At 40.1% G+C, this 144179-nt stretch overlaps 2 protein-coding genes and 1 pseudogene across 5 annotated transcripts; 2 read left to right on the top strand and 1 right to left on the bottom strand.

Moving 5' to 3' along the window:
• Positions 1 to 45224: 45224 nt before the first annotated feature.
• On the bottom strand, positions 45225 to 101603 carry ANKRD50 (ankyrin repeat domain 50). 4 transcript variants are annotated; one of them, XM_008267942.5, is made up of 5 exons: positions 101314 to 101603; positions 98915 to 100156; positions 62180 to 62409; positions 51311 to 54858; positions 45225 to 48263 (listed from the first exon to the last, which is right to left on the bottom strand). In XM_008267942.5, exons 2-4 carry the CDS (start codon positions 99424 to 99426, stop codon positions 51314 to 51316), a joined length of 4287 nt encoding a protein of 1428 aa, XP_008266164.3. In that variant the 5' UTR covers positions 99427 to 100156; positions 101314 to 101603; the 3' UTR covers positions 45225 to 48263; positions 51311 to 51313. The 4 variants fall into 4 exon arrangements, with proteins under 4 accessions (XP_008266164.3, XP_002717286.3, XP_069903718.2 ...); XM_002717240.6 differs by having other exon boundaries at positions 98915 to 99835; XM_070047617.2 differs by lacking the exon at positions 62180 to 62409.
• On the top strand, positions 100488 to 119225 carry LOC138843488 (uncharacterized). Its single transcript, XM_089302519.1, has 3 exons — positions 100488 to 101170; positions 118768 to 118915; positions 119060 to 119225. Exons 1-2 carry the CDS (start codon positions 100602 to 100604, stop codon positions 118832 to 118834), a joined length of 636 nt encoding a protein of 211 aa, XP_089158645.1. The 5' UTR covers positions 100488 to 100601; the 3' UTR covers positions 118835 to 118915; positions 119060 to 119225.
• Positions 119226 to 141812: 22587 nt separating this feature from the next.
• On the top strand, positions 141813 to 142182 carry LOC149125042 (large ribosomal subunit protein uL1 pseudogene; annotated as a pseudogene).
• Positions 142183 to 144179: the final 1997 nt, after the last annotated feature.

Below are 144179 nucleotides of genomic sequence, written 5' to 3'. Positions count from 1 at the left end.
GAAGCAACAAGTTAACAGTGCCTTGTGTGTTTCTAACATTAATGGAAGCATGTTAAATGAGTCAACAAAACATTTGATAAGAGGAGTCACTGTGTCACAGTGTAATTATTACAAAGGTCTTTAAATCACAGCCCCTTACTGTAACTGGTATTTTTGTGGCATGTAAACATACCACCAAGCCGGCGCCGTGGCTCAATAAGCTAATCCTCCGCCTTGCGGCGCCGGCACACCGGGTTCTAGTCCCGGTCGGGGCGCCGGATTCTGTCCCGGTTGCCCCTCTTCCAGGCCAGCTCTCTGCTGTGGCCCAGGAAGGCAGTGGAGGATGGCCCAGGTGCTTGGGCCCTGCACCCCATGGGAGACCAGAAGAAGCACCTGGCTCCTGCCATCAGATCAGCGCGGTGCGCCAGCCGCGGCGGCTATTGGAGGGTGAACCAACGGCAAAGGAAGACCTTTCTCTCTGTCTCTCTCTCACTGTCCACTCTGCCTGTCAAAAAAAAAAAAAAAAAAAAACTGTATATTCCTTAATTTTCTAATCTATTCATTGTCACCTTCATTTTTTCCCCTCATATATTTTTTTATTTTTTTAAACTTTTATTTAGTAAATATAAATTTCCAAAGTACAGTTTATGGATTACAATGGCTTTCCCCCCCATAACTTCCCTCCCACCCGCACCCCTCCCATCTCCTGCTCCCTCTCCCATCCCATTCACATCAAGATTCATTTTCAATTATCTTTATATACAGAAGATTGATTTAGTGTATATTAAGTACAGATTTCATCAGTTTGCACCCACACAGAACATAAAGTGTAAAATACTGTTTGAGTACTAGTTATAGCATTAATTCACATTGGACAACACATTAAGGACACAGATCCCACATAAGGAGTAAGTACACAGTGACTCCTGTTGTTGACTTAACAAATTGACACTCGTGTTTATGGCGTCAGTAATCTCCCTAGGCTCTTGTCATGAGTTTCCAAGGCTATGGAAGCCTCTTGAGTTCGCTGACTTCGATCTTATTTAGACAAGGTCATAGTCAAAGTGGAAGTTCTCCCCTCATATATTTTGTTCCTGCTGCTCCCATCTTAAACCTTGGACTCACTAAGAAAACGCATGAATTGCTTCGATATTCCCACACTGTGTTCAGAGTCAGGGGCTCTGGACTGCAACTTAGAAAGTGGGATGGTTCAGTGTTCTTGCTGTTACCTATCAGTGAATTATCAGTAATTTGTCTTTGCTACTAAAGTTTAAATCCAAGGGGCAGGTGTTGTGGTGTAGCAGGTTAAGGCGTGGCCTGTGACGAGGCCAACATCCATATGGACACCTGTTCGTGTCTCCACTTTCAATCCAGCTCCCCATGAACGCATCTGGGAAAGCAGCAGAAGATGGTCCATGTGCTTGGGCCCCTGCCACCCACGTGGGAGATCCTGATGAAGCTCCTGGCTTTGACCTGGCCCAGCCCCAGCCATTGTAACCATCTGGGGAGTGAACCAGGGGATGAAAGACCTCTCTCTCTTTCTGTTACTCTGCGTTTCAAATAAATAAAAACAAATCTTTAAAATAAAGTTTAAATCCAGAAGCTTAGTAATGTATTGCTCCAGTTTATTTAAGGGTTCTAATTAGCTGAAAATAAGAGAATTCTTCACTTTGTGTGTGTGTCAACCTTGTTGCCTTATAAAGTAGAATATAATGAATATAATAATTATAGTGAGGATATTACATAGCCTAGGATCAATATTTATAGCATATATATTAACTTTATAATAAAGATAACAGTTGCATGGGAAATGTTTTGTTTTGTTTTTCTGAATGGGTATAGACACCAAACTATCCTGCAAGTTTTGGGTGGATTTTTGCAAAGTAAAAGTTTAATCTATGTTTATTTTTAATTTTGGGTTACCTCAATTTTTCAGCTTTTTTCGGGAAAAAGTGTAAATTAAGGTATCCTATCATGTGAATTAAACTTAAGCAGGATTGATTATACTGGATTTAGAATTCTTAAAACAGCACACATAAACTCAGTTAACTTTTTTCTTTTGAGGCCACATATTGCATTGAAGTCAGTGGTTAAATAAGCAGCCCATGAAAATAAAAAAACAGTTTTCTCCTGCCAACATTATTTTAATTACAAGTTCCAATTTCTTCAGTATTTTATTGTTTGTTGATATGTGAACAGCTTACACAGCACCTTGGTCTGCCATTTCAAGTAATGTATTGGTTCTCCCATAATCAAATTTAAGTAAATTATTTTCCCCAACACACAGCTCATCATTTGTAAATTATACAAAATTTTCCATTGGTTATTTTTCTATATTTTTAAAATCAGCAATAAAATTTTGGATTAGCATAGCTATTTCTTAAAAGTCTCATTTATCAGATGACATTTAATATGAATACAAATCCTTTCATAAATATTTATGTTTCTTATTTTGTGCTTTATAATGTAATTTCAGCATTAGGGACAGGAATTTTAATCCTAGCATTATTTTGCATAAATACAACCTACATTTTTCAATTTTTATTTTTCTTTGCTTCTCTTTGCTAAATGTAGACACAATCTCTATTAAAACAAACAGTGGTTACAGCTTTATCCCATTGTGTATTTCTTTGGTGCCAATTATGCTTTACCAAAGAATAGTTGCTCTCTCTAAGTAATAAACATCACTCATCAACAAAGACAATAAAATGTAGTTTACATTTTTATTTAGCATATTTGATAAAATATTGTAAGCTCACCTTGCTAAGGGCAGGGAGACAGAAGTGTGAGTTACTGAAGGAGACATGTTTTCTCATTTACTAATGGCTCAAGTGGTCTATTCCCTGCTACTATCCAAATATAGAAAATCTCCCAGGTCAGTGCTGCAGTGTAGCAGGTACAGCTGCCTTCTGCAGTGCCGACGTCTCTTACCGCACTGGTTCCTGTTCCACCTGCTCTGCTTCCTATCCAGCTCTCTGTTATGGCCTGGTAAAGCAAAAGAAGATGGCCCAAGTACTTGGGCCCCTGTACCGCCGTGGGAAACCTGAAGGAAGCCCTGGCTCCTTGCTTCAGATTGGCCCAACTACACTACTTGCAGCCATTTGGGGAGTGAACCAGTGAATCAGCCTCTGCCTCTGCCTCTCTGTAATTCTGCCTCTCAAATAAATAAGTAAATGTCTTTTTAAAAAATAAAAATAAAACAAATATAAAAAATTCCCCCAAGAAGGGAGGTTGGTTTTATGCAGGAGAATCAGTCGTCTAGCCTAGTTGCCAGTACAAATCCAGGGACTTCATTTCTAGAGTTATTGGTTAGAAAATCTGGAGCACGTTGTAGTTAATGCCTTTTCTATAACCTTGCCGCTATCCCTGACCTTCTCCCGCTACACCAGCCCCTGGAACTATCCCTGCCACATGCAATTGTCTAGCAATGATACATTGGAACACACTCAGTGAAAAACTGCATTAGAGATTATACCTCCGCTTGGAAATCATGTCTTCTAGTCAAAAAGTGGTCAACTATCAACAATTTCCTCTGACTCAAGCTATTACGTTCCCTGTTTATTATATTAAAGTATAAATTTAGGTTTCCCATGGGTTGAGGAATTCAATATTGTGGTGGAATAATATTTTGAAATATTAGTCCAAGTGTTATCCCTTACTCTGGGACTCACTGGCATCAGGCCAGCTAAACCATGCAGCATCTATTGACTTCTGGAAGAAATATGCTCCTAGCAACAGAGAAAAGGGGAGCATTCGGAAGATACATGAAATGTGTTCCCTTTATGCAAAGAAACAAATTTTTCAAAAAAGAAACAGAACAGCCTTTCGGGAATCAAAACCCTGTGTTTTTCCATAAAGAATCTCAAGGCACAGAGAGTTGGTGACTCAGTACAATGTTACTACTTCTGTCCCCTGTTCACTTATCTTCCCTCACCCCGAGATGAAAAGTCACCCCAAAAGTTAGGAGAAGACATTGGGAAGGATATCTGGGAAGGAGCAGGCATCGTAGAGGCTGGGACAGGGGCATCCAGTCTCTCCTGCTGGATTCCAAATCTGTTATGGAAAACAAATGTAGAGAGGACATTTGCTTCATTTTTCCTGGAGGGAAGGAAGAAAGGGAAAGTTCCTTAGAGTAGGAACCGCTTCAAAATACAGCGTCCCTCAGTGCCTGTGGAGGACTGGTCCCAGAACTCCCTGGATACTGAAATCTGAGGGTGCTCAGGTCCCTTAGGTGAAAGCATGCAATATTTGTCTAGAACCCACACACATCCTTCCGTATTTTAAATCATCTCTAGACTACTTATAAGGCCTGTACAGTCCCGTGTGAATAGTGGTTGTGCTGTATTGTCTAGGAGAGAGTGACAAGAACAAATGTCTGCACATGTTCAGTGCTGGCCCAAGTTGGTTTGCAATGTTTTCTCTCCATGCTTGGTTGAATGTGCCGATGCAGAACTCACAGACACCGGGGTGAGAAAGGGAGGAAACTGGACCTTTAGGAAGAGGTGACCTCCTTTGTCCTGACCTCAGTGACCTCCTTTGTCCTGAGACCACAGGAGGGGGTGAGAGCTGGTGTTAGCCCCAACTGGGTTTCTGTAGTCCTGACCCAGACAAGAGAAAATGACTCCTAGGCACCCAAAATGGGCCCAAGCTTCTACTGGTTCATAATGTGACCCATGAAGGCTTGTGGTCAGCACTAAAGAAGGTCACGCAGCACTGTGCATGGGCCAGCATTCAAAAGCCACACTATACAAGGCTGCTGCAGGGGACATGGGGGTGGCTAGTGGGGACACACGCCATTCTGAACTGCTGGGCACTGTGTAAGCGCCCTGAAACGCAGGCACAACCTTGCATTATGGGGAGTATTTGGAGTGGGTGGAGGGATAGTTATCTGGTGAACATTGGGGTTCAGGTTGCATGTATCAACAGAAGGAAATCAAGTAGAATCTGAATCTTGGACATTTGAGCATTGAGGATTAAGTGGAAGACTTTTCTTTGCATACAAGCTATACACAGTTGACCAACATTTCAAACCAAGAAAAATGATTACAGTTGTGTCTTTCCAAACACTGAGCTGGCAGCACCTCTGGTCCATAGCTATCCTGGTTCTCTCTGTGAGGAAAAGTAATTTGACTTTACAGTCCGTCTTCCAAGTCAGAGCTGTACCGACGTCAGGGCCATGTTAGAAGCTGGTGAAGCTGGTTCTCATTCCGGTTTTTGATAAATGCATTGTGGGTCTCACCACCTTACTGAGTGCCACATAGTGCTGCTGCTCAAGAATCCTTATCTCCTCCTTCTCCTATACTCCTATTTACAGACTTTTCTTAAAGATATTTTCATTAGCCCCAACTCATCCCTGCATCATTTTGTCTGACTTCCTGTTATGTTTATCAAAATGGTAAAATCCACCTTGCTCTCACATTCTTTCCAAAGCTCCTTTCCTTTCTCCATCCATTCCCTTCTCCCCAGACAGTGTGCTTGTGTATGCTAAGTCTAAAATGTTATAAAATGTCTTCCAAAGGTAACACTAACTCATCCTATACACTTTATTTTTTTAGAAAAAAATCTGTTAACAATGCTTTTGCATATTTATAGGCTACCGTGTAACATTTCAAATCAAGCTTACAATTTGTACTGATCAAAACAGAAAAGTCAATCCCCGTCTGTGAAATTGTTTTGTGATTATAAACTTAGGGCTTCTTTCTTCTGCTTGTTTACACAATATTTACTAGGTTATTGTGAACCTCAGTCTCCCTACTGAACTGTATAACACTAGGAATTTATTCCTTCAATCTAACTCTGGTTTGATACCCATTGTCTAAACTCCCTCCATCCTTGCAGCCTCTAGTCATCATTCTGTGTTTAGATTGAGTTGGTTTTTTTTTTAGCTTCCACAATAAGGGAGAATATGCAGTATTTGTCTTTCTGTGTCTGACTTATTCCACTCAACATGATGTCCTCCAGTTCTATCCATTTTGCTATAAATGACAAGATTTCATTTTTTATTTCAGAATACTATCCCATTGTGTATATATACATTTTCTACATCTAATGATGGGTACCTTAATTGATTCCTTATATTGGCTATTGTGACCAGGGTTGTGATAAACATGGTGGAGCAAGTATCTCTGATATAATATGTTCACATCTTTGGGATGCATATGCAGTAGTAGGATTTCTGGATCATGTGGCAGTTCTAATCCAGTTTTTAGGAAATCTCCATTCTGTTTCCCGTAGTGGTGGTACCAACCTAATTTCCCTCTAACAGTGTCTGAGGGTTCCCCTTTCTTCACATCCTCACAAGAATCTATTACTTTCTTTTTATTAATAGCCATAAGTCAACTCTAGATGAATCGAAGACCTAAATGTAAGACCTGAAACTACGAAATTGCTAGAAGAAAATACAGAAGAAACACTTCAAGACTTGGTGTAGGCCATGATTATTTTTTTAATAAGACCCTAAAGAAAGCATAGCCAATACAAGTGAGACCAGGCAAACAGGATTATAACAAACTCAAAAGCTTCTGCACAACAAAGGAAGCAATCAACAGAGTGAAGAGACATCTGACAAAAAGGGAGAAAATATTCCCAAGCTACTTATTCGAGAAAGGATTAATATCCAGAATACATCAGGAACTGAAAAAAAGTGAAAACAACAAACAACCAATCCAATCAAGAAATGGACAAAAGGACCAGAATAGGCAATTCTTAAAAAAGAAATACAAAAAAAAAAAAATACATGAAAAAACTCTCACTATCACTAGCCATGGGGAAATTGGCTAGTCATCACCCCATCAGAATGGCTATTTTCCAAAAGACACTTTCTTGAAGTGTGACTTCTCGACATCGCCCTGTAAGGCAGAGTTAGTCTTGGTGCCCCTTAACTCCTGATCCTGCTTTGACTAACAGACTCTCACAACAGTGACACAGGCAGTTCTGGGTGTAGCCCTTTCACTGGGTTGGCAGCTCTGCTTCCTGCTCCTTAGAAACCAGCTGACACAGAGGTGCAACTAGCATGCAGTGAGAGGCCCAGCCACCCGGAGAGGCCCTGGAGGACAAAACATCTCAAGGAAAGACAGCCAGGAGGCTTCGGGAAGGGGTCCTTCTGATGCCTTCCCACCAAACCTTCAGATGGAAGAAGAGGCCCTAAGAGAGAAATGCCCCAGGCACCTTAGTTAGGCCTACTAACTACATTTGGAGGTATATTCTAGTCTGAATCTCCCTCCAAAAGCTGTGTGTTGAAATTTAATCACCAATGGAGAGGATTAGGGTGGGGCCTTCAGCAGGTGGCTAGACCAAAGGGCTCCACCCTCACGGACTGGATTAATCGCTTAGAAAAGGGCTGAAGAGAACCAGGTGGCTCCCTTTCTGCCCTCCACCTTCCCCATGTGAGGAAGCCTGATGTTGCCATTGGAGTAAGCCTTCACCGGACGTGACCATGCTGATGCCTTGAATCCAGATTTGTTCTTCATAAATTACCTACCCTCTGGTATTTTTTTAACAGCAGCACAAATGAGACAAGGTGAGTTGCTGTGTAGTAATGGATAATTGAAGCAAGAGAAAATGATGGCATTGCAATCCTGACTCATCACAGGAGCTAGAGTCTGGAAGACTTTCCCTCAGGAAGCAATGATGGGGCAGAGGTGTGATAGGGAACCAGTAGTTAACTCAGAAAATTGAGGAGGAAAAGATATGCAAATAAGAACAGAAAGAAGGCCATTTGATTGGAACAAAAGCAAGGTGGGCCCAGAGCGCTGTGAGGAGAAGTCCTGTTCATGTGCCCGTCATCACAAGGTTCTTCCTTTCCCTCAAGGACCATTTACATTTCATTCATCTCAAATAAAATGGCAGGCTTTTGGGAGACTTAGCATGAGGTTACTTTGTAGTCATTCATTTTTGCTTAATCCCAAAATATTAACTTAACATGCCATTCCACTAAACTAAACAATTCCACTGAATTGTAAACTATAAATGACATTTTCCTGTATAGGAAGTGGTACACACAATGGTAGGCATAGTGGTGTGAAGGATATGCTTGGTGGTCAAGAAATCTGTCAGATGAAATTTATAGTTATCAATTAAATCAGATGACTTTGCTAGGATATTACTTATCCCTTTAGAGTTAACTCTTTTTGCATTACAGCAAAACTTCCAAATCCCTACTGTGGTTACAGTAAGCAGAGTGCCTAAAAGAACCAACCCAAATACTCAACTTGCAGCCTCTACAGACTGTGATGAATTAGCCAAGGAATATTTAAATCTCCCTGGTTCTGCCATGGTTTGAAGAGTTAACTATGTAAATTCTCAGTGTTATAACCAAGTTTTATCTACTATGTATCTACACTGATGATTTTCTAAAAAATTCTTTGCAAGGGAAAGAGAGAGGGAAAGTACATGCTCCATTTGTTGCTCACTCCCTAAATGGCCCCAAAAATAGCCGAGGTTGGGCTAAGGCCAGAGCCAGGAACTGGGAACTCAATCCAGCTCTGGGTGGCAGGAACCCAGTTACTTGAGTTATCCTTTGGCCTTCCAGAATCTGTATTAGCAGGAAACTGGGATCAGGAGCCAGTTCCAGAACGCAGACCCAGATACTCTGCTATGGGATGCGGACATCGTAACTGGTGTCCTAACCTACAGCAAGTGTCTACTCCTGATGACATTTTCCAAAGTGAAGCTTTGCCAATTTGACATTGAGGACATCCATTATTCCTTAGTTCAGGGGAGTCTAGAGGTGGGAATGGAGAATGTGGTATTGGTAGCCGTAAGTCTGTGGCCAGAGGTAAAATTATTAGCACAGAGCTATTTAGCTGTAGGTTGTAGCACAATGAGTCAAATTGTGTCTTTGACTATATCTTGATCTTTGTCATTCTGCTGTCATGGATGAGACTCTCACAGCAAAACTGGACTGATGGTGACCACCGGTGAGTTTGGGGTCCATTGTTCCTTTCACCTCTTCCTTATATATTGCAGGACCCTTCAGAGATGAAGAAAGTAGAACAGAGTACATGAAAATAGATTTAAAGAGATAGGCAAAAGGAAAAACATGGATTGTTCATGCTGTATTTTCAAAAAGAACTCCACAAACCTCCAAGTAAATGATATTTTTTTTCATTAATGCATTCAGGTCTCGGGGTTTACTTTCTTTCTCTGCTTTATTCTTTTTTTTTTTTTTTTCCAAAGAGAGAGAAACAGAGATCTTCTATTCACTGATTCACTTTCCAAATGATTGCAACAACCCAGGCTGGGCCAGACCAAAGCCAGGAGGAGCTTCTTCCCAAGTCTCCAAGCGCTTGGGCCATCCTGTGGTGTTTTCCCAGATGCATTAGCAGGGAGCTGGATCACAAGCGGAGCCGCCAGGATGCAAACTGATGCCCGTTTGGGCTGCCAGCGCTGCAGGCGGGAGCTTAACTTGCTGTGCCCCAAAACCAGTCCAGAAGGTTTACTTTCGTATAAAAACTAAATAATTAGAGAAGAGCCATATTTTGAAAATTATCCAATTGTTAGTATATCTAAAGATAATTCCTAGTTCTCCCAGTGCTAAGAAAGAGGAAATACACAATGAATGTGACTAAACAAATAAAGTTGTCAACAAGCTTTTTTAGTTACCTTACAGGTCTAAACAATGAGTGGCTCATCTGAATTTTGCAATCAAATATACTGTTATATTTTCAATAGCCAGAACTTTCAATTAAAGTGATTATAGGGCTAAAGAAATTAAAAAAAAAGACTACATTATTAACTAAATATTTCTCTTCTCCTGAAGTGTGACATTTAAGATTATCAGCCTGTTTGGAACACATAATTCCACAGGGATGGGCAGGAGGACATTTGAACACAAGAGGCTATAACAGTGCTTCAATCTGAAACATTTAGCATAGCAATTAAATTATTGTTGGATTGTAGGTTTTTCTATTTATTAGAATTACTCTGCTCTAAGCTTTATCTCTAACCTCTTTGATATGTATGTGAGGCTTCAAAAGTTCATGGAAAATGTATACTATGAAAAAAACTAGGGGGCCAGTGCTGTGGCATGGGAGGCCAAGCCTCTGCCTGTGGCACCTGCATCCCATATAGAGCTCATGTCCTAGCTCCTCTTCTGATCCTGCTCTCTGCTATGGCCTGGGAAAGCAGTGGAAGATGGCCCAAGTGCTTGGGTCCCTGCACTCACATGGGAGACTTGGAGGAAACTCCTGCCATTGTGGCCATTTGGGGAGTGAACCAGCAGATGGGAGACCTTTCTCTCTGTCTCTCCCTCTCTCTGTCTGTAACTCTACCTCTCAACTAAAATCTTAAAAAATTGTGAATTATTAAAAAAGGAAAAAGAAAAAAACCAGGCATGCATTTAAGAATGTTTTTGCACCAAAATTAACTTAACTTTAATTCCGTTTTCAGTGAACTTCTTGTGTTTTTGTTTATTCTATCTCCTTGTACTTCTCTTTTTGGTATAAACACTTTCATAAAAGAGATTTAAACACAATTATGAGAGATTCTTATTTGTGGAGATTAATGCCCATAAATTCAGTTCACACAAATGTGATAAAGAATTCCATTTTTTGGTAATTTTTAATGGTCTGTATGTAACACACAGCACAAGAAGCTATTCCTTGTATTGCTTTGAGACTGCTGTTTCCATACAGAAGATCACTGCCTCAGTGCTCATGTTAAAAAGATCCTACATGGACTCCAAACAAACAAACGGAAAAGCCAACACAGCCTCCTTTTCTTCTAAGAGGATACACAGAAGGGCTTTACTTACCTTCTTGTTGTTGTTTATCGTTCTAAGAAAAGCATAAGGAAGAGGTGTTGGCTCTACATAAAGGAAGTGGAATTCAGGAAGTTTAATGACCTCCCCAATCCCTTGTCCTGGGATAAAAATCCAACTTAGGAGTCAGCTCTTTAAAAAGCTCCTTGTTCTAGGTCACATCCAGTGTTCACCTCCCCACCTATGAGAACTCAACACTGCTTGCCTCTTGGGAAACTGATTTCATGTGGCACGACATGAGGCCTCCTGATAGGATATATTAACTGATCAAGTTTCAAAATGATACTTGCTTCATCGGTATCATTCCAGGCCTTGGTCTAGAGGTTACCCATGACAGCTTGAGCAGCAGAACCTTGCTGTTCTGGAACCCAGTGCCTCTGTCAGTCTAGATTTGTGGCAATGAGCTGTGTTGCCCATTTGAGACAGAAACAGATAAAATTGTTTTTAATTCAGAATTTCAAGCAGATATTATCTTTCTTCCGTGAAACTCTTTTCTGCATGTCTTCATGGGGATGTAATAATCCTTGCATGCATATAAATACTTTTATCAGGTGTTGCCTAGCAGCAAATAAACTCTTGCATACCTAAAGTAGAGCACAGGAATAACTGAACAAGCTTAGTGGAATAAGGAAATTGGAATTTCAACATAATTAGCTCTCTAATTGTAAAGCCCAGCTTAGCTGATGTATCCAGAAACAAAATTAATTATGATTTACTTAAACACAATTTAAAATGTATATTCTTCATTTTCTAGGAGCTGAATTATAGAGGGAAGAATTCAGTTTTGAAATCAGTAGTATTTATAAACATTAAAAGTTAATACAGTAATTAGGAAGTTAGTTGTAATTGTCTAAGTGTAATTTTAAAGAGAAAACATCATACAACATAAAGGAGTATAAATTACAAGAAAGTCAGGCCGGCGCCGCGGCTCACTAGGCTAATCCTCCACCTAGCGGCGCCGGCACACCGGGTTCTAGTCCCGGTCGGGGCGCCGGATTCTGTCCCAGTTGCCCCTCTTCCAGGCCAGTTCTCTGCTGTGGCCAGGGAGTGCAGTGGAGGATGGCCCAGGTGCTTGGGCCCTGCACCCATGGGAGACCAGGAAAAGCACCTGGCTCCTGGCTCCTGCCATCGGATCAGCGCGGTGCGCCGGCCGCAGCGCGCCGGCCGCGGCGGCCATTGGAGGGTGAACCAACGGCAAAAGGAAGACCTTTCTCTCTGTCTCTCTTTCTCACTCTCCACTCTGCCTGTCAAAAAAAAAAAATTACAAGAAAGTCTGTTTATATCAAATCAATTCATAATAGAAACCTTTCTACTTAGACAAATTAGCAAAATATTTTTAGAGCAACATATTCTCATCATAATTTACAGGCAAGTAATATGAAAAAACTGCAAATTTGTTTCTTAGAGATAATTTTTAAAATTATTTTTAAAGTGGCAAAAAAGAGGAAAAATTTACTATCTTAGCAATATCTAAATATACAGTTCAGTATTGTTAAAAAATATATTCACACTGTTGTGTGATTAGTCTCCAGAAGTTTTTGATCTTACAAAACTTACACACTATGTTTATGAAACAAACAAAAAAGAAAAAACATTCAGGTCTGGCGCTGTGGCATAGCAGGTTAAAGCCCCGGCCTGCAGCACCCGCATCCCATATGGGCGCCAGTTCAAGTTCCAGCTGCTCCACTTTCTATCCAGCCCTCTGCTATGGCCTGGGAAAGCAGTAGAAGATGGCCTTGGGCCTCTGCACCCGAGTGGGAGACCTGGAAGAAGTTCCTGGTTCCTGGCTTCAGATTGGTGCAGCTCTGGCCATTGCAGTCATTTTGGGAGGGACTAGTAGATGAAAGACCTCTCTCTCTCTCTCTGTCTCTACCTCTCCTGTAATCCTGTCTTTCAAATAAATAAAATACACCTTTAAAAAAAAAATTCACCATTCTCCCTTCCTCCCAACCTCCCAGCCATTCTCCTTTTTGTTCCTATGAATTTGACTATGAGAAATACCCTATGTAGAAGAAATCATGAAGGATTTGCCTCTGACTGGCTTATTTCACTTAGCATAATGCCATTAGGATTCATGCATTTTGTAGCATGCATCAGAATTTTTTTTAAGGTTAAGTAATATGCTTTCTCATGTCTAAAACAGGGTGGAAGAGCTTGGTACCTCCGCCTTCATAAAGTGTGTCTCCTGTGCTCCCTTCACCACTGGGTCGGATGTTTCCGCTCAGCTGAGCCTGTGGACAAGTTAGTCATTAGACTCAGCTTGCAGCTCCAGTCTTCTGCAATTAGAATCCCACCCGGAGAGAAGAGTACGCACAGCAATAAGGAAATAAGGACTTACAGGAGCGGCTTGGCCAGACCCCCCCCCCCGCACACCCCCCTCTCCAAAGTCAGCTAAACAAGGACTGGGAGTTTCACAACCCTTCTTGGACCCCTGCTGGTGCCAAGGTGTCTGCAGTGATCCTCACCTCTTGACCTCACTCCCTCTCTTTTTCCTGCCACTTGTACTTAAAAACACTGTTCCAAGGTACAGGTAACATCATTTTGTTAGGACATTAGTTTCCCATCTTCTTGGTTAGTGTGCAATACGAATAAACTCGCCCTCTTTGCTTCAACACCACCCTGTTAAGTTATTAACTTTTTTACGTGGCAGGCAGATGAGCTTGGCACTCACCAACGGGTATAGGCCACATTTTATTTACCCACTCGTCAGTGACCTATGGATAAGGCTTTCCTGAAATCATTTGAAAGCAAATATGAGGGTATTTCAAAAAGTCTGTGAAACATGGATATTAAAATGGGTTTATTTTGCTGCAAAAAAAGTTTGAAATGCATGCATAGGCTTTCCACAGTACACATTTCCCGTGAACTTCTGAAGATCCCTTGTATGTCCCTGCAGTGCTGTGCAAGTGTTTCCTGGGGAGTTACAGGGTTTTCATAGGCCAGCTTAAGAACTTGGCTTTTCCGAAAATGTTAGTAATGAGGCTGAACTTTATTGTTTAGTCTAGGTGGTCCCATATCTCTCTGAACTCACATTTTCTGATGAAGAGTCCATTTGCATCACCATTGTTGCCTCAAAGAGCAAGTCTGGTTTAAATGTGCATGTGCACGTGCATGCCTCTCATCCTCTTCCAGGCCCCACAGAGTTGATCTGATTTGGACACCACAGCCACCTCCAAAAAAAAAAAAAAAAAAAATGGAGCAGCTGTTGCTTGGGGACACCAGCATCCCATGGCCAGTGCCAGTGCCAGTCCTGCCCACTCTGCTTCCCACCCAGCTTCTTCCTAATGCACGTGGGAAGTTGTGGAGGAAGAGAGGCAGATGGAGTTGCTGGCTCCTGGCTTCACCCTGGCCCAACTTCAGTGCCTTTAAATAAGTAAATAAATAACTCTTTTTTCAAATCTCATATTCAGATCAGCACAGGGCACTGAGGATAATTCCAAGAGAGCAGTCGTCATGGGGGACTCAGCAGTGCTGTTAACACTGTAGTTGATATCGGAATCTGGGGTGCCATATGATATCACCATATGCTTATTAATAAATCCCCGATATTAATAAGCCCAGGTGGGTTCTTGCCTAATATTCAGAGAAGACTTCTAAATACCAGCATAAATGAACGCGGCAGCATGGTACATTTTAAGCTTTTATTCAGTGCGAAAGGTGCACAGGAAAGTGAGGGCTTTCGTTCAGTCTCAGGAGAAGGGAAAGCCTGGAAATTAGGGTAGAGTTCACACCAGCAGAGAGCAGGCCAAAAGCCGCGTGCAGCAAGTGCTTTGAGCGGCTGTTCACCGCTTATCATGGGCAGCGGGGCAGAGGCAGAGAAACCTTTGGGGCGCTCTCCCGTTTTACATATTTTTCAAAGGGGAGTGGTTAATTAACATGATTGGCCAGTGGGAGCTCAGGTATGGTCAGGTAGGGCATGATGTCACACAGGGGTGTGGTGAGGGTATCAGGTAGGGTGTGAGGTCATACAGGGGCGTGGCAAAGGTGTAGTCTTCCAGCTCACGAGCCTAATCAATTTTAACCTGTATGCCTGTCTACTTCATAGCGAGTTTGGGACTCCAGAGACATTTTGGATTTTTGTTAATTTTACAATGAATGCTAACTTTGAGTAGTAGGCCTAAGTACAGCAAACTTCTGTAGACAACTTATACTAAAAGTCAGTTCCGGGGGGATGCTTGGCTCAGTGTTAAGATGCTACTTGGGTTCAAGTGCTGCCTCCACCCCTAATTCCAGCCCTCTGCTTTTGGGCACCAGGGGAAGCAGCAGGTGATGGCCAAGTAATTGTGTCCCTGCCATCCATGTGGAAGACTTGGCTGGAATTCCCAGCTCCTGGCTTTAGCCTGCCCAGTCCCGGCTGTTGGTGGATATTTGAGGACTGAATGCAATGAAAGTTAATCCATCTCTGCCTTTCAAATGAATAAAAATACATTAAAAAAAAAAAAAAAAGAAAAGGTAAATTCAAATACGGAGTTTGTAATAAATCGACTACCAGGTACTTTCAGGGGCTCATTTCACAGAGCTCCAAACGCACTGCACAGCCCTCTGATGTAAGCAGACAGTTCAAGTATTCTGGGAGAAACACAACCCCGTACACGGTCGGAAAATCCTTTATGCTTTATGCTCTTTGCTCCTGTTGAGGGTAATCCAAGACAGACCACGAAACGAGGGCGACGCTTCTAGTCGTGCACTGCTCATTGCTTTCCACCTCGGGATGACCACGTCTGCTTCAGGCACATCTGCAGGAGAGTTCCAACTGCTTTAACAGCCAGGGTCCACAGGGCCCCTGAGAGCAGCCACAGCCCGGCCTCCCCAAACCCGCCCGCCCATTGGCCGGCAGCAGCAGCTACAGTCTTCTGATCTCCAAAGCTACATTTGCATGGAGCCCGGCCTTTGTGTTCAGATCAATTAAAGTGCCCTGGGCAAAAGGCTAGTCTCTTCCTTTCATGTGCTTTGCTCCCCTCTGCGTGGCCTCCAATGTGTTTACTTTAAAGAGAAACTTATGGATGTGGAAAAGCCTATTTGTGTGATGAAAAACTGGGCTCTGTGGTTCTAGAGAAATTCAACCGTCCTGTTAACTCTTGTATTTGTGAATGGGAAGTGTGGCGGGAATCCTTTTGGGGAATACATGCTCATGAAACTTCTGTTGCTTGCTAATCAAAACATACTAGTCTACAGGAAAGGGGTTGCGTCTATGTTTTGGGGAAAAGGGTATGTGTAATGATCGTGGCTGCTTCAATTTCTGCTCTCTTTCTTCAGGGATCACGGGCCTTTCCTAGCTTCATTAAAACTAGGGAGCACAGCACAGTGAGGAAGGTAGGTGCAGACCTCACGCGCTAGCCGGAAGAAGATAGGGAAAGTGCCCGTGTTCAACACGCCAATAGCAGACTGAGTCACAGAGAGCAACACGGCCACAGTCCAGGGCTGTAGGGAGGCTGACCTGAACTAAACACAGATTTATTCATTATTGCCATTAAATTTTCCCCTTTTTATTTTTTTTAATTTTTTTAAAGTTTATTTATTTATTTGACAGGCAGAGTTAGACAGTGAGAGAGAGACAGAGAGAAAGGTCTTCCTTCCATTGGTTCACCCCACAAATGGCTGCTACGGCTGGCGCGCTGCACCAATCTGAAGCCAGGAGCCAGGTGCTACCTCCTGGTCTCCCATGCGGGTGCAGGGCCCAAGCACTTGGGCCATCCTCCACTGCACTCCCGGGCCACAGCAGAGAGCTGGACTGGAAGAGGGGCAACCGGAACAGAATCTGGTGCCCCAACGGGGACTAGAACCCGGCGCCCATTTGGGATGCCGGCACCGCAGGCGGAGGGTTAACCCAGTGAGCCACAGTGCCGGCCCCAGTTTTTCCCTTTTTAAATATTTGAATGTAGTTTTTAAATTTTCTCTTTTCATTATAACCTTTTTTTGTAAAATTTTAAGAAGATTTTATGTTATTTATTTGAAAGGCAAAGTGACAGAGAGTGAGGGGAGAGACAGAGAGAGAGAGACAGAGAGAGAGATCTTCCATCTGCTGCTCACTCCCCGAAGGGGCATGACAGTCAGGCCTGGGCTAAAGCCAGGAGCCAGGAACTCGAGGCAGTCTCCCACGTGGTGGCAGGAACCCAAGTACTCAGGGTCGTCTTTCTCTGCCTTCTCAGGAGCAGCAGCATGGAGACTGAAGCTGGCTCTGCCCTGTGGGATGCCAAGGAGGCTGTGGCCACCGGCGGAAGCGTAACCAAGGTGCCACAACGCTGTAAATGTTTGCCATGCCATGTCACCTGGTTAATGGGAGGCTGCTGGGGTTTAGGACTATTCAAATTCAATTCTAAACACTTTTATTAAAATTTATACATCATTTTAAATTGAGTCTCCAGTATTAACAAAGTCTATATATTGTTTAAAGTGTATATATAATTTTGCTCATTGCATGCTTGACAAAGTTATTTTCATCTAAATATGAACAGCTAGAACAGAAATGATTATTTCTACTTTATAGAAGAAGAACAGTAGCTCAGGACTTTCTATGCTTCCAGGGGCTAACTCGGCGTTGTTTCCAATACATCGCCGCCTGCTACTGTTTTAGAGAGTTCTCAGGGCCAACGTTGTGGCTCAGCAGGTAAAGGTGCGGCCTGTGATGCCAGCATCCCGTTTGAGCACTGGGTCATGTCTAGACTGTTCCACTTCTAATCCAACTTGCTGCTAATGGCCTGGAAAAGGCAGCGGAGGAAGGCCCAAGTGTTTGGAGAGACCTGGATGAAGCTCCTGGACCCTGGCTTCAGTCTGGCTCAGTCTTGGCCGTTGAAGCCATCTAAGGAGTGAACCCGCAGGTGGAAGATGTCTCTCTGTCTCTCTCTCTCTTTGACTTCCAAATGAATACATGAATACATACATCTCTCCAAAATTTAAGTGCCTAAGGAATGGCCTCTTCAGAAACCTAGGGAACCAGGTTTTTGTTGTTTGCTGTTTAATGTGTATTACGTACATTGACATTGATGCTAAAATACATTTGCCAAGGATAAACCACACATGTAGGTGTGAGGATTTTCCAGCTTAGCCATTGACTCCTTAGGGGGTGGGATTAATGTTTCATACCCACAGAAAGCACAGAAACATTAATCCCCAAGTTTCAATAGCAGACAACTATCAATGCCTTACTCATCCTTGCTAATTGACAGAGCCCTGTAAAACATAAACAACCACCAAACTGTGAACACAAGAGTGTTCTAATGACTGAGAACTCTCTGAGTTATGGTTTGGTTTTGTAGCTGCTGTTTTGTTTGTTTTCTTTTGGCAAGGTCATTGAGTTTGTATTCAGGCCTTGTTCCAAAATCAGTTTACATATACATAATATAGCTTATCAGATTTTCATCTTATTCCTTTCCCTATATTTGAAGATAACCAAACGCCTATGGCAACTCCGCCACTCCCTACTCACACAGCACGTGTTGAGAAGGAGCCAGGTACTCCCTTGCTGACACTTGGGATCCTCCTGGAGATTCTCCCAACTATTCAAGTTTTCTGCCTGCTAAGCTCAGTGAACAAGAAGAAAATAATGTGATTGTGATCACCTGGTGCTTCTTCTACATCCACGGGTGTAGCTTTAGGTTTGGTCATTTTTCCCTATCTCATAATTAAGAACTAATACCTGAGAAATTTCATATAGACAGGTCTTTTCTATGAAAACTGTATCAAAAATTTTTTAATTTTCCTAAGCATTTTTACCCTTAAATTTTTCCTGTAGCTAAAGCTATTCTTTATTATTAAACTTTTTTTAGTTGTACCCATTTTTTCTTCTTTTCTATGTAAAGTATAGAACAACTCTTAAATACTTTACTTAGTTTATGAACTCAGAGGCGGTATTGAATTGCCTTTCCCATATGTTGCAAAAATCTCAGTTTCCTGTCCCTTGTCTATAAATCTAATTTATTACTCCCCAGTTTCTTTAGCTTTTTCTTGAAACTAACATTCAATAATAGTGAATGTGGAAACTTGTCTCTGTCTTGTCATTTACTTTGTTGTCAATGTTACTTCCCTCTGGAAATCTATTTCCTTATCTTATAAAACATGGATAATAAAATTAATTTCCTCAAAATGTCTCAGAAGTGCCTGCAACAGCTCCTGGTCTGGGAAAGAGGGGAACGTGAAGAGGCTTTGTAATTTGTAAGTCATTCTCCTCTAAAAATTCTAACAATGAGATGAAGAAGAAGAAACAAAGGAAAAAGAACAAATCACCAAACTTTTCACCAAAATTCATTGATCCCACCAGAAGAGAATGTCTTCCCACTCTGCTTAGTTTACAAGGGCCGCCTCTCCCTCCACGAGCAGGGGCTTGCATGGCCCCTGTTTCTGGTTTTGCCTATTGGCCTCATCCTAAATAGGTTATTTCTTTGCAAACACATCCCTGGATTGCTTTACACCGTGTGTTCTGCCTGCTGTTCTCATTTCCCCAGCTCCTGAGTTGATGTTCCTATTCTTCAAATTGAGGGCACCCTGAGGATGGAAAGCGGCAGGGCGGCAGAATGCATTGAATCCCTTTGTTAGCTCCTATTCTACACTGCTCAGCAAGCAAAGAGCAACTCCTTGCAGAACGCGCTGCTCCTGAGAGTGAAAGGGTAATGAACTGTAAAACCAGATGGCTCAAGCCCCTGAAGCCATTCCCGGGTTAGCGTCCCACAAGCCTGGGTGCCGCCTGCTGCTGGTCGCAGCTCCAAATCCCCTGTAGAACTAACTCCATCTTAAAAGAAGTCCCCTTTTTTGAAGGCAGAAATATTAGAATTTGTTAGGAAGATTAAGAAAAAGGAAGTCTCTGTTCCGGAGCTGATACTTTAATTTGGGGAAAGAACCTTTGCGAGTGGATTGGAAAAGAAAGAAATGAATAAACAAATAAATGTGCTCTATAAGAAGCTTGACCAGAGTTCCTCTCTTTCTTTTTTTTTTTTTAACTTTTATTTAATAAATATAAATTTCAAAAGTACAACTTTTGGATTATTGTGGCTTTTTCCTCCCCATAACCACCCTTCTACCCGCAACCATCCCATCTGCCACTCCCTCTCCCATCCCATTCTTCATTAAGATTCATTTTCAATTATCTTTATATATAGATCAATTTAGTATATACTAAGTAAAGATTTCAACACCCACACAGAAACATAAAATGTAAAGTACTGTTTGAGTACCAGTTATACCGTTAATTCATATAGTACAACACATTAAGGACAGAGATCCTACATGGGGAGTAAGTGCACAGTGACTCCCGTTGATTTGACAATTGACACTCTTTTTTATGACATCAGTAATCACCTCAGGCTCTTGTCATGAGCTGCCAAGGAAGCCTCTTGAGTTCTCCAACTCCGATCTTGTTTAGACAAGGTCATAGTCAAAGTGGAAGTTCTCTCCTCCCTTCAGAGAAAGGCACCTCCTTCTTTGATGGCCCGTTCTTTCCGCTGGGATCTCACTCACAGAGATCTTTCATGTAGGTCATTTTTTTGCCACAGTGTCATGGCTTTCCATGCCTGAGAAACTCTCCAGGGCTTTTTAGTCAGATCCGAATGCCTTAAGGGTTTATTCTGTCTCTCTTTCTTAAGATCTATCAGTTTCATAATTTGATTCAAACAACTCATCATCAGTACAAGCATATCTGTCCCCTGTAATAACTAACAGGAACTATCTATGCGCATCAATAAAAGACATTTCTCATTTAAAAAATAGTGCTTTTACCATCAATATTATAAAAGGAAAAGTAACAGCCTTGGTTCCTTTTCTTTTCTATGCGTTCTATTTTTTTGAATACTTTATTAGGAACAATTAAGTGCTTGGTGAAAAGTGCCTTCATCCAATAAAGAGATGACAAAGAAGAGAAAGGTGATCTTTTTGCATTTAGTCCATATTGCAACTTTTATTGTACATTGGCTGTTCTTCGTATTGTGTTGCTGTGATGCATACACACAGCTATAACCTTGCCATATTATTGTCATTGTAAATTGTTCTCAAAGATCATTATTTTGCGGATGACGTGAAACTCTCAGTTATGTCTTCAGAAGTTTATTTGCAGAGTCAGATACCATTACTTTCAAGAAGTGTGTATGTTGGTGGCATTTTTGAGCCTTGACATTCAGTTACAAGATTCTGACGGAGACTTTCCTTGAGCAAACTTTGGGCAGGTCCTTCTCTGCTCTCTTCTCAGCTCGGCCTCTGTCCTGTGCTCCCCTGTCCATCTTTGCAGAGTCCAGCTAAGGCAAGAATCCTGCTAAGTCAGTTTGGCAAGGATTCCCCTGTCCAACCCTTGATAATCTGATTATATTGGTGTCTAACCATTTCCGCATCTCACCCTCTTTATATCTGGTCATCCACACCTGCCTCTAGCCAGAATTCTGTTAGATCAAATTTAGCAAAGTCTCTCCCTACTCTCTTGGCAATTTTTCATCCACCAGCCTTTTCTTCCAACACGCTTCTTAGCTGTACATCTCCCATTTGTTCTTATATGCAGGATTTTTCTCTCCTATTTTGACAAGATTGATACCTATTGCAATAGTCCTAAATAAAGTCTTTCCTACCATTTTAACTAGTGTCAGAACATATTTTTTTGTTATTTGATAGTTCATCACTACTTTGTACAAGTGTCAATAACCTACTCATGGAAATTCCCAAATAAATCAGAGGTACCCACTAGAGGAACTAACTTGCAGTTTCATTTTCCTGAGCTGAATATTTGGGAATATTTACTAGTTTTTGAGGAGAAAGCTTAGTTTTTTTATTTTTAGTTTTTAAAAAGATTTATTTTATTTATTTGAAAGAGTTACAGAAAGAGATAGAGCCAGAGAAAGAGAGGTCTTTCATCCACTACTTCACTCCCCAGATGACCGCAATGGCCGGAGCTGTGCTGATCCGAAGCCAGGAGCCAGGAGCTTCTTCCAGGTCTTCCACGCAGGTGCAGGGGCCCAAAGACTTCAGCCATCTTCTACTACTTTCCAAGGCTTAACAGAGAGCTGGATCGGAAGTGGAGCAGCCGGGACTCAAACTGGTGCCCATCTGGGATGCCAGTGCTGCAGGCTGAGGCTTTAACCCACTACACCACAGCAATGGCCCCGAAAGCTTATTATTAATCTCAATTTGATATTTCATCTGTTTTCATCTCTTCATCATTCCTCAGGTTCAAAATTTAATTTTACTTCTAGTTTCTAAATCAAAACATATAGTTTTTTGCACTAATATCATCCCTGATTAGAAAGGGGAAAATGTTTGCCTGCACACAAAAATCTATTTAGTTATTTTTTCAATTTATTTATTTTTATGTATTTGAAAGGCAGAGGGAGAGGGAGAGAGAGAGAGAGATTGGGGCGCAGGGGGGAGGAATCTTCCATCCACTGATTCATTCATCAAATACTTCTAACTACCGAGGGTATGCTAGGCTGAAACCAGGAGCCCAGAACTCCCACTGGGTTTCCCACGTGGATGACAAGGACCCACGTATGTCAGCCATCACCTGTGCCCTCTCAATGTGCTCAATAGCAAGAAGCCGGGCTGCAAGCTGAATGGGGACTTGAGCACAGGCTCTCTAATACGGAGGGTCAGGGTGCCAGGTGGCATCTTAACCACGGCACCAAATGTCCAGCCTTACTTTGTGTTTTGATGGAACTGACTTTTCCCAAGAAATCCACAAACCAGCAATTGGCAATTTGTGAAGGAAAACACTATTAATGCGCACTATTAGCCTAGAATGAATGGACAAACATCGTTCATCATAATCTTAGTCACCATATCAGAAAGCAAAACCAACCTGTTTACAAACTATTTACTCTAAACCAACCTGTTTACAAACTATTTACCACAAATGTTAATGAATGAGTGAGAGCCACACTTGGTTCAAGTGAACTATTTGAAAGAACATTCCCTAAACTTAGAACAGAGAAGAAAGGAAGAGATAACTAACATTTCAGTAGTGCCCCAACAAGTATTTTATAATGTTTAATCTTCACAACTGTGTACTGAAAGTATTATCTTAATTTTGCAAAAAGGAAGCTGGAGCCGAGGGAGGTTAGATAATTTGCCTGAGGTCATGGTGCTAGGAAATGGTAGATACACAGAGATTAAACACTAAATCCTACTAGAATGTGTTCACACATCTTGTGGCTTGGGCAGGGAGCAGCTTGATGGTCTTCCCTGCTTCTTGGAGCTGTCTGCATGGTAGGCTGGGGTGACACCAGTGTGAGTCATCATGGCGTGACTCTAGCCCACGTATGGATTGGCAGATGGGACCTTCTTTTATTCAAGAAAAGATTAAATAATAGCAAAAGTCGAGCTAGAAAACAAGTTGGAAAACTCTAGCATGTCAGTTTCATTGGGTTCTCTGTAAATTGAGACTGAATGAACTTGGTAAATCAAAAAGAGGTTTCACTTAAAAAACTGGGCCTTCACCTTGACCCCCGGGGAACCCTCCCCATTCCCCTGCTTCTCATACATAAGCCCTGTGATTAGCTTCTTCCTTGCCTGGACGGGTGTTCTTTTATGCAGATCTTGTTGTCACTTTTTTTATGCAAAAAGCAACATAAAATACACATCCTCTGCACCAAACTGCTTTCTCAGGCAGCAAAGCACCTTGGAGATCTTTTAGTGTCAGTCTGTAGTTCCTCATTCTTTTTTTCTTTAAACAGTCGCAGAAGTTTCCAGTATTTAGATAATAATTATTTAATCAGTCTCCTACTAATGGATGTGTTTTTCAAATATCTTACTATTATCAGTTTCCACTTCTGTGCTGTTCTTTCATCATTGCTGATCAGTTCTCTCTTTCAATTATTCAGACATTTCCATGAATACATTCACATCTGTATTATTCTAGACATGTATGAGCATAGCTGTAGGTAAACCAGCAGCGGCAGGAGTGCTGGGTCAAAGAGTGAATGAACTCACCGTTTTTTTTTTTTTTTTTCTGTTGTAAGTAAATTGCTTTCCATGGGAATTGTAATGTTTGTATCCAACCAGCAAGGTGTGAGCTTGCCTGTTTCTCATTGACTTCTTTTTTTTTTTTGACAGGCAGAGTGGACAGTGAGAGAGAGAGACAGAGAGAAAGGTCTTCCTTTGCCGTTGGTTCACCCTCCAATGGCCGCCATGGCTGGCGCACCGTGCTGATCCGAAGCCAGGAGCCAGGTACTTATCCTGGTCTCCCATGGGGTGCAGGGCCCAAGCACGTGGGCCATCCTCCACTGCACTCCCAGGCCACAGCAGAGAGCTGGCCTGGAAGAGGGGCAACCGGGACAGAATCCGGCGCCCCGACCGGGACTAGAACCCGGTGTGCCGGCGCCGCAAGGCGGAGGATTAGCCTAGTGAGCCACGGCGCCAGCCTCTCATGGACTTCATTAAAAAGAGAGGTTTCTAAAAAATTAATTTTAGGGGTTTTTGGTATTCTGATGGATATAAAGATTCTATGTTAGGATTGTTTTCTATCATCTGATACACTTGGTTATTGTTGTATTTGTGATAACTGTTGAAAATTCATAGTGTGACTTGCTGCTTTATTGAAGCCTTTAATTGCTTATGGTACTTTGGCAGTTGATTCGTGTATGTTTTGTCTGAATACACAGTGACATTATCTGCCCATGGTGATACCTAGGCCTTATTCTTTACAAATTCAACTATTTCTTTTTCCTCTAACTGCATTGGCTACAAACCGCAAAACACTGTGAAAGTAACCGTGGTTACAGTGCACACTTAAACCTATGCTCCACTTCATTGAGAATGTATCTCATAATTTTTCAGTAAGTATAAAGCTGACTTTATATTTTATCCTATTTATATATAGGATTTATATCAAGAACTGCTGTAATTGTCAAATGTGTATTCACAGTAATGGAGCATATATATTTTTCTTCTTAAACATTTCATGATAAGAACTACTATATGTGCTAATGGTGTTTTTTTTTTTTTTTTTTTGACAGGCAGAGTGGAGAGTGAGAGAGAGAGACAGAGAGAAAGGTCTTCCTTTGCCATTGGTTCACCCTCCAATGGCTGCCGTGGCTGGCGCACCGCGCTGATCCGAAGCCAGGAGCCAGGTGCTTCTCCTGGTCTCCCACTTGAGTGTGGGTGCCCAAGCACTTGGACTATCCTCCACTGCACTCCCGGGCCACAGCAGAGAGCTGGCCTAGAAGAGGGGCAACCGGGATAGAATCCGGCGCCCCGACCGGGACTAGAACCCGGGGTGCCAGCGCCGCAAGGCGGAGGATTAGCCTATTGAGCCACGGTGCCGGCCTATATGTGCTAATGTTAACCCATGCTTGAGTATCTGAAAATAACACCACTGATCTTAATACAATATTTTTATCTCTTTTTATTTGAAAGGCAGAACAAGAGAGAGAGAGATCTTCCATGATTGTGTTCAATCCCCAGGTGTTGTAACAGCCAGGGCTGGGTCTCCCGTGTGGACATCAAAAATGCTGTGAAACCATTTCTGTAAAATCATGTACTCATTATAATTTTTTAAAATTTATTTGTATTTTATTGGAAAGACAGAGAGAGAGAGAGAGAGAGAGAGACCAAGAGAGATCTTGCACCTGCTGTTTCACTCCTTAAATGCACACAATATCCAGGGCTGAGCCAAGGAGAAGTCAGGAGCCAGGAATCAGAAACTCTGTCCAGGGCTCTGATGTGAGTGGCAGGGACCCAGATACTTGACCCATCACTGCTGTGTCTCAGGGTGTGCATTAACAAGACGCTAGATGAGACACCGAGGGACCAGGCACTCTGATATGGGTTAGCAGTGTCCCAACCAGTATCTTCATGCCTTGCCAAGCACCTGCCCCGAACTGTGCACTCTTGCTTTATTTTTCTTTCAAGAGAAAATATGGAAATAAAATGTTCAGATACAAAAAAAGTCTTTTTGGGGCCAGCTTTGTAATGCAATGGCTTAAGCCTCAGCCCACAACACAGAAAGGAGCGGATTCAAGTCTGCTTTCAATCCTGCTCCATGCTAGTGCTCCTGGGAAAGCAGCGAAGACGGCCCAAGTACCTGGGCCCCCACCACCTATGTGAGAGGCCAGGATGAAGTTGTAGGCTCCTGGCTCCAGGCTTTCTGGCCTGGTCCGGCCCTAGCCATTACGGTGGCCATTTGGGGAGTGAATCAGTGGATAGGAGATTTCTGTCTCTGTCACTGTGCATTTCCAAAAACAAACAAATATTTTAGAAAAATCTTTTCTGGGGTTAGTAACACCGAATTATATTTCCCTGGAAAATGATCCATTCCATGAAGGCTTTCGAATGTACCTGGACAGCAGCAAGTGGCTCTGGAGGTGTGCATCAGGTGCAGGTTTGTCCCTTCAAGGTTTTGCTCTCTGAGATGGGCTGTGGCTGAGCCTCTGGAGACCACTTCTGAGACAGTGTTTGCCGCTCATCACCCCAGAGGCTTGAGCGGCGTGCTGGCCAGCTCGCAGCACCCCTTCTCTTGGTTAGGCCCTTTGGCTCCTGTTTGTCCTCCAGTTCCGCTGCAAAGGAAGCAGAGGGGTTTCATCCTATTCCTTCTGCTGCTTTTGTGTAATATTCGGGAGGAGAAAAGGGAAACTGCTGCCTTGCTTTGCATGTTTCTAATAGAAATGCTCACTACAGTCCAGAGAGGTTTTTCATTTAGTGTTTAGATTTAAGCCCGTAAAACTGAGTTTTGAAAGTAAATACTTTGTCTATTCTCTTGTCCCCATGGCTTTCAGAGTCCTGGTTGGTGGGGAATGTGTGATGCTAAAGGGCCAGTCCAAGGAAACTATTGAGGGCTGAGAGAATAGTTATGCACCTTGATTGTAGTGACCGTTACAAGACTCCATGTGTGTGCTAGTATGTCATAGAACCATTAAAGTGGAAAACAGAATGCATTCTGAGAGGTATACAACTTGTGAGACTTGTGAGATCCTAATGGATTCTATAGTTTTTGTTATAGAATTGCTCCAACGTCAATCTCTTAGTTTCAGTAACTGTTGCATGGTAATGGAATATGTTAGTATTGGGGGAATACACGTGAGGAGTGTACAGAAACAGTGAACTGTGTTTGCAGTTAAAATAAAGTGCTTTCCTGCAGCTGAGCAGATCCTTGCTCTAAATGTTCGATTGATATAGAAACTTAGACCTTTTAGATATTTTGATAGGCTTTCAGATAGAAGGAAACTCAATCATGTTGTTTAGTCTATGCCATTCAAGGTTCCTAATGTGTCTCATATGTGTCGTGATTGTATTTCATATAATGTAGTCATCTTTCTTGACTTGAAAAATTGTATAAAAAATTACTCATAACTCAGATCTATGCTGCTGTTTCCTGGCAGATCCCTTTTGGGAAAACAGAAGCACCTCTGTTCTCTGTGTGACAGGTTGATGACGGAAATACGATCCAGCCTCCTTTGAAATAATGAAACTTCACTGTGATTCCCTTATGGGGAAGGAAGAATGTCACAAAAATGAATGTGAAAAGTAGAAACATAACATTAGGAGCTGAGACAGGGATGGAAAATCACTCAGTTTGGATTAAGAAGATCTGACCTATGATTGAGACTAAGTTTTCCAAGTAATTCTCTTACGGGCAGAAGTTGAATTAGATGACCCAAGGCAGCACTTCAGATCGCAAGGTGCTAAAGTGATACTGATGGCCAGTTGGGTTTGGAAATCCAGTGATCCAAAAGACATTTTACTTTTAAAATTATTGTTTTTTTAAAAAGATTTATTTATTTGTTTATTTGAAAGGCAGAGTTACAGAGAGGCAGAGGCAGAGAGAGAGAGAAAGAACTTTTTCATTGCTGGTTCTCTCCCCAAATGGCTGCAATGGCTGGAGCTGAACAGATCTGAAGCCAGGAACCAGGAGCTTCTTCTGGGTCTCCCATGCAGGTGCAGGGGCCCAAGGACTTGGGCCATCTTCTACTGCTTTCCCAGGCCACAGCAGAGAGATGGATCGCAAGTGGAGCAGCCGGAACTCGAACCAGTGCTCATATGGGATGCTGGAGCCGCAGGCAGAGGCTTAGCCCATAGCACCACTGTGTCAGCCCCAAATGATTGTTTTAAGCAGTACTAGAACATCCACTGTTGAGATGAATGGTATTCCCAGCTTAATAACCAACCGTTTGAGGAAGTAAGAGGAACATGTCTGGAATAAACCCATATGTGCATTTTCAGGCCTTAGAAGAATAGTTATTGTTGCTTTAAAATTGATCTTCATCTATTGGAAATTCTGGATCATTTTCAACACTTCCTTCTTAAGTCTTCCTTTGGTAGTGCATTTGACTTAAATATAACCCACATAACAGAATCAAGTACAGCAAAGGAGTATCCATTCTTCCAAATGCTGTAAGTTGTTGTTCAACATTTGAATAGGGTCACTACCCCAAAAGAGGCAATGCTTCAGAAATAAAGTTGTAAATGACTTTATGGGGCCAGGGCTGTGGTGCAGTGGGTTGAGAACCTGGCTTGCAGTGCTGGCATCCCATATGGGTGCCAGTTCGGGTCCTAGCTGCTCCACTTCTGATCCAGTTCCCTGATTATGAGCCTGGGATGGCAGAGGATGGCTCAAGTCCTTGGGCCCCTGCATCCACGTGGGAGACCTGGAGGAAGCGCCTGACTCCTGTCTTCAGGGAGGCTCAGCTCTGGCCATTGCTACCATTTGGAGAGTGAACCAGCGGATGGAAGAAATTTCTCTCTGTCTCTGCCTCTCTCTGTAGCTCTTTCAGGTCAATAGAATAAATCTTCAAAAAAAAAAAAAAATGTTGTATATGACTTTGTAGGTGGTAATGCATCTGTTGCTTAACTGAAGTTTTGTGGTCCTGCCAGCTCTTCCGTTCCTGAACTTCACAATGATGTAGCCATTGCTCTTTCCCTTAAAAAGTAATTTCTTTGTGTATACTCATCCACCTGCATGGAGCTTTCACATCAACCTGCATTACCTTGCTTAACTTCAGATGTTTTTGTTTTAATACCAATGTTTATCTTTAAGCAACTGATATATTTTTAAAACAGAAACCCAGAGAGATGTCTTTAAATCTTCCTGAGAGGCACATCACAGGAGGAACAGATGCAAGTAGGATAACTAGGGACTTTGCACAGTGTACCCAGTGCACAGAGTGATCTTTTGTTGTTTTTCAAGAAAATAAAGATAATGGCTCTCTTTGGGGCAAAGCTTGAACTAACTTGCTAGCAGCCCCTTTCTAAGACAGGATTCATTTTTTTCATCTTTCTTTCTTAAATGTAGGTTTTTTGCTTTTTTGTTTGTTTTTATGTTCATATTTGAAAGGCCAGAGAGATTTTCCTTCTGCTGGTTCACTCGTAAAATGGCCACAATGGCCAGGGCTAGGCCATGCCAGAGCCAGGAGCCAAGAACTCTATCAGGGTCTCTGAGACCCAAACACTCGGGCCATCTTCCTCTACTTCCCCCAGGCACATCAGCAGGAAGCTGGATTGGAAGTGAAGCAGCCAGACTTGAACCAGCGCCCACATGGGATGCTGGTATTGCAGGCAGTGGCTTAATCTGCTGTGCCACAATGCCAATCCCTAAGATGGGATTTCTGAGGCCCAGGGTTTCTCAGCTGGGATGCAAAACCTCTGTGGATGCAGCATCCTCTTGGGCCTGCCTTCAAATCACCCAGGTAGAGCTTGGGGGAGAAGGAAAACCAATGCAAAGATGAAGCTTATGCTGCTGGCTGTGTTGTGAGTCATGAAGGCCCTTGGCTCAAGCTTAGCAGACCTGTGCCTCCTGACACCTGTGAACTTCCAAGGCAGGTACAATCTCAGACCCTGCTCCATCCTTGCCAACTTCAGGTCACATGAACAGTAGAGCTGGCATTTTCTATTTTGATTTTTCCTAGAACTTGTTGCCTTTCCTAACGTCATCCCAATTTCCCCTTGAGGATGGCTTGTTCCCCGTTGGATGCTATCTTCAGGAATGTAATGAGGTGTCCTCTATTCTCCTGGTTAAGGGATGCAGACATGACCCCAGCTAACCTCACTGGAACTTAAACACAGTGACAAAGACAATGGAAACAATTGGCATTCATTGAGCCCAGCAGTGACTCCCTAAACAACTATTTCCTGCTATTTCTGTACATCCTTTTTCTAGAACCTATAGATAACTTGAACTCTGCCTGTAACCAGGCAAGGTCCCTTACATTTCCCATGAATTGTGTGAGCTCCTACTATCTCTAGAATACATTTCTTTTGGCTTCTGTCGGTTTCTGTCTCTTCTGACATAAGCAGCCAACATGCTGGGAAATCTGAGTGTAGCTCTGCACAATTATGTGTTTTGTGGTATTGTGGGATGTCTTCTCATATAGTGTGGCACTGTCTCTCTGCATTTAGGAGATTACAACAAGACACTGTTAAATACATAGATAAGAACAAGAGGAGCTGTCACTGAGGCGCAACAGGTTAAGCCACTGCCTGCAGCGCGGACATCCCATATGGGTGCTGGTTCGAGTCCTGGTGACTCCACTTCCCATCAAGCTCCCTGCTGATGTCCTGGGAAAACAGAAGAAGATGGTCCAAGTCCTTGGTCCCTGCCACCCATGTGGGAGGCCTGGAAGAAGTGCAGCCCTGGCCATTGTGGCCATTTGGGGAGTGAGCCAGCAAATGAAAGAACTTTCTCTCTGTCTCTCTCTCTGTACTCTGGCTTTCAAATAAATAAATTAATCTTTACAAAGAACAAGAAAACACTGTAAATTTCTACATTTTATAAGTCTGCTTCAAAGCATCCATTCATTCATTTTATTAATATGTACAGAGCATTTTTTTATGCCAAGAAGTACTGGAAATCCTGGCTCAGCCTCAGCCATGGATGCCATTTGGGTAGTGAACCAACAGGTGGAATCTCTCTCTCTCTCTCTGTCTCTCTTTTCTCTCTAATTCTACCTTTCAAATAAATACATAAATCTTTTTTTTACAAAAAATTAAAAGCTCTAGAACCCAAGAGTATTAAAGAAAAAATAGAGTATCCTTTATATTTAGATGAGGTCCATTTAATAGTTTTCACAGCATTCATTTGGTAAATCAATTCTTAACATCCAGTGGACCTTAAAAATCATTCTTTAAGAGTTTAGAAAGTGGGGCCGGAGTTGTGGCACTCTGTGTTACTCCACTGCTTGTGATACTCGCAGCCCATATTATAGTACCAGTTCAAGTCTCAGCTGCTCTGCTTTGAACCCAGTTCCCTGCTAATGTACCAAGGAGACAGCTCTGACTCTATTCCAGCTTCCTAGTGTGAACCCTGGGAGCCAGTGGGATGGTTTGAGTGGTTGTGTTCCTTCCACCCACCAAGCAGATTTGGAATGAGTTCCTGGTTCCTGGCTTCAGCCTGGCCCATTTTCAGCTATTGCAGTCATTTGGTGATGAACTGAAATTGACAACTCTCTCTGGGTCTGTCTTTGTCTCTTGGCTTCTCAAATAAATTTTTCTTAAGAAAGAAGAAGAAAATATATACAAGAAAGGAAAAAGAAGAGTAGTTTTAACACAAAAATGGAGGTCTTAAAAGAGAAATCAAGATGAAATGATATAAACCATGCAATGAAGGCTTTGATTTTGTTTTATGTTAAAGTTCTAGACAATACCACATTTGATTCCTCCAAAAGAAAAATGCTCTTCCTTAAACTATAAATTACATTTTATTCATGTGCTTGTTATTTGATTTTTGTTTGTATTTTTCACACATGTTACTTTTTCCTATTTAACTAATCATATTCACTTTCTAAATTCCTTTTTTGGAAGATTCACTTATTTATTTGAAAAGCAGAGAGAGAGAGAGAAGCCAGAACTGGGCAGCATGAAGCCAGGAGGAGGGAACTTTAGCTGGGTTTCCTATGTGGGTGGCAAAGGTCCAAGTGCTGCTGCCTCTCAGGGGGTACATTAGCAAGAAGCTGGACCCAGGAGGGGATTTAGGACTTGAACCAAGGCTTTCTGGTATGGGATGTGGGTGCCCAAAACAGCATGTTAACTGCTGTGCCAAACACCCACTCCTTATTTTCTTTTTAATGAACTATTTTCCACACTGATGTATATCCATTTCAGCTTCTATTAAAATTTATAACAAAGGAGGTACTACTAGGTCTCAAATCAAATATCTTGTGGTCATCATTGCACCAGTAGAACTTACTGGTGGACACTCAGAGACAGGGTTGGTCACTCAGGGAAGTGGTGTGTGTGACAAAGAGAGGCACTGTCAGTTCACATGTATTTTTTTTAACACCTGAAAACTGCTCATTCTTCATTTGTGTTAGAAATTAAAGAATAAACGGGTATATATTTAATTTAATGATGGCTACTGAATTCTCCTTCAAACGACCAAATGAATGCAATGTAATTGTTTCTAGTACCAAGAGGTCACTGCAAGGTATCAGCTAAAATCAACCAAACTGTCCACTACAAATGTTCAAATGAATAATGATGAATCACTGGTTTATTTCCCTATTATATTCCATACAAACGGAAGGAGGGGAGCAGATGGAAAGCAGGGTGAGCAAATGCATCCTATTTTATATTAAGAGTTGGGTCTCTGAGCACGATGAAGCTGAGTATGCTTTAACAAGTGAGCTAAAATAGCAGAATGTAAATGCTTCTGACTACCACACAGCTGTTTCTGAATGAAAAGGAAGTGCAATCCAAATAGTAATAAGTGCTTACTATGTGTACGAGACAATCCTACAGATACAAAGATAAGTGAGACTCGAGTTTCATCTCTATGAAGATTACAAAGTGGAGAATTGGAGACATCTTCTTGGCATGAAACAGAAAAAGACTCATAAAAGGAAACATAAACTACAAGAGTAATTTAGAAAGCTGCGATCCCTAGCTGGGATGGAGGACAGAGGTCCTTGGGCCATGAGGGAGCAAACAGCAGCTATTTCTCTAGGGGCTGGGAGCAGATGGTTTGGGGCTTGTCCTGCAGAGGTAAAGCAGCAGAGAAAATGGAGAAAGAAGCAACTGGAAAGAATGGTGTTTGAGAAACAATGTTTTTCTTCTTCATACTATGTGTTGAACTCTTTTACTTAGTATAGGGTTAACTTTACTATCATTAAGTAAACTGAAAATAGATCTTTGTAAAAATTAAGAATGGGAATGGGAGAGAGGGGAAGAGGAAGGATTGGAGCGTGGGCAAGAGGGAGAGTAGTGGGGGGAGTATCACTATGTTCCTAAATCTGTGTGTATGAAATACATGAAACTTGTGTTACTTATATACAATTAAGAGAGAAGGGTGGAAGACAGTCCGTGAAGGGCTTTGTGTACCATGCATTAGCCATGAAAAGGGAGATGCCGTAGGCCTGGAGGGGGTACTTGGCCTAATAGAGTGGTGTTCTGCACAGATAACTGGTGGCTCCATCAAGGGAAGATGGCAGACTCACGCAGGAGGAGAAGCCAATGACAGGTCGCAGGCCGGCCTAAGATGATTGATCTGCCAGGTGCTTGCAGAGTTGGAGAAGGTAGAACCGAGAGGAGGTGAGAACTGAAGACGAGGGGGACCCGACCCAGGAGACCAGGCGGGGCCTTGGCTAGGGTGATGGAAATGGTCAGGGAACTGAGAGTTAGAATGTCAGAAACGTCATTGAGCTAGAGCCCATCCAAAATGCATTTCTCACCTGTATTTTCACACGATAGATTTTGGAATGAATGCGAATCAGGGCATTTTATTGTCAAAATTAAAAAAAAAAAAACTAAAACATTTTGCAATGTTAATACTTTTTTTTTCAGAGACTTAATAAGACAACGTGGGTTATGATTCTCCCAGAAAGAAAAGCATCATAGAGCAATAACTAAATGCAGTGAAACATGAAGGTCTGTTTAGATAGATGAGCACAACTGGAAAGCAAAGCACAATGAACATGACTTTGGGATTTCGCCCTAGGGGAGTGAATTGTGCATAGAAGTCTCTGACTCATTCAACCAGGATGGATACTTGCTTTTCTAATCAGAATATTTGGTTTATTGTTGTAGATTTTAGTCACTAAACAAAAATGTGCATCCCTTCACTAATTTCCTGTGGACGGACACAAGCCTTTTCTTCTAGGAAGTCTTGCCTGATGCGAACTTCCTGTGCATTTTGTGTGTGGAAGCCTCACCCGTACAGCATCATCCACAACAGCCAACTTCTGTTCCTTTAAGGTAGACTGGAAGACTCCACTGATTTACAGAGCGCTCGAGGAGATTGCTGGTGTTTGTGCGGGGAAATTGATCACTTTAGGTTTGGCTATATTGACTTTAGTGTTGTCACAATATGCATGTAGAAAGTGTAGCTGCCATTTGGAAATGCATAAATTGCCTTTCCCCAGTGAGAATTAATGACAATTGCGACATTTAATTTAAATTTGTGAGCTTGAGTGTGCTTGTATTTGTTTTTTCTTATCTCCTTGCTGAAATATGCTAACGAAATTATTCTATAGCCACCAAATCTCGTAAAATCGCATGTTTATTTTGTTAGAACCTCCAGCTTAAGGGTAAACACTGCTTTTCTCAGACATAAGGTTTGCATTTAGACATAAACATACACAGAGACACACTGATTGTTGCCTGCAGTAAGAGTCACAGAAGCACCAGCGGATCCCACACTGACAACAACACAGAACTCTACCTTCACAGAAATCAAACAGCCCCTTTATCCAGTGTGCTTCCTACACCAAATCTCCTCAGGCTCAAAAGTCTCTTGTTAGATGTTTTCCCGCACGTTCTCCCCTCTTATTCTTGAGTGTAATCCAATATTTTGTTTTTTTTTTTCTTCGGATAGCTACTTAGAACACCATGGCACCGTGCGGTTCTGATTCCAAGTCCCTCCTATCAGAACTTGCCTCAAGCGGTGTGGGTTTTTGTTTGTTTGTTTGTTTGTTTTGTTTTGTTTTATATCAGCTCCCTCTTGCCTGATTCATAAAACTGTTCCCAGACGTCTGATTAGGGAGTCAGACTTGAGCATTATTGCTCACTCTGTACTTGTAATAAATAACCTTTCTCTTCAGCGAGAAGACGGTGGCTTCGGGAGTTTGGTCTTCTGATGGGTGCAGGCGATGGACTCATTTTGATTCAGTAACTATATTCACAACTCTGAAGTTTTCTCTGTTGTCACCACACGTGCCATGAGCTATTTTCAAAAGGGCAGGGTGGTCCTTAGCCAGAAACAGTAAGAGTGACAACATGGACGTAAGGGGAGCAGTCAGGAAGTCCTTGTAATAGAGTTGAGTCCCGAGTGTGGACGCGATTCTTCCGAGACTGACACAGCGAAAGGCGGGTGTGTGGCTGGAGCTCTCGTGTGCACCACAGGCCACCTCCATTGTGCTTCTTGGAAAGCAAGCAGATGCTGAGGAGCTGGGGATGGCTGTTCACATCACTGGTCCTGAGTACCTCCGGGTGCTCACTGGCTGATTTCGTAACAAATCTAGGTGAATGCAAGGATAAACGGAGGTAATTTTTGATTCTTGTTATTTTTCTCTTTGGAACCATGGCGAGCCATGGTGACATAGCCTAGCTCAATAGTTTAGGACTTGACACTTTTTATTTATTTCTATGTGACTTCAAGCACTTTAAGCAAGGCCATATATTCTCCTTAAAGGTTTTTCCCCTTCAAATTTTGTATTATTAACTTAAATGTGGTATACTACAAAAGAGTGTATTTAAATAGGGATACTATCACAGATATCACAATTAGGTTTCCAGTGCTGTGTGAAGATAACTGAATGGAATCCCTAGGACACTGAAAATAAGTTGTAGCATGCAAGTTGTGAAAGAATTATCTACTAAGAATTTTAACCTCAAACACAATGTTCCATTTGCCAAAGTGGTGTAATACTGAGAATCCAGCGCTTGCAGATGGTTGAAGGTTACACCTAGAGAACCCTGAGGCTTAGCATTTGGGGATTTGGTAACGCACCAGTACAGAGCTACTTTTCTTTCATAGCAAGATGGTGGGCACAGGGCTCACTAAAACAAGCGCCAAAGCCGGCTGTGAGCATTCCCTCCTGGCTTTTGCCTTGTGCACTAAGTGCTCTTGGGCAGATCATTTAAATCTCAGTACAAACCCTGAGCTGCTCCTCTGTAAAGTGATAGTGATGAAAATGCTTTCCTTGTAGGGATATTGTGAACCTAAATAAGTCGATAAAATATTCAAGGCGAGTTCTAGTTGGAATTTCAAAATTCATACAGGATTCCCCTCGAGGGACAACTAAAGGCACAGACTGTTCGATTAGGTTTGCTCCTTAACAGTGGTTTATAAGCAGCGGAACTGGAGCCAGGCAAGCAGGGATTAGAACAGAATAGTTTTGGCCAGCGCCGCGGCTCACTAGGCTAATCCTCCACCTTGTGGCGTCGGCACACCGGGTTCTAGTCCCGGTCAGGGCGCCGGATTCTGTCCTGGTTGCCCCTCTTCCAGGCCAGCTCTCTGCTGTGGCCTGGGAGTGCAGTGGAGGATGGCCCACGTGCTTGGGCCCTGCACCCCATGGGAGACCAGGAGAAGTACCTGGCTCCTGGCTTCGGATCAGCACGGTGCGCCAGCCATGGCGGCCATTGGAGGGTGAACCAACGGCAAAGGAAGACCTTTCTCTCTGTCTATCTCTCACTGTCCACTCTGCCTGTCAAAAACAAACAAACAAACAAACAAACAAACAAACAAAAAAACAGTCTAGTTTCACCTGAGCAGCAGGCCTGGGCCATGGCGACTTTCCTATTAGTTGGTGAACAACTCAGTGAATCGTTGGGACAGAAGTAATCAGGCAAGTGCGTTTGAAAGAAGACTAGAGAGTTAAATGAGAAATGGGCCCAAAATTAGATGAAAATTTGAGTGTGATTTAGGTTAAAGGCAAATCATAAGATTCCTGGTAACCGAAGTGTCAGGGCAGGGTAGGCCAGGGAACAATGACAGAAAAAAGTTCACACGGTAAATCATGGTTTCTCAAGATCCACGGCCAACCACTTTCTCCAGGAGGTTTTTCCTAAGCACTGTTCTCCATCAGGAAGACAGTGGGCAGACAAGACTGAAGTTGAACACACAGAGCAGAGACAGGAGCTAGCATCAAGCTTTTTACAGAGAAGGAATCGTAAAGGAGCAGGTACAGCAAGCAGGGAGACCAACAAGCTCCAAGAGATTCTTAAAACAGCGCCCCAAGTCCTGTCTTCCTCCATGATGCTCGCTTTGGTTAGATACTAGATGAGGCTTATAAGTCAGCGGTGTGATAGAGAGCTCTGTGTTATATCACTGTATACTTAACGACTGACATACAGATTTTCAGGGACTTCTGCATTCATTGATACCAGGCTCCATCACCAAGAGAAATCCTGCTGAAAGCATTCTGTAGAGAAGGACTCCATGGCTGGCCAATGTATTCGTTTATTTACCTGGAGGTCTGCCATCGGCGTCTTTGCAGGATTGCACTGATCGCCTGTGCCTTCCCTCTTTGCTGGGATGGATTTCAGATCTGCTGCTTTATCCTTTCCTTTCCAAGTAGCTGTTAGGCTCCAGGTTCCTACCTGGCACACCACATTTGTGTATGTATTTATTTTCTGTCCCCACTCTTTGCCCACCATTACCACTGAGAGGTGGGCTTCATGTGAGTAGGGATACTACATGTCTTACTGACTCTTATTATCTCAGCACACAGAACAACATAGGAGCTCAATAATTGCTTAATCTCCGTGGAAATGTGATTGAGTGACTAATCAGTCTTTTAAAATGCACTCGGGGCTGGCGCTGTGGTGCAGTAAGTTAATCCTCCGCCTGCGGCGCCGGCATCCCATATGGGCGCCAGTTCTAGTCCTGGCTGCTCCTCTTCCAATCCAGCTCTCTGCTGTGGCCTGGGAAAGCAACAGAAGATGGCCCAAGCACTTGGGCCCCTGCATATGCATGGGAGACCCAGAGGAAATTCCTGTCTACAGGCTTCAGATCGGCGCAGCTCCAGGCGTTGTAACCATTTGGGGGAGTAAACCAGCGGATGGAAGAGCTTTCTCTCTATGTCCCCCTTTCACTGTCTGTAACTCCACCTCTCAAATAAATAAATAAACTCTTTTAAAAAGTGCATTACATGTTGACATATTCCAAGGTAAACATAGGATTCTGCGTGGACAGAAGATTGAGAGAATGTAAGCGTTTGAGTGGAGTCCATCTCTTGGAGAAGTTGAAATCTGAGTTTTTTCTTGATGATCTTTTGAGTTTGGAAGACTGATCTGAGGTAACTAATAGGACAAGTCTGTTCTTCTCTATCATATGGACTGTTCTTTAAAATGGTAGTAAACTGAACTTTTGAATACGCAATGTTAAGTCAGTTTAAGAAATTTATCACCTTCCTGATTATAATAGTTAAGAAGTTGGTATTATATACTATATATTATTTGACATATTATTTAACAAACACCAATTACTATATGGAATATGTTAGATTTTGCTTCCCAGATAAAATATCTGGACACAAATTTAAGTTGAAATAAAAAAATTATTTACTTTATGCAAAGCATCTATGAGTTAGCTCAGTTTTCTAAATCAATTCAACCAGGACTCATTTTCAAATTCTTCATAAAAACTGTTGCATAAGATTAATTGCATATACAAAGGTTCTACAGAGAACACCATGGTTAAAGGTGAAAAGCTGAATACTTTTCTTGCAAAGTTTGTGAATATAGCAAAAATATTAATTTCTAAAACTTGCATTCACTATTACTCTTAGGGCTCTAGACAGTGTCATGAGGACAGAGAAAGTAGCAGAGGGCATACAGACCAGAAAAGAAAAGAGGCAAATCTCTTTAGTCACAGATGACATAATAATCTATACAGAAAATCCCTAGGACATTACTAAATACCCACAGAAATAATAATTAAACAGTCAATATATACACACAAAGTTTATTGCTGTATAATAGCAACAAATATTGGATAAGGAGGAGTGTTGTGATGCAGTGAGATAAGCCACCATTTAGGATGGCCCCAGGAGGGCCTGCGTTCAAGTCTTGCCTCTGCTTCTGAATCTTTTCTTGTTAATGCACACTGTAGGAGGCAGCAGATGATGGTTCCAGTATTTGAGCCCCTGGGAGCCACCTGAGAGAGCCAGATGGATTACCAGGTTTCTGGCTTTGGCCTGGCCCAACCCAAGCAGTGGGCATTTGGGGAGTGAACCAGAAGATGGAAGAGAACTCTCTTGTTTTTCCTCTCTCGCTGTTCCTCTGTCTTTCAAGCAAATAAAAATAAAGTTGAAAATAGGGTAATGAATAGAGAAAATCAATGAAAGAAGATGTTGGGTGTTCCAAAAAAATCAATAAAGAAATTTGATAAACTTCTAGTAATGCTGATAAACTAAAACAAGAGGAGATACAAATCAATAATATCAGAAATACAAAAGGAAAGATCACTGTAGATCCTGGAACCATTAGAAAGATTTTAAAAAGGTAACTTAGAGAATACGACTATCAACATTTTACCCATAAAATCTCTGTACCATTTCTAACAATGGCATGAAATGGCATGTGAGCCTACTATCTTCTCAAATAAAATGTCAACCATAAAAACAATATCAGGTGTGGGTGAACACATGTGAACATGTGGAGAAAGTGGAAATCTTATTCATTGCTGAAGATGCAAAATAGTATATGCACTTCGGGAGATGTTTTATCAGTTTCTTATACATCAAAGCATGCACTTATCTTCAAATCTAGCAATCCCACTGCTGGGTGGTTGCCCAAGACAAATGAAATCCTATGTTGACACAAGTACCTAAATATAAAAGTGCATAGAAGCGTCGTTCATAATAGTCAACTAGAAAAAGCTCAAAGGCTCTCAACTTGCAAGTGGATAAATAAATTGTGATGTAGTCTGACAGTACAGTATCAAGTAATACTCAGCATCAAGTAGCCGTGCTGCTCATACATGCTTTCATGTGGCTGAATCTCAAAAACATTTTACTAAGTAAAATAAGCCAGGTACAGTGGGCTACTTATTATATGATTTCATTTGTAAGACATTACTAAAAATTAGGCAACACTGTTAAGAAATCATATCAGTGATTGCTAGAGCTGGGAGTTATGGAGGCAACTGATTCCAGAAACAAAAAGAAACTTTTTGAAATAATGGAAATATTCTATATCTCAACTGTGGTGGTGATTATACCATATATACTTATCAAAACTCATAAAGCTATATTTTAAAAGAGTAAATTTTAGTGTATTAAGGTCATAACTTATTTAAAAATGAATTTACCAGGATTTCTGAATATATGATCAATGTGATTAAGCTGTATTTTTATGCATCAGCAACAAATATAAAATAAAATAAAAACTACCATTTTCAATAGCACTAATCAACAACGAATCACCTACAAATACAGCTAAAAGAGGCACATGCACACAGAGAGCTAAAAACATTGTACAAAGTAAAGATGACCTAAATAAATGGAGGATACAATAAGTTCATTGATCCGAAGACTAAAAGGTAAAAATGAATCAATTCATTCCACGCAGATTGATCTGTAGATTCAAAGCAATCCCAACCAACACCACAGATAAAATAATAATAATACATAAGTTTATGTTAATTTTATACCAAAATGCAGACTGTCAAGAAAATCTTAAAAGAAAAAACTGGGAAGATTCATACTACCAGATACTAAAATGTACTAGAAAACTACAGTAACTCTAAGGTACAATAGTGTCTCAAGGAGGGACACAAAGACCCACCTGCAAGTATAAGCGTGCCTAGTTTATGAAAAAAGGTGCCACCAAAATGCAATGAGAAATGACCTTTCAATGCAATAATGATGGTTTAATTTGATAATTACCACAAAACAATGTTATTAGAAGAAAATAGTGAGAATGTCATCATGATCTTGAGATAGGCAAGTATTTATACAACAGGGCACCCAAAACTATAATTACTAACAATATTAGATTTTATAAAATAAAAGTTGCTAATCAATGTAAGCTATGTAAGAGTGAAGGGGCACTGAGAAGACATGTGCATTGAATATATTATGAAAAGAACTTAGGGGCTGGCGCCTTGGCTCACTTGGTTAATCCTCCGCCTGTGCCGCCGGTTCTAGTCCCGGTTGCTCCTCTTCCAGTCCAGCTCTCTGCTGTGGCCCGGGAGTGCAGTGGAGGATGGCCCTAGTGCTTAGGGCCCCGCACCCGTGTGGGAGACCAGGAGGAGGCACCTGGCTTCTGGCTTTGGATCAGCGCAGCGCGCTGGCCGCAGTGCACCAGCCATAGTGGCCATCTGGGGAGTGAACCAACGGAAGGAAGACCTTTCTCTCTCACTCTCACTGTCTATAACTCTACCTGTCAAATAAATAAAAATAAAAAAAGAAAAGAACTTAAATCCAAAATATGAATGAATTCACACAAACCAAGAAACCCAAGTGTATAAAAGTGTGAACTTCTCAAGATGGAATATCCAGCTGGCGCCGTGGCTCACTAGGCTAATCCTCCACTTTGCAGCGCCAGCACACAGGGTTCTAGTCCTGGTCGGGGTGCCGGATTCTGTCCTGGTTGCCCCTCTTCCAGTCCAGCTCTCTGCTGTGGCCTGGGAGTGCAGTGGAGGATGGCCCAAGTGCTTGGGCCCTGCACCCCATGGGAGACCAGGAGAAGCACCTGGCTCCTGACTTCGGATCAGCGCGGTGTGCCGGCTGCAGTGCGCCAGCCATGGCGGCCATTGGAGGGTGAACCAACGGCAAAAGGAAGACCTTTCTCTCTGTCTCTCTCTCTCACTGTCCACTCTGCCTGTCAAAAAAAAAAAAAAAAAAAAAAAGATGGAATATCCAAATAGACAATCTATATAAAAGTGACTAATTTCATTAGTCATCTGAGAAATGCACATTCACACTTCAATGTGCTATTAGTTACAACCAGACAGAATGAAAGAGGGAGAAAAAAGACAAAAATAAAGTTGTTGGCAATGATATACAACTACACATTCTTGTATGTGGCTGGTGAGAGTAGAAACTGATAAATTCACTTTGGAAAACTGCCATTATGTATTAAACCAGAGCCTACACATACCCAAAGATCCAGTGATTTCATTCATATTATTCAAAGGAAATGCATGCATAGGGACACCAAATATATTTAGTGTATATATATATATGGGGTTAAAAGGAATTTGGATTACAAGGATCAGAATGTACTTAGATCAAAGGAAGAAGTTCTATGTTACATGGCACAGTGGGGTGACTAAAGTTCACAGTATCCTATTACAGATTTTCCGAGCAAATAGAAGAGAGGAGTTCAAAGGCTGCATTCTTGAAGTAATAACAAGTATGGGTAAACATTAATTACACTGATTTGATCAGTATGTACTGTATACATTTACATAAAATTATAGGTAATCAAACACATTTTTTTTAGAAAGCGTTTGAGTAGCTGGAAATACTAACCTATTAGATCATCACACATTGAATAGTCTACCCCAAAATATATACAAATTATAAAAAGTACGAAACTTTGCAGTATTCCTGAGCCAAAAACTGGTAAAAACACAAATGCTCATTAGTAAAATGGATTTTAAAAAGTATGTGCCATATACATAATGGAATACTATGCAATCATCAGGAAGACAAAGCAATACTTATATAGTGATGAAGGTACTATAGAGCAATGAAAAATGAGCGAATCCCTGCCACACGTGTGGGCAGATTCCACAAGCACAGTGTTACGGAAAAGGAGCGAGCACAAGAGAAGATACAACGTTTGATATCAGCTATACAGAGTTAGAAATAATGAATACCAATCTATGATAACGAAAGACAGCACAGTTTTCTTTGTTGGTGGTAACTTCTGGAAGTGGTAAGAGGGGTTTCTGAGATAAGCTTATGGTCTACGCCTTGGACCAGCTGATAAACAGGCCATTTTGTAAATTTATAGGACAGCAAGTCAGGATTTGTAAACTTTCTTATATATATGAGGGAACTTCAGAATTTTTGTAGAAAAATGGAATTAAAAGTGCAAAAAGAATTGAAAACTCGTGGATAACTTTTGTATAGTGTGCATTTTCCATGAATTTTTTGAACATCCTTTCTACGTACTACTTCAAAAAAATTTTGCATCAAAATAAGCATCTTTTTTTAAAACTCATTTTCACCAACTTTTAGAATTATCTTCGTATGGTAGAATTTAATGTAAGTTTACAAAATGGGACACATACACTCCTATTAAAAATGTAGCATTAATTCTATCAGATCATTATATTAGTACTCACGCATACAATCAAGAATAACAAAGCTACAAGTACATGGGGATCTTCTAAATATTACATATAAATTGTGCTATTACATCTTTTTTTGGTTGATTTATTTGAAAGTCAGAGTTAGAGAGAGAGGGAGAGACAGAGAGAATCCTCCATCTGCTGGTTCTGTCCATTGATGGCTACAATGGCCAGGACTGGGCCAAGCCAAAGCTAGGAGCCAGGAGCTTCATCCTCTTCTAAGAATATGGCTCTCAGAGCTAAATTTTGCCAGCGTGGTAATGATGGAACATGAGAGAGGAAATCTAAGCATGGTTTAAATTTCAAATGAACCTATTTTAATTTCAGTATAAATTTCAAATGAACCTATTTTAATACTTGGTACTTTTCAGTTTTATTACAACAGCAAGAGTGCTAAGTAGAAGTCATATACTGAAAATGAGTGCACATATTTGCATAGCAAGCAAAATTTTCCCAGCGTATGTCAGTATTAGTCTGAAACGTTCCCTTTGCTAGGTCAAAGAAGTGAAATTAGTCATTTCCAAGCTCTCACAGTTTTTCCTTAGACCACTAGCTAGAAGACTCCATATGATTTTTAGACATTCAGTTGAAATTCTTTTATGCATGCTATTCATTTGCTTATTTTTAAGACTTTTTGAGAGGCAGAAAGAGAAGAGAAAGGAGTAAGAGCGAGCACTCCCATCCACTGATTTACTCCTAAATGTCTGCAACAGCTGGGGGCTGAACTGGGATGGAGCTGGCCTGAAGCAGGGAGGTGTAAGCTACCCAGGTCTCCCACATGGCAGGCAAGCACCCAATTCCTTGAGCCATTACTGCATCTCCCACAGTCTGCATTGGCAGAAGATGGAGTCAGGAGCCATAGAAAGGAACTGAAGGGCTGGCGCTGTGGTGTAGTGGGTTAAACCCCTGGCCTGAAGTGCAGGCATCCCATATGGGCACCGGTTCTAGTTCCCGCTGCTCCACTTCCGATCCAGCTCTCTACTATGGCCTGGGAAAGCAGCAGAAGATGACCCAAGTGCTAGGGCCCCTGCACCCATGTGGGAGACCTGGAAGAAGCTCCTGGCTCCTGGCTTCAGATCGGCACAGCTCCAGCCGTTGCAGCCAGTTGGGGAGTGAACCAGCAGTTGGAAGATCTCTCTCCCTGCCTCTCCTCTCTCTGTGTAACTCTTTCAAATAAATAAATCTTAAAAAAAAAAAAAAGGAAAGAAAGAAAGAAAGAAAAGAAAGAAAGAAAGAAAAGAAAGAAAGAAAGAAAGAAAGAAAGAAAGAAAGAAAGAAAGAAAGAAAGAAAGAGAATCGGACCCAGGCACTTGGATGTAGGATGCAGGTGTGTTAATCAGCGGGTTAAATGTCCACTCCATCCTTGTGTTTATACATTCTACTAATATTTTTTAAAATAAGTTTTTTTTAAGATTTATTTATTTATTTGAAAGTCAGAGTTACACAGCGAGAGAAGGAGAGACAGAGAGAGAGAGGTCTTCCATCCGCTGGTTTACTCCTCAGTTGGTGCAACAGCCAAAGCTGCGCCAACCCAAAGACAGGAGCCAGGAGCTTCCTCTGGGTCTCCCACTTGGGTGCAGGGGCCCAAGGACTTGGACCATCTTCTACTGCTTTCCTAGGCCATAAGAGAGCTGGATCAGAAGTGGAGCAGCCGGGACTCAAACTGGCACCCACATGGGATGCCGGCACTGCAGGTGGCGGCTCCACCTGCTACACCACAGTGCTGGCCCCATAGAATAAGTTTTTTTTTAATTTAATCTAACATGTTAACGTAGAACACAATTATGAGAATTAGTATAATGCAAATTACAGAAGTATTGTACAGAAAATATCCTGTTGACCTTTTCGATGCCTCTTTGGAGAAACAGATTTTAGAGCACATTATACATGCTTGTGTGTTTGTTGTGTTCTGGGGCAGGAAACACAGGGTTGTGAAGTGACTCACACAAATTTCATCTAGAAAGTAAAGGGCTGTTTGCAATATAACCCCAAAATATCTGACGCGAGGTGGCCGTACCATGCTGATGACCCGGGAGAACACACGTACGTACATGCTGTTTCAGATAAGTGCAATTCTCACAGGCATGGAACCAGCCATGGGAGAGCCTGAGGACAAGTCCTCATGGAAACTTTAGCAAGATACATTGTGAACTCTTGCTTCCCTACCTTCCTTTGGACAGGGTTCTATCTCATTGTTGGACAGGGTTCTATCTCATTTTTTTCTTTGTAAAATGTTTCCAAATTTCTTGCTTCAATACTTAAAATATTAAAACAACTGACAATTGTTTTCACTATAGCATATCATACATGTTGTATGGGTTAGGGATAAAATTAAAACAAGATATCCTCTGTAAAGCAAATATATTTATTATGCACTTTCATATACATAGGGATTTTTTTGCATAATATAATACAAGGAATAAAATAAAACCTTTACAATGTGAAATTCAATGTACACTTTAGGCTATTTATTTACATACCCCAAACCCAGGGAAAAATAAAAAGAAAGCCTTTGTCTGCAACTACTTTGCTGAGAAGTATAACTGGACTACATTAAGCAAAACAAACATCTGCACAGCCAAAATAACATAGAGAAAAGTATTTACTCCTTTTTTTTTTTAAAGTAGTGAATTATTTTTAGTGAGGATTCCGGTGGTGGTGGGAGTGAGGACAAGGGACAAAAGATACTGGCTGTACATTGCAGTACACACTGACTTCCAGTCAATTTTCCTCCCAAAACCTTTCCTAGGAACACTCAGATTTTTATCCTTTATTACTGTATTTTTATCACCTCCTTTATTATCAACTCACGCCATTTAGGGAATGGGCACACAGATGGAATGTTACAAAAACATTTTAAGCACATAGCATCTTAAGTTGTGTAGTGGCAACAGCTGATTTACAAAATCTAAACATTTAATTTCAAAAATAGCTATTTAGAAGTTTTATATTTTGGGGACTATTTTTCATTTTTTTAATGGAGCAGAAAGTCATTTTCATTTATGGTATCAAATTCTCCATAGAAACAATGAAGCAAAGCAGGGCATCTCCTGCACCCTTGCCTTCCTGAACCTAACTGAAAGTCACTTATGTTCTAGTCCAAAGCATGATTTATATAAAAACATCCAGAGGAGCTTACTTTTGAAAATTATATTTTTTCAACAAGCTCTCTTCCTACCAACTGTTTCAAGTGTAATACAGAATGGATATGAAAACATTTAGCTCTTTGAAAAACATAAAATCCCTTATGCAATGAATCTTAACTTTGCCCTTTGGCCACAAGGTGCAATTTTGTAAAAACAATAAAATTAAATAAATACAATGACAATGATTCAAGATTAATAGAAAAGCTGGCAGCTTTTAGGGTTCTCTTTCTAAAGAAAAACACACCTAATAAGAAACTACAGCTTCATCTTCTACTGTAATGTAAATGTGCTGTATCTGAGATATGACTTAAGTTGGTTCTAATAACAGTATGTGTTCATATCTATTAACAGAATCATTAACACTTTTTAAGGCTGCTTTGCAAGAGTCCCATTAAGTGTATTTAATAAATGTCCCATAGGGACAAGAATTCAATACTTGAAACATTCACATTCGAGTTTTCAATATTGCTATGTCATCTTAATATTGATTGAACTTATCAACTTATCTCCTAGTCCTCATCCTTAGATGACACAGACAAAATGAGTTTTGCTGACTTTAAGAAACAAAAGCATGAAACACCTTAAACAAAGATTCAAGTGAAACATTTATGACATCCAGTCACATATTTCCATTTCCATGAACGACGATATCACCTAAGAGCCCTTCATAGCCACAGATGACATGACTGACCTCTGAAACTAACACAGAGTCTACAGATTTTTTTCCAGTAGTAGCAATGGTTTTGTGCTCAACCTCCAAATTCTCTTTCCTCATTCCCCCTCTTTATCAACAGTACATAGGAAAAACAAAAGTTCTGGGTTCTGTGAATCAGCAGACCTCAAAGATCAAATCCAAAACCTTGACTTCTAACCGCTACGGCTACCCTTCCAGACAAAGGCACAGCTCACTTAAGCTGGCTCCTCTGGTCTAGGCTACACACAGGCCAAGGCTATGGCTCATGTGCTCTTTTGACCAATTTTATTTTCCTTGGTAATAGAATTTTCCTGTAACTCTGGCATGCAGCCATCCTGTGTATCAATGTCCAAAGAAGAAAACAGGAAAGAGTATGTGGATAGAAAAGTGCAAATCCATCACTATCATCACGTAACAATAAAAAAAAAAAACAAACACATGTGCTGGCGGTGGTGTCATCTGAGAAGGACAGCACAGATTACATTCATCAAGAATATTCATCCAGCTAACCATTAACATCAACCCAACTGATTGTGAGAGAGGCTATTTTGGACACGCAGTGATTTACAAAATAGAACAGGTGTGAGAGAGGCAAGCATTAGTGTTTATGCTGATAAATTATATTTTATTTATCTGGGAGGAAGAGACAGGGCAATGAATTGTTCAGGGGTCAAAAAAAATCTACCCTCAGACAGACAGGTGTATCTCCCTCTGCAAACACATGCAACTGAGGCATGGCTTTGGCCCTGAGAATTTTCATGTCTCAAGAATGAGTCTATTTCTTGGAGATGCAGTGAGATATTAGTGGAAAGTGAATAAAATAGGACTTTGTTCTGCCTAGAGTCTGATTGGTTGGTTGGTTGCTGTGATACCTCTAACCAGAGATGAGGCGGATTCCACTGGGAAAATTCAGATTTATACTATTTAACTCAGCTCCCCAAACTAGTAGCAATTATTAGTTTTAAAATCTATCAGGAAACAATTCTTCTCACTTCAATGTGGCATTTATACAGAAACTCATTTTTGTACAATGCTGAGGGTGTAGTGAACATGAAACAATTGCAAGATTCGTTTTATTGAGCAACATTTTTAAAGATACAGAAATAGGCCATACATTACAATGCAAATGTGACTGAAACAGTATGCTTAACTCTTGCCACAAAAAAGAACAAAATAAATACTAGGAACACTGCCCTTTCATATATATTTGACCATGGCACATGCACATTTATCAAATCTTAACTTAAAATATTTTATTCAATTTTTTTTCAGCTTCTCTCAGGGAACTGCAGTATATACCTGCATTTTAAAAGTGCTTATTCTTGTGTAGTGAATACAAAGCACACAAAGTGAAGTATTTTAAGCACAGAGGGTTACACTGAGAAGGCAGCCTTACTATTTAGGCACATTACAGTAATCAAAGTAACTGTACTACAGATATCACATTCTTCATCTGTTTTTCAGCAAATCAACAGGCATTTCATGTTTTCATCCAGCAGCTGAAGAACTACTCCAATCACAATGTCTTCTGTTTCACAGAATGGGAAACTAATGCAAAAGAAAAAAAAATTAACTTTGTTTTTCCCCCAAAGAAAACTTTTATTTAAGGAATACAAACTTCCTGCATTTCATAAGCACAACTTCAGGAATGCGGTGATTCTTCCCACCATTCCCAGCCTCTCACCCCTCCTCCTCCCTCTCCCTTTTCCAGCCCCATTCTCCATTAAGATACATTTTCAATTAACTTTTACACAGAAGGCCAACTCTATACTAAGTAGAGAGTTCGACAATTTGCATGAAAAAAAATAAAAAAAAAAAACCTGTTCCTCAACAGTGGAGACAGGGCTGTTCAGTCACTGCATCTCAAAGTTAATTTCATTTTTTTAAGAAACTTAATTAACTTTAAAGCAGCACAAAAACTAACTTTCTATATTGTACCTATATAATTACATATAGCTTTAAGACCTTAGGTAAGAATACATATATTTATTTACCCCGTAAAGCACAAAATATTTGTCTATTAGAGGCTCATTACAGTGTTTTACTTTTTAATATATATTTAAACTTTGCCTTTACAAAAGTTATCAAGAGAGTTAGAGGATTGTACCATCAGAACTAAATATTTTTATTTATTTTTTTACTTTTTTAAATATTTATTTATTTGAAAATCAGATTTAGAGAGAGATCTTTCATCCACTGGTTCACTCCCCAGATGGCCACAATGGCTAGGGCTGGGAAAGGCTGAAGCCAGAAACAGGAGCTTCCTCCAGGTCTCCCAAGTGGGTAGCAGGGATCAAAGCACATGATTCATTCGCCATTGCTATTCCCAAGTGATTAGTAGGGAGCTGGATGGGAAGTGGAGCAGCCTGGATAGGAACTGGCACCCATATGGGATGCCATTGTCACTGGCAACAGCTTTACCCACTATGCCACAATGCTGGCCCCATAACTAACTACTTTTAAATGAGCCACATTGGTGTATGCATTAAACACTTTATGCAAGTTATTTCTGAGTGACATTTGATTGGCTACCCATAGCTGTCCCGTCCTGTGGGACAACAACTGGGGCCGAGCACCTAGAAGGAGAAATGAAAGGGACAGGAGACACCAAGATGGCAGCAAGACAGGTGCCGATCAAGCTGCGAATTTATTTTACAACCACACACTTATATATCATAAAGGCAGGGTGTCGGGCGGGGGAAGGAGGGGGAGCTTATCTTGTAGCTGCAATGCTTGTGCAAGTAGGGGAAAGGTTACAAGGTCTTAAGGCATGAGGTCACACAAGGTTGCGTTATCAGTACTATCTGGTCTGGGCTGTCTAGTCCTGTCTTTCCACTAAGAGGTCACATGCTGTTGGTCCCCGACACATAGCGTCACAGGAAAAGAAGATTATCGTAAGATGACAAGGAGAATTTATTGGTAATATTTCATCCATCTTATCCCTAAAACATGTTCCCCCAAAGACAAAAAAAAAACAAGAGAGACTTCAGTTTGCTTTCAGAAAGAGCACAGTTTCTTTAGAGAAAGAAAAATGATTAGGCAAAGCGGAAAAAAAAAAGTAGTTACAAGATAAACCAGTTAGCAAAGATTCCTAATGTTCAGGTTGATCTCCAATATGGAAAATATGCTTGTGAAAGAGCACCAATCAAACAAGAATTATATACTTACTTTCCTACTAACTTCCTCTACATAATCAGTGAAGCATCCTTTGTGTTGGGGAGGAGAAAACATATTTTTATTTCAGAAATACCATTTTTATTTCATATTAAAAAATGGGTTCTACATACTCATCTTGCGAATACATTTATTTATTATCTTTCACCCTTGAGTGAATGTGAATCTATGGGTTGCAAGTCAAATGTCATTCAGAAATAATTTGTATAGAGTAGTTAATTCATTCACCAATGTGATTCATTTTAAAAATATTTAAGTCTAGGGACCGGCGCTGTGGTGTAAAGGGTAAAGCCGCCACTTGCAGTGCCGGCGACCCATATGGGTGCTGGTTTGAGTCCCAGCCACTCCACTTCCGATCCAGCTCTCTGCTATGGCCTGGGAAAGCAGCGGAAAATGGTCCAAGTGCTTGGGTCCCTGCACCTGTGTGGGAGACCTGGAAGAGGCTCCTGGCTCCTGGTTTCAGAATGGCTCAGCTCTGGCCGTTACAGCCCAACTAGGGAGTGAACCAGTGGATGGAAGACCTCTCTCTCACTCTGCCCCTCCTTCTCCTCTTTCTGTGTAACTCGGACTATCAAATAAATAAATACATCTTTAAAAGGAAATTTAACTCTGATCATACAATCCTCTAATTCACAATAACTTTTATAAGGGCAAAGTTTAAATATGCATTAAACTTTTCATCTAAATACAATGGGCCTTAAATACCCATCTTGTCAATGTATCCATTCAGCAACTTTTGCAGCCATTTTTGGTGTGAGAAAACACCACTTTGAGAGATCCGTCACAATGAAAATCGTCTTTTACTGATTAAATCTTTAACTTCTTTCTGGATAGAAAGGAATGCATTTAGTATTCGGAAATTACTTTTTATTGGTGTTACTATTAATATCTTCTAAACAATACATGTATTTACACCAAAAATATGAGTACTACAGGCATAGACCCCCTCTCTATCACCACCAATTACAAGGGGGAAATGACTGCACGGACAAGAAATCTTAACTGGCATCCATAAATGGATAGTCATTCATTGATTCACTCATTCAGTGACTTTTACTGAGAAACTACCACAAGCTGAAGCACTATTGCAGATACCTGGAATATGGCATTGAACACAGATAAAAATCCCTATCTTCACAAAGCTTACATTTCAGCTGGGAAGACAAATAGTAATCATAGAAGTAAATATACAGTTTGTTCACAAATAAGTGCTTTGGATAACATAAAGCAAGAAATGAAAAATGGGAGTGGTAGAGGTGGGAGTATTCAAATTTACAAGGATGATAAGCAAATGCCTGGTTGATGAGATCTGAGTGGGGATTAGGTGATGAGAGAATCACAGATATATTAGAGAAAGGAGTATTCTAAGCATAGGAAACTATACTTTTGATATTTTAACCTTTATATCGACAAAACATTACCTTTTATAATGGCGTTTCCTTTTTATAGTTGAAGCTAGGGTCTGAACCCTCAATCTGAAGCTTCAGGGCTTGTTTAAGGCTTAATTCTGTCTCCGAAGGATACCCTTCTAACACGTCCTGATGCCCTCTGTCTTGTATTGTTCGGGGAACTGAAACCCTTCCGAGAAAAACCTGGTTGCTCTGAAGATGATAGTTCGGATTTGTCATTATTCCATTTCTCTTCTTCTGTTCTCCACTCTGTTGATGAATGAGAAACTGCTGTTGGGATCGACCAACTTCTGGTTGGGTTGAAGGTATCACAATTTTGCACTGAGATTCTGCAGGCATTTGTTTAGGTGGTGCACTGGTCCCAGATTTGGCTACAGGTCCTCTTTTATCAAACTGAGTCATTTCATATTCTAATACCTTTGGCTGTGAAGAATTATTTTGCTTAGCTTTTTTCCCAGCCGACCCGGATTTGCTGGAATTTTCTGATTTTCCCCCTTTATTTGCTTTAGTTGACTTCAAACTGGGCTTTACTTGACTCCATTCAAACTCACTGCTTGGGGAATTATGACTCTGTCCCAAGGACTGTGTTGTGGAAGAAGGGGACACGATTGACTGCCGACTTCTACTGCGTGGCAATGAATGCTGCTGAATTTGTTCTGTAAATGACAAGCTATGGAAGCTATCAATTGGCACTGTCTGAGCAGTAGCTGTCGACGAAGTAGTTCTTAAGGATGAGTTTTTTGAGCTTTTCAGGGAGTTATTTGACAGCGATGACTTCTGGCGATCAACCGTAGAGTCTGGAGATTCTGAAGGAGAGCTGAAGGCATGAGCTGGCCCATTAGGCAAACCACGTAACGAAGGCTGCATCTCCCCTCCACCTGTACTACCAGAGCTATTTGATTTAATTGTTAACGACTGCATTTTTGAAGACGCTGACTGCAGAGGTTTTTGCTCCATTGTGTGAACAGGGGATGGGGAACAGCCATTCAAACTGGATGCACCATATTTTTCTAATAATTTAATTATTTGGGAATGCCCATTTTTGGCCGCCACACGCATAGCAGTGCGTCCAAACTGGTCAGCATGGTTAGGATCAGCACCCTGCTCTAACAACACCTGCACGACATCAATGTGCCCTTCCTGGGCTGCAATGCAGAGTGCAGTTGCTCCCTGGTTACATGTGTGGTCAACGATGGCGCCATGCTCGATCAGAAGCTGAACCACTTTGACATGGCCCTGCCAGGCTGCAGACTGCAAAGCGGAGCGCTTCTCATTGTCTGCAGCATTGACGTCAGCATGGTAGGCCATGAGAACCTGCACCATTTCCATGTGGCCTTGCCAGCAGGAGACGTGAAGCGCTGTCCTTCCTTCAGCATCACTTGCTTCTACGTTGGCACCATTTTCTAAAAAATATTCAGCCATTGTAAGCTGGTTTTCCAAGGCCAAGATATACAGGGTGGGCCTACCATCAGCATCTTTGTAGTTAACGTCAGCTCCGTGGCTAAAGAGCAATTCAACAATGTCCCTGTGTCCTTCTAACGCAGCAACCCGTAGTGCGTTTCTCCCGTCATAGCCTCTCTGATCAATGTTGGATTTGTTTTCCAACAATATTTGAACACAATCATAATGGCCCTCCTGTGAAGCCAATATGAAAGGGATTCGCCCGTCATTGTCAATCTCATTTGTCCTAGCACCTTGTTCAATAAGTGCTTCACATATTAATCTGTGGCCTTCAAAGGCTGCCATGTGCAAAGGTGTCCATCCAGCATCATCTCTGTGGTTTTCATCTAACCCTCTATCCAGCAGCGTGCGTACCACCTCAACATTTCCTTGTGCTGAAGCTATGCTCAGGACAGTCCTACCTTCACTGTCAATGCTGTCCACAGCTGCTCCCCAAAACAGAAGAGTGTTTACTACTGAAGCATGGCCCATAGAAGCGGCTGCCAAGAGGGGTGTACGGCCATTGTTATCTGTGTGATCCACATCGGCTCCCCCCTCTAAAAGCAAGTCAACCACATCCACGTGTCCTTCATAGGCGGCTACCAGCAGTGGAGTCATGCCATCTTTATCACAATGATCTACTTCGGCACCTCGGTCGATTAAGAGGCTCACAACCGATGCGTGCCCTTTACTGGCAGGAACACACAGCGCAGCCACAGAGAGTGCAGTCCTGCCATCGACATCCTCATGATTCACTTCCGCTCCATGGTCCAGCAGATGCTCCACAATCTCTCTATGTCCCATGTATGCTGCTGCTATCAAAGCAGTTCTACCTTCATTGTCAGCTTTGTTAACTTCAGCACCGTGTTGTAGAAGATTCAGTACAATATCCTCATGTCCTCCCCACGCTGCTGCTCTTAGAGCTGTTCGGCTATCAGCATCTGCACAGTCCACTTTTACGCCAGCATAAAGTAGTGCAGAAACGACCTCGGTATGACCACCCCAAGCAGCAGATCTTAATGCTGTCCAGCCATCTTGGTCAGTATGATTAATATTTGCTCCACATCCAATCAAACAATTAACCACCTTGGTGTGTCCTTGTCTAGCAGCTAGAGTGAGTGGTGTATGTCCATGAGCATCTTCTACCTCTAAATCTGCTCCCCTAGAGACAAGTAAATTCACAACATCAAGATTACCACTGTAGGCCGCATTAGCCAATAACGTTCTCCCGTTCGAATCACACTGATTTACTGAAGCTCCATTATCTAATAATGTCCTTATGGAATCCTCTCGTTCTAAGGCTTGTCGGACTATGCATGATGTGCGATCATCTTCACTGTTGACATGAGCACCAGCTTTAACCAACAGCTGCAGCACTTCTTGTTCCTTGGGTATTAAAGTAGACAGGGAGTCTCTGACAGGTGTGCCATTCCAAATCATCCACAGTGCCAACTCAGCTGTCTCTAACTGCAGATTTGAATTAATTAAGTGCAACGCGAATTCTTGTGCTTCCAGTGGTGTTAAATTCTTGGCTTGACAGGTATAACTCATAGCCAACATTCTGTGTCCTTCTGCTGCATTACATAAATACTTCTGAGTACAGTGCTTCACATCCAGAAGCCACTCTGCAAAACTATAGTGAAACAGTATTTTAGTATTTCCTAGTCCATCAACAAGCAGTTTGGAGAGGACATCCAACTTGCGTTGAAAGTCTTCTAAGGTCAATGACATGTTTTTGGTCCATACTGCGTGATACAATTCTGTTATGGTCAAAGGTCGGCAGGCTGCAAGGATCACATTCAAAATAGGCTGAACCTTTGCAAACTGTTTTCTTACAAAAAGTCTTTGGCACAGCCAGAGGTACAGACCATTCAGAGTTCCTGGGATGTCTCGAATTTCTCTCAACATAATAAAATTTTCTACTACTCCATCTAGCACTCGTTCTAGGTAAAGAAAGCACCCACTGCTTTTAATGTGCAGCTGATTTAGCATCTCTGCAGTTTCTTTTGTGAGGTGTTGTCGCAAAGCTTCTTCTTGATCTAAACGGTGAAGAATGTACTGTTGAACATCCTTGACAATATACGCTTTCCGAAGGTCATCTAAACTTATTTTTCTAAAACCTAAAAGAGATAAAAAAGATTATTAGTTGAAAAGGATTAGAAGTTGTGGTCTCTTCAAACAGAATGTCTTTAATAAACTAACAATCAATTAATGAATTAATACTAATAAATCAACATTCTTTACTATGGAAATCAGTTTTCCTTCTATACAAGACAGCGACAGCAAAAGATGATTCCATTTTCCATCTACAAATAGCTCTCCATATTGGGTTCCTTATCTGCAGATTCATCCAACCGTGGTGAAAAACATTAAAAGCTGCATCTGAACAAATGAAAATGTTTTTCCTTGTAATTATCCCCTATACAACACAGTATGACGACTGTTATACAGCATTTAAATTGTATTAGGTGTTACAAATAATCTGTGGATTATTAAAGGTATATGGAGGGCGTGTATAGGTTATACGCACATACTATGCTATTCCATAAGAGACTTGAGCATTGACAGATTATGTTTTCACGGAGGGGTGGGCGTATTCTGGAATCAGTTCCCCAAGGATACAAAGGATGATTGTATTTCTTTTTCTCTTAGTTGGCTTGTGCCCCTCTTAAGTCTCCTATAAGAGATATTCACTAAGCATTATCCAGTCTTAGATATCCACAAAAGTACTTTAAAAATTATTTATTTTATTTGAAAGGCAGAGAAAGACAGAGAGAGATCTCGCATCTGATGGTTTACTCCTCAAATGCCTGCAACATGCAGGCTGGGCTAGTCTGGATCCAAGAGCTGGCAATTTGATCCGGGTCTCATGTGGTGGCAGAGACTGACACACATTAGCCAGGAAGATTTGGGAAGGGAGCCAGGACTCGAACTCAGGAACTCCAATAAGGTATGTGAACATTCCCAGTGGTATCTTAACTGCTGTGCCAAACAGCTGTCTCCACAAAAGCACTTAAGATCTTCTGAATGCCCAAATGATTACTGAAACAAAAAACAAAAAACCCACACAACAAGAGAAAACAAAGCTTTCAGGACTTATAACACATAAGATTTGTTTTTATGGGGTGATCTTTTTCCTACAAATATTTGTGCCCTTACATGTGAATATACATTTGATTGTACACAAGTCTTAAGAGACTGAATATTTATCTCCAGTTAGAATACTATCTGTCACTGCTTTTAAGTACATTATTTTACATCATATCAAATGAAAATAATAAATATGAGGCTGTCAATAAATAGGTTGGACCAATTAAGATGCAACTTAGCTACACCATGTTCATAAAAATTCAGCAATGCAAAAACAAAGCAACTTAACAAAATTCAAAACAACCTAAAATATAATAGTTACAGCTGTTTGAAACTCTAAGTTCTTTAAAGGGAATCACAATTCCATTTTCTGTAAACAAAAATTATTAGATAGTTGAGTATTCTCCTTACAGAAGAAAAAATTGTGGAGTGGAGGAATTCACTGAGGCACAATATGACCTGATCTGCATTTTGAAGGGCCATTCTGATATTACTAAAGAGGTAGAACTGGAGTGAGTCAACAGTAGAGGCAAAGTCTTTAAAGAGTCTGTGATAAAAGGTAGATAAGAACCACAAAGGGCCTGAATAACCATGGTAGCAACAGCAAAGATAGACAATGGCTCTTGGATTTAGTGAGAGCTAGATGGTGTAGGGTTGGTGAATGTGGAGAAGTAGAAGCTGACATTACCTCCTGGTTTTGCCAACAGTATTGAAAACAAGACCACTGAAGAATAAACAATTAGGTTGGAAAGAAAACTGATCCATTCAATTTTCTGATAATAAGCTTGATGTACTTAGATGAACTAGGCAAATAGGAAAAAAAAAAAAAAAACCTAACCACTGACCAAGAATGAAGCATGAGGAAATAGCAAAACTGTATAGCCCTAAGTCCATATAAAAATAAAATTTATAATTTAAATATATACACACAATTTAAAAATTGACAGAAACAATCTGAAAAACTAAATTGCTATTATGAAAAAAAAGGGTTTAAAACATGCCTAGAAATGAACAGCTATCAACAGTTTCCTGTGAAGTGAAATGACTTGCCTCCAAACCTTTTCCTGCGTGTGTCTGCTTTATTCTCTAAAAGTTCATCAAAATAGTAAAAGTTGGAAAAGGAAGACCTGTGGCATGTTGCTCATACAGTTAAAAATACTCTCTTCAGGCATGGAAAGCCAAGACACTCTGGCAACAACAACAACAAAAACCTAAATGAAAGATCTCTGCAAGTGAGATCCCAGTGGAAAGAATGGGCCATCAAAGAAGGAGGCACCATTCTCTGAAGGGAGCAGAGAACTTCCACTTTGACAATGACCTTGTTTAAATAAAATCGGAGTCCGCGAACTCAAAATGCTTCCATAGCCTTGGCAACTCATGACCTGAGCCTAGGGTGATTACTGACACCATAAACAAGAGTGTCAATTTGCTAAGTCAACAACAGGAGTCACTGTGCACTTACTACTCCTCATGTAGGATCTCTGTCCTTAATGTGTTGTACAATGTGAATTATCGCTATAACTAGTACTCAAACAGTATTTTACACTTCATGTTTCAGTGTGGGTGCAAACTGTTGAAATCTTTACTTAATATATACTAAATTGATCTTCTGTATATAAAGATAATTGAAAATAAATCTTGATGCGAATGGAACGGGAAAAGGGGTGGAAGTTGGGGGGGGGAAGCCATTGTAATCCATAATCTGTACTTTGGAAATTTATATTTATTAAATAAAAGTTTAAAAAACAACAGCAACAACAAAAATAATTAAAAAAAATACTTTCTTACATTATACCACGCTGAAGTATTTCCATTGTGATGATGTACATACTGATTTACTTGAAAGATCATTTAACCTATGATAATTATGGTTATGAATAAATACCTAGATTTCTCATCCAATGCACTAAAACCTCATGGTTGAAACATAAGATAATTAAGATGGACACACAGCCGAACCTCCACACTGACAAGTTTTGGTGCCTCAGAATGGGATAAAACACTGCAACAAAATTAGTGAGAGTCAGCTGTTTTCAAGTGGACATTTAAGTACTTATCATACATGACTTCTTCTAAAACAGGACCGTCAGGTAAGTATCCCTATCTTAATAATGAGGAAGTTAAAATGCTGAAAAGGTATCACAGCATGTTAAGTGACAGAACCAAGACTTTGTGTTCTTCAAGTTTGTGTTTTTCATTAAGATGGGATTGGGTACAGTATGTTGTGGGGAAAAAAAAGGGTACTGAGAGGAAGGAAATGGGGACACAGAAGGAATTAATTCTACAAGCAAGTAGAGTATTTTGTGAAGAGTAGGTTCAAACTGTTTGCCACTTACAAAGTGACTCTCCCCCATATTGAAAGACTTAGTAAGAAGGATTTATATAGAAGAAATTATGTTCATTATTGATAAATAGTTAATCTGTTCTTTAAACAGAACTAAGAATCATTACTCGATAATTTAAGTATCTTGAATTAAATGTACTGAAAAGAATTAGTTTAAAATTGCAACTTTGAGTAATATATATGTAATCCTTGTATTATGCAAACAATAGAATTAAACATACTCCTATCAAAGCAAATTTACATATTTGCCAACAAGTGACAGTTCTGTTCCAAGTTCCATACTGCATGCTGACGGGATACAGCAGTGGCCAAGACGGAAGACCCCTATTGTCAGAGAGGCCGTACGCCTGATGGAAAAGAGACTAGTAAGTAAAGAAAAGTAAAATAGAAACACATTTTAAACAGTAATGAGACACAAGCAGAAAATAAAAACAGATAGAGTATATACATAATTGGAAAGGCAAAAAAATAAGACTAGAATAGCAAATACAATCATTGTGTGATTGATATTTGGGCATAGACCTAAATGCAAAGACAGTAAAGCAGTAGTGAAAAGTATATCTTAAAAGAAATGTTGAGTGACAAGAATACAAAGAAAAGGGAAATCTCCTGTTGTTTCTCAGAGTATGAGTTATTTCAAGCGTGCTAGGTAGTGATTTGGCAACATTAACTGAGTTTGAATTGCACATAACCTATAACCCAGCAATGTCAAATCTAGGGTTATAATGTAAACTTTTATCACATGTGAATGGACAAGGATTTTCAGGTAGTTTTTTTTTTTTTTTTTTTTTTGGTAATACAAGTTGAGAATTCCTTATTAGAAATTCCTGGGATCAGAAATGTTTCATATTTTGAAATATTTGCATACATATAAAGTTATATCTTGGGGTTGGGACCCAAGTCTCAGCATAAAATTCATTTAATGTTTCATATCTATCTTAAACATACAGTATCAAGGTAATTTTATACAATATTTTTAATAATTTTGTATAGAAAATAAAGTTTCATGTCTGTAATTTTCTACTTGAGCCATTATGTTTGGTGCTCAAAATGTTTCAGATTTCGGGGAATTTCATTTAAAATCAGATTAGGGATACTTAACCTGCAGTGAAAAAATGAAGACAATCTAAATGTCAATGGAAAAATAAATAGGAGGCTTATTCATGGGAAAGAATAACTATACTTAAGTTAAAGCCAATGAACTAGATTTATAAGTGGCTACAGAAACAGGACTAAAAAAAGTTGGCTAAAAACAAAATGATAATTATATAATCTATATGTGTACATGTTTATGTATAAATATGAAGATTTATTTATTTGAAAGGCAGAGAGACAGAGAGATTTTCCATCTGCTGGTTCACTCCCCAAAGGGCTACAATGGCCAGTGCTGTACCAGGCTGAAGCCTTGGGCCTGGAACTCCATCTGCATCTCCCATGTTGGTGGCAGGGGCCCAGCCACTCAGGCCATTCGTTCTCTGCTGCTTTCCCAGGCACATTAATCAGGAGTTGAATCTAAGTGGAGTAGCACTAACTTGAACCGGCATTCATATGGGATGCTAGGGTTGCAGACAGCTGTTTAACCAACTGTACCACAATGCCACCCTCCTGCCCCTCCAACTTTTAAAGATTTACTTATCTGAAAGGAAGAATTAGAGAGGAACATACACACACAGACACACACATTTTCCATCTGTTGGTTGCTGGTTCACTCCTTAAATGAATGCAACAGCCGGAGTTCCAATATATTTTTGAAACACTTACTATTCATTAAGGATTGTCCTGATCTTAAAGAGCTTCACATGAAATTTGTCAATTAACCTATATAAATTCTGAGAGAAAAGTAATATAATCTTCATGTAACAGATGAGGAAATGGAAGCACAACAAAACGTAAGTTAACAGAAGTTCACACAACCAGTGCATGAGTGAGAAATAATAAAATGGTACATAAAGTATTTCACTTAGGTAAATATGAGTTGAAACAATATAAAGTTAGCTAACCATATTGGTTCCTTGAATGAAGACGGTAAAGAAAGGAGTAGGTAACACAGACCATAAAGAGCTTCAACTTTACCCATGCCTGACAAATTCAGTGCTATGTAATATTAGCTATTGTCACTTTAACTTCCACACTTTTCCCAATACATTTTTATCATTAACAATGGAAAAGAATGCCATACATGGAAACTAAAGTGTTGCCACCAGTTCCAAGGGAATCAGAGACAATCAGATGGAATGAATAAAGGTGGCTTCAGAAAAACATTTTTAACTAATTAATGGAGTTTCATCATACTCTAAAATGTTTAAAACATCTTGAAAGTGATAGCCCCAACTAACCACTAAGTTAATTAATATCTCTCCAATCACACTGTAAATCTTGTCAGAGTTTCTTGTTTTACACTCTATTTTCTACAGGGGAAAGAAGAGTGCTTCACAGTCTAATAGGAGTAGCCATAACTTCATTACTGTAGTAGAGAACAAAAATCAGTAAGAAATTGGGAAAAGAAAAAATCACCAATCATGAACTTTTTTTTCCTGTTTTTTTTTTTTTATATTTTATTTTATTTTTCCCCTCAAAGAAACCTTTTATTTAAGGAATACAAACTTTATGCATTTCATAAGTACAACTTTAGGAATATAATGATTCTTTCCATCATGCCTGCCCTCTCACCCACACTCTTACTCCTCCTCCTCCTCCCTTTCACATTCCCAGTCCCATTCACACTAAGATCCATTTTCGATTGACTTTATACATAGAAGACCAACTCTATACTAAGTAAAGAGTTAAACAATTTGCATGTAAAACAAAAACAAAAACTTTCTTCAACAGTCAAGGGCTGTTCAAAGTCATTACATCTTGAAGTTAATTTCACTTCCTCTTTTATTTTTTTTTTAGAAAATTAATTTTAAAGAAGCACCCAAGAATGATACATCCTTTGGGAGCACTTAGACATAGTTGCCATGGCTATTGAAGCCTTTTGAATCCACAAACTCTATCAGTATTTAGACAAGTTCATAAAGCAAAGTAGAAGTTCTTTCCTCTCTTCAGAGAAAAGTACCTCCTTCTTTGATGATCACTTCTTTCCACTGGGGCCTCACCCACCAAGGCTTTTCATGTAGGACATTTTTTGCCACAGTATCTTGGTTTTCCATGCCTGAAATGCTCTCCTAGGCTTTTCATTCAGAACAGAATGCCTTAAGGGCTGACTCTGAGGTCAGAGTGCTACTTACAGTGATTGTCATTCTATGAATTCACTGTGTGGACTGCTTCCCATGTTGGAGCACTCTCCATTTTAATTCTATCTATTATTATTACCAGACAGTTAATCCTATCCATATGATCACTTTAACACTTAAGATAGTATTTTTACCACCAAGCTTAAGGGGATTTAGAGTCCCATGGCAAGTTACTAAACTGTACCCTTAGAAGTCTGTAGTAATGTATTCAGAACTATACAGCTTTATAGTTACAAATTTCATACACTTCATAATTCCAACTTTACGAACACAACAATGAACTTTTATACATTATATAAACTGTTCTCTCACACACCAGAAAAGGGTTAAAGAAAAAGGATATATTTCAAGAGGTATCAGTGCTATTAACTTTGTCTTTCATTGTGTATCAAGAAACATACCTTGCCACTGATTTTTTTTAAAGGCCTATTCACTACTCATAAGATTCTGTTACAAGTATCACAAACTGGCCATAATAAATGCAATCGTAAAGATGTATGGTGGGGAATAAGGCATGAAACATTCCTAATCTGTACTAAGCTGGTTAGGAAAAGAATATTAAAAACAAACAAAAATAATGTTTAAATGACCTTGAAACATGCTACAGCTTGTTTTTAATGCAACTTTAAAAAAGTGCAGATGAGAATAGCTGATAGAAAAAGCAGATGCAACATTCAAATTTTTAACTGCTTACTTTTCTCTAACAAAGAAACATATATACTGGTTCATCAGTGAAACATTTGAGGATGGTAATAAGGTAATTATGCTTACCAGTAAACATTTTAGTAACAGCCTTACTCTGTTTTCGGGCAGAACAGAGAAGCAACAGCCATGGTGGAAAGAACTCATGGTGACCAGCTAAAAGCTCTGCGACGGTCCCAGACAGGCTGGTAGATGTCTGTTCACCTTCTGTAATGTTACACCCTTCATCAACAGAATCAACGAGCAGGTACAGGCTCTGCTGGGGCGGCTTCACGCCCAAAAGTGGGAGCAGCACACACCTGTAAAACACATCCACGTGAGCACCCTGAATGCTGCTGCCAAGGATGTTAGGGTTTATCATCTAAACGTTAGTATTCTTAACTGTAAGAGTTTTAAGGATAAAATAAAGGTTTTAGAACAAAAATCATGCATTTCAATTCCTTACATAAATAAATAGTTCAATTCTTTCCCCTTATGTGGATAAATAGTTCATATTTTCAACAACTTTTCCCCCAATAAAGTGTGTTGTGTGTGTGTGATAATAATTCAAAATAATTAAGGAGAAGGGTAATCAGAACTGGAGGAAACTATACTTCAATAATCCTTTCCTGATTTGTCAAGTGAGAGATAAAAAGCTTGCATTGTTTTTGACAAGGTTGAAATGTATTGCAGAGAAAAGCAAAACAAACTTAGGAGATTACCGTAAGAAGAAAAATATTAAAGATTCTATAGAATTTAGAAATGTTTGGTCATTTCCCTCAAATGTTTGATTATTTCCCTTTATAGTAGCCTGGCATATAAAAAGTATAGATAAACTATACTCTAGATTATATTTGATGTGTTTTTAAATTTCTTTTTCTTTTTTTTTTTTTTGACAGGCAGAGTGGACAGTGAGAGAGACAGAGAGAAAGGTCTTCCTTTGCCGTTGGTTTACCCTCCAATGGCCGCCACGGCTGGCGCGCTGCGGCCGGCGCACCGCGCTGATCCGAAGCCAGGAGCCAGGTACTTCTCCTGGTCTCCCATGGGGTGCAGGGCCCAAGCACTTGGGCCATCCTCCACTGCACTCCCTGGCCACAGCAGAGAGCTGGCCTGGAAGAGGGGCAACCAGGACAGAATCCGGCGCCCCGACCGGGATTAGAACCCGGTGTGCCGGCGCCGTAAAGCGGAGGATTAGCCTAGTGAGCTGCGGCGCCGGCTTTAAATTTCAAAGCAAGGAACAAATTAATAGATTTTGTTTGACTGAATAATGCAATTTCTACACATGTAATTTATATTGCAATTGAACAGAACTTTTTAAAAAATGAGACCAGGTTTATTCACTTTCAATAAGTATTTTCTTGTTGTACATCATGTGCTGAATAAGGCACTGAGCATACATGACAATGAAGAGGACATTAATGCAACCAGTTTGAACACCAGAAATTCACAAGTCAAACATCTACAACCCACTTCTTAATCTTTCAGTCTGACAGCCACCAAGACCTAATCTTCATCACTATGTAACAATCAATACTTCTTTCTAAAATTTTCTCAAATCTTAGACTGTACCATCATCATACTACTCCAAACTACCATTGCTTCTTTCCTCTGAGCTACATTAACAACTTAAATGCGTCCAAAAAGTTTCTTCTGCAGTCAGAGATGCATTAGCCTCATTTCAATGATATTTATTAGATACAATCACACAGGGGCCTTTTATTAGAAGTTTCCTCTGCTTAGATGTACTTTTTAATATTCACTTACTTATTATCATTATTTTTTTCAAGTTTTTCTCTTTAGATTGCAAGCATCAAGAGCACAGGAGAAACTAAATCTGTTTTGCTTATCAGAGTACCTCTAGAACCTAACACAGAGCCCAGAGCAGTTCCTAAATTAAGACAGGACATTGTTGCAATCCAGAGTAGAAAACAATTTCAAAGCAGTGTGCTCTGTGCTATGATAAAATCTGGTAAAACTATTAACACAGTGACTAAGAAATGGTCAGATCAATGGGGACTAAGTAGGGAAAACAGAGAACGTCCCAGCAATAGTCATCTATTAAGTGCTCAATATTAACCATGCTATCTCCAGGAAGACAAGACAGGGCAATTCTGCAGAAGGAACAAGCTAAATTTGGCAAAATCTACTCTATTGTGCCATATATAACTATAGTTTGTCTGCTCTGAGCACAAAGAAAGTCGATGAAGAATCAGTAATACAAACGGTTCCACATATATACTATAATATAATAATATAGCACAAACCAGTGCCTCTTCAGAAATAACACAGGCTGTACAGTATGCAGGAAGTCAACCTAACATACTTTTGCTAGGGAGGGTGTGGGAAAGTGGTCAGGGAAGCTGAGAACTGAAGTTGGTAAGGCAATGAGCCAGGAGATTAGTCAGGAGGAAGAGGTAGGGTAGGAGGGAGGATACCCAGGGGAAAAAAATCTTGCTGAGGCAACAGCACATGTAAAGGGCTGATGAAGAGAACTATCAGCAAGTATTTATTTGTGAAAATGAGTAAATATTCGGCTTTGTAAATTCTGTTTATAAAATTTGGACTTCGCCTTCAGTGTACTAAAGAATCACTTTAATATTTTAAGCATAAAATTGTTGAATTGTCATGTTTATATTTGTGTTTAGAAAGTTAACTCTGGGGCCAGCAAGTGGCATAGTAGGTTAAGCCTCCGCCTGCAGCACTGTCAGGTCTTGTCCAGGCTGCTCCTTTTCCGATCCAGCTGTTAATAGCCTGGGAAAGCAGTGGGAGATGGCCCAAGGGTGTGGGTCCCTACACCCATGTGGGAGACCCAGAAGAAACTCTTGGCTCCTGGCTTAGGATCTGCCTTTGTGGCCATCTGGGGAGTGAACCAGCAGATGGAAGACCTCTCTGTCTCTAACTCTTTGTAACTCTGCCTCTCAAATAAATAAAATAATCTTTAAAAAAATTTTTTTAAAAAGAAAGATAACTGGTGCATATGAAAGAAAACCTGAAGCAGTCTAGCAGGAAACAGTGACAGAAGGTCATTGCTTAGAACTTAAAAGGGAAAAGGAGGCCGGCGCCGCGGCTCAATAGGCTAATCCTCCGCCTTGCGGCGCCAGCACACTAGGTTCTAGTCCCGGTCGGGGCGCCGGATTCTGTCCCGGTTGCCCCTCTTCCAGGCCAGCTCTCTGCTATGGCCCGGGAGGGCAGTGGAGGATGGCCCAAGTGCTTGGGTCCTCCAGGATAAGCACCCGGCTCCTGGCTTCGGATCAGCGCAGCGCGCCAGCTGTGGCGGCCATTGGAGGGTGAACCAACGGCAAAGGAAGACCTTTCTCTCTGTCTCTCTCTCTCACTGTCCACTCTGCCTGTCAAAAAATAAAAAAAAAAGGGGGGGGGGAAGGAAAAAAAATTCTGCATCCTGAACTACTATCACCAATTCACCACTGACTTTAATTCAGTGCTCCATGTGCTTTTAAGGAATTTATTGGTCCAGGATTTCATCAGATCCTCACAATTAACCCTTTAAGATGAGTACTATGGTAACACTCATTTCCAAATGAAGCAATCAAGGCACAAGAGGACCTGTAACTTTTCCAGTTACTTCCAAGTGCTGGCTCCAGAAACAACACACAGGTGGCTCTTCAGTCTGGTTTTTGTGAGAATGCCTCAGCTGTAAGCCCTTGTCCCAGAAGCCAATCTCTCCAAGCTCCCTCCCACTTCTCCCCCTAGGCCTGGGTCAGTCAGGACCACCCCAGTCTGCATTCTCAACCATCACAGACCACTAACTAACTTACACAATAATACAGTAGCGGTAGGTAGCATGAATGAGAGTGATTTGGTGTGTAAAATGGACAAAATCTGGTGATTATCACCTTTCTTTTGCTTATGCCAGCTTATTTGCTCTTCTTTGTTGCTTCTTATTTTTCTTCTCTTTTAAATATAATCAGTTAATGCTAAATTTTTTTCTAAGTTTTTTCAGTATCATTCACTTCAAAATAATTTCCATTTGATTCCTTTATTGAAACAGATTATTTAGTAGTGAATTGCACAGCTTCTACATATTTGGGAACTTCCCAGGTGTCTTTACATTATCAATATATTATCAAAATTAAATACAATTGTGATTGGAAAATATGTTTGGGTAATTTGCATTTATTTAAAATTACTGAGATTTGTTTTATGGCTCAGAATACAGCTCTTAGCACATATATATGCAGTTGGGAAGAAGGTGTGTCTGCTGTTGTGGGGTGGACTGTTCTACAAATGTCACTGAGTTCAATTTGGTGGTGGTGTTTAATATGGTGACAAGTGCTTTGTGCACTGATTCTGTCAATTATTGAAAAAACAGTGTTAAAATATTAAAACATTAGTGTAGATTTGTCTCCACCTTCTTGCAATAGTTTTACTTCCTGTATTCTGAAGCTCTGGTATGAGGGGTACATTTATGATTATTCTATCTTTTTTTGAGGGACCGATCCTTTTATTATTATGATATTATTCTGACAATGTTCTTTATCCCTTGTAATACTCTTTTCTCAAAATCTACCTTTTTTATACTAATGAAGCTCTATTAGCTTTCTGTTGATTTGAGTTAGTGCTGTATTTATTTTTTCACTCCTTTATACTTAAGCTACTTGTCTCTTTATATATAAAGTGAATTTCTTAAAGGTAACACATAATTTTAATGGAAAATTTTTATTTAATAAATATAAATTTTGAAAGTACAACTTTTGGATTATAGTGGTTCTTCCCCCATAACCACCCTCCCAAATGCAAACCATCCCATCTCCTACTCTCTCTCCCATCCCATTCTTCATTAAGATTCATTTTTAATTATCTTTATATACAGAAGATCAACTCTATACTGAGTAAAGATTTCAACAATTTTCACCCACAGACACACAAAGTATAAAGTACTGTTTGAAGATTAGTTTTACTGTTAATTCTCATAGTACAACTCATTAAGGACAGTGGTACTAAGTGGGGAAAAAATGCACAATGACTCCTCTTGTTGACTTAACAACTGACACTCTTATTTATGACATCAGTAATCACCCGAGGCTCTTGTCATGAGATGCCAAGGCTATGGAAGCCTCTTGAGTTCACAAACTCCGACCTTATTTAGACAAGGCCATAATCAAAGTGGAAGTTCTCTCCTCCCTTCTGAGAAAGGTACCTCCTTCTTTGATGGCCCCTTCTTTCCACCAAGATCTCACGCACAGAGATCTTTCATTTAGGTCATTTTTTGCCACAGTGTCTTGGCTTTCCATGCCTGAGATACTCTCATGGGCTTTTAAGCCAGATTGAATATCTTAAGGGCTGATTCTGAGGCCAGAGTGCTATTTAGGACATCTGCCATTCTATGAGTCTGCTGTGTATCCTGCTTCCCATGTTGGATCATTCCCTCCTTTTTAATTCTATCAATTATTATTATCAGACACTGGTTTTGTTTATGTGTTCCCTTTGACATTTAATCCTATCTTTATGATTAGTTATGAACTTTAACTAGTATGGTGGCACTGGTACCTGCCAACTTAATGAGATTTGGAGTCCCATGGCAAGTCTTTAGCTTTACCCTTAGGGGTAAGTCTGAGGGAGCTTGAAAGGCAACATATAATTATATCCTGTATTGTTATCCACACAAACTATTACATTTAAATGAGGATATTTCTAATTTACACTTGATGTGATTATTTTAGATATGGTTAAATTTATTTTCTAATTTAAAAAATTAATTTTTTAACAGATTTAATATAGTTCATACATACAATTTTTTAAAAAAAATTTATTTGAAAGGCAAATTTACAGAGAGAGGTAGAGACAGAAAGAGAGGTCTTCCATCTGCTGGTTGCCTCCCCAAATGGCCTCAAGGGCCAGAGCTGGGCCAATCTGAAGCCAAGAACTTCTTCTGGGTCTCCCCCAGAGGGGCACAAGCACTTAGGCCACCTTCTACTGCTTTCCTAGGCCATTAGCAGAGAGCTGGATGGGAAGTGGAGCAGCTGGGACTTGTACCAGCACCTACATGGGATGTTGGCATTGTAGGCCAGGGCTTTCACCTGCTGCACCACAGTGCCGGTCCCATATGTGCAATTCTAAGAACATAATGATATTCCCTCCCTCCCTCTCTCCTTCCTCTCTCTTTCTTTCTTTTTTATTTTTGAGACAACTTATTTTAAATTTACATTACAGTAAAAAGGCTTAAGTTTAAATACTGTGTTCTTATACACATTATTTTACAATAATGTACAGAATATACTTCTAGAATGGAGTTGCTAGAGAGGGACCTGATATATATTTTGGAGAATATTGTCGAAACACTGTTCTTAGAAATTATATACATTCTCAACATCTCTATAAAAGTGTGTTTTCTTAGTGTCTCCATAGTGGTGATTAATAGTCTCTAGTTTTTCTACAGATACGTGAAAAATGGCAACTTCATTACAGTTCTATTTTACATTTCCTTGCCGTGAGGGCAATCATGTGTACATGTGCCTAGGAAACATTTCTTTTTACTTTAAAAATGTCTTTGTATTCTTTACTCACTTTCAAAAGATTGTTAAGTCTTCCCTTAAAATGTTAAGAAATTAAGTTTGATGTATGTAATATGAATTTCCAATATTTCACATTATTTCTCATTTTTAATGTATTATAAAGGTTTTCTTTTTCTTTCTTTTGACAACAATGTATTTTCTTTACTTTTAACGATAAAGTACTGACTTTTTTCTTTAATGGCTTGTAAGATTTACGTCAAATTTCTGAGGAGCCTTCCCAACTGAGTGGTTTTAAAAAAATTTCCTCATGGGACGGTGCTGTGGCATAGTGGGTAAAGCTGCCACCTGCAGTGCCGGCATCCCATATGGGCGCTGGTTTGAGTCCAGCTGCTCCACTTCCAATCCAGCTCTCTGCTATGGCCTTGGAAAGCAATAGAAGAATAGCCCAAGTCCTTGGGCCCCTGTACCCGTGTGGGAGACCCGGAAGAAGCTCATGTCCCCTGGCTTTGGATAGGTTCAGCTCAAGCTGTTGTGGCCATTTGGGGAGTGAACCAGTAGATGGAATACCCCCTACCCCCCTCTCTCTCTGCCTCTGCCTCTCTGTAACTCTGCCTTTCAAATAAAATAAATAAATCTTTAAAAAAAATTTCAACTTAAGATGGTATTCTAATTTATCTTTTTTCCCCATGATTCTATAGTTATCCCCAATCCATTTACTAAGTGATCTGTCATTTCCTTATTGATTTTAAATATCTCCCATTTCACATACCCCTTTATGTGTGTGTGTGTGTGTGTGTATGGTATATTCCATCTCATTCTGTTATTTCACCACGTCCATTCCAAGCACTTATATCACTGCTTCATGCAATTGCTCAACAGAGACAACTGTTCATTAATTACGTTTTCATTTAAGGCAATATATGTGGCCACAGATTTCTTTTTATTCTATGACAATATTTTCTCCTGTTTCTTGTCCTCTGCTTTTTCAGATTTCTTTCCGTTTTGTACTTGAGACATATTTTTAGCTATTTTGGGATACTTCTTTTGGAGGAAGTTAAAGGAAATCAAAGGGAAAGTTATGATGAAAACAACATGGAAGACATTTTTAAAATGGGGCTGGGAGGCTATTAAGTGGGCAGGCCTTATGCATGATTCCAGCTGCTGCCTAGGAATGTGAACTTTCCTGCTTAGCCATGTGCACTTTGGTCACCTCCACTTTTGGACCACAGGTATGCAGAATGACCTGACTGACTGCACAATTACATTGTGCCCAGAGGGTACAGATTCATATCAAAAGGTTATCAGACTCTTGTTTTATGCACATTTCCATGATGTTTATACATTCTTTTATCTTCCATGGGTGCAGCCAGCTTCTTTCTCAACATTTAGTAACCCGAATAAGTCCCCTTTTTCCTCTCTTCCTCAGAACCTTGCTTCTGAGCTATCTGAACCTGTGTCCCCTGAAATACGATTCCTAAATCCCTGAAATAAAGTTCTCTTCTCTTTGGCAGTTCCTGAATTTGGATGGAGCAATGTTTTTTCTGGAGTAGCAATTACAAGTTAGTGTCTGCAGCATCCATGCTAACTAGAAATCTCATGACTCAATTAAGGGCATGAATAATTTTATTGAGCTTTAACTTCTTCCTAGCCAATTAAGATCAGAACATGTGGATGTACAAAGGACAGGGTTTCTCAGTACAACCGCCACCCACACCAGATCCTAATGTCTGACTTTTCCTTGCGCATAGTTCATCTGTGTGACTCATTCTGCCATGCCCTTTTTGTACTTCCTTTCTGTTTGAGTCCAGAGTAACTTCTAGTATAGAACTTATCTCCATGGTCCCACGTAAGAGCTTTAGTGTTGTTGATATTCATAGTTTTTAATATACTCATAATGTTCTGCCAGGCTATTTGGTATTAACTTCCATATCATAGTTAGGTTTGGGTTTGTAAGTCTCACATAGTTTCAAAATATATGTAGCTTTTTATTCACTTTCCTGCTGTGGAGCTATTTCCAAGAACCATTTAAAATTTTCTTAGTCATGTTAAAATCAGCAGTTCATCCCATGGTTTTGATGATGCTGAACTATTTTTTCTATCCTTCACCTCATGCCTAAACTCAAAACTGAAAATCCCTAAAGCTATAAGCCATTTCATGTGAATGTTCTACAGGCATCTCGAATTTACAATGTTTAAAGAAACATTCTCTCGAATTATCTCCCCATCATTTTCCTCATGCCAGGTGACAGTAAACCAGCACTCCACAGTTTTTCAAGACAAAATCCTAGAAATCATTCCTGAGTTTTCCATTTTGTTCCAGAATACTGTCCTTTCCCTTATAATGCCAAGCTTTTTTTTTTTTTTAATATTTTATTTATTTGAGAGGTAGAGTTACAGACAGTGAGAAGGAGAGATAGCGAGAAAGGTCTTCCATCTGCTGATTCACTCCCCAACTGGCTGCAATGGGCGGAATCCAGCCAATTCAAAGCCAGAAGCCAGGAGCTTCCTCTGGGTCTCCCACGCAGGTGCAGGCACCCAAGTGCTTGGGCCATCTTCTACTGCTTTCCCAGGCTATAGCAGAGAGCTGGATTGGAAGAGGAGCAGCTGGGACATGAACCAGTGCCGGTAAGTGATGCCTGCGCCGCAGGCGGAGGATTAACCTACTGTGGCACAGAGCTGGCCCCATGCCAAGCTCTAATTTAGGGCCCACACCCACTTGCTACTCTACCCAGAAAGCTCCCCAAGACAGAATTTCTCACCCTTAGGGTTTCAACACAAAGTATACACAGTACTGTAATACTTCAGAGCATTCTTTTTTTTTTTTTTTTTGAAAAAATTTTCCATATTTCAAATTATGTCCCCTTGTTGTGTTGTTTCTACTATTTTTGTTATAAGGCTGGGAGTTTAGTTCCCCAACCTCCCTCCCTCCCTTCTCCATAATATAGTTTCTACCAGGGCAGAGACAACAAGGACTACACCTGTCTTGTTCACTGTTAAATTCCCAATATTCAAAACCATTCTTAGCATATCCCAAACATTCAGTAAATTTGCTTCATAAATGATTGGTACTTAATGGAAAAGTTGCTACTTTAAAACACTAGATAAAAATATTTACTGAGGGCCAGCACTATGGCATACTGGGTAAAGCCGTCGCCTGCAGTGCCAGCATCCCATATGGACACCGGTTTGAGTCCTGGGTGCTTCACTTCTGATCCAGCTCTCTGCTTTGGCCTGGGCAAGCAGTGGAAGATGGTCCAAGTCCTTGGGCCCGTGCACCCACGTGGGAGACCAGGAAGAAGCTCCTGGCTTCTGGCTTCAGATTGGCACAGCTCTGGCTGTTGCGGCCAATTGGGGAGTGAACCATTGGATAGAAGATCTCTCTCTCTCTGCCCCTGCCTCAGTCTCACTGTACCTTTTTCAAATAAATAAACAAATCTTTAAAAAAAAAAAAAAACATTTACTGAACTTGGAATTCCCATGTTCAATTTAAAGAGCTATTTGGGAATAACTAAACCAAGTGGCAAACATATCTGTCAGGTCACATTTTATCATTTTGCAAAATGAAAATCTCACCAAAGTATACATATACAAAGCGTGAGTAATAAAGGCAGTCTAGAGCCACGGCGGCTCACTTGGCCCATCCCATATGGGCGCCGGGTTCTAGTCCCGGTTGCTCCTCTTCCAGTCCAGCTCTCTGCTGTGGCCCAGGAAGGCAGTGGAGGATGGCCCAAGTGCTTGGGCCCTGCACCCACGTGGGAGATGAGGAGAAAGCAACTGGCTCCTGGCTTCAGATTGGTGCAGCGCCGGCCATAGCGGCCATTTGGGGGGTGAACCAATGGAAGGAAGACCTTTCTCCCTGTCTCTCTCTCTCACTAACTCTGCCTGTAAAAAAAAAAAAAAAAAAAAGGTAGTATAAAACAGATTTTTCCAGGTGTATCTACATTAAGCACTCCAACAAGTTGTGGAAAATGAAATTAAAAGATGTTTCTTTGGTGCCAAAAATTTTTGGAATCATATAAACAGGATCTTCAAAAGATTTATGACAAATGCATACCATAAAAACACTAGGTGTGGATTTCAAATACTTTTGCACCAAAGTGAACCTACCTTTTAATTCCATTTTCCATAAACTTTTTGAAGTACCCTTGCTGGGGCCATAGTTGTGGTGCTGCAGGTTAAGCTACCACCTGCAACACTATCATTCCATATGAGTACTGGTTAGAGTTCCGGCTGCTCCACCTCTCATCCAGCTCCCTGATATTCAGCCTGGGAAGGCAACGAAGATGCCCCAAGTGCTTGAGCCCCTGTACATAAGGGAGACTTGGATGGAGCTGCAGGCTCCTGGCTTTGGCATGACCCAGCTCTGCTCAAAGGCCATTTGGGGAGTTACCCAGCAGATAGATCTCTTTCTCTCTCTCTCCCTCACTGTAACCCTGTCAAATAAATAAATAAATCATTTAAAAACCTTTATGCCCTTGTGTGTGTGTACGTGTGTATATGTGTATTATTATTCCAATTGAGATACAGTAATGGTGTTTGATCATCACACTCACACAAAACATCATCACTCTATAAAAGTAGCAGTATGTGCCATGGTTTTACTTTTGTATGCTTCCTATTTGTCACCTACATTATTAATATTAATCAAATAAGTATTTTCCATTGATAATATTTCTAATAATTCAATTTAGAATCCTGTAGCTAGATTCCCCCCATTTTCACTTCTCTCTTGAATCTGAATGCCAGCCAGACCATTCTTCTGTAGCTAGCCTTTTGATTTCCTGGCAGAAGAGTAGCTGAAGGACCATTAAGGCAATTCTGAAATAAAAGACATCCGTTGTTCTTTTTCTTTGATACAGTGAATTTACTTATTGCCTTCTTAGGAGGCTAATTAGTTTTAAAAGCTACTATAAATAAATTATAAAGGATTTCCATTAGATGCTAGAAAAAAAAAAGTAGGAAGAATGAGCATGCACAATAGTTTCCTAAGAGCTAAAACTGTCAGAGTTGCATATCAGGTTTCAACTCTCTCATGCTCACTTCTTCAACTACAGAGAACCAGAGTGTACCTCCTAGCCTCACAGCAAAACAAGCTAGCCAAGCTGGAAGTTCAAGACTTGTCTTGATTTTCTGAGACCTGAGGTCACAGGGCAACTAAATAGCCCTCAAACTAGGGAGAGACAGACATCTGCAGGCTACCTGCAGATGAAGCTAGACACTGGGAAAAAAAAAATCAAAAGTCAACTAAAAGAGTTAAACTATGGGTGAAAATAAAGTGTAGGTTCCAGAGAAGAGTATGGAACTCTGGATAAATGGGAGAGTTCATAGTTTCTTACAGACTTTTATTCCTACCTCAAGGCTTTCTTTGTAAAACAGACCACAAATCTAAGAAGGGTATAGAATGAGAGCCCCCAGCCAGACTCTTCTCCCACATACCTCATACATTAAAGCATTACTGGCGGGGGTGAGAGGGGGGCCTTAAACACCACTGCCTTGAGGGAACTACTAAACTCTCAGGGCAACATACTATACCCTCCAACAGGAGACAGGCCTGACCACTGAGAGACCCTGCTACTAATACAGGGGCACAATGTAGTCTTAATAGGAAAAACAGTAAATGCTCCCACTCTGACTCCTGCCCCCTACTGATGGAACACTTGCAGAATAGAAGCATAGTTAATTGTGGGTAGATCAGCTATTGAAAAAGCCATCTGGGAAATCATCATCACCCTAAATACAACATTGCTAGAGGATCTGAAGCTTAAGGTACGCTGAGGGTAAACACAGCAACAGTAAACTCCATATCCCTTAGCTTGTAGCTACATTAATCCATCTCTGCCTTCTCCTCCATGCTAAAGGCCCAGCAGAAAGAAGCAAGTGAGTCCATTTCCAGGTAGAAAAATTATCTACTTCTGTCACAGTTGTTTTACATATGATACTTGAATTTCAACAAAAAACTTAGAGAAATTAAAAAAAATCCTGAAAGAGAACAGCAAAGTTGGAAGGCACACACTGCCCACTCTTAAGATTTACCATAAAGCAGGTACAATCAAGAAATGATGGTATTTGTTAATAAGAGACACACAGAAATTTAAAAAGCAAGACAGCATAAATAGAGGAAGCTGAGTTCTTATAAGGTTGCAAAGTAATTCAATTAGGAAAAAAGGAAAATTTTTCATCAACTTTCACTGAACTAATGTTGAAAACTGGATGCCCACAGGCAAAAAGGATGAACCTCCATATATATCTCACACTTTATAAAAGATCTTACTCTAAATGGATCATAGTGTGAAATGTAAAACCACAAAATTTCTAAGAGAAAATTATTTGTAATTTTGAGTTAAGTAGAAGTTTCAGGTTTTGACGAAAAGCAGGAGCCAAAAAAAAAAAAAAAAAGGAAAATCTAACTTTGTGAAAATTAAGTTTTAGAAGGCACTTAAAACAATGAACAGGCAAGGTAAAGACTGGCAGAAAATATCTGTAAAGTAAGTTTATGACTAGGGCCTTACATATAGAATATGTAAAGAACTTTCCAAACTCAAAAAACAGAAAATTAAAAACAAACAAACAAACCAGCAGGCAGAAGACTGGAACACATACTTTAAAAAAGAAGACATAAGAGTGTCAAATAAACATATAAGAATATGTTCAACATCATTAGGTGCTGGAGAAATTTAAATCAAAACCACACTGAGTTGCCACTAGACACTTACTAGAATTGTTGACATAAACTAAAGCCCTAAAAAACACCAAGCATGGTATTCATGCACAGCAATGACACAACCATCTCAAAATGGCACATATGGCACAGCCCCTTTAGAAAAAGTTTGGTTGCTTCTTAAAAAGTTAAACATACACCTACTACATGATTCAGGAATCCCACTTGTAGACATTTACCTAAGTGAACTTAAATATATGGCACACAAAAATCTGTACATAAATGTTTATAATAGCTTTGTTTACAAGGTACCCAAACTATAAATAACCCAGATGCTCCTCACCTGGAAAGCACATAAACTGTGGTATTATCCAGGGGTCAGCATTGTGGTACAGTGGCTTAAGCCACAGCTAATGATGTTGGTATCTCTTATTGGAGTGCCAGTAGGAGTCCTAGCTGCTCCACTTGCCACCCAGCTTCCTGCTAATGTGCTTGGGAAGGTAGGAGATGATGGTCCAAGTACTTGAGCCACTGCCTTCCACGTGGGAGACCCAGATGAAGTTGCTGGCTTCTGGCTTCAGTCAGGCCCAGACTTGGCTGTTGTAGTCATTTTGGGAAGTAAATCAGTGGATGAAAGATGTCTCTCTCTCTCTCTCTCTCTCTCTCTCTCTCTCTCTCTTCCCTTCTCTCCCTATCACTCTGCTTTCCAAAGAATAAAAATAAATAAATAAAACAAAGCCTGTGGTATATCCACACAGGAGAATAACAATCATAAAAGGGAAAAAACTAGTGATACCCACAACATGGATGAATCTTAAATGCATAAGAACTCAGATTTACAAAAGGCTATACGTAACACTGCATTTACCTGACTCTCGGAAAATGCAAAACTACAGAGATAGAATTTAGATCAGTGGTTGTCAAAGTCTGTTGTGGGGAAGGAGGTTTACTACAAAAGGACAGAAATGGAACACCCTGCAGTTGCACAAGTACTATACATCACAACGTGACAGATTCATTACTGTGTCAAAATTACAGAACTGTACTCCACTCAGAATGGATTTTACTGTATGGAAACTAAAAATAATAATAAATTATTAGGCTCTGAAATACAAAATGTATAGCTTGGCACATACCAGGGAATAAGAATATTCAAAATTCAGAATCATAACTGTGTCCTTCTTAGTATGTGTAACACTGAGCAAGTCGTTACAAAGAGTCTTTGTCCATGAGTTCTCCTCTTTGCAGTTGGTACTCTGAGGTTCACTTGAATGACCAATGCCTTCAGAGCACATCATCACCACTGAAACCACTAGCAGACCCACCTAGTCTTAACAGCATGCTGTGTCCAAACCACAGGTTTCTGTATTCCAGGACTTGACCCACAACTGGCCCTTGAACCCATTGCTCCAACCTCATTAGCCCTGCTCCTGGTTCTTTGAACAGTTCCTCCTTTCATTCTGAGAATGTTCATCCATGCGGTACATTATTTCTCTGTAATTTTCTGAACTTTTCACTTCAGGGTTTTCATTCATCCTTTACAGCTCAGCTCAAACGTTACTCCTGACTATCCTACAGCAAGGACTAGGTAAGGTTCTATCAATATACACTCCTAGGACACCCATCAAAGTTCTAACAATGCTCTAATTAATTAATCAAGTAACTGAGGACTTGGTTGCAGACAGCATCTACCTTCAAAAACTCCAGGAGACAAGAAATCACCTACATACCACATGTACTGTTGCATTTCTAGCAGCTAGCATGGGACCCTGTAGAAAGTGGTTGATCTATAAACATTATTCCATTCGTGAATAGATGGGTTTATTGCACTGTTGCTCTACCGAACAGTGCTTATTCATTCCAATGTCACATCTTTAAAATCAAACGCAAACCAGAGCTCTTTGTTAGCTGACATTCCACTCCAAGGGGTTTGTGGTGGCTCATGTCACGTGTCAACTTGACTGGGCCATGGGGTGCCCACCGTTTGGTCAAGCACTCTGGTAGTTTGTGAGGGTGGTTCTGGATGAGGTTAACGTCTGAGTTGACTGAGTAGAACAGTTTACCTTCAGCAGTGTGACTCCTGAGCAGAAGCAAACACGCTGGCTCTGTGGCCTGTCTGCGTGAGGTAGCACGTCAGTCTCTCCCTGTCTGCACAAGAAATCAGTTCTTCTGGAGAATGCTGGCTCTCAGACTGTAACCTGCACACTGGCCAGCCCAATTCCTGGGCCTCTGGATGCAGAGGGGAATGACGTCATGGCTTTCTGGGCTTTCTCTAAGCTTGCTCTGTGCAGATTGTGAAACTTCTCAGCCTCCACAATGGTGTGAGTTGATGTGTTCTAATAAATCTCTTGATTGGGGTTTTCTCCAGAGATGCCTAACAATAGAGGTTATTGTAAAATTTTCTTTTCTTTTTTTTAAAAGATGTATGTATTTATGTGAAAAATTCAAAATGTTTCTATGATTTTAAGAGTAGATGATATGGGAGTACCAGGAAGAACAGCCAAAGAGGACTCTATGACAGAGGGAAAACAGGTCTAGGATGAAAAAAAAATAGAAACAGAGCCCTGTGGTTTGGATTAGAAATGGGCAGACAACACTGCCTTTAATCAGGACTCAGAACCCCATGGTCATTTGTTAGGCACTGATTTTAAAATTGAAAAGAATACTTAAACTTTTTAACTCTTTGAAGACACTGAAGTTCAAGGAGTAATTTAGCTGGGATATGATGAGTATTGCTGCAATGATCAGCACAATGTTACTGAAACAAAAGTTCCGAGGACAGATTTCCCATTTCCGTTCTAATCTGCACAATTAAAGATTCTGGGCCGGTGCTGCAGCTCACTAGGCTAATCCTCCACCTTGCGGCGCCGGCACACGGATTTCTAGTCCTGGTCAGGGCGCCGGATTCTGTCCCGGTTGCCCCTCTTCCAGGCCAGCTCTCTGCTGTAGCCAGGGAGTGCAGTGGAGGGTGGCCCAAGTACTTGGGCCCCGCACCCCATGGGAGACCAGGAGAAGCACCTGGCTCCTGCTATCCGATCGGCCGCGGCGGCCATTGGAGCAGTCTATTGATTCAAGCTGCGCTGCTTCCTCAAGTCAGTAATGAACCAAAAGTCTCAAGGACAAAACACCCCAAATCATATGCAAATGTACTTCAAAAAGTTCATGGAAAATGTATACAAAATACAAGTTAATTTGGGTGCAAAAATATTTTGAAATCCATGCATATTTTTTCATAATATGCATTTTCCATGAACTTTTGAAGACTCCTCAGCACTGAAATAAAGGCCTGGAAAGTGATTTAACTGGTAGATAATGTGAGTTATAAGTCATCAACTTTCTCCTCAGGAAACTAACTACATGCAAAAATGGAAAACAAATACAATCATCCAAATATAGGCTAAATGTCCATGTCCCTCCCTATATTCCTGTGTTTAAATCATGACCCCTAAGGTGGGGCTTTTGGGAAATGGTTTAACCAGGAGGACAGAGGATCATCAATGGGAATAGTACCCTATAGGAGACATCCCAGAGAGCCAGCACATCCCTTTTTAACCATGTGAGATCACAGCAAAGAGTAGCCATCTAGAAACCAGAGAAAACAGACCTCATCAGATACCAAGTTTTTCCTAGTACCTTACAGCTGGACTTTGTAAACCTCAGAATTGTGAGAAGCCATTTCTTTTGTTATTATAAGCCACCTGCAGTACTAAGATGCATCCTAACATTAACTGAGTACTTATTATGAATGCAGCACTATGCTAAGTAACGTCTATAGATATACTTATTTATCCCTCACAACAGTCCTGAATAGTAATATTATTTCTGTATCAGTGATGAAGAAGTAAAGGTTTAGAGGGTAAGTAGCTTGTAAAAAGAGACAAGTAGTAAAAGGCAGAAAGGGGTTGTGAATTCTAATCATTTCAAAGTGCTTCTTCTTGATCATTATGTTAAATTTCTCCTGAAAATAACAAACAAAACATTATATATGAGAACTCAAATTTCAAGCAAGATAGTTCTTAGAACAACTTAACTAAACCTTGCAAATGATACTAAATTTTCAGCAATTAAATAAACTGAGAATATTTTTATGGAACAAATAAAATTATAGTTTTATGGTTATTTTTCAAATTTTTTGATAATATTAAGTATTCAATGTGTTTGCTATTGACTCTTTATTAAACATGTCTCGATACTGAAATTCAAGATAATTAAATGGCAGGTATTACTAATAATTTTGCTGAAACTATCATATAATAATTACCAAATATTTACTTACTTGCTCCTAAATTCACTATATCTGGACATGAGTTGCTTTTTTTGTGATAGATCAGTATTCTCCTTCAATATAGAAAGAGTGCTCCTATGTGTTTCATTTTATTTTTATTTCATTATACCATGCTAGACATGGCAAAATTAGGAATGATTATTGACCAAAAAATCTATAGGCTTATTGCTTTCAATTAAAAGTACCTATATTTTTTACTACATTTATTATTAACTACTTTGATATTTAAGGAATTTAAACATTAAAAATTAGTATAATATTACTAAATTATCCATTTTGAACTCTGGGTTCTAAAAATCTCTTTAACTACTTGATAAAATTTAGCATGAAAACATTATAGTCTTAGAATTCACTAGAAAGTTAATCCTAAATATCTAGCATCTTCTAAAATCATAAAAAAGCATGTGCTGACATGTGGGAGCTTCAAGAAGTTTATGGAAAAGGTACACTATCTTTTTAATTCCAATTTCCATGAATTTTTGAAGATATAGCTACCATTTTACTCATCAAGTCATTAAATTCTTTCAAAAAGCCAGGCTTTTTTCTTTTTTTTAAGAAAATTATTTTATTTATTTGGAAGGCAGAATTAGAGACAGAGAGAGAGAGAGATCCTCCACCCTCTGCTTCATTCCCCAGATGTGCCACACCAAATCCAGGAGCCAGAAGCCTCATCTGGGTCAACATGGGTGCAGGGGCCCAAGGACTTGGGCCACTTCTACTGCTTTCCCAGGCCATTAGCAGGGATCTTTATGGGAAGTGGAACAGCGGGGACTTGAACCGGTGCCCACATGGGATGCCGGTACTGCAGGCAGCAGCTTAACCCACTATGCCACAATGCTGGCCCTCAAAAAGCCAGGCTTTAAAAAATCTTTTTATGGCAGATGTAGAAGATATGGAAGAAAAAGTAAAGCACTAATGATTGTTAATATAGCTTGTCTTCTCTTGGGAACATAAACAGATTCTATATTATTAGGAAAAAGACTACTCATTCGAAAAAGTAAACCATGTGGAACAGGAGAAAAAAGAAAAGAAGTATAATCAATATTTTCCAATAAGTTAGGAATCAAATATGATAATTAAAATCAGGTCAGGCAAATGTAGCCAAAATGTGGGATAAAAATCAGTCTCTAAACTTTTGACAAAAGTGTAGTAATTTCAGGCTTTTATGAACTGTCTCCCTTTTGCTAAAACACAGTAGTGTTATATGGAATATGACAAAAGAAAAATACAGCTAGAGATAAGACACACATTTCACAGTATCAGAAACAGACAAGAAGCCTAATGCCCTGAGCAAACTTAAAGCTCGATCTTGGAGCTCAAGAAGCAGGCGACGACAGCCTGGAGATGTGCTGGTGGAAGTAAGAGGGACTCAGCGTTCTGCTGCCTCTAATAACAGGCTTTAGTCTCACTGGGAGTAGGGGCTGGCGCAGGAATTGGCCCTATTAATAACGAGAGAAAGATGAAACAAAAAGAATGGCTGATTACCACCTAGGAGCCAAGCTCTGACTGTTAAGGAGCAGCAGGGGGCAGATGAGCTGGCTTCACTGGAGACAGGAACTGGACCTAAAAGGATCCTGGGTCAGTTTCAGGGAATCTACAAAATTGCCACTATCAGCTTTGAGTAGCCTCTTACTGTCTCAATTTTGAGTCCTCATTCTAGGTCACTTAGGATGGAGAATCAAAGTGGCTGTCAGTAACACAGAGAGCAGGGAGAGCCAAGAGGCAAATATGGGGAAAGAGAGGGGATACAAAGAGGGGAGTGAAAAAAAACACAAAACCCACAGTACTCAGCAGCAAATCTAGCAATCAGGAATATGTATTCAAATCCAAATGAAAATAATACACAAAACTGTCAATGTTTTCACAATCAAAGGGATTAAATCACTTAAAATTTATTTAACAAGCAAAGGAAAAATATGATAAAATAGAAAAGCAGGGAAATCTACATAGGGACTTCTGCTGCAAGATAAAATGTAGCAGGTGGCAGCAGCCAACTAGAAAGAAATGGATAAGTTATAAAGTTCATATTTTTAAAGACATGACAGGGCTGTTGAATCAAGAAAACAAAATGGATTCAAAATCTAGAGGACCGAAGCTCTTTTAAAGAGAGCTGACAACAACAAAAAATGACCTGTTGATTTCTTCTCAGGGGTTACTTACCGATTTGGGAAGCATACATTGATTATAAATAGAGACAAAGAATCAGGTGTGGCCCACTGAGGCAATCTACCAAGGGAATAAACCAGCAAGGCCTTCAGTGGTCAGCTGTGTCCCTTTTAAAAAGCAAAGCGCAAATCTGAAGTGTCCTGAACACAAGGCTGATTTTCCCCAAGGTATGTTGTCTAAATTCTGGCCTGTGATTAAACCGCTGGGGAAACAGGCCAAGAGTGTTGAAAAACCAACATGAAATTCTCCATAGCCTGGAACTGTGTCTGGAAACACAATTCTGCTAAAGGGAGAATTTGAAGCTGTAAGGGGCAGGAAGTTAAACAGCTGAACAAATTTTATTTGGGGAAGAACTGAATTGCCAAGAATCTCTAAGAGGTGAGAGGATATCTGTAGGCTCTTGGACCACACCAGGGGAACATATTGAAGAAAATACAGTACATGCATAAAAGATGGTTAAACAGAAAAACATGGAATCTATAAAAATACACATTCCATTCCAGAAATACAAAAATACAATATTTCATACTAGGGATTCTTTGGATATATTCAATGTCATTGTCACTACAACAGAAGACTGGAAATACTAAAAATGGGTCATTAGAAAATACCTACACTGGATTACAAAGAAAAGGATAGAAAAAAAATTGAAAGAAAGAAAACACATGTAAGACACAGTTAGGCACAACAGATATTCAACTGTGGTCCCCAAAGAAAAAAACAATGGACTAGGAAGCAGTATTTGAATAGATGATGGAGAAAAACTTTTCCAAAACTTATGAAAAGTATCATTATGTAGATGCCACTTACTGGACCCACCTCATCTCACCTACTCAATGACATACATGTTTCCAGTAATTTACATTTTCTCCCCTGAATTACCTATCTTACCTCTTTACCACTCACATCATTATCAAATATTCTGGAACAGATCCTTTCTTAAAACACTCCACAAACTCCTATCCTTTTCCAGCTACTACTAAATTTCACTGCTCCCCCTGTATAGCAAAGACATCAACAATTCTGTTTACTCTTCCTATACATTCATGATCCTATGATCAAGCTTTATTTTCCATTATACCAATATCTCAAGACTGCCCTGTTGCCAATTCCAGTGCTCAATCCTCAACTTACTTAATATAGCGTCTCATGCCTTCCTCCTAGTCCTCCTAGAATACTTTCCTCACTTTCATTTCCTCCTATCACACCAGTCACTTTTTCTTTATTTCACCAACCTTAGAATTTTGAAGTACATCAAGGTTTAGATCCTGGCTCTCCTCTGTTTTCTATTTACATTCACTTCTTAGTAAGTTCATCTATTTTACAAAATCCAAATGGTTATGTAAAGCCAGCACCTTCTCTGAACATACACTTGTAAATCTAACTGCTTGTTCAACTTCCCTGTCTAGATAGCTAATGTTGAACACACACAGAAGTAAAATTCTGTCCTCCAACCTCCATCTTGCTCCTCCCTCAGTCGTCTTCTTTTCAGTAAGTAGCAAGTACACCCTTCCAGTTTCTCAGGTCAACGGTCTTAGAATAATGCTTTATATCTGACATCCAATACACTGATCAAACCCAAGTCCAAGAACCACTGTCTCTTACTCAAATGACTGTCCTAGCCACTTTCTGGTTTCCCTACTTCCACTTTTGCCACCCCTCTTCTCAACAAAGCAGCCTGTGTGAGCCTATCAAAGCTTGAAGCTAATGTTACTCTCTATTCGAAAGACATCAATGGCTTGCAATCTACTCAAAGTAAAACCAATGTCTTTACAACAGCTTCCAAGGTCCTACACTGTACTAACAATTCTACTAACTATTCTCCTCACTTATTTTGTTCCAGTCAAAAGGGGTCCCTTGCTTTCTTAGGTGATACCAAACCAATTCCCACTCAGGACATCATCCCATCTCAGGCTCTGCATTTCAGATTTCTCTGCAAACTTGGAAGCTCTTGTCAGCAATGTCCTTCAGAATGCCCTACCCACTCCCATATAAAACAGTAACTCTAACTCTTCCCTCCGCCCCCCCCACCCCCAATCTACCTAGCACATCATTCTTGTCTTCCTTATTCTGCTTTGATTTTCTATACAACACCTACTGCCAACTGACAGGTTATATATTGTTTTCTTAACTTTTCATTGTTCTACCAGCTACCCACCACAACTCCCAAAATGTGAGCTCAGGGGAAGGCACTGGTGCACCAGGTAAAGTTGCTGCTTGCAATGCAGGCTTTCCATATCAGAGGGCAGTTCGAGTTTCAGCTGCTCTGCTTCTGATCCAGCTTCCTGCTAATGTACCTGGGTTGGCAGCAGAAGATGGCCCAAGGACTTAGGTTCCAGCTATTCATGTGGGACACCAGGATGGAGTGCCTTCCTTCTGAATTCAGCATGGCCTAAACCTGTCTGCTACATCCTTTGTGGGAGGGAGCCAGCAGATGCAAGATCTCTCTCTCTGTCAATCTGCCTTTCTAACAAATAAATAAACCTTAAGAAAAAAAGTAAGCTCAATAAATGCATGACAGTTGTCATTTAAATGTACTGCTAGTACCTAGAACAGCATTTTGTACACTGCTAGTGTCCATTATTTATTTAGTAAGAAAATGAATAAATGAATGAACCAAAGTTGAATACAGAATGCAGGAATACATACATACATATGAATGTGCATACTAAAGTATACATGAACACAAATTAGAAGTATTACAAATTAATCATAAAAGATGCAGCATTCAACAATTGCTGCTAGAAGAATCAGGCAGAAAAGAAGTTGAAATCGTCCGTCACTAATTGACTACTAGTAGATGCCTATAAGGCTATCCAAGAATGTTCTCCGAAGCAGTACCCTATTTTGGAAAAGTAAAATAGTTGGATACACCTTAAATGAGTATCAAAATGACAAATTATGGTAAGAAGAGCAAAATTAGAGCAGTAAAAGTGGCTCATGTAGATCCCTATGTAACAACACAGATACACCTGAAAAGAACACTGTTACATAGCAAATGCTGCAGAACAGTGCAGTAGCACGATACCATTTATATACAACACTTTCAAAGTGTGGCCTAGGGATTACCACAGTCACGTCAGATCCTAGACTATCTCACGGCTATTAGAAAACTAAGCCATTATTCGCCTTTCACACTCTCGTTCTTCCTCATGAATTCAGTTGAGTTTTCCAGACACTACATGCAGAAGCAGATATAATTCAGCTGCCTTTAAAGTCGAATATGAAAAATAGCAAAAATGAAAAATAATGGTGCTCTGTTAGGGGTTTATTTCTTGGAAAATACAGTTATTTTTCACTGAAATGTTATTTAGGATATGGATTTAATATTATTAATATATTAATATTATTAACATTTAACATTATTAATATATATTTTACTAGTCATTTAAATTTTAAATACAGCAAATATTGACAGATGTAGCATACATAATAATGAGTTCTTTGGGTCCTCAATCATATTTTTAAAAAAATTATTTACTTATTTGAAAGAGTTACACAGAGAGAGCAGAAGAGGCAGAGAGAGAGAGAGGGAGAGAGAGAGAGGTCTTCCATCTCCTGGTTCACTTTCCAATTGGCTGCAATGGCCGGACGGACCTGCACAGATCAGAAGCCACAAGCCAGGGTTTCTTCTGGGTCTCCCATGTGGGTGCAGGGATCCAAGGACTTGGGCCATCTTCTATTGCCTTCCCAGGCCATAGCAGAGAGCTGGATCAGAAGTTGAGTAGCTGGGACTTGAACCAGCGACCATATGGGATGCTGGCACTGTAGGCAGCGGCTTTACCTGTTACACCACAGCGCTGGCCCTGTCCTCAATGATTTTTAAGAATATATGGGGATGGGCCTGGCTCTGTGGCATAGTGGGCTGAGCCTCTGCCTGGGGTGCTAGCATCCCATATGGACACCGGTTCGAGTCCTGGCTACTCCACTTCCGATCCAACTCTCTGCTATGGCCTAGGAAAGCAGTGGAAGATGGCTCAAGTGCTTATACCCACCTTGGATAGCTGGAAGAAATTCCTGGCTCCTTGGCTTTGGATGGAAGACCTTTCCTCTGTCTCTCCTTCCCTCTGTAACTCTGCCTCTCAAATAAATAAACAAATTTTTTTTAAAGAGTATATGGGCATCTGGAACCACAATGTCTGAAAATGTCTTGCTACAGAATAAAAAATGTACAAAACTAGAACACATAACAATCACGTGTGTATCCTTACGTCTCCCTATGTGGTCAAGCTACACGAGTATAAAAAGTTGACTCACAAGAAGGGTTCATCCACGGCATGTGAGTAGATCATAATTAACAATACCCAAGAGCTTCAGCTGTCAATTACTTTGTTCTCTAGCACAAAGCAGAGCTCCAGATTCAAAGTAAATATGGCAAAAAAAAAAAAAAAAAATTCAGGTACATGCTTGATTTCTTATTTACTTTCAGGGAAGAGGAACAGTCTGTTATTTCCCCCACAAATGGCTTTTCCACAATCATTTGTTCCCTTTTCATACTATTAATTTTTCCCTTTCAATTCCTGTTAGGTACATTGTTTGCAAGCTGTTTCTCTCTCTAAACAGAAATTTAACAAACATATTAGCTGAGATTTAAGGAACAGTTTTTTTCCTTTTTCCAAGAAAGTATGGTTTTGAAATGGTAATCTCAGAAAGAATGATAAGAATGTCAAAGATGATACTACGGATTCATGGAAGACAGACAGAAAGTGACCTCAAACAACTCTCACCATATGACATAAATCTGATGCTACTAAAATTATTTTCCGTGACACAAATTGTTTCAACATGAATTATAAAAGTACAATTAGAACAACCAAAAATACTGGTTTAAAACAGATTCCTTCTAATCTATAACTTACAGTATAGACTGTATTTGCTCTACAAAAAATGGAGTATTTTGAAACAGCATGATTAAGACAATATAAATTATTAATGTGACCAAAATTATGTTTTAAATTCAAATGTAAGTTGTTATTCCTTGATTTAAGAAACAGTTTTGCGTTCCTAAGTATTGGCAATAAAGAGAGAAGAGAGGCACGTACTCTGCTCATTCTAGGAGGCAGGCAGAAAATCAAAGTAAACAACTGCATGAAATAATTCCAGATCATGACAAACTAAGAAGTAAAGAAAGTGAGACGATGCGATTTAACAGGGTGACTGAGTTAGGAGACTTCTAAAGACTCAGCAGACAGGAAAAGCTCTCTGAGGAGGCATGATCCCTCTATACTCTGAGGTAGTTAATGGAGAAATCAGCCATACAAAAATCTGTTGACAGGAACTTGACCTAGTTCAGAATACAAAGGCAAGGTGAGGGGTTGGTGGCACTGGCACAGTGAGTTCAGCTGCTGCTTGCAACCCTGGCATCACAAATGGAGTGCTGGTTTGAGTCCTGGCTGCTTTAATTGCTATTAGCTCCCTGCTAATGCACCTGGGAAGGCAGTGGAACATGGCCCAAGTGCTTGGCCTCTGTCACTCACATGGGAGACCAAGATGTAGTTCCTGGCTCCTGGTCTCAGCCTGGCCCAGCACTGGCTATTATAGACATTTTGGAGAGTAAACCAGCAGAAGAAAGATAATTCTCGCTCTGCCTTTCAAATAAATACTATGTAGGGGCCTGCACTGTGGCATAGTGGGTAAAGCCACCACCTGGTATGTTGGCATCCCATATGGGCACCAGTTGGGGCCCCAGCTGCTCCACTTCCCATCCAGCTCTCTGCTAACGGCCTGAGAAAAGCAGCAGAAGATGGCCCAAGTGTTTGGGCCCCTGCCACCCACGTGGCAGACCCAGATGAAACTCCTGGCTTCTGGCTTTGGCCTGGCCCAGCCTTGGCCACTGCAGCCATCTGGGGAGTGAACCAGCAGATTGAAGAGCTCTCTCTCTCTAACTCTTTCAAACTAAATATATAAATTAAAAAAAAAAAAAGGACAATGTGGAAAAGATGGACAAAGAGCAATGTCCAAGGGTAAAAGTACTAAGCAAGGGGTAGATCATGAAAAGAGCTTAAGTTTTTATTCTAAAGGTTACAAGAAGCCATTGGGAGGTTTTAAGCAGAAAAGTAACATGATCTAACACTCCTACTGCTATGTGAGGTTACCATGGACAACAACAGCAACAAGAAGTCTAGTTAGGAGGCTACTGTATGTCTAGGCAGCAGATAATGGGGGTAGTGCCAGAAGAGAGAGCAGTGCAGGTATTTATCTTAAAGACTGAACAAGGGGCTTGCACTGTGGTATAGCAGGTTAAGTCTGCTACAGCGCCTGCATCCCATATGGGCGCCGGGACTCCCAGCTGCTCCACTTCAGATCCAGCTCTCTGCTATGGCCTGGGAAGGCAGTAGAAGATGGCCCAAGTCAATGGGCCCCTGCACCCATGTGGGAGACCCGGAAGAAACTTCTGGCTCCTGGCTTCAGATAGGCTTAGCTCTGGCCGTTGCAGCCATCTGGGGAGTGAACCAGCGGATGGAAGACTGTTTTCTCTCTGCCTCTCTGTAACTTTGCCTTTCAAATAAATAAATAAACCTTTAAAAAAAAAAAAAAAAAAACAACTTCTCCTCTAGCAAAAAGACCTGTCATATCATATGACAAAGATGGATACATGGAGAGCTGAAGAAAAGACGTAAAAAAATCCAACCTCCCAAGAGTAGCTATGTATTCAGATAATGACACATAACCGAAAAGGTCACCAGCTTCTGGAAAACTCAATGTATAATTAGTCCTCTTAACTAATATTCACTTTTATTAAGCAACTGAATGAACATTTTCAAATTCTACTTTATTATCTGAGATTACTTTTAGCTACGTATGTGTACAGTGGAAAGAAAATGACAGTATGAATATGTGAATATTCAATATGAATATTTAAGATAATCTGATAGAAATTGGTTTGAAATTTAAAACAAAACGGTACAGTCAGAGACATCACTGAAACAACTAGAGGATAAAGACAGGAAACTAATTAGAATATTCTTCAAAGAGATATTTAATAGAAAAATATTGTTTTTATTTCATAAAAGTATGAGATCATTTCATTTCACAGAAACTTTAACTTCATAAAATTAAAAAAAAAGAGCGAAATTGCTACAAAAAAGAAGTAAAGGACTTAAAATAAACTGGAAAAAAAAATCTTGGGGCAGGCATTGTGGTTGTTTTGGAATGTCTGCATCCCAAATCAAGAGTGTAAGTTCAAGTCCGATTGCTCTACTTCCAATCCATCTTTCTGCTAATGCATCATGAAAGGCAGTAAATAACGGTTTAAATGCCTGGGCCCCTGTCTCCCATGTGGAAGACCCGAATTGAGTTCTGGGCTCTGGGCTTTGGCTAGGCTCAGGCATAGCTATTGAAGGACTTTGGGGGAACAAACTATGAAGAGATCAATTAATTCTCCCCAATCCCCACCCCGGAAATGAACCAGCAGATGGAAGATCAGTCTCTCCCTCTTTGACTTTCTCTATGCCTTTCAAGTAGATGAAAAAATAAATAAAATAAATAAATTAAAAGAATTTGGCAACTGGGACCAGGCTTTAGTCTAGTGATTAAGATATCTGTGCTTAAAATAGTACCTGGGTTCAATTCCCTGCTCTGGCTCCTGACTCCATCTTCCTGCCAGTGCAGATCCTGGGTGGCAGCAGGCCATGGCCCAAGTGGCTGAGTTCCTACCACCCACATGGGAGATCTGGGTTGCAAACCCACAGCTTTGGCCCCAGCCCCGCCCCAGGTGCTGTGGGCATCTGGGGAGTGAGTCAGCAGATGAGAGCTCTTTCTCTGTCCATCGCCCCTCTCTCTCTCTCTGCCTCTCAAATAAACATTAATTTTAAAAATCTGAAACATAAAATAAACACAAGGTTCACATCCTTAATATATGTATTTATTCATAACCACTACCAGCTTTAATCTGTTCCCTATACTTAAAAAATAATCCTTGAAGGAATGAATGAGTTTATGTTTCTGATGAGATTACGGAACATGATACACAACTTAAATGAGACAGAACCAAATTACCAAGAGTTTTTAAAGCTAGACACAGAAATTCAAATGTGTTTTGTAGGTTACCAAAGACACAGAGGAATAATTTAAAGAAAGCACTGTTTTACCATGGTTAGTTGGGCAACTGTGAGCAAAATACATTAAAAGTAGACCAACCGAAAATAGATAAACAAATTTCCAAGTTAGGGTAAAAAATTTCATGGAACAGTCCGCGAAAAATGATTAAACATCTTAGAGTAGTATAATAGAAGACAGTCTAAGAAAACTCTAGAATTCAGCTTACAGATGTGCTTCTCAGGCTTCAGTGTGCACAGGATTCTCATGGAGGTTTCATTAAAAAGCAGAATTTGGTTCAAATGACCTGAGACTGTGTAATTCTAACAACATCCTTGTTGATGCCAACAGTACTGATCTTAAGGTCGCTTCTGACAAAGAGCCTGGAAATAACAGTAATTATGGAACAACTTAGATCAAGAGTCAGTTTTCTTGGGCAGCATTTGGCATGGTGTTTAAGATACCATTTAGGACACCTGGATCCCATATTGGAGTGCCTGGGACTCAAGTCCCCATTCCACTTTCAACTGTAGCTTCCTGCTAATGCATACACACTGTAGGCTCCAATACATGAGTCTCTGTCTCCAATGTCAGAGATTGGGATTGAGTTCCAGGCTTTGGTCTGGCCCAATCTCAGCTATTACAGGTATCTGGCAAGTGAATCAGCAGATGGAAGATCTCTCAATGTCTCTGTATGCATTTCAGATATAAATAAATTTATTCAAAGTTAGTTTTCTTGGGGCCAGCACTGTGACGCAGTAGGTTAAAGCCCTACTGTGCAGTACCAGCATCCCATATCGGCGCCAGTTAGAGTCCTGGCTGTTTCACTTCCAGTCCAGCTCCCTGCTAATACACCTGGGAAGGCAGCAGAGGAGGGCCCAAGTCCTTGGGCTCCTGGACCCACATGGGAGACCTGGAGGAAGCTCTTGGCGCCTAGCTTTGGATCGGCTCAGCTCTGGCCATTAAGGCCAATTGGGGAGTGAACCAATAGATGGAAGACTTTCTCTCTCTCTCTGGAACTGTGTCTTTCAAAAAAATGAAAATAAATCTTATTAAAAAATCAGTTTTCTCAGAATCTGAGATAATGATCAAGTTTTACAGTAGATGCTTAATTATCCTGTGTCTGTCTTAGCCCTTAGCAAAGCTGTTACTTTGCATTTATTTTTGTGACTACTTGTTTAATGTAGTTCATCCCCAGTTTAGCCCTGATATTTAGCCCATATATGGCATGCGATTGGCACCGAATACTTATTTTAAAAACAAATGGATTAACACACAGAAGCAGCTAGAAGTCAAGTCAGATTTATCATAAGGTCAGTGAAGGACATTCATGTGAAAACATGTTTTCTGTTTTTTTGTTTTTTTTTTTTTTAAGATTTATTTATTTGCTTGAAAGTCAGAGTTACAAAAAGAGAAAGAAGAGAGAGATAGAGATCTTCCTTCCACTAGTTCACTCTCCAGATTGCTGCAATGGCTGGGACTGGGCCAGGCAGAAACCAGGAGCCTAGGGGCCGGCGCCCTGGCTCAATAGACTAATCCTCCACCTTGCGGCGCTGGCACCCCGGGTTCTAGTCCCAGTCAGGGCGCTGAATTCTATCCCGGTTGCCCCTCTTCCAGGCCAGCTCTCTGCTGTGGCCCGGGAGTGCAGTGGAGGATGGTCCAGGTCCTTGGGCCCTGCACCCCATGGGAGACCAGGAGAAGCACCTGGCTCCTGGCTTCGGATCGGTGCGGCGCCGGCCGCCGCGACCATTGGAGGGTGAACCAAAGGCAAAGGAAGAACTTTCTCTCTGTCTCTCTCTCTCTCACTCTCCACTCTGCCTGTCAAGAAAAAAAAAAAAAAAAAAGAAAAAGAAAAAGAAACCAGGAGCCTGGGGCCTCTTTCAGGTCTCCCACATGAGTAGCAGGGACCCAAGCACTTGAGCCATCTTCCACTGCTTTTCCCAGGCCATTATAGCAGAGAGCTGGATCAGAAGGGCAACATACGGAACACAATCCAGCACCTAAACAGGATGCCAACATTGCAGGTAGCCACTTTACCTGCTTAGCCACTACACGGGGCCCAAAAGATAATACGTTGATCAGAATGAAGACAAAGACTACTGGTACAGATTTGAGTTCTATCATGTCAGATATCGTAGTCATACATACAAATAAAATAAGCTGATGGAATCTTTCACAAAGAGACAACATCTGTGAGTAAGCTATGTGGAGTAGACACGCACAGACAATAAAGAGGAAGGACCATCAAGCGATAGAGTCAGCAGGGGCTTCTGAAAGGAAGAAAGTACAAATCAGAAAAAAAAGTTCTAAAATGCATTATCTAAGGCTAAGGGCAGATTGAGCAATAAGTTCAAAAGCAATTATTTCTAAGTATCTTTCTGAAAGCATGTAGGGATAGAAGTTAGATTGCAGGGAGCTGTGATAGGGAAGAGGAAGTAGCACTCCAAGACAGAAATTCAGGACAAACAAGAGATTTGGGGGAACACAAAAAAGTAGTGTTATTCTCACATAGAATTACGAAACATGCTGATGTTTGAAAATGCTTATAGGAGCCAGGCTGACATATATAAACAAAGTGGTCTTACTCCAAGATAAGACAGTAGAGGATCAAATGACATCATGTAAGCCGCATATAAAGACACAACTGACTCAGCTACAAGATTATTAATTCAAAGGAATCTGGTATTATAAAATTTTTCAGTTTTTTTTCCAGGAATTAAAAAATCCATGGATATGCATGTGAAATTTCCTGAATTAGGTAAAAAAAATGTTTCAACTGGTATGGCACCACGACATTGATTAAAAAAGAATTTGAGTTATCAAGAAAGAAATAAAAAGGTTGCCAAACAGAACTAAGAATGTGGCTGACTTTGAATAGGATAAATATGTAAGCAGGAATAATATATGATGCCATTATAGCTTCAGTGACTAGAGGTGGAAGATTGCTTCAGCAAATGATAAAGAGTACGAGAGACCAAAGGCAGTGCACTTTGATATGAAATATTGAAGAGCTAACTTAGGGTAAAAAGAAAGGATTCTACGAAGGGAAAGAGAGAGCATATAAATGAATGGAAGTCCATCTTTAAGAAAACATGAGATGGTTTAAACTTGGAAAAGGCCAGCAACTTAGTGAAAAATGATGCTCTTAGACCAAAATACAAATGTGGAATTTTGTTCATGAAAATTATCTTTGGGACCGTCATTGTGCAGTAGGAGATAAAGAGCCTCCTGTGACACACGCACCACATATGGGGCTGGTTTGAGTCCTGGCTGCTCCACTTCTAACCCAGTTCCCTGCTAATGCACCTGGGAAAGCAGTGAAGATGGCCCAAATGCTTGGGTTCCTGCCCCACCTCTACCACCCACAAGGGAGCCCTGAATAAAGTTCTTGGCTTCAGCTTGGCATAGCCCTGGCTGCTGCAGCCATTTAGGGAGTGCATCAGTGGATGGAAAATATCGCTCTTTGTCTTTCCCTGTCTCTATAACTCTTCCTTTCAAACAATAAATAAATCTTAAAAAGAAGAAAATTGTATTTATTTAATGTAAAATTTGAACAGTAAAAACACTTTTAAAAGGCTATTTAAATATGACAATATTTAAGACTGGATAATGGCAGTTCTTTGAAATAGTATTAGCTATACAAGATAGATTATGGAAGTGGAATGTTTTGTCATGAAAACACATCACAAGTGAGGGTAAGAAGGAGGCATACATTCCAGTCCCCTTCTGTTCTTGGCCCCTTTGTTGAGTGTGCCAAAAATACTTGGAGCCAGTTGAGACAAGAGATAGATATCTAGCCACTTAAAACTATCTGGACTATTGCCATAGTCATACATGTTAAACAGCAGACAGTAGGTTAATAAATTAATAATCACTATTCCAGTCTGGTCTCTATTTAAAACTGATCTAAATGATATAACATTCCAATTTCCTTTCTAATTCAAGAGCTTCAGCTTAATTTCAATTGGGTTCAAACTCCAGATAGGCAAGTAACACTATTTATTCATTCAAAAGGAATTAATTTTGTAACTGTATACAAAAGGCTATACAAAACACTATGGCCAACATAAAGAAGCACATGGCTATAGAGACAATAAAAAACAGTGTAAATAACTACTATATAAGCTAAACATCTGAAGAATTGAAGGAAATAAAAACATGAGAAAGAATATTCAAACATTCAAAGATTTCTAGTTGATATTAAAAAAAAAAAACTTATCTCAGCATTTGATCTGGTTTTTTCTTTTCCTGACAATTCCTGCTATCTTTCACCAATAACCAATAACAAACTCTCAAGATTTAAAGTAAGTCATCTTTAATTACTTAACATTTTTTAAAAATTTTATTCCATTTATTCTTAATTTGTAGAACCCCAAAGAGGTTTAATTTTTCTTGTCACCATTATACGGAACAAAATCATTTTTACTCAACATAGGGATATTGACAATGCACGTAGGAAATGCACACTCGGTTTTGCAGATCAACCCAGAACTAAAAGTTAAGAAATGACACCTGTCAGGAACAAGGTTCTCATCATCACATCCATCGAAATTGCCAAAAAGGCCCCTAAGTTCAGGGCCCATGACACTGAAGTTCAGGAAGGAGTTCTAGGAAGTAACCACTGTTAGCTCTGCTTTTAAACCAGCTATAAAGCCGAAAGCTGCTACCCCATTTCCCCTCATTCCTTAACTTAGATGCTTGGTCTGTTTGTCAAAAGTAATTGCTATTTTTTTTTTTTTTTTAAGTTACAGGGCTACTAGAAAACTAAACCTCTAATGCTAACTTTAGAAAAACACATTAAGGGGCCGGTGCCGTGGCTCACTTGGTTAATCTTCCGCCTGTGGCACCGGTATCCCATATGGGCGCTGGGTTCTAGTCCTGGTTACTCCTCTTCCCATCCAGCTCTCTGCTGTGGCCCGGGAGGGCAGTGGAGGATGGCCCAAGTGCTTGGGCCCTGCACCCCATGGGAGACCAAGAGGAAGCACCTGGCTCCTGGCTTCAGATCAGTGCAGTGCTGGCCGTGGAGGCCATTTGGGGAGTGAACCAACGGAAGGAAGACCTTTCTCTCTGTCTAACTCTGTCAAATAAAAAAAAAAAAGAACAACACATTCAATACAAAATACACACAGTTTTGGATGAAGAGTCTGAAGGAAGAGGTCGAATAGAGACATTAGCCTTTAGTTTTCAAAACAAGTAAAATATAATCATCATGGACTTAGTCCCACCGGCAAAAATGGGAAAAAAAAATGTTGTAAGCCTACTAACAGCTTTGCACTTCAACCAGTTCAGGAAAAAAAAAAAAGGAAAAGAACAAAAAACAAGCCAAACAAGTAATCAGTATGTGCCTTATTCCTCATTCTCTTTAGCAGATCACAGAATTCTATAAATGTTAAACTGTTCATATATTTTATAAACACTCTGATATTTATTCCAACTATTATTTCTCTGTATAGAAATAAAATAATTTGGTAAGGTTAGAATACAAGCTCCATGAAGGCAAGGAATTTTTTCTGTTCTATTCAAAGACTAATCTGCAGCTCAGCTCTCCTAAAGACAAAGAAGGTTCTCAAAACATATCTGAGCTGAACTACGACGAAAACACAGAGTTCTCAATATTTATTCTAGGAATTGATGCCTGAATGTCAGAAGAAATCTCTTGATAACTAAGCCTAAGAGACAACAGAGTATACCATACCATACCAGAACAGAAAGAACATGGTAATATCTAACCAGATTAATATGAAATTCCTTTCATGCTTTTTGCTGGTTATAAAGAAAACCTGATTTCAATAAGCTAGTAATTGACAGGTTACCACTTTGCTACATGGTTTCATGTGGGAAGTCAACTTGTAGTACTTCGTATTCTATTACCATTAGCAGCATAAAATAGACAAAAAAAAATCAGACTATAAAACTGAAGAAAAGATAAGTGGACCATACAGTATCCATTACTGAATCACTTCTCTTCAGTCTCCCCAGTTTTGTGGATCTGTGAACAGTACGATTTTTTTCTTTATTGATTTTCTATTACTATTCAATTGTTTCACACAGGAATATATGAAACCAATATTACCAATTTAAAACAAATAAGAACTTAAGGAAATAAAACCGGTTTTGGATTCTGTTGTGAAAAAATGGGAAAAAAACCTTATCCTTCTCGTTGCTAAGTTTTTATTTCATCTCCCATTGCCTTATAATTAGCTATTTCCATCTCTGTCTCCGAGAATTCCTTGGAAACATGGTTCTCTGCTCCACTGGTCTAACTGTTGAATTCCAGTATCTGTCCATGGCTAAATAAAATACAATCCTACTAAAATTCTCTAAAGGACTTAAGAAGTCAGTCAATCCCTAACAGAACACATGGTAGTCTTGGTTGTTTATCCAAAAGCAGAAGCCCAGATCATCTAACACTACAGCCCACACTAAAACACAGTTCTTAAAGTTAGAACTCTGTTCTCCTGTCTGCATTTGAATAAGGCTATCTACAGCTTTACAGATTTAGAAGTGTACAAGTATCTCTATGAACAACCAAAAAAAGAGTGTTCAAATACCCGTTAAATAATTTTTGTTCATGGTCAATTAGTTTAATGATGTAGAAAGGGAAATGACCCAGGTTCCTGAAAGATCCAGTAAGAGATTAAATAAGAATATAAAGTGATTAGCTCCTCTGTCAATCAAAAAAGCCGTGCTAATGTGGATTTCACACACTGCAGTAATTGCTTCTTTTTTCCCCTCAAAATCATATAAGGAAAAAGAAATAAAAGAAGGAACACATGAAAAGGGAAATTTGCTGTAAGGACAAGCTATGATACTAAAGAGATATGCTTAGGATCAAAATATATCAAAAGCGTAGTTATCAGACATGATTTCAAACATTTGGGTACTAGAAATGTATAATTTCCAAGAAATTATACAATTTAGTTAGATTAAGTTAAACTTAGACTAAGCTCTTTGAAAGTGACTAAGATGTCTATAAATCTGTGGTGGCATTGTGGCTTACCAGGTTAAGCTGACACCAGCATCACATACAGGCACCAGTTCAACACCCAGCTACTCCACTTCCAATCCAGTTCCCTGTTAATGTGCCTGGGAGAGCACAGGAAGAGAGCCCAAGTGTTTGGGCCTCTTTAGCCATGTGGAAGACCCAGAAGAAGTGTCTGGCTCCTGGCTTCAGCCTGGCCCAGCAGCGGCCATTTGGGCCATTTGGGGAGTTAACCTCACAGGAGGAAGATTTCTCTCTCTCTCTCTCTCTCTCTCGCTCTCTTCTCCTCCTCTCTCCGTAACTCTGCCTTTCAAATAAATAAAATACATCTTTTTAAAAAAGTCAATAAATCTAAATAACTTACAAAGTAACTTAAAACAAAAAACCAAAACCATAGCTCTTCAACTAGTTATAGTTTCTTAAAAAATCAGTAAGAGGAAAAGAATTGCTTATATACAAAGATTTTAAATCTTTTAAAAGGTCAAGTTTTGATTAAAGACTATATTATTGATTCCTTATAGTAATTCTATACTGAACAACCTCATCAAACTTGGCATCTCAAATCCATGTTACAGGCATCAACGAATAGATTTCTTCATTAATGTAAAACTGAGACAACAGTTCTAATCCTGATTTTGATAGCTGACAGCTAAAGAGAAGAAATTTGTCCTGAGTTTTACTGGATCACATTTAAGTATTAAAAAGTATCATACCTGCCAAAGACAAGTCCCTCTGGCCAACTTTAATAACCCCCTCTCATGCTTGAATTCTATACCATCATTCATAACTCTCATTTTAGAATGCTACTTTTTCTATTACTTATACGCATAATCTGAAATCTGCACTCAAACATACTGTGATACAACCCTTCCCATGCCCCATTTCAACATATTTTTCTAAATTCCTCTTCCCATCAAGTCCTCCTAAGAATGTCTACTATTACAACAGTATACGAACATACAAACAAATCCGTTTCAAATCTCAATCCTGCCACTTACTGGCCTGGAACTTTGAATGACTGACTCGGGCTTTGTGTGCTTCACTTTGCCCATCTACAAAATGGGAATAACAACTGTACCTACCTCACAGGATTGCTCGGAAGATGACAAGATTTCATGACTGACACTGTTTGCTACAATGATTATTACATATTTTCAATATTATTCCAAATGTATACATTCTATACCATTACATTTGAGGACATCATAATAACAAACATGACTCTTTTTCACAGCACTTCAAATCTTGCTCAAATCCTTCCATAGAGACACAGGTCTCACAGACAGACACACAAACTTCTAAATCACTCCTCTTCCCACCACACAGAAACTCCAGGGCACACTATTCCAGAATCCTTTGGGGACCCTCTTCTACCCGCTAGGAACTATTTACTGTGAAGGAGGTAAAAAGGAGTGTGGCCAAATGAGTAACTGCAGCTGACGCGAGGCAATAGCAAACACAAAATGACAATTTGCCTGCCATGCTTACAATGAGCAGCGGATAGGCCAAATTTATTTTCAGGGAGTTATGTTTTCTTGAACACATTTTGAATCTGACACCACTTTGAAAAGCAACTTGCTCACCCCTTAGACCAATGCATTTCCCATGGAAAAGTGCTGTATTGAACTCAGGAGAGGAATGTCCTCTATACCACTCACTAAAAGTACTAAAGTGACTCCACATTTTCACTGTTTTCTAAGTTTCACAGGATCATTCAGCTTTTCAGTTACTTCCTAGGGAATAAATTCCAAATCACATTAGCAAATTTTCTTCGGATTTTCAATGGCTAACGATCTGTTTTATAGAGAACCTTTCTTAAAGAAAATAACATTGTGATAAACAGAAATAGGCTAGATTCTAAGAGTTTTTCTAAGTTCAGTTCCATGTATAGTATCCTAGTTTCTGCAAAAGTATCCTAGTTTCTAGGAAGCTAAATGTTCTTCTCTACCGTAAGAACAAATGCTCCTTCCCACTGACAGGTATCAGAAAACTAACATTCTGTGTCAAACAAGTAAAATTAAAAGGCGAGCTTTTAATCCCATATACTGCTAAGTATAACTTAAATTTTGCTTCTTTGAATATTCAACAGTAAATAGATGTTTTCACAACCATAGCATTAACCCAAATGTACAGCACTCGCAAAGGTACTCCAGTTAAAAGCAAAACAAAAGGTCACTTTAATTTTTCCATAGAAGCCTGAACACCAGGATATTCCCATTGTTACCTTTTAAATGCTTCAGCTGGGTTCCTCTCACATTCCCCAGGTTGTAAGAGGCTCTGGACTGCTGGATCTCTGAGCTTGTCTTCATATCCTTGGAGTAGTCCACTGCGGCAGATCTGGGCCACCAGACCCCTGATAAAGCCTCCAACACACAGAGTATCAGAGTCCTGAGCTTTGCAGAAATGAAAGGCCAAAGCCTGACGATGTAACCCTCTCTGCAAGCCTGCAGGTGAACTTGGCCACAGGAGCTCAGTGCACAGGGCGGTCTTACCACTGCCAGGCCCTCCTACCAACAACACACCCCAGGCAGCTCCCTTTCCAGCGATGGCACCAGCATTATTCCCAGAATTCACTGCAAGGGATGGGGTGTTGACAGCACTATTGCAGCAGTTAGTTTTCTCCTGGAGGCAATGCTGAAGCTTGTGGAAAACCCACTCCCTACAGTAAAACTGCTTCCCTTGCAGTAAACTGGTTTGAGCCATTTTGCAGACTTTCTCTTCCCAAGGATTAGTCATAATAGTTTTTTTTTTTAATCTTCAATGTTTGCTAGAGTCTGAACACATCAGCATAGGTCTTTACATCCATTAGGACACAACTTGCATATTCAGTTGACTTTAATGAGCAGTTAGAATAAAACTCATCAGTTACAGAGTCTACTTGTCAACAGAACGTGCATGTCTTTGTTTGGCTCCTTATTCTTGATAAGGTCTTGAACTGCTGGGTAAAGGGCTAGCTCCAAAGCTTAGTAACACCTTTCCAATAGCTGGATGGGTCACACAACTCCATGGCTACATCTGCAGTTTATGTGATTGTGGAGGTTTCGAGTAGACAGATGAGATACAACATCTGGAAAACTAAAGAGCAAGCCCAAATCTTGCGGTCTGTACCAAGCGCTCCTCCAGATGCCAGGTGTTAATTCTGTATCTGAAAATGAGAGGCAGAAAAGTTGTCCATCATCACATGGCATCAGAGAAGGCACCCTTAGACAGCACAGACGCAAACTCTGTATTTCCTTTTGCAGGATGATGGCTCAAAGTACTAGCTCTTGCCAGTTTCAGGCATCTGGGCAACTGCCAGGGAACTGTTTCAGATTATAGTCTCTTATGTGGCAGAAATGACACTGTTAACACCTTCTTAATCCAAAGCACTCATAAAATACAGTTTTCGAGAGCAGATTCTTAATGAACCTGTTAACAGGTCTCTTGCTTTGAAGACGTCTGGGGAATCAAAAATTTCCACAAGTCACTAAAATAGAACAAACAAAAAGCTCTTAGCATCATGCCTTAAAAGTGCGTTCCCCAGAAGATCCAATTGACCAGTTAAAGTCATCTCAAACACCCACGTATTCCATCCTGAGCACTTTCAAAACACACTGGGACAATTACCCTCAGAATAATTAATTATCCTTTCAATCTTTTTCTTCTCTTATAGTTATGCTTCCCAAACAGTCACATTTGAATCAGGGTACCCTAGATTTTTTAAAACTTCAGTGAGGAAAAGGGGGGGGGGATACTTTTTGCACACCCAGTAGCATCCTTAACTCTCGCCCAGAAAGCTCTTTCGGAGGAGCCTGGGAGCAGAGCGCCAGCTAAGGCAGCTCGGTTAACTTGCACGGGCCAGCCAGTCAAGGGCTCTCGGCTGCTCCACCAGTCACACTTCTTTGTTGATAGTCTGCGGAATCTAGGGGCAGATGATCAGGGCTGCGGTTGGATGGGGGACTTTTTTTTTTTTTTACAATAATAATAGTAATAATAAGGTAACGGGGTGGGGGAATGTGTGTTCAAGTACAACCGTGAATCTTCGCTTCCTCGGAGCCCGGGCTGGAGGTTTAAAGCCGGGCTCAGGGAAAGCAGTTCGGCCGCAGGAAAAGCAGCTGGGAGAATCCTTCCCGAGGCTGGAGCAGGCTAAGGAGTGCTCCGGCCTCCGGTTTCAGCTGATAGACAAAAGGAACTCCGGGGTTCCCAGCGACGGGAACCACCTCGGGCTGGAGCCGCCCCAAGGAGCCCCAGGGAGGCCCCCTCGGAAAGGACGGGCGCGGAGGTGCCACCTCCAGCCCGAGGTCTACCCTGGCAAAGCCTGGGAGCGCCTCGGCACCCCGCCCCGCCCTGGGTCCGGGGTGTGTCTTCGGGAGGGGGAGGGGTGCTCGAGGTCCTTGCCAATCCCCGACCAGGGCTCGCCGCCCGGGTGGGGTCCAGCTGTGCGCCCCCACCCCTTGGCCCGCGCTGGCACCCGCACCCACCCGGCCCACGGCGGAGCCAGGTGAGCGGGCGAATCGCGGGCCCGAACGCTGGACGGGGTGAGTGGGTGGGTCCGTTCAGGGTTCCAGCCGCAGCCCGGGGGCTTCCGACCAGAGGGAGGGCCCTCGCTTCCACCACCAACGCCGCCGCCGCCCCCTGGGTTACCTCAGTCCGGTCCCCGCCGCCGCCGCCGCTGCGGACTCAGCCTCAGGCACTTGCTTCGCTGAGCAACCGCCGCCAGCAGCGCTCCTGGGACTGCTCCGGCAGCCGCCTCCTCCGCCCGGCCTGGGGCACGCTCCCAGCTCCAGAGCCTGCGCTCGGTCCCCGGCGACGGCCAGCTCCGTCGGCCCCAGCAGCCTCGGTCGCACTGCTCCCAACCCCCAACCGGCCAACCGCCGCCGCCGCCGCCGCCGCCGTCAGGGCAGTGACTGTCTCAGGGAGCCCCGGCCCCGGCCGGCTCCGCCCCGCCCCGCGGCCCCGCCCCCGCCAGGCCCCGCCCCCGGCCTCGCCGCTCGGCCTTTCTTTGCCTGCCGGCTCCGCCCCTTCGCCGCGCCCCACCCCCACCGCCCCGGCCCGTCGCCGCCCGTGCCCGGGCGTGTGCGGCCGCCTGGGACCCGCGGCGGGCTCGGCGGGGAGACCTTTCTGGGGGGCGACGTGGGGGCCCCGCCTTTCTCAGGGGAGGCGGGGCTGCGTTCTCACGTCCCCGAGCTCACGCGAGTCGCTGCCCCCACCCACCCCGTCACCGCTCGGCCCCGAGCCTTCCTTTGTCTTGCAGGCGGGAGAGGCTCCCTGGCTGCTGGGGCCGCGTCCGCCCGCCCGGAGAAGGGGGCAGCGGGGGCGGGGGGCGTTCTGCCCCTCGCCTCTCCCTGAGCTCCCTGGCTTCCGAAGGCCACCCTGGAGCCCGTCCTGCCCCCTCGGTCGACCGAGTCGCCTTCCAGTCCCTTAAAATCCCAGAGGGTGCTTTTTACTCTCTGGGACTAAGAGGAGGCAGAAGCCGGGCAAGGATGATGTAAAAATGGAACCCCCAGGGGGATCGTGTGGGGGTCTGAGGGGACGGAAGGGGCCTCCATCGCGTGCAGTTGACAGCTGGCGGGGCTGGGTCTCGGGCCTCTGCCCTTGTGCACCAGGGTCGGACCGCGCAGTGGAGGCGGCTGAGCCTGTCCACCAGGCCTGCCCAAGGGCAGCGCCTCTCGGACTAGGCAGACCAGTTGTCTGCCCTCGCAGGGCCTCGGTGCTTAGATTCCAGATCCCTGCTGAGAGAGTAAAGGTGTTATCCACGGGTGGGGTGGGAATGGGGTGTCTTCACCGCTTTCGTTGCTCCTGCCCAAAGCGAGAGTTCTCCATCTCCTTTCCGTTGAACGTGTTTATTTCCGACAACGTTAAGCCAGTTTCTCATCTGGCTTCCGGAATTTCAGAGTATAGCTATCAATAGATGATGTTTGTGCTTGCTGCGTACCAGGGGCCATCGAGGCTTATTGATCTTAATGTTTAGATTCATGAACCTTGAATTTGAGGTTTGTTTTCTTCAAAACACAAGCCAAAACCGATGAGAAATACGTATACTACGTTATCGCTTCCATTGAACCATTTGCTAATGTGATAATTAATTTCTGGCTAATAGAGAATAAGTTGCAGAAACTTTTGGTCTGGTGAACCTGTGTTATGCTAACTAATTGCTCTCTCATGCAATGCACTTTTAAAACTTGTCAGCAATAACTAAGCAACAGTTGGTCTTCAAACTCACTTAGAAGTTTGTTTTTTGGCTTTAAAGCTTATTTCACATTTCATTTTTATAGCTGTCTGCTTTCCCTAATAGAAAAATTAACTACATAGATATTTGTACCAATTTTCACAAAATACTTTTTTTTTATCGATTACCCAAATGTTAAAAATGGAGTAAATTGAATACTTGATCTTGGTGCTTAATCTCATACTTTAATCAGATCCTTAGCCATGTTTTCTCCAATACTGGTATTTTTTTTTTAAGATTTATTTATTTATTTGAAAGAATTACACAGAGAAGAGAGGCAGAGAGAGAGGTCTTCCATCCAATGGTTCACTCCCCAATTGGCCGAAACGGCTGGAACTGTGCCAATCTGAAGCCAGGAGCCAGGAGCCTCTTCCAGGTCTCCCACGTGGGTGCAGGGGCCCAAGGACATGGGGCATCTTCTACTGCTAGCCCAGGCCATAGCAGAGAGCTGGATGGGAAGTAGAGCAGCCCTGTCACAAACCGGTGCCCATATGGGATGCTGGTGCTTCAGGCGGGGGCGTTAACCTGCTGAGCCACAGCCCCGGCCCCTGGTATTTTTCCATAGAGTGTATTTTATTTTTCTTTTCAGTCTTCCTTATTTTCAGTTTGTTCGTAAAACTTCCCCTAGTCTTTGCAGTTGCATGCATTTGAAATTACTAATAACTTTAACAACTGCTTCTCTGTAGACTATAATTTTTAAGTTGGAAACAATTAATGAAACAACCTAATATGCTTAAAGTAAACTGCTAATTAAAATATGTTCCAAATTCTAATTTTTCAACCCAGTGTTTTCTTAAGTGTTGTCTTTTTAACCTCACTCAAACTCTTCAACAAATATTTTTGCAAGATAAATATCACATTGTCTTTATGCTTATTTTTATGCTTTTGGTCAAATTTATATAGTGCAAAGTTATACGTTTTCTCAATTTTAATCCACTTGGATATAAAGTATATTATTTAAAAACATAGATCTCTATGATGAAAATTACAAAATATTAAAGAAATAGAAGAAGACACAAAAAAATGGAAAAATCTTCCATGTTCATGGATTGGAAAAATCAGCATCATCAAAATGTCCATACTACCAAAAGCAAGTTACAGGTTCAATGCAATCACAATCAAAATACCTAGGATGTTCTTTCAGATAATAAATGATGCTGAAATTCATATGGAAACACAGGAGACCCTGAAAAGCTAAAGCAGTCTTATACAACAAAAACAAAGCCTGAGGCATCACAATCAAAACAGCCTGGTACTGGTACAAAAACAGATGAATAGACCAATGGAACAGAATGGAAACTCCAGAAATCAACTCATCATCTATAATTATCTTAACTTTGATGAAAGAACTAAAATGAATCCCTGGAGCAAGGATGGTTTCTTCCACACATGGTGCTGGGGAAACTGAGTCTCCACATGCAGAAGTATGAAACAAAACTCTTATCTTACACCTTACACAACAATGCACTCGAAATGGACCAGAGATCTCAGTCTATGACCTGAGACCATCAAATTATTAGAGAACATTGGGGTTACTCTGCAAGACATTGGCATAGGCAAAGACTTCTTGGAAAAGATCCCAGAGGCAAAGAGTAATAAAAGCCAAAGTTGACAAATTGGATTATATCAAATTGAGAAACTTCTGCACTGCAAAAAAAAAAAAAAACAAAAAAAAAAAAAAAAACAGCAAAGTGAAGACGCAACTGACAGAATGGGAGAAATTATTTGCAAACTGTGCAATTGCTTAAGGATTAATAACCAGAATATATAAAGAGACCAAGAAACTCAACAACAACAAAACACACAACCCAGTTAAGAAGTGGGCTAACAACTTGAACAGGCATTTTTCAAATAATCAACAGACACATGAAAAATGCTGAGGATCATTAGCTGTCAGGGAAATGCAAATCAAAACCACAATGAGGTTTCACCTCACCCTCCTTAGAATGGCTTTCATACAGAAATCAACAAACAACAAATGCTGGGGAGGATGTGAGGGAAACGGTACCCTAATCCAGTGTTGATGGGAATATAAACTGGTACAGCCCCTGTGGAAGACAGTATGGAGATACCTAAGAAATCTGAATATAGACCTACCATATGACCCGGCCATCCCACTCCTGGGAATTTACCCAAGGGAAATGAAATCACCATATGAAAGAATTATCTGTACTCCCATGTTTATTGCAGCTCAATTCACAATAGCTAAGATATGGAATTGATCCAAATGTCCATCAACTGAAGACTGGATAAAGAAATTACAGAATATGTACACCATGGAATACTACACAGCAGTAAGAATAATTAAATCCTGTCATTTGCAACGAAGTGGATGAAACTGGACATCATACTTAGTGAAATAAGCCAGTCCCAAAGGACAAACACCATATGTTCTCCCTGTTCTGTGGTAACTAACAGAGAAACTAAAGGGTAATCTATAGAAGTGAAATTGACACTTCAAGATGCACTGACTTTGAGCAGCCCTTGTTTCCACTGTTGAACCGTTTTTCAGACAATTTTTGAACTCTTTTCTAGTATAGAGTTAATATTATGTGTATAAAGTTAATTGAAAATAGGTATCCGTAAAAAATAGGAGTGGGGAAAGGAGAGAGATGAGAAAGAAGGATGGGAGTGTGGGTGGAAGGGTGGGTACAATGGGAAGAATTACTATGTTCCAAAGTTGTATTTATGAAATGTATGAAGTTTGCATACGTTAGATAAAAGGTTTCTGGGAAAAATATATTGTTTATCCAATTAGAAACAGCAGCTCCATCAGAAAGTTCTTCCCACAAGTTGAGATATTCCAAAGCACAATTATAAATTTCAAAATTAAGTATTTTATGTTTGTGCTCTCATCAGTTCTTTGCTTGTTAGAGATCAATTTTAGTTTCTTCTTCTTTGCAAGCTTTGTTTTCATTAGTAACAGTACCTGAAAGCTGCAAAGCTCATATATTTTGATTTCAGAGTTCCAGTGTTTCTAAATGAAATGCTAAGAAAATGTGGAGGGCTCATTTTAGTTCTCTAGTTAGTGTTGGCCACTCAAGTTTATTTGCAAAGTAATGCTTTAAGGAGTTATCACTGGCAGTCATTCAGATTATGCCACAAATTTAAGGAACGCTGCTCACTGGACAAAAGCATTCAGCCTACTGCCATATGCTCTCCTCCAGGGAGGCTCAGTCCTCACTACACATGCTAACTTTACGTCATATTTAATTTTCCACTTTAACTACTGATTTTCAGAAATAGCAACCTGGTGGGTTCCTGCCTGTGAGTGGCAATAGCTGCAGTACAGAGCACACTGAGCAAGTATACCAAGTGCCTGCCAGAATCAACAGACTTGAAAGTGTCTCTGCTCTCCACCTCCCAAGCCCATGAGTTGGGTGTGTGTGTATGTACATCTTATATGTCTATGTGTACATGTTCTAGCCATTTTTGTTAAGCTGAATTTTATTTCTTCAGCCAGCATCCTGAATGCTATTCTTGTAAAGAAGGAGCTAATTGCTTTGAATCTGGGAAGATTGGGAAAAGAGTTATAACTGGTAGTCTTTCCAATTCCCCCACAAATTAAAGAACTTGGTTCATCATTTTCTCTCCCCATTAAACATGGCGGAGACTGGAAATGAAAATTAAAGTCTACCAAACCCATCCCGGATTATTTCAATGCTACCATTGATAACAGTACTGTTGACTATAACACATATAGCATGGCCGTTATATATTTTTTAAAGATTTATTTTATTATTTGAAAGGCAGAGTTACAGAGAGAGGTAGAGACAGAGAGAGAGGTCTTCCATCTGCTGTTCACTCTCCAGATGGCTGCAACAGTCGGAGTGGTGCCAATCCGAAGCCAGGAGCCAGGAGCTTCTTCCGGATCTCCTGTGAGGGTGCAGGGGCCCAAGGACTTGGGTCATCCTCCACTGCTTTCCCAGGCCATAGCAGAGAGCTGGATCAGAAGAGGAGCAGCCGGGACTAGAACCAGTGCCCATATGGGATGCCGGTGCTTCAGGCCAGGGCATTAACCTGCTGCACCACAGTGCTGGCCCCATGGCAGTTATATTAATTGGACTCAATGGAGACCCAGACTCCAGAAAGACTTTAATTGACATGGTAAACCTTATGATAGAAACACCCACTTGTGGCTGCCCTCTCAAATACCCTTTTAAAAAATGCTTTTTAAAAAGTCTCCCATTTTAAAAGTACTTTTTACCAGCTGTGTTCATTCCTGTTTTTGAAAACAGCCCAACATAGTTTTGCTGATAAAGTGTAATATGTAAGCCTTTCCTGCAAAGAATTAAAGAAACCTCCAAGTAAGATGAATTTTGTGCAATGATCAGCCAAAGGGAATGAATACTCACTTGCTGTGGTTCTTAACTAGCTAGTTACAAGCGTCACCTAATCCTACAGGCTCCTAGATAGAGCCAAAACTCTCAGTGGATCCTAAAACTATTCCCACAGTACACAAGATAGCATGAATTTGAACTTTATATGCTTCTCCACCTCTCATATGCAGCAAGAAATTTAAAGAAACAAAGGATTCCCTAGCATTTGAGGATGCTTCAAAAAGTTCATGGAAGAATGGGATAGAAGCATCAATTTAGGGGCAGGTGTTTAGCCAAGTGGTAGAGATGTCATAGTCCTACAAAACAGTTCCTGAGTTCAATTCTCAACCACATCTCCTGGTTCCAGTTACTGCCGATGTACACTCAGGGAGGCAGGAGTGATGGCTCAACTAATCAGATACCTGTTAGCTACCTGGGAAATGTGAAGTGTGTCCCAGACTCCTGGTTCTGCTTCCAGCCCTGGCCTAGCCCCAGTATTGTGGGGGAGTGAACCAGCACATAGATCAGTCATCTTGGCTCTCAAATAAATAAGTTTACTTTGGGGGGAAAATGTCTGAAATTCATATGTAGCTTTGTTCACAATGCACAATTTCCATTCATTTCTTGAAGACCATTCACATGTCCCTCCTTTGGATTCTCCTAATTGCTTTTTCCCTCCCTACCTTCTATACGTGTAATAGTAGTTTCAGTGACCTCCCAATGAAAATCAGAGTCACTCTCACCCATTCATCAAGTCGCTCATCCTGATAAATATCACTGATGAAATATTCCCTGAAGCACTTTGTAAATACCTGAGAACAACTGACAGTGACTTAGAAACAGGCTACACTCTTGATTCCTGTGTCATATGACCATATGTAATAATAGTTTGGTTGCATACAATTATGTTCAACCAGTGATAGATGTCATCTATCAAGGTGAACTTTCATGAATCTATTATTATTTGACCAAATTTCAATGAAATATTAAACAAATTTATCACTTGAATTGCTCTGTATAATTTATTAATGTGACCAGTCCCCAAATAACTGAGAAATATTATTTTATTGATTGTCTTCAGGGTCTCTGCTCTTCTACAACCACACCTTATTTTTTTTGTTGTTGTTTCTTTTCCCAAGTGTGTTACTTGCTAAACCAGCATACCTGGGCACTGGCAGCCTCATAAGGTAGACTGTACTGATTTGGAAGAATAATATTACACATGACAAAGCATAAAAATAAACTGAACAAGGAGTCTATGGGAGGGACACAGCTATGTGACATTTTCCTGAGGTCACAGAGGCTCCTGTGAATCCTACGCTCCCCAACCTACACACGTTGCTGGGAAACTCATTTAGCCTGCATTGTGGTGAAGGTGCCAGCAGAGACAGCCTACTACGACACTGCAGAGTCAAGAGGCCTGTAGCAGGGTTGTCACTTGTCAGAAAGTTGTTTTTGTTTTAATTTGTTTGAAAACAGGGACAGAGAGTGAATGAGAAACAGTCAGAGATCCATTGGTTTAGTCTCGAAATGTCCACATCAGCTGAGGCTGGGCCAAGCCAAAAGCAAGAGTCCGGATCCCAATATGGGTCTCCCTCACTGGTGACAGGGACCCAGGTATCTCAGCCATCATCTGTTGCCACTCATTTATACATTAGTAGGAAGCTGGAACAGGAAGCCGAGCCGTGACTTGAACCCAGGTACTCCAGTATGGGATATACATATCCTAGGCCTCATCTTAACCGCTTGTGACAAATGCCATGCCCTGCACCCCAGGAATTTTTCTTTTTCCTATTTTTTTTTTTTTTTTTATGTAAGGGCAGAGACACAGAGAATTTTATCTGCTGGTTCAGTATCCAAGTGCAAGCAAGAGCCAAGGCTGGATCAAGCCAATGCCAGGAACCCAGAATTGAATCCGGGCCTCTCATGTAGGTGATTGGAACTCAACAACTTGAGCTATCATCTGCTGCTTCCCAGGGTGCAGGTTAACAGGAAGCTGGATTTGAAACAGAGCACCCAGTACTCACTGCAAGCACTCTGATACAAGATGTAGATGTCCCAAGCGGTGTTTTAAACACTGTGCCAACTGCCTGCCCCATTACATTTTAAAAATTAATTTATTTTTATTTTATTTGAAAGGTAGAGACAGAAGGATATAGAAATAGCCCCAGAAAGTTATGTTTTGGTTTGGTTTATGTAAGTTTAGCTGGCTGTTAAGTTCCCACCAAGCAGCAATTCTTAATTCCCTTATTACTTAATTTTGTCTAGGTGCCTGTATTTCTTATTAGCTCCAATTAACCTAATATATGACTATTCTCCTGAAATATTAAATTTATTTTTATTTTCATTTAATTTTGTACTAAATCCTTTCTTGTTTTGAAAGTCCTTCTGATAGAAAAATATAACTGAAATCCCAAGTATAGAATGAATTTGTTGAGGAATGTTGTATGCCAAGTATTTTAACCATGAAACAAAAATATCTGTCAAAAATGATTTCTATCCTAAAATCACAGGAGGGCACTTCAAAATGTTTGTGGCAAAAAAAGAATTGAAGAGAAGTTTATTTTGGTTCATTTTTTTAAAAAAAAACATGCTTTTTATAATATGCATTTTCTGTTCACTTTTTGAAGAACTTTGGTTTGCAGATTTCACATTTTTACACCAGAATTAACTTATTTCTTAAATTCCTTTTTCTACAAAATTTTAAAATACCAATGATGTTGAAAATGCCACTCCTACAATTATTTTCTAAGAAGCCCATGCATAGATTCCCACACTCTTGAAATGTAAAGCAATATTTTTATGAGTTTTGTCCAAATTCCATGTGTGTGCTAAATCCTTTGACTCAAAAGATGCCTGCAGTGGACCATGTCATCTGGAGTTGATGTCCTAAAGCAGTTGCCTGGCAGTGCATCCTGTCTGGACTGTGTCTTGCATTACCCATCATGATGTGGCAGAACTGACATGGTACCAGCTCCAAGCCTCTATTTAAAGAGGACTAGTTTAAAGAGAACTAGGTTTTGTGTTCCATATTAGAATGCTCTCTTTTAGGAACCACCATCAAAAACTCGTGCTATCTCACTGAAGTAGTCCAGCACAGGGACTACCTGAGGAAGCACAAGGAGAGGGCGTGAGATGGCGTGGGGAGGTAGAGAGCCCCAGCCAGCCCAGTATCCCAGTGGGCAGTGGGGTCTCCCCTTGATTTTAGCTCCAGCCCCCCTTAACTGCAACTTCATAAAGAATCCAAATTAAAAAAAAAAATTGTCCAGCTGAGCCCAGTTGAATAACAGAACCAGAAGAGATATCAAAATGGTTGCTTTAAGTCTTAATTTATGGGAGTGGTTTGTTATATAGTCATCAATAACTCAAGCACAACTCAGTGGAAACAAGAAATCTAGTGTTCAATACATACTAAATACAACTTCCAATGTCCCTTTTTAGTCATCTGATTTCTTGGGCAATCGACACAGATGTAGAGACTGAAACAGCATGCCTTTGTTTCAACTATCCTACTTTTCTTTCGTGTATACACCACCCATTTGAGAAATGATGGCAAAAATGAGACAAATGAAAGTAATTTTCAAGTTCATACAGATTAAATGAGAATTTATATTTATTGCTCAGTGTGTGTCGCTACACTACACTTTAGAAACTTCTGCCCAACAAGGGGCTCTGGTTCAAGCCTATGAGGTCATCATATAATATTTCACAATATAGATGCTGGCTCCAACATAATGCCTCATAATAATCATAAGCTCCCCTCTCAATTCACCTTCACAGGTCAGTTAATACATAACTGGAATGTCATATACATAACTCTGGAATGTCAGAGAAGGTAGGGTGAGGTAATCTAAATCAGAAGTACATTAATATAGTAATCTCAAGTTTATTTCAGTTCTTAATGCTTAGAGCTTGAACTACAAAATCTGAAAAGGGAAAATACTTTTTTCTGTTGCTTAACATTAACTTTAAGAGATTTGTAGTTTTTTTGCTTAGCATTAACCTTTGTGTATTTTTCTTTAAAAATGGAGGATTCTGTATGTGCTCAGAATATATTATTGAGGAATTTATGCAAATGAAAGATCTAAGTTTTCCCAAGAACATCAATATTTTATTCAAAAATCCTTTTATTTTAATACTACACTATTTAAACATGGGAGTAAACCAGTTCCCTAGAACCCAAGAATCACTCTTTTATGTGAGAGTCTTATCAAAGTTATTGTTACAAATGCAAGAAGGTAATAACAAAAACTAAATATATTTCAGTCAAATCATGTGCATTAAAAGCCCAGAGGAGATTTAAATGTAAAAAAAAAAAAAAAAAAGAAGATATCCTTTTTTTGATAGACTATATGAGAAAAAGGAAGGGGATTTTCATTGGAGGTATTTCAAGAGAGAGTGCATCTGAGGAACAATATTGTCTGTAAGGTGAAATCATGGCAGGCGCCGTGGCTCAATAGGTTAATCCTCTGCCTTGCAGCACTGGCACACCAGGTTCTAGTCCCGGTCGGGGTGCCAGATTCTGTCCCGGTTGCCCCTCTTCGAGGCCAGCTCTTTGCTATGGCCCGGGAGTGCAGTGGAGGATGGCCCAAGTCCTTGGGCCCTGCACCCGCATGGGAGACCAGGAAAAGCACCTGGCTCCTGGCTTCGGATCAGCGCGATGCGCTGGCCGCAGTGCGCAGGCCCCGGTGGCCATTGGAGGGTGAACCAACAGCAAAAGGAAGACCTTTCTCTCTGTCTCTCTCTCTCACTTTCCACTCTGCCTGTCAAAAATAAAAAAATAAATAAATGAAAATAAATAAATTTTAAAAAAAGGTGGAATCATTATTTGAAAGTTAGGAATTTTACAGTTTTAAGACAGAATAGCTCCATCAGGGTCATGCCATACAGCTGCACAGGCTATGCCCTGCACAACTCTAGGTGAGAACATTCAAGTGGACTAGGATGCGCTTCACACACGCTAGGATGTATCAATATCGTGAGTGTAGTTAGAAAGCAGTTTTGATGGGGCGCCGGATTCTGGTCCCGGTTGCTCCTCTTCCAGGCCAGCTCTCTGCTGTGGCCTGCGAAAGCAGTGGAGGATGGCCCAAGTCCTTGGGCCCCACACCCACGTGGGAGACCAGGAGGAACCACCTGGCTCCTGGCTTCAGATCTGCCGCAGCACGCCAGCTGTAGTGGCCATTTGGGGGTTGAACCAATGGAAGGATGGAAGGAAGGCCTTTCTCTCTGTCCCTCTCTCTCACTGTCTAACTCTGCCTGTCCAAAAAAAAAAAGAAAGAAAGAACTCATGTTTGAGCATGCAACCAAACCCAAACCCAATGCTATGACACATAAGGGTTTAGTTTTCTAAACTAAACAGCATCCCTGTTTTCAACATAAAGTCAGCAACGTGGAGGTGGAGAACCTGTGCAGCCACTGGTTAACCAGGATGGTTGGTTCTCACACATGATCTCAAAATGGTATTCTACCTCCAGTTTCTCTTATTCATTAGAAACAGGAGGAAGATTAGGAAAGAAGGAGGGAATAAGTGGTAGGCAGCACCTGTATGAGGAAAATAAAATAAAGTCAAGGTCTTAGTAATAAGAAGTGGGAAAAAAATTGCTAAGAAGAAAATTAGAAGTGCTTGCACAACTGTGCAACTCTCTCCAGTACTGCAGATCATCCCTGGAACAGAAATAGAGAAATGAAGGCAAGCTGGGGCTGGGGATGTCAAAGAAAGACCATCAAGGGTCTAAGGAAACACAATAACTTGGAGTACATGTATCATGATTAAAAGGATTAATCATGCAACGCATACTGCAGAGGAAGTTCAATAAAGCCAGGGAGGATGTTACCTACTGAGAAAAATGATGGAAGGACTAAGAATTTCCCACAAAATATTTACTCCTTTTAGATTCTGTGGAAAAAGCAAACACCAGTAAATCAACAATTTCTTCCGATTCATTGGTAACATCGTTTGCTTTCAACTCAGTGTTCATCAAGTAGTCTGTTCTGAACATTTTAATTCTAAAGTTTTAGGAGTAAATTTTACTTAAAATTTGTATTAAAATTATATTTCTGCTATGCTGATAAATCATATGAAGACATTAGCAGTGAAAAGGAAAATCTAATTGAGAAACTGATGTGATAGCTGCAGGATGTTTTGAATTTATTTTAATTTTTGAGAATTAATTACTTTTTATTTTACTTGAGGCGGGGGCAGGGAGAGAGAGAGAGAGAGACAGAGAGATCTCCCACTGTTTTTTCACTCCCCAGACCCTTACACAGTTGGGTGAGGATGAAGGCAGAAACTGAGAACTCAGTCCAGTTCTCCTACATGGGTGGCAGAGACCCATCACCTGTTGCCTCCCAGCGTGTCCATTAGCAAGAAGCTGAATTGGAAGCAGGTGCTGGACTCCAACTGAGGCACTTTGATAGGAGACCCCGGCATGCAAGCAGCTTCCTAATGACAATGGTGCGCAATGTTGAATCAAGTATTTGACTGTCATGTGACAACTGGAAAAGCCGGTGAATCTAAAAGGAAAACCATTTATTTGTAGTAAGGCACAACTGAATTGAAAACATCACTTTCTCCTTAAATTAGACACATTTGAAGTAATAATATACGCATTTATTCAGACTAGGAATAAATAGTGCAGTAAGAATATATAAGAAAAATACTCACATATAAATAGCTCAATTTCCCCTAATTACAGGTGAGAAGGTTAAGATACAGTTTAATCCAAAACCAGTGATATTTAAATAATCACACGTTTTTAAAGGATTAATAAAATGTAACAGATCTTGAATTACTTCTTCAAAGAAAGCAAACAAATCAGGATGAAATAATAGACTTAATAGGCTAAAATTGTGACCTAGCTGATGTTATGAATTTTCATACATCATTGTAATATATAAAATAACTCTGGGAAAATATAACATAAATTTGATTTTCAAAGTGTAGACTTCATTTTGATTAAATATTAATATCAAATTAAATATTAATTGTTTATTCCATCATTGTTATACTCAACATCTGATACAGGGCAAAGAAAATGTAGTATAGATGAAATAGATATAAAATATGTCAAAAAATTATTTCTGAATCAGGATGTAGCAAACAGAAAACAATCAGTTTCTCAGGGAGAATCCTCCTTTATGAGAGCTTTGAAAAGGCTATATTGGAAATTTTATTTATTTGTATAAAGTAGGACACAAAATTCTATTGACAATGTAAGAATTTGAGATTGAAAACACGGTAAACTTTCTAGGCATCTAAAGAAAGCAATTATGAGTCAACATGCAAGAGGCTGGTGACTCTTCCTTCCTAGTCAACAGTCTAGATTCCCAGATTTGGTTTACATTTCTTACCTGAGCATAGGTCAATTCTCCCTCAAAGGATTTCTCACTTCTCTAAGTCAAGGAGGAAAAAACAAATCAAGAAAAAGAAGAAATTAGACAAAATAGATTAGAACAATTTTCACTTGCGAAGTGTTCTGCCTACCCCCATGTGGCTGCCTACCCCCATGAATATGAAGATGGATTCAAGACTGTGAATGCTTGTTGATAAAATGATCCCATAACTCATGACTTCGCCAATGAAAAATTATATATAATTCAATGAAAAATTATATATAATTTTTATACCATAGAAGTTAATTACAAAAGTTTTTAAATTACAAAAATATTGTAAAATAATATTTTTCTGAACATGAATATTTTGTCTCCTTTTAGTCTCTGATCCAGAAGAACATCACCAAAATACTGATAAGGGGTCCCTCTATTTTTTAGCATTTTTTTTTTCAAAAATTCTGTTTAATAAATAAAAAGTTGTTGATGGGAAATTTGCTTTTTTGTCCCTACACAAGCTTTTTGTAGAGTGTTACAATTTCGATGAGTGTTGGTTCATCACACACCAAAAGTTCAATGGCTTAAAACCAGGCTTAGTTGTTATTTGTCATAGTTCTATGGGTTGACTGGGTGGATGTGGGTGTAGCCAGCTGGCTTCATGAACAAGTTTGGGTCATCAACTGGGGTAGTTTAAAGAATGGGGAGGTGCCATCTTCCCACTTCTCCCTCACGACAAGGTGGACCTAGAGTCCTGTGATAGCAGAGGAGGACGTTCCACAGCCTCCTGAGGCCTCCGTGCTGGGACTCACCCAGTGGTAGTTCTGCAGTAGTCTGTTGATCAAAGCAAATGGCAAGGACGACCAAGTTCCAAGAGGTGGAGGAATTGATGGTATCCCTTGATGAGATAAAGCACAAAAAATTATGCTTTTAAATTACCATGAATGGAAACTTTTTAAGAATTTGATAAACCATGTAACTATCTCCAGAAAAGAGAAAAAGGTACATGTACACAAATTCTTTGTTAAAGGAAGTTTGTGCTGGGGCTGGCATTTTAGCACAGTGGGTTAAGCCACCACTTCCTATGCTGGCATCCCATTTTGGAGTGCTGGTTAGAGTGCCTGCTGCTCTGCTTCCAATCCAGCTTCCTGCTAATGTATCTGGGAAGGCAGCAAAAGATGGCCCAAATACTTGAGCCTCTGCCATCCATCTGGAAGACCAGGATGCAGTCCCTGGCTCCTGGCTCCTGGCTCCTGGTTTTGGCCTGGTTCTGACCTGGCTGTTGTAGCCATCTGGGGAGTGAGTCAGTGGATGGAAGATCATTCTTTCTGTCTCTCCCTCTCTCTCTGTCACTCTTCCTTTCCAATAAATAAATACACCATAAAAAAAAAAAAAAAAGGAAGGATGCCCCTTTATGTCACAGAACCACAGATTTAAAAACTGATTTAAAAAGCTTCCACTTCTAATGGCTTAAATGCAACGTACCACTTGATGTGAATAAATAGTAATACTGAAATTAAAGAAAAAATATGTCCCTGTGAGGTGACATTTTTCTCAGTGTCTGTATTTACCAACAATAAAGCAGTGAAGCCTGAGAAAACTTGAAATGTAATATTTGAACAGGAACTGATAACTTTTAGTAAATCTCTTGTTTGACTTTGAAGTTGAATGTTACTTATATAAACTAATACGAAGTGAAATGATGGTATTCTCTTTTCTACTTTAAAAAAAAAGTTCTGATCTTATCAATTTGTCACTCTGTCTCTGGTTAGATTTGGCCTTGGTAGTTGCAGGTGCTTTCCTCAGAAAAAGTGAAACAGAATATATGCTTATTTTATATCATTAAAAATTAAACTGGTGGGTTTCAAACATGCCTTAATGGGATTATTTTTCAAAAATATTTTCACACTTAATAATTGATGTCAGTTATAGCCTCTCAAAGTATATTTTTATTTAACATAACCTTTGCACCATGAACAAGAATTGCAAGGCTGGATAGTTTCATTTGGCTAAATTCCAAATAAAATGAATAAAGAACACTTTATTACTTGTATTTGTTTATATACATTCATTATTTACTTCCAGAAGAATTTAGAAGTAAGTACCTGGCATTTCAGCCCATAATCTGTGATTGATAAGATGAAAACAAGACTTTCAGATATGTATACTTGTTACATAAAGGAAACGCTCACATGATCTCTGAATTTCAAGAGGAACAAGGTGCTGCCATTTGATAACAAGAGTTAGAGGCTGAAAAGAGGAAAATATCTTTATCAAAGTATGCTCTCAGACTAAGGTAGAAAGGATTATCAGAAAGTTCGTGGCAGGGAGGTTATATCAGAATAAGAGTCCACAGTCATATCCTGAATAGAAATGAAAAATCCCAATTCAACAAGCATAAAACTCTTGGGAGAAAACTCAATCATAAGTGATGATTTTCAGGGAGAATTTTCTATTGTTCTGTTCTGTTTTAGATACAGCATAATTCAAAGCAGAAGGATTTGATGCATCATTCCTGGCTGTGAAACTGGAGAGAGCCATACACAATAATTGGAGAGTGGCTGCAAGGAGCCGAGAATGGCTCCTGGCCAACAGCCAACAAGGAAACAGCTACTTTTGTTCAACAACAGCAGAGAACTAAATTCTGCAGAGTTAACAATAATGAGCCTGGAAGAGGACCTGACATTCCAGAAGAAAATACAGCCAACCAACACCTTGACTTTGGCTTTATGATATCTTGAACATTGAATCCACTTGAACCTGTATGGACTTCCGATGCACAGAAACTGTGAAATAATAAATGGGTATTATTGGAACAGGTGTTTATCCTAGTAGTTAAATACACCTTCATCTCACACTGGAATCCCTTGTTCAGAACCTTGGCTATAACTCCAAACCAGTTACCCACCATGCAGCAGACAATGGCTCAAGTAGTTGGGTCCCCACCACCCACATGGGAGGCGTGGATCACATTCCCAACTTCTGGCCCCAGCCTTTTCTTAGCCATGACTTTGCAGGTAGTTGGGGACTGAGCCAGTAAAGGGGAGCTCTGTGTCTCTCTCCCTCTCAGACAAATTAATATTTTTTAAATTGAAAGACGAATTTTGTTTTAAGCTTCTAAGCTTGTGACAAATCTGTTTTGTAACATTGGAAAACTAACACAAGTTTTGATACCAGGGTGCTCCATAACAAATTCTCAAAAATGTGAAAAGGATTTTGGAAGCAAGGTCATGAACTCGTTAGAATTTTGAAAAACACAATCGCAAAAGCCTAAGTTGCTCTGAAACGACTGTTAGTAGGATTATAAACTCTATAAATATGGCTGGTGGGGGTTCAAGAGTGAGGAATATGTTTTTGAAATGGTGGAAGGTATATCTTTGTTGTGAGAATTCTTCAAAAAGTTCATGGAAAATGCATATTGTGGAAAAAAGTCTATGAGTGGATTTCAACCTTTTTTTGCACCATCATAAACTGATTATTTAATTTTACTTATCCACACACTCTTTGAAGTTCCCACATATAGTATCCTGAAGCTTAGGACAAATCTTTTCTTGTAGTTATGTGGAAAGCAGAACTTGGACCTTGACTTGAGGAGATTTCCAAGCAACGTGTTCAAGGTGAAGCCTGATTTCTTCTTTCTGTAAACGGTGAGAAGAGGGAAACTGTGGAAGGAGTTTTTAATCAAAATGGAAGCAGGACTTGTTGATTTGAGAAATTCTCAGCCAGCCTAGACTGATGGCAAAAGATGCTAAAGTGAAGAGATTGGTTCTGAAAATGTGACATAGAGGAAAAGCTAAGTGCGTGGCTATACAACTTTTTACCACAGCCTCAGGAAGAGCGGAAAATCAGGTCAGAGTATTCGATAGAAGAGATTAAAGGCACGTCTTGTAGATCCTCTCAATAAGACCAGAGAACTTTGGGGGTGCTTATTGGCATTGTTCATCAGTCATCTCAACAGAAGCCAACAATGGGCAGGAGTGAGGTCAGAAAATCCATGGATGACATTTTGTTGAATGAGAACTGGTACGGAATCCCCACAAAGCTCACACTGTACTGTACTTGGGAATGTGTCTTTAGCAGGGAAACTGACAGTTGGATTTAAAGAGACAGAGATTTCATGAGAAGTGGGAGGGGGAGAGAGAGTGAGAAATGTGTGTGTGAGAGAGAGAGAGAGAGAGAGAGAGAGAGAGAGAAACACTCAGAATGCTAATATTTTCCTGGCAGGAATCAAAGGTTGATAAAACGACTCAGCTACAAACAGAAGCCTCTTTTCATGGAGAAAGAAGGATGATTCAGAGCTAAGATCCTGGTGGACAGAGATGAAAACCACAAAGCATCTTCCCTGGCCTTGAACGTAATGGAGTTTTCCCAGGTGGGTTTCAAACTGCTTCCATTTGTTGCTGTTTTTGGACCGGAATGTTTATAACTGTGCTAGTTTTCCATTGCCATGTGACAAATTACCACGAATGTGGGGACTGAAAACAACAACATAATTTTATCGTCTCCCGGTTCTTAGTTCAGGAGCTTGGTCTGGCTGGATTCTCTTCCTGGGCTCTCACGGAGACAGAATCAAGAAGTTGGCCAGCTGGGCTCTTATCTGAAGGCTCTGAAGAAGAACCCACCGCCAGCCAGGCTCATTCCATTTGGGATGAACTCAGTTCCTTCCAGGCTTCCGTTTCCTTGTAAGTGTCTCCCGAAGTCCCCATTTCCTGGCTGTTGTCAGCAGGGGGCCCATGTCATGTCTAACACCATTCACTTTCCTTGCACCTGTGCCCCTGTGTCTTCAGAGCCAGCAAATGCACGTTGACTCATCCTTGGACTTTGCATCATTGGAACTTCCTTTGCTTCGTCGCAAATTTTGTCCAGGTGTTTCAGTTTATGGGCCCATTTTAAATGTAAGCAACAAGAAGGACTTTTAATATTTCAGTGATACACTGGAAATCTGTGCCTTCCATCCAAATCAGGTGTACAAGCCAGTGTTCATGCGTCAGAACACCTTTATTTTATCTTACAGATACTCTCTCTCACGTTACCTTTTCTGAATGTTCTTTGAAAAGTGTTATGAATAAAATAACATACAGTAAGTAACACTCGGTTCTGATAAAATCAGTTGGATTCTCTTAGAAGAAGGTGTATCAGAAAAGTTGACTGGAGACCCAGAGAGCAGGTTTCTTATTCCAGTATGTGGCAATTCAATTGAATTTTATGATTCATTTTTTATGATAAGTTTTTCTTTTTTTCAAAATGAAAATCCTTAGAAAAATGTGTTATTAAATACTAAATATACAAGGCTGGTGCCGCGGCTCACTTGGCTAATCCTCCGCCTTGCGGCGCCGGCACACCGGGTTCTAGTCCTGGTCGGGGCACCGGATTCTGTCCCGGTTGCCCCTCTTCCAGGCCAGCTCTCTGCTGTGGCCCGGGAGTGCAGTGGAGGATGGCCCAAGTGCTTGGGCCCTGCACCCCATGGGAGACCAGGAGAAGCACCTGGCTTCTGGCTTCAGATCAGCGCGGTGCGCCGGCTGCAGCGTGCCGGCCGCGGCAGCCATTGGAGGGTGAACCAACGGCAAAGGAAGACCTTTCTCTCTGTCTCTCTCTCTCACTGTCCACTCTGCCTGTCAGAAATAATAAAAATAAAAAAAAAATACTAAATATACAGAAAGCAATGTATCAGTATTGTTTCTGTAACATTGATATTACTGCTGTTGCTCTTCCGGATTTAATAGCAGTTTAGAGACCTGACTCTTCCGTCACTTCTGTGATTATCCCCATTGTATTCTCTGCCCTCGCTGGCCGTGCTGCATATGGGTTGTGCGTCATCCTTTGCCATGCTGTGTGGTGCTCCCTTGTGCTTCCTGGCCTTTTCTCTCTGACCCAACCTGCAATTTCATCTGCCATTTTTCCCATCTGCTCTTCTTATTCTTTATAAGTCACTTGCTGAACCTCTGACAATCCACCTTATATTGAGTACTCTTCTGTGTGCTGATTATTCACTGAATTTTGTCCCCTTCTTTCCTACATTGTGTGTTGAAGCCCTAATCCTCAGTGCAATTCTGTTTGGAGGTCGGGACTTTAAGATGGCAAATGAGAAATGAGCTCACAAGGGGAGGACTCTAGTCTGTTGGGAGTGCTGTCCTTAGCAAGAAGAGACACCAAGAATCTGAGGAAAGCTCAGGTTCACAGTGGGAAACCAGATATTGGAAAGACAAGAGGCCTCACCAGAAACCAACCATGCTGGCGGATTACAAAGAAAAGAAATGATTTACTTATCTGGGAGACAGAGAGAATGATAGACAAAGAAAGGGCTCCCATGTGCTGATTCACTCCCCAAATGCTTATAGCATGGCCTGGGCCTGGATGAAGCTGAGAGCCTTGAGCCATCACCTGCTGCCTCCCCAGGGTGTACGTTAGCAGGAGGCTGGAATCCAGAGTGGAGCAGGAACTCCAACCCAGGCACTCTCTAATACGAGAGGTGGGTGTCACAAGCAGCAGCTTAACCACCAGGCCGAATACTCAGCCTCTGCCAGCACAGTGGATCTTGGAGCTCCGGCCGCCGTAACTGTGAGAAGGTGCATTTCTGTGAAGGCACTCAGTCTCTGGAACTGTATAATGGCAGCCCCAGTGCCCACCGTAGCTCTCTAAACACATCAGTGCTTGCCCTGGTTATTTTTTTTGTCAGTAGTAAAACCCAAGCTGAACAATACAAACTCGTATGCACAAACAGAAACCTGAAGGTAAAATAGTTAGCTTGTGGCCTTAAGTTCAAACTTCTGGACATATTAGGCTAGGCTGCTTGATGTTTCCAATGTGTCACCTTCCATTTGCTCTGGAGTTTTTTTTATCATCCAGCTTTGACCTTCACAACCCTCTAAAGTAGTTTGCAGTTGTATCACTGATGACCTTCAAATGAGCCAAACCTCGATCCTCACTTAGACTGTCTTGCTGTACCAAACAGCACTGTTGAACACACCCTGCCAAGGTACAGCACCACTGGTTTTGCTCATACACTTCTGCCTCGCCCACGTGTATTTGCCAGTGTTGATGTTCCCCATGGCTCTGCTCTTTGTCTCCTCTCTCTTTAAACATTCTCACTCAGACCTTCAAATTCTGCTGCTCTCTCTATTTGAAGGACTCTTCAAGTACATATGCCCGACCCAACCTCTCTTCTCCGTACCATGCTCTCTCCACTGCATATTTATATTCAAATTTCACACCGGATTTCATACTGAATGTGCTGGGAATTGAATTATAGCAGTAATTTTTTTTTTTTTTTTGACAGGCAGAGTGGACAGTGAGAGAGAGAGAGAGAGACAGAGAGAAAGGTCTTCCTTTGCCATTGGTTCACCCTCCAATGGCCACCGTGGCTGGCGCACCGCGTTGATCTGAAGCCAGGAGCCAGGTGCTTCTCCTGGTCTCCCATGGGGTGCAGGGCCCAAGCACTTGGGCCATCCTCCACTGCACTCCCTGGCCACAGCAGAGAGCTGGCCTGGAAGAGGGGCAACCGGGACAGAATCCTGCGCCCCGACCAGGACTAGAACCTGGTGTGCCGGCGCCGCAAGGCGGAGGATTAGCCTAGTGAGCCACGGCGCCGGCCTAGCAGTAATTTTAAAATAGAAGAAATGTGAGTCGAGAAAACAGAAAATAGATAATGGAGATTTTAGAGTTGAAATAAAAGTTTTTTACAGTGTAATCTTTTTTTTTTTAATGGGGGGCACTATAACCCTCCTAGAAATAAATAAAACTGGAGCAAAATGTAGCCAGTCATCATATCTGCTGCTTTAAGGAAGAGGTGGGAGGGCTGGATGACTGGCAATCCAAGGGTCTCTAGATTTGTTTTGTGTCTCGGTTGAAGCTATCAGTGGCAGAACTAAAGTTATGAAACCGTGTATGGTGGCGACAGATCAAAGAAACAGGTGTTTTGAAGCAAATCTAATGAGAAAGTTGTTATCATCAGGCACATTTTTTTCAGACTATATAATTTATATTGATTTTTAAATGCTTAGGCTTCAAGATAGCTTTATACTTTTAATAATTATTGAATAAATAAAATAATTATGCTTATGTAGGTTATGTAGCTGTTTATGTAGTAATATATTTACTATTTGAGAAATCAAAACCAAAATGTAAATATATGATGTTTAAATAAAAATAAGCTCACTACATGCTAACATAAACAACATAATTTGTGAAAAATAATTGTATTTTCCAAAATAAAAGTTGTTTTGTAAAGACATTAATGTTTTATGCTTTGCAAGTCTCTTTAATATCTGATTTCATAAAAGACAACTGTATTTTCTATCTGGCCATGGATGTACTATTGTGTTACGTTGTTTTGGTTCAAGTATGTACAAAAGTTTGGACTAACACAAATATTTAGTTGGAAAAGTGACCATATTTTAATAGCCTATTTAGATAATTTTTAATATCCCTTATACTATACCAAAAGTTGGCAAGTGGTGATGTCTTAAATCTTTGGTTTCAATCTGGAATCAATTCAGACCATGGGATTTTTATAATATAATTTTCTGTTACAATAAGTTCATAATAAATTGAAGTTAGTCTGTCTTGAACAATTATAATAAATCCAATTGACATATTACAATAAATTTAATTGGTCTATCTTGAACTTTGAATGGAGCTTTTATCCATGTGTAATTTTATAACATAATGCATTGGTCATCTGGAATTTTAGTTCAAAGAATTATGCATTCACATTTCATTACACAGTTATTTAAAAAATCATACTTGTTATTAGCATCAAAAACCTCATTAGAAAAGTTGGCCAAGCTCATAGAAATGAAAGGTAGTATTCCAAAATTCTAATTTAAGTTTGAAAACTTGCATTTTGCCATTGTTTTCTCCTAAAATGACAGACTCATTTAATACATTTTTGAGAAAATACATGCCAGATATGTAAATATGAATAACCACAGTTTGTCTATTGGTTGTTTCAATTAAAAATGGTGTTCTATGCTTTCAACTTCCAACTCACATGGCACAAAAGTGCTTTTTATTGAGACGGACTACATACGTACAATCATCATACATACTACAGTATGCCACAGAACATGTACTCAACTGTGAGATTCAATAAATATAATTTTTAGTGGCCAGTCAGAGGTATACTTAAGTGACACTGTTTTTTTTTTTTTAAGATTTATTTATTTCTTTGAAAGGCAGAGTTACAGAGAGGCAGAGAGAGAGAGAGAGAGAGAGAGAGAGAAAGTCCTCCATTCACTGGTTCACTCCCCAAATGGTGGCAATGGCCAGAGCTGTGCCAATCTGAAGCCAGGAGCCAGGAGCTAGGAATCAGGAGCTTCCCCTGGATCTCCCACATGGGCACAGGGACCCAAGCACCTGGGCCATCCTCCACTGCTTTCCCAGGCCACAGCAGAGAGCTGGATTGGTAGTGGAGCAGCCAGGCCTCGAACTGGTGCCCATATGGGATGCCAGCACTGCAGGTGGCAGCTTTACCCACTACACCACAGCACTAGCCCCGTGACACTGTCTTTTTCAGAAAAATGTGAATGTGGGGCAGACATGGTACAGCAGTTAAATGCCATTTGAAATGCCTGCATTTCCTATCAGAGTAGCAGTTCAAATCCCAGCACCTCCACTTCCAATCCAGTTTTCTGCTAATGTGTCCAGGGAGGCAGTAGATGATGGCCCAAGTGCTTGGGCCCCTGCCACTCAAGTGGGAGCTCTGATGGAGTTCCTAGTTTCTGGCAGCAGAGTGGTGCAGCCCTAGCTGTTGAGGGCATTCAGAGAATGAACTAACAGATAGAAGATCGATCTCTCTCTTTCTCTCTCTTTGTGCCTTTCTGTTCTTCAAATATATAAAAACAAGTAAACTTTACATAAAAATAAACAGGAAAAAGAAAAACATGAATGTATAGCAATGAAAAATTCAGTGGCTACTGGCCCAGTTTGGTGCTACTTCCTTTGAACCATGTGAAGGTGCCAACATTTTAACTACTACTGATTTTGCACCACCGGTGCAGATCTCAACACAGTGAATGTACAAATACATTTCTAGTAGTTTCATGAAATTATTTTGACCTCATGAATCACTTGAAATGATATTAACGATAGCTAGAAATTGGTAGATCACATTTGAGAATGTGAAAGGTTGAGTTGTTGGTAAGCATAACCATATGTCTCCAGAAACAAGTTTACACTAGAAATCAGGAATAGAGAATCATCATATTTTTCTTTTTATTGATATAAAGGGATAATTTTTATTTATAAAGTTTTAAAAACAAAATGATACTTCTCACCCTACTCTCCCTCCCATGCTGTTACCCTCCCTTTTTCATTCTTATTTTTCTTTTAATTTTTGAAATGACATAGTTTCAACTTACTTTATAATCACAAGCTTAATCCTTCACTACATAAAGAATTCAACAAGTAGTAAGAAGGAAAACCATTGTTCCTCAGGAGTATAGACGGGGCTATAAACAATACTCAAATCTCAACACGTCAATTTCATTCATATACAGTATATGTTTTTGTACTCTGTATATTAGTTACCACAAATGAGAGGAAACATGATATTTGTCTTTTTGGGCTTATTTCACTAAGCCAATGGTCTCCAATTGCATGCATTTTGTTGTAAAAGATGGGATTTCATTCTTTTTTAAGGCTGAGTAGTATTCCATAGTGTATATATACCACAATTTCTTTATTCAGTCATCCGTTGATAGACATCAGGGTTGATTCCGTATCTCAGCTGTTGTGAAATGAGCTGCTACAAGCATGGGGTTACAGATAAGTCTTTGCTATGATGATTTCATTTCCCCTAGGGAAATTCCCAGGAGTAGGATGGCTAGGTCATGTGGTAGATTTATTTTCAAATTCTTCATACTGTCTTCCATAATGGCTGTACTGGTTTACATTCCCACCAACAGTGTATTAGGATACCTTTTTTCCCACATCCATTTCAGCATTTGTTATTTTTTGATGTTTGATGATATCCATTCTAACTTGGGTGAGATGAGGCCACATGGTAGTTTTTAATTGCATTTCCCTGATGGCAAGTGATTCTGAACATTTTTCATATATCTATTGGCCGTTTGTATTTCATGCTTTGAAAAGTGCCTACTCATATCCTTAGCCCATTTCTTAACTGGACTGTTTGTTTTATTGTTGAATTTCTTGAGTTCCTTATATATTCTGGGTATTAATCCCTTATCAGATGTATAGTTTGCAAATATTTTCTCCCACTCTGTAGGTTGCCTCTTCACTTTGCTGAGTGTTCCCTTTGTTGTGCAATTCCATTTGTCTGTTTTTGCCTTTATTGCCTGTGCTTCTGGGGTCTTATCCAAGAAGTCCTTGCCTATGCCAATGTGTTACAGTTTTTTCCCTATGTTTCCCTTTAGTAATTTGATGGATACTGTTGTTAGGTTCAGATCCCTGATCCATTGTGAGCTGATTTTTATATAGATTGTAAGGTAGGGGTCTTGTTTCATACTTCTGGTATATATATATTTCAAAAGTTTCATTCTTTTTATTAGATTGTTTGTATTTATTGACAAATAATAACTGTACATATTTATGAGGTACAATGTAATATTTCAATATATGCATACATTTTGATGATCAAATTAAAATAATTAGCTTCCATTGCTTCATATATTCAAGATTTCTTTGTAGTGTGAACATTCAAGTCTTTCTTCCAGCTATTTAGAAAAATACAGTATGTTATTGTTGACTATTGTTACCCTACTGTGCAATAGAACACTAAAAGGATTATTTTTATAATAAGGAAAAAAAGTCTTTTTAATTCAATAAAGGTAACCCTTTCTGAAGTTTAATTTATATATACATATTTTTGAGAAACTTAATTAACTTTGAAGAAGAACTAAAGAAGAGTATGTCTTTTGCAAGCACTTAGATATAACTATAGCTTATGAGACATAAAAAATACCTCCACTTAACACATTAACACAAAGTAAATCTTTGTGAACAAATTTTATTATTAACATTCATAATCCCACTCTTTGAGGACAGAGATCCTGCATGAGTAGTTAGTGTACAGTGACTGCTGTTGCTAATTTAACAGTTAACACTCTTTAAGTATGACGTCAGTGATCACCCAAGGCTCTTGACACTAGCTGCCTTGAGGGAAGCTTTTTGAATCCACAATCTCCTTTCGTATTTAGACAAGCCATAAGCAAAGTGAAAGTTCTCTCCTCCCTTCAGAGAAAAGCACATCCTTCTTTGATTACCTCTTATTTTCCACTGGGGGTCTCACCCACAGAGGTTCTTCATGCAGGACAAAAAGTTTCATTCTTATATGGAGCCCCCATTTCCACTATGGTAAAGACCAACATGCTTGCTAGGGTATAGAGTACTCCAGGACTCTGATCCTGTCCCCATATTGCTGATGAATCTCATCTTCATTTTTGTTGCCATACTTTTATTAGTTATTCTAATCAAAGACAACCATCTGTACCTAAATATTTGCATTTATGTGTATTTGCATATTATTTCTGTCATCTACTTTCCCTTCTCCCCCAGTCTCCAACTGGACTTCTACTCCCTTCACTGTTTAACCTTCTTCTTCACTCTCTTCTTTCCCTAATGAAGAGGATAAGCTAGTTTTCACTATGCTTTAAAAATTCACTAGTTTATTTGCATAGGTAATGCATATACATAATTATATTCTGTGGAAATCCTCCGTAATTTAACTTAATAGAACATACTCAATAAAGTCTTATCTTTGTTTCCTTCTCTCTTCCGCAACTGAACTCTGGAAGAAAGAATTCTTTCTCTTTGACGTTACTCAAGTCTGCCTGTATATCTAAGGTGGAATCTTTTGTCTTTTGTTAACGTATATGTCCTTTGTTCCTAGTCATTTCTTTTATCCTGATGACCTGGTTTCTATTCAAAGTAGAAAGTGAAGCATCCATTGCCTCAGGGGAATAGTGATACCATAAAGAAACAGGAAAAATGTTGCTTTCATTTCTGGAGCAAAAGTTTTTGATTTATAATGTTTCAGGTATTTGAGCTTCTAAACTCTAACCCTTTTAAGATGCCAATATATCATAGACTTGAAAATGCTTAATATAAAAGTAAAATTTTCTCATTCTAGCAGAAAGGTACGTCTCATTGGCTGGGGAGAAATGGGGAATCAGAATAGAGGTAGAGAACACGAGGTGCTATGATTCTGGGAGAATACATCTGAGTCCTAACTCCTTATCTATAGGAAAATACAGCAGCAAGTCTGCCATGGATTAAGTAGGAAAGAACATAAAAGCAGAGAAGACATCCGCTTGCTTTCCAGAGTTCTGAGAGGCTATAGCAGCAGAGAAGAAATGAATAAATCAAGTGGCTGAGCAGAGGTACTTGAGACAGACTTGAGAGTTTTCTAGCATCCGGTATACTGTGAGTGAAAGTCAAGTATTTGTCATATGATGATACTTTTAAAAGTTCATAGAAAAATTGAATTAGAAGATAAATTTATTTAGTGCAATAATTGTGAAATCCATACCTAATTTTAAAAAAATGCTTTTATAAACTGTTTAAAAAATCTTCATGTACATGGAAAATGATATTTTCTTTTAATTCAGTTTTTCCTTGAACTTTTTGGAGGACCTCCCTACATCTCAGAAGGACTCACAAATGCTGGAGACTTGATCATGTGTGTTAAGGTTGAAGTAAGATACAGGAAGGAAGAGCATGCATTTGCATGGACCAACAACCAGAGAATCAATGTGAACCTGTTATGTTAACAGAGCCCACTGAGAATAGATGATGACAACCGTTAATCAGATTATCCCTCTTTATTCCTCACCGCTGCCTCCTCCGCTATGTCTGGCCATTGGAGAATCCTTTGGAACACAAAGGTCTAATTTCAAGATTCAGAGGGAAGGCAGACAATTGACCAAGGGAACCCTGAAGTGACTAAGGGAACCCTGAAGTGACTGAAGAAAACAAAAAGTTTCCATGAGGTTATCTTTAATTGACTGAGATTAGGTTTCTGTTATCAGGTAGAATAGCAGTCAGAATAATATAGACTGAATTACAGGCAAAAAACAAAAAAACACATTTCGTGCATATGGAGTTTGGTCTGAACGTTTTAAAGGCAGGAAATTGGTCATTTTAGTATTACCCGTGATGCAAATTACTTTCCCACAATGTTTCTTAAATATATGTTTAACTAGTACAGTGTCTCTGATTCTTTTATGAATAAAAGGAGTAATTTCTGAGTGGTCACCATACTACTTTAAAATATACAGAAGTCCATCACTTTGTCCCACAGTTTCTTCTGTTTTGACGATACTGCTTACAAGAAGAACAGGAAAGTGAAAGAATAGGAGGAAATGATCTAAAGTTTTAATGACACAAAACTAGGCTTCTCATCTTCGGCATATCTATCTATCTATCTATCTATCTATAACTATATAGACAGGCAGTGAATCTAGCTGTTTTTATGAGGGCAGTATTAGCTTTTGAGAATTAACTGATAGAGGCATAAACTAAATTTATGTAAATTAGAAAGAATTAAGAAATTATATATATATTTAGGTCCTTACATGTTACAAGAGTGAGTAAGCAGAAAGGTCCAGAGGATCTTGTTCTAACTTCCATTATGCATTTCTTAACATTTTCGAGGAGTAAAGTCAAGGACCAAGCAGTACAAGACAGAAAAGAGTAATTATGAATATATGCTTGATTATGAAGTTGCCCTAAAGGAAATTCTCTCATCAGTTATGTGGCTTAGGGGTCAAAAGACATTAGCTGTAATGTACAAACGTTCAATAACTTGTGTATTGTGTACACACACACTGTACACTTGCTGATATATATATGCACGCAAATGGCCAATTCCTCAGAGTTTAAATTAAGAAATAAGAATTTATAAAATCTAACAACATTCCTGTAACTATATTCCTCAATGTTATTAAACTTTATGGGAGAATATGATATTAATTGAAAAGATACATGTTGATCTAAAATACATACCCTGAAATTGGAAAAATAAAATATGTACTGACAAAATAATGAAAGAATATTTAGACGATATGTCATAAAAATTTAACCTCTATATTTCAGATTCTATACTAGGATTTGCAAGTTGAAATCAAGTGAAAAAGCTTAGCACCAATTACACCCAATTTAACTTTATAAGTTCAGTATGATCCTCAGAGATAGCTAATTATATTAAATTTAAAAATATTTCACAGTGCACATAATGAAGGACTATTTTTCATTAATTATTAGCATTTAATAAAATTATGATCCTATGTTTCTACATTTTTAAAGACAAATACGTATTTTGAGTTATTTTTAACTAAATATATATTCTGTTCTTCTAAAAAAAAAATCCCATTTTTACAAGGTGCCTCTGTTGCACTCATGCTTGTATGAAAATGTAGCATTATATGGCTGTGGTTTTCATCATGAGACCTTCCACCCAAATGGCGTCAGCTGACAGGAGCATGCGTGGGCAGCTGACCCAAGTCAAGGACTTTATAGATTGGTCAGGAAGGCTGTAGGGTGAACATGTCTAGACAGCTCCACAAACTCGATGAATTACAGCAGATACTAAGCTCTGCAAAGGAAACTGGGTGGGTACTAGCAGGAGGTAGAAATGAAAGAATGCAGAGACCATCGATTGATCATGAGGAGGCATGCACTCTGGAGTAGTTCTAAGAATGCTGACTTTATCAATAAGCATAAAATATGTTATACATTTATGAAAATCAGTAATACAAACAAAAAGAAAAAGACTAAAAAAAAAGCAGCAGCCATGGGTAACAAGGTAGAGGGATCACGTTCATTGAAGAATCAGAAAGTTTGGCTTCTGAAGTCACTAGTGCTGCCTTGAATCCAGTTCCAACCACTGTAGGTCCTGATTCTGCTCTGGATCTTACTCATGTGTTTCTTCATACGCCTCATGCCTCTCCCTGAGCCGTACATTAAACCTCTATTTTTGTGCTAGCAGTTTAAATAATTTTGTTCCTTTAAACCAAACAGCCTGAGCAAACATTATGTGCTGGGTGTCTGATACGATGACATCTCTTAGTCACCTGAAATAGAGTGAACGTTAGAAATAGGTGGCTCAGAATACGGCAGAAAGACTGAATCATTTTTGCAATGATGTCACATTTTGCTGATTTTCATTACTCTGCAAAGATATATATCTTTTTTACTTTTGTTTCTTGTTTGCCAAAGCCTCTTAGACAGCATTTAAATGCTAAGTGGAATTCGTCCATGGGTTACCTCATTATTTAGTCCTAAAATAAGAATCTTTATGCCTTCCCAATTTTAGTTAATTGTACCTATGATACATCCAGCTATTTTGCCTTGACACATTTGTGTCATCATTCATTTCATTACAGTCAATTTCCACAATCAGACGAGACTCATCCAATGGACTTCCTCTTGTTTTCTTTCTCCTATACAGCTGATATTTTGGGGTCCTGACTTTGGCCTGACCCACTCCTGGCTGCTGTGGGCAATTGGGGAGTGAACCAGTGGATGGAAGAGCCCTCGCTTATTCCTCAGTAACTATTGCTGATTCAGTCAATGTCCTAGCACTAACAAAGAGAATCACGGAGCTCCTTTTATAAAATATCATTTAACATAGCCACAACGTGATATTTTCATTTTCGTTCACATGAACATATCTTCCCAGCCCACACAAATCTGTTCCTCCTCCTGGGTTCCCTTTTACTGTTTGGCTACGTTACCCACTTGTATGCCTAAGACCAAAACCTAAGAATCACTCTGCATAGCTTTCCTTTTACTCTTCAGATTAAACTCTGTTCTCTCCCCTAAATACCTTTTAATTCTGTTCTTACCTTACTTTCTCATCATTGCTACTGAGCTCAGACTCTCATCTTCTCTCTTTTCTGGTCCCCTATATGCAGTCTCAACTATCTTCTACTCTATTGCAAACCTGACCTTTCGAATACAAAAACATCTCATATCATGCTCCTTCGTTAAAATTTGTTTGCAATGAAGGTCTTTAACCTATGTGAGAGCTAAGATTTTTTTGTGTAATCCTTCATGGTGTGATACCTAACTAGCAGTCCACATGATCTCTTGTGTTTTATCCCCATATACACTACGTGTATACAGAAGTTCTTGTACACTCTATACTTCATACCTTTGGAGGTATTCTTTGTAGGATGTAGGTTACATGAGTTTGTGAACACTTGCACCTATAGAATGCAGTGCAGTGCGTTTCACATAGTTGCTCAATAGACACATGATAAATTCTTGTGAAAAGATTCATGAATAAATGAATATGAATTAACAGGAAGAGGACAACTATTACTTCTTAATCCTGTCATACATTCCCATTGTCAGAAATTATAAATCACTTTTTTAAGAAATAAAAGGAACGTTAAGCATTATCTTCATTTATTGCAAAGGAATAGCCATGAATACAAATTATGGCATATGAGTCTATAATATTATAGCAAAATTTTTTATTTGTTTCAGTAATAAGAAAATGAGTATCCAACACTATAGATGGAATTCTAGATTATGCTTAATTTTGTTTAAGGATTTATTTATTCATTTGAAAGTCAGAGTTACACACACACACACACACACACACAGAGAGAGAGAGAGGCAGAGAGAGAGAGGTCTTCCATCCACTGGTTCACTCCCCAATTAGCTGCAATGGCCAGAGCTGCACCAGTCTGAAGCCAAGAGCCAAGAGCTTCTTCCCAGTTTCCTTCATGGGTGCAGGGGCCCAAGGACTTGGGCCGTCTTCCACTGCTTTCCCAGGCCACAGCAGAGAGCTGGATCAGAAGTGGAGCAGCCAGGACTTGAACTGGCACCCATATGGGATGCTGGCACTGCAGGCGGTGGCTTTACCTGCTATGCCAAAGAGTTGGCCCCTAGATTATGCCTAAATTTATTGTTTTCCCCAATTTAAAAACACACTGTATTTTTTTTAAAGATTTATTTATTTATTTGAAAGGCAGAGGCAGACAGAGAGAGAGAGAGAGAGAGAGAGGTCTTCCATCTGCTGGTTCACTCTCCAGATGGCCACTACAGCCAGCGCTGCACCAATCTGAAGCCAGGAATCTGGAACTTCTTCTGGGTCTCCCACGCAGGTGCAGTGGCCCAAGAACTTGGGCCATCTTCTGCTGCTTTTCCAGGCCACAGCAGAGAGCTAGATCATAAGTAGAGCAGCCAGGACTCAAACCAGCGCCCATATGGGATGTGGGCACTACCAGTAATGGCTTTACCCACTTTGCTACAGTGCCGGCCCCAACACATTTTTTGAAATATGCAATATAAACCATGTTTATATCCTTTTCCAATGTTGAGGATAATGGAGTTGGCTTTTTCAATAATGATTATCACCATGTTTGTGATTCTAATGCCCTTAAAATCTACATATGTTAAATATAAAAGATGATGAAACATCTATCCCTGAGATGATACACTCATTTTTTGTACTTAACAAAATTTATGTGAGAGTAGGAAGAAATATTACACTGCAGTGAAAAGTGAATATAGTTTCTGTTTCATCAGTTAGGTAATATTAGGTAATATTCTTCCTGTGATCCCATCTTATAGATGAAAAACCCTCAAGTAATTTTAGAGAATTAATAAGATCCATAATTCTTGCTATTCTTTAGTATAACCTTTATTTCTTCATTACAGCTATGTTTATATACATTTTACAAATACACAGATGTATGTCAGGATGTGAAATATAATTAATATAGTTACTATGTCAATATGTTATCTATCCAGAGTTACAACACATTCTTTGGCATCACAGTATATATCCAATACCAAACCTTTATGCCAAACATACTAGAAAAAAATTAATAATAGGAATGTTAATGGAAGAAAGTACCTGGAAGGAAAGGCTTCAATATAATATGTTGTAAAACATCTGCTTCGTGCTAACACAATCATGAAATAATAAAAGGCTAAAGTGACTTAAGTGTTTTGTAGCTTTGCAAATAAAATTTCATCATTTATTAATGGAAAAATCTAGTTATTCAGTGTTTATTACTAGAAATTGTGCTAAATTATAAAAATATATTATTTTAGTTAATCCTCCCAACAACTCTCTGAAGCGATACTATTATCATTATTTTATTAATGAGGAAATTGAAGCATGGAAAGGTTATGAAACTTCCCCATGGGTGTGGCAGAGGATTTGAAATCAAACAGTCTGAATCCACCTGGGACTTTCTCTGCTTGGTTCTCTCGGCCTAGGTGCACTTTTATTTTGAATAATGTTGGAAGCTGTTCAAGACAAGAAGTATACAGAAGCCTGCTAGAGATTATACAGAGGAGCTTAAGCATTACATGGGAAGTAGAATTAAGCAAAATTTAAGGGTGATTTTACTCTCGTCATTCCTTGAGGCTGTTTATGCCTCTACTGTCGCTGTCTTTTATCTCCTGGACACCTGCTCTGACTACTTTTCTGCTCTCTCTCTGCTTTCACTCTGTACTTTTCTCATTCTGTTCTCTACCCTTCAGTTACTGGGAGCCTTCCAAATTTGTGTGACCTTGCAATTCAGCATCCTGAAATGTACAATCATATGAAAATAACTTACTATCCCAACAGAGGCTAACTCTGTGTATCACCATTCCAGCCTCCCCTGGCACTACTAACACTTTCTCCACCCATTTTTGCAGGGCCACAGTCATAGGCTGGGAAAGGTAACCAGTGAGTAACTCAAGAGGTAGCGGTGGTTCATGCATTCTATAAAAGAGAAATGCACAGTGGATCCCTCTGCCAAAGGGCCTTTGTGAAGATTGGTTTCTTTGCTGATTCTTGCTCCCTTTTCTCTTTCTCACCCCAAATATACTAGTCCACTTGTCATCTTCTAAGCCAGTCTTCCCTAAAGCAGAGGTTAGGCCAGGTTCCTGTCTTCTGGCATGTAATTGCAGAACCAATAATTTAATTATCTAATTAACATAATTCTTCCTTATTGGACTCATGAAAACATGTTGGCATAAGCCACTGTATCCTTTTTACTTAGCAATACAATACAGTGTTCAATAAATATGTTGAATAAAGGAGGGTATTATATGAATTTTTGTCCCTTTTTCTATGAGTTATGGAGATCATATCAGAGTTCTCTTTGAAGAAGATTGCAAAATGTAGTTAAAGGGATACATTAGCTAGAATAAATGTTATCTTCAATGTGTAATAGTTTTCCAAGAGTAAATTGATTTTATAAAAATGTCTCTTAAAATTGTTTATACCCTATACTCACTTTTATTTAAAATTTACATTTAATAGTTTTGAAAACGATATTTTCAAAAGATTGGGGAAGAGCAGATGATAAAAGAGTTCAAAAATAATATGTTATTATAAACTCAATGAGTAACAAATTTGATCATTTGTGTTGATTAAAAAATGAGATATTTTTAGTGAAAACATATTTCCCTAAGTTTAGCTACATACTTAAACCCTTACCTTGCCCAGAGGAAAGCTTCAGAATATTAAACAATCTCAAGAAATGTTAAATATTGACTGATCAGAAGAGATGCTAGCTAGCTTGCTCATAAAGGCAATTGAAAATAATTGCTTCAAGTATACCTATGTCTTTGTTAATTGGCCAAAATAAAACCTCTTAAAGTAGTTCTTCTGACACTGTATGATTTAATTATTTAATGTACTCATTGTGTCAGGCACTGTGCTAGGGTTACAATGGCAAACCAAGTCAAGTACCAGTCTTACCTTCCTGGAGCTTGTAGTCCTCAGACACAGAGGATGGATTTTTATCTCCAGGACTCCCTGGTTGGGAACCTTAGCCAGGTTCTTGTCCTGCACTATAGAAGCCAATTCAGCCTTTCTTTAAAACCTTCCTCAACCTATCTGACAATGAATGTTTTGGAGATCCGGGTCTGTCTCTTCCTCTCTCTCTCAATATTGCTGGTTCTCACTTCCTCATGCTGTCTTAATTTTGCTCCTCCTTCTCCCCTATTCCATTCCCCAACACATTGTTAAACATATATCCTTTAACACACATTCAGTGTAAGACCAAGAGGCCTCGATACAACCAGAAATCTAATAATGTTTTTCTGTAAAGCTTTAACCAAACTGTCACACACTGGTGATCATATAATGCTTGCACGCATTAATATAATTAGCTTATTTTTTCACTGGGATAATTACCCTTCTGAGCCCAGTCATTCCTCCATATCCAATATCCACAGGTTATAGGTTCCAGAACCCCACTACAGATATCAAAATCCATGGATTCTCAGTCCCTTATTTTAAATGGCATAGTACTAGAGGCAGCATTTTGGCACAGTTGGTAAAACCACCACCTGTGACATCTGCATCCCATATGCATGCCAGCTCATTCCCCAGCTGCTCTTCTTCCAATTCAATTTCCTGCTAATGCTCCTGAGAGAGCAGCAGAAGATGCCCCAAGTGCTTGGGCCCCTGCTACCCACATGGGAGACTCATACCTGGATCAAGCTCCTGGCTGCTGGCTCTGGCCTGGCCTAGACCTGGCCATTGTGGCCATTTGGGGAGTGAATCCTGCAGATGGAAGATCTCTGTGTCTTTCTCTTTGTCCTTCAAATAAATAATAAATCTTTATAAATATATAAATAAAATGTCATAGTATTTATATATAACCTAGGTAGTCCTATAGTATACTTTAAATCACCTCTATATTTCTTATAATATACACAAAAATAGTTATTATATTGTATTGCTTATATAATATTGACAAAAAACGAAAGTCTGTGCATGTTTGGTACAGATGAAATGTATTATTTCAAACATTTTTCATTTGCACCTGGTTGAATCCATACTCATGGAGCCCTTGGCTGTAGAGATCTGATTATATACTACACGCTTCAGAATCTGAAGAGATCAAATGGGAGGCATACCAAATCCTGAAAGATTTCAGGATATGTTACCAGGGTGGAATTTTTGGATCAAAAAGTTTGTTTTGAGACCACATTTTTGAATCTACTTTATTTCTTAACCAGTGTTACTCCTGAATCTATTACAAGTTGGTTTTCACTCTGATTGAAATGGCTGTCATTAATATCATCAACAACTTTTTAATTGGAAACCCAATAGCTAATACTTCAAGTCTCAAGTAAAAATGACTCACTCACAGTGACAGAAATTCAAAGCTTTTATGCTGGTATTCATGACACTCTCAAATTATGCCTCAACCTATTCTTTACCTGCTTAAAATCTTTTCCATGTTTCTAAAGATATTATATAATGTCATCTTCCTTCCTTATCCATTGAATAAGCTAGCTTTATACTTCACAGATGAAAATGAAAACCATTAGATAAATGTCAGCTGAACTCTCTTTGTATCTGCCCTGCACCGCCACTCCCCCTACAAACTCACCTGCCAGTGTGCCAGGGTTTATCTCCATCCACTACACAATGGACGAGGAGGCAGTCCAGTCTGTCTGGAGTCAGTTCTCCTACCGTCTTTCCCGAGATTCACTTTATCACTTACTGTCACTCATGCGCCTTTGACATCTCTCTCCCCAGCATATATCGACTTCCTCCAGCATTTCAGACCTTCTGAGCTCTCTGAGAAGTCACCTTAAACATGAGCCATGAGGAGGGGAGAGAGTGGGAGAGCTTTGGTTTACCAATGTATGCAACACAGAAGTGTTCAGCTGGCACTTTCTGTAGCTTCTGCTTGAGATGAATTCTAAATACCTGTGGAATCAGGGTTGAGAATCACTGCCCAGAAAAGGTATGCTGGTCAAGTCCTCTGCTGAGATATTTTCCTGTAAGATTCCAAGTGTACAGGCGGAGTTGTAGCAACAACCCTTTCCTGCTTACATGTAAACACTGATTGATTCTTACTTTCCTTCTAGGTGAGCCAGTTCCTCTCTTCTAAGGAAGCAGAGAGCTTTAATCACAATCATAGCTACCTTAAAATGTGTGCAAAGGGAAAAGATACCCGTATGGAAGTTGTCTATAACCATAATTTTACACAGTAAACCTAAGAAGGTCCTTACAGTGTTTTTAAAACCATGTTCAAATAAACTAGGCTTGAAAGAAATTGTGTTAAAGTACCTATTTCAAAGAACCTCTCCATGTTCTTATATATTTCACAAGGACATGGCTTATAGAAATTCGTTCCTTCATTTTTCATAATGATACGACTCAGGAAATAATAACTTTGGTATGAGCAATGGTTGAGCCAATGCTTTTTGATCTCTTTGGTGATACTTAATCTTAGATCTCTGATTAATAGTTTGTAATTTCCACTGCACAGTTTCCATTCTGCTAGAGTACTCTGCAGGAGACTGGGACCCATCACAGGTCAAGCCCAGCTTATTCAGGGCAGAGACCTTGTGGTCACATCGCTACATTAATTGCTATGACTAAAGATTTTTTGAAGAAGAATTATCAATCTTTCCAAAAACTCTATCTAACTCATAAAAGACGGTAGCTCGGTGAACTGTGTTGACTCAGGGAGAATTAAAATCCAGTAATTCTAGTGAACTGAAGAGAGAAAGGACACTCAGCTTGTAATGACTAAGTGCCCTGTTGTTCGGGATGCTAAGCCTTGTTGTGACAGTTTTGTACAGAGTTCATGCCAAAAGAATATGCTACTGCATATCTTCTTAAGAAATTCATGTATGTATTCTGTAAAATGAAGGAAAGATAATCTTTCAATAAGACTGTATAAGAAGATAAATCACCCAGATGTAATTTCATTTTCATAGAACCACTATGGGAGGGAAATGGAAAAATATGCATAGTGAATGACTGGATTTTCAGTATTCTCTGTGTTTATAATTTTAACATTCCCTTTTGCTTGGCAGATGCATTTAATTAAAATCAGTGGGTTAGAAAATAAAACAATGAGAATTATTCTTCAGGGGGAAAGGCCCTGGATAAGAAAATGTGTGCACGATCTGGTTTGCTTTGAGTTAACAACAATGTTTTAGAAACATAGTGGATAAATCCATTTTCCACTTCTCCTCTTTAATTCCTGGGAAAGCTTTCAGACTTTCATTGCCTTAACAGGAAGATAAAGATTCTGCATTTTAATTTTTCCTGTATTTGAGTATTCTTCTTCTGTATGTAGCCAATAAGCATTCTCTTTGTTTCCAAAACAGAGAGAAACACTAAATATGGCTTACACTAAAAACACAACTGAAAGTCAAAAGCACATTGAAAATGATGTCACCCATAAACAGCAAGCTGAGCTTTTCACTTATAAAGACACACTGTGGTCCAGCTTGGTCTTCACGCAGCCCTTTCTTCTTGGCTAAACAACTTTCTAGGGTTCTCCACTATCTACTCTTTCTATTCTGGCTAGACATACTTTCAGCTAGTGGGACCAGCACATTGATTTGTGATGAATCTCTTCTCCTAAATACATTTTTGCTATTGTACTAAGAATGAAGGGCTATACCCTATCTGTTGGAATACCACACTATACCTTTCTTTTCCAGTATGATATGTAGATTTGAATAATTGCTTTTTGTAAGAGGTGGAAAATAAATAACTACTTATGTCAAGGTTCTGTGTCACCCTCTGTTAAAAAAAAATCAGTGTTAGAAATCCCATAAAAAAGGCCTTTCCAACCATCTAGGTTGCTGGAAGGAGTGAGAAGGGTCTGGGAAAAAATTGGGAAAATATTCGGAGGCAGATGGGAACTATCAAAGAACATAATGTGTATTACCACCCATGTTGTCAAGGAAATTACCAGCTTATTCTTTTTCATTCAACTCTTTAAAAGCAACTGCTTTAAATGCAGATGTGTGGTCATTAGTTTTTACAAGCTGTGTGCAGATTATTCAACACAGGTTTGTGTTTTTGCTGAGGTCTCTTTTTTTAAAAAAAAGATTTATTTATTTATTTGAAAGGCAGAGTTAGAGAGAGGCAGAGACACAGAGAGAGAAAGAGGGGTTTTCCATCCGCTGGGTTACTCCCCAGATGGCTGCAATGGCCGGAGTTGTGCCAATCTGAAGCCAGGAGCCAGGAGCTGCTTCTGGGTTTCCCATGTGGGTGCAGGGACCCAAGAACTTGGGCCATCTTCTACTGCTTTCCCAGGCCACAGCAGAGTTGAACAGGAAGTGGAGCAGCCGGGACTTGAACCGGTGCACATATGGTCTGCCGGCGCTTCAGGCCAGGGCATTAACCCGCTGCGCCACAGCGCAGGCCCCTCTGCCTTTCAAATAAATAAATAACCTACTTAATTAATTAGTAAGCTTTTCTTAAACAGAAAAATAAAAGACTCTGAAACAGCAGCTGTATTTTCTTGTATTTTTCCCCCTAACTCCTGCTTCACTCCATACGATCTCCATGTTTCTAGAAAAGCTTACTAGGATAGGGACCACTCTGGTGTACAAAATAGGGTTTACAGTAATTCTGTTTCATTTTTATAATTTCTGTGAAATTATCTCAATTATGTCACTGTTAATGGTCTTTTATTCTGTAGATTAGAGAGAAGAAACCCAAAGTCCTTCATAGTTTGCATAAACAAAAGATTTCAATAGGGCTGGTACCTGGGGATAAATGAATGATGCAATATGTTTGGGAAAGGAAAACAAACATTACAATCCCAGACTGGTTGCCATTGATTGCTCCTTGAAATTTCTAGGATGCAACACTGCAAATCTGATTGAGCAAAGTTTTCATTTCTCCCTCCCTTTATCTCCATTTTCATTCACAAATAAAGTTAAACTTACATAAAATTATTTGAAATCATTCTCATTCTACAATAAGTGAGGCCATATACACATATTAAGTAACATCCTGAATTAGGTAGATTATTAAATTAGATTTCATAGCATATAATTTTATGAAATTCATATTTGAATTCACAGAAGTGTAAATACTGCATAGATTAACATGCAACTCATGACATTTTTTTTTTGACAGGCAGAGTGGACAGTGAGAGAGACAGAGAGAAAGATCTTCCTTTGCTGTTGGTTCACCCTCCAATGGCCTCCGCGGCCGACACCACGTTGATCCGAAGGCAGGAGCCAGGTGCTTCCTCCTGCTCTCCCATAGGGTGCAGGGCCCAAGGACTTGGGCCATCCTCCACTGCACTCCCGGGCCACAGCAGAGAGCTGGCCTGGAAGAGGGGCAACCGGGACAGAATCCGGCGCCCCGACCAGGACTAGAACGCAGGGTGCCGGCGCCGCAGGCAGAGGATTAGCCTAGTGAGCCGCGGCGCTGGCCAAGGAACTCATGACATTTCTTAAGCTTCAGGATTTCTTACTTGCACAATCCCCTTCCAAGACTCAGTTCCTATTTACTTTTTTTTTTTTTTTTTGACAGACAGAGTGGACAGTGGACAGTGGACAGTGAAATACTGTTCAATTCTTTGAAGAGAACTTTAAACATGGTTTGTACTGAGGGAAAACATCCTGTCTTTTCGCCAGTACTGATTCTTTATATTTTCTGTCTGTTTTATAGCATTCATTTCAAAGCACATCTCCCTCTCTTTTAATTCACAGATGCCATTAAACTAAGTTGATCTTCTGTATATAAAGATAATTGAAAATGAATCTTGATAAAGAATGGGATAAGGGAGGGAGTGGGTGATGGGATGGTTGTGGGTGGGAGGGAGGTTATGTGGAGGAAATCCACTATAATCCAAAAGTTGTACTTTGGAAATTTATATTTATTAAATAAAAGTTGGAAAAAAAAAGAAAAATAAATAAATAAGATATTTCTTGGGGTGGACATTTGGCCCAAAGGGTAAGATGCCTAGGTTCCACATCAGAATACCTTGGTTCAGTTGCTGGTTCCTGACTCCAGCTTCCGGCTAACGCACAGGTAGGGAGGCAGCAGGTGATGGCTCAGGTCGCTGGGTCCTTGCCTCCAGGAGTGAGTTCCTGGTTCCTGTCTCTGTCCTGGTCCACCTTCAGCCATTGTGAGCATTTGGGAAGTAAAACCAGCAGATGTTACTTTGCTCTTCCTCTTTCTCTCTCTCAAATAAAAACAAAATAAAACAAAACAGCCCCCCGCCCCATTTTCTTTTTTAAATGATGATTACATACTTTTTTTCACTTAAAAAAATTCTCTTTTCTGGTTACCGCACTGCCACATTGCTGGACACCACTGACAACGAAATCTCTCCAGACACCCCAGAGGAAGCCGAGTGTCAGTTCCTGCATAGGGATCACTGCAGGTGCTGGGAATTTTTGGAAATAGTGAAACTGCAGATCAGCTTGAGGAACTATGATCATCAGAAAAAGAAACCCTCTTCGGTCCCCTCAGACTGGGGTCCATTCCCCACACGAAGTCGCCCGTGTCCTGGAGAATCAGTAGCATCACAAAGAGCCCAAGACTGTGGATGTGCCCCCACATAGTTATGGAGGTGCTGAAGAAACTCAACAGGAATAGTTAATCCAGAAACTGGCCAAGATCTATGCTGCCTTTTTGGACTTGGAATCTCTGATCAAGCAAATCCAGTGAATCCTGACCCAGGCTGGCAAGTCCCCACCCCTGTTGGCACACAGTGAACATGGTGGCCTTAGTATGAGGTGAAGCCCACTACCAGTTCCAGAAGAAGGCTCTATGCCTCGTCATGGCTCATGATCATGTGAAGATGACAGGTGGTAAACCTGTGTGCAATATTCACCGGCTGTCAACTTCCTAGTGTCATTGCTCACGATGAAATGGTAGAATTTCCGGCTGTATACATGTACAGCACCATGGGCAAGTCCCAGTGTCTGCATTAAGGCACTTGCTAATAGCTCCTGGTGCCATCATTTTAAAAATCAACTTCATAAAAGAATAATTTTCATTTAACAAAGCATTCAAATATTAATTGTACCATATAGACACATGTTTTTGTGTATAAAATCATAACTCTAACTAAAATACAAAACATGTCTATCACCTGGGAACTTCTATCAGGCTTCCTCTGCTTGCAACAATAGCTCTCGGGGTTGGCGCTGTGATGTAACAGGTAAAGCTACCGATTGCAATGCCAACATCCCATATGGATGCTGGTTCGAGTCCTGGCTGCTCTACTTACCATCCAACTCTCTGCTATGGCCTGGGAAAGCAGTAGAAGATAGCCCAAGTGCTTGGGCCCCTGTACCCGCATGGGAGACCTGGAAGAAGCTCCTGGTTCCTGGTTTTGGATTGACAAGCTCTGGCTGTTGCGGCCAATTGGGGAGTGATACAGCAAATGGAAGACTCTCTCTCCCTCTCTGCCCCTCTTTCTTTCTCTCTCTCTCTCTTTCTCTCTCTCTCTCTCTACCTCTCCTTCTCTCTCTGTGTAACTCTGACTTTCAAAATAAATAAATAAATAAATAAATAAATATTTAAAAAAGGAAAAGAAGAGAACAAATAATTTCTTTAAAAAAAACACAATAGCTCTGCTTCAGGCAAACAATACAACCTGTATCACTAAATATTAGTAATAATTTTGCCTGTTTTAGGACTTAATATAAATGGATTAATACAGGATGTACTCTTTAGTGTCTGGTATTTTTTGTTTAACTAGAACAATGGTTTATCCATGTTAGGGAAGTATTAATAGGTTAGTCCTTTTTTCTTGCTGAATGATATTCCATGATATGATATGTCACCATTTGTCTATCCATTCACTACTTAATGAATATTTTTTTCATTCCTAATTTTTATCTGATAGGCAAGGCATAGACCTCCTATGATTATTTGTATACAGATCATTGTGTGGATACACACTTTCATTTCTCCTGGGTAAATAGCTAGAAGTGTCATTACTGGGTCACACTGGAAGTGTATATTCCATATAAAAGAATGTGCTATTCAAAGTGGGTTTAAATTTTATACTCCATCATCAAGGTATGACACATTCAGTGTCCATATTATCATCAACTGTTTTTAAAATGTAGAGCTTCTGTTGGATATGAGGTGCTTTTATGTTGTGGTTTTAATTTATATTTCCCTAATAAATAACATTAAACATCTTTTGAATATGTACTTAGGCCATCTTTCTATCATTTTTACTGAACTGTCTTCTCAAATCATTTTTTTTCTTTACTGAGTATTGTGTTTATAAGAGTTCTATATATATTCTGGATATATATATCTGCCTTTGGTCAGATTTATGTTTTATAAATAAACTTATAAATTTTATAAATTTCCTTAAGCTTTTGGCTTGTCTTTTTATGTTCTTAACAGTGTGTTTTGATTAGCTGAGTTTAATTCTACTGAAGTCCAATTTTTCAATTGTTTGCACACTGTCTACAAAATCTTGGCCTACTCCAAGGTTACTAATGCCCTGTTTTGTGTTTTCTTTTAGAGATTTTATAGCTTTAGCTTTTATGTATATGCCATGATTCACTTTAAATTAATTTTGGGTGGTGATATGAGGTAGAAATTCAATTTCTTGGTTTTTTTATACTGATACTCAGTTCCATTTGTAGAACAATCTGTCCTTTCTCCCACTGAGTTAACTCGAGGAAGACCAATTAAAAATATTTGTGTGGGTTTGTTTCTTGGATCCTCTATTCTGTTCCATTGGAATTTGATTTAGATTGTTTTGAAACCATGGAAAAAACTGGGGGAAATGAATAGCTTCAAATATCGTGTTATTCAGTCCATAAACATGGTATAAGACTATTTTAAATCTTTGATCTGTCTCAAAATATCAAAGAAATTTGTAGCTTTCATTACATAAGGCTTGCACAGATCTCTTCAAATTTGCTCTTAACTATTTTAATTTGTGCTATTGAAAACATCC

The sequence above is a fragment of the Oryctolagus cuniculus genome, chromosome 8, assembly GCF_051225735.1.
Source record: "Oryctolagus cuniculus isolate XC-2025 breed Fujian yellow rabbit chromosome 8, ASM5122573v1, whole genome shotgun sequence".
In the NCBI taxonomy this organism is placed as follows: Eukaryota; Metazoa; Chordata; class Mammalia; order Lagomorpha; family Leporidae; genus Oryctolagus; species Oryctolagus cuniculus.
This window is presented reverse-complemented; position numbering and strand designations above follow the sequence as displayed.

Excerpts from the sequence above, each read along its gene's own strand:
- ANKRD50 (XM_008267942.5), bottom strand. The coding sequence starts at position 99,426 with ATGACTAATCCTTGGGAAGAGAAAGTCTGCAAAATGGCTCAAACCAGT. Across the intron at positions 62,410-98,914 it reads CCAGCTGAAGCATTTAAAAG|GTGTGTGCTGCTCCCACTTT; the intron begins GTAACAATGGGA and ends TGTGTTTTACAG. Across the intron at positions 54,859-62,179 it reads TGTTACTAAAATGTTTACTG|GTTTTAGAAAAATAAGTTTA; the intron begins GTAAGCATAATT and ends TATCTCTTTTAG.
- LOC138843488 (XM_089302519.1), top strand. The coding sequence starts at position 100,602 with ATGATCAGGGCTGCGGTTGGATGGGGGACTTTTTTTTTTTTTTACAAT. Across the intron at positions 101,171-118,767 it reads CCGGCCCACGGCGGAGCCAG|GAATCAAAGGTTGATAAAAC; the intron begins GTGAGCGGGCGA and ends TTTTCCTGGCAG.